The following is a 144179-nucleotide window of genomic DNA, read 5'->3' as shown; positions in this document are numbered from 1 at the left end:
CCACACCGAGTCCTCACTGGCTCCTATAGAAAGAAGAGAGACACACATTAACAAAAAAGAAAATTACACTAAATATTGAAAAAGAGAGAACCGAAGTGAAGTTTATAGAAACAATGTTATGGCGGCTATAACACTCAGGCCCCCTGACGGCACCCTCTGCAGCAAAGGCTGATAATCAGCGCCTAAGTGGCACCAGAATAACAGGACAGGGGATGAAGGGGGATAAAGCTGCAAAATAGATCAAAACCACATCAACAGAAAAATTAACCACAAAGAATAACACAAAACAAAATTAATTAACAACAAAATAAACCCACTGCCAAACCAAGATATTGAAAACAACCCAGCACAAAATAAAACTGTTGGCAGCCTTGCGGACACAATGCTCGTAAGCAATCAGTCCAAGCGACCCGCAAAAGTAACCCAGCTCTAAACCAGCAGCACAGATGTTCGTGTGCAAAACAAACAAAAGAAAATGTAGCCGGGAAGCAAAACAGCAGCAGTGTCACATGTAGCGTCTTCAGCTAGGGCTTAGAGATAGTGCTAATTCCCCATTTACCTTCAACAAAAAGACACAAGTCAAACTAAAAGCACTGAACCCCAAATGTGAACGAGGGAGAGGCGTACTTACGATTTAGGTAGAACAACCACCAAACGCAAAGCTGCATGGTTACTCACAACAGGTGCTGCGGCTCTGTCTACCGGCCAGCGTTCACACACACCTGCTAACGTGTTCTTACTGCTGAACATAACATAATAAATACCCCAAACGCAAGCGATCAAGATTTAGTGCAAGTATCAACGTACCTGAAAGCGAACTCCGCCACAAACTTGCCACAATGCCAGCACCACCAGATCCGCTCTAACTAAACTATAAATAGAGCATATTACTAGAACTATTCACTTCATTACACAGTCAGAGAGAAGAACATACCTTAGAAGAAACAAGAACGGAAATGAAAATTCCAGGAAGGGGAGAACCCATACACCCATACACCCATACACTCATACACCCATTCACCCATGCACCGATACACCCATACACTCATACACCCATTCACCCATACATACACTCATACACCCATACAGGGCCAACAGGAGGGCAAAATCACTTATCCTGCCACATTTCAAACATCTACATGTTTGATTGCATAAAGCACCTTGAGTGTAATTTCCCCCTTAAGATTGCCCTTAGCTTTCCCTAATGCCTGCAACAGACTGTATGATTTCAGCAATCCTATAAGGTCATTACAGATCACACTGTACGACATTGATTTAATAAACTTGGTTACATGTATGTAGACTGTACGATGATGACACCTATTGAATCGTAGGATACAGCGTAAGTGACAATAGCAGAATAAAACATCATCAGCATGTGCTAGTGGTGAACAAATAGAGCAAGATGAATCGCACTTTGGCAGTTGTGGTTTTTATATGTGCTGAAAAAAAAGGAAGCAAAAGAGGAGAAAATGGATGCGGTCACGGCTAATTATATGAAAATAATGTCTATGATAACATGATAGAAATGTTTTAATAGGTCATGAGATTTGTTTGTGATGTTTTGTTGTATTTATTGTGCGTTTGCCGCTACTTATAATTTGCTGTGATGGTCAGTCGAGCAACAAGATCGGAGCACATCTCAATTCTCAAAGGATTCTTTCGGTATCCTCACGTCCTTCCGAGTTCGTTCTTTCAAGGTCGCCTGGCAAGACCGGTCTACACGAGAACGCAAGTCCATTCTGTGCATTCTTGGAATTGAGAAACAGCCAAGGCAAACACAGGATGTGGAACACAGGAACAATGGGAACAAGGAATACACTTCAAAATAAGAGTCCACAACACAAGACAGGGAAACCCAAGACTGTTCTGATTTTATCTTTCCTTTTGCTTTCCGAAAAAGAAAGGTTAAAGGGCTTTAAAACAACACCATTTTGCATTTTGATTGTTGGGAGAACTATCAATTTAAAGCTACACCGTGTAGGATTTTCTCCCATCTAGCGGTGAAATTGTTTATGACTACCAACTGAATATTAATTTCTAGCCCCTCCCATTCCGAGGGCGTTTTAACTCAGGACGGTGGCTGTATTATTTCAAATCTGCCGGCAGTCGCGAGTAATCTCCCCCTCTCATTCGTCACAGTGCCACTGAGTGTAAAAACGTGAAAGACGAAGCTTGAATTTCCAGGTATGTCCCTCTTTGGCTAATGTATTTTCAAGATGGAGGCGCAACATGGCTGCCGCCAGACGAGTGACTCGCTCGTATGTATTCTGAATGGCAGATTCTACGCTTACGAGAATACTTGATTAGTTGGTGGAAGTAATTACACATTAATGAGCACATATCATTTTGAAAGAACAAAGTGTTTTTTTGCAAAGAATCAGCTTAAAAAAATGACACAGTGTAGCTTTAAAAGCAAGTGAAAAATATTGTTGTTCAGTAAGAAAAAAAACCCAATAACAAATACAGTAGAACAATAAATAAATATATCTTATGTAATATTGCTACTCAAGTAAATTTATCTTAGATTATAATTTTTTTTTTTAGATTATAATTAGAAAATATAACATAATAGAAAATTAGAAAAAAATAGAAGTTTAACATTAGCATGTTGCTAAGCTAATGTTCAGTCTCAGGCACAAGTAGGGCAGCTTTCTGCAAACAAAGGTTTATACACTATATTATATACACTAAGCACTTATCGTATGCTGTGTACTATGTACACAATTTTATAAGGTTATTTTGCCATGCCACATCAGAGTCTGATATTTGATTTTTATGTTTTCTTTTTTGAATTTTTAGAGAGAACACACTAATTACAACTATTTATATATCAAAACATAATAGAATAGTGCATAAGTGTGCGAATTGGGACGCTCCTAAAATGCTGCCTGCATAAGCTCAATAGGTTTTAGAACAGCTATCCCCTAGAGCTATGTTTTAATTTGCATCAAACTACATATTTTGTCGACCCTGACCCTGATATTTGGTCCACCTGATTGGCATGTAAAAACAAAATTAACTCAACCATGCCAGTGAAGAACGAAAGCTTCCCGTCTCTGTCCTCATGTGAATTTCCGCACAGCCTCTACTAAGAGAACAGGAACACAACTATTTTAGTGCTATATGTGCTGTTAATTACAGATACAGCATATCTCTCCCATCCTCATGCATGGCCTGTGGGCTGGGTGTGACGTTACCCACAATGCATTGGTACATCTGCTGCAGGGTTGTGTCCATTTAGATTCACACGACACAGCCCACGGTTTAGGGAAGCATAGAGGGAGGAATGCAAACATTTGCTAAGCTCCCTTTAACTAGACCAGAGAATAGAAAGCATTCATTATCGGGTGACAGTACCTACACTCTGCTGTCTAACCAGTGTAAGGTAGTAACTAATAGCAGTGACGCTGCTAAATTTTCATGTTTTTGAACTTTGACATTAGCTCAGCTGTTACACAATAGTATTATCTAGTCTTTATACACAACAAGCTGTAGTCTTTTACACAGAAGTATACTTTAAAAAAAGAGTGTTTATCACAGAAATCCCATTCATCCCATTCCTGGAATGTTGCATAGGATCAAACGATTCATTTTTATAATTTCTCTTTTCATCTTCCACAGAAGAAAATCATACAGATTAGGAACATCATGAGGGTGAATACTGTAGAGAATGAAAGAACGGGTGAACAGTCTTCTCAGTCAGATCTGACCACCTGCTTGCATGTTTTTAGTGCTTTAGGAGCACGTCGAGTGAAATCAGCATCGTCACAGTCCTGAAACTCATAAACTTCATCTCCCACGAGCCGTACTGACGTCTCCACAGGTGACTTCAGAATGCGCCCGTAAAATGTATCTTTCCTGTAAGCCGAAGGGCCGTGACCTCAGCTTGACCCTGTTACTCCCTGTGATTCATGGGAGTTCAGGAGAGATACAAGCGATTCCTCAGATTCCTCCGCGACCAGACACCGACAACAGCACGACACTTGGGAAGCAGAGATCACAGACCTCAGGGACCACCGTAACTCACAGTGTGTGTGTGTGTGTGTGTGTGTGTGTATGTGTGTGATTCAGAAAGAGAGGGAAGGCAGTGGTACAGTCTCACTCCACACCATATACACATCTCACCACTAATTCATTACACTAACGTCCATGACCTCTCTGTGTCTGTTATTAAAGCTTTCAGATGCAGTGCGAATGAGTGTGTGTGTGTTTTACAGTAACTTCTCTGTAAATTACTCCCTGTTTGAGCTTTCCGTGATCTTGTGGTTGTGTTTAAAATGAAACACATGGCTGTACTGGAGCAGAGTGTATCTACATAGAGTGCATTCAAAATAAACTGATTCCTTAAAGTACATTCATTGTTGAATACATTGGTTTGTTGGTAACACTTTACAATAAGGTTCCTTTATTAAACATTAGTTAATGTATTAACTAACATGAACTAACAATAAGCAATACATTTATTACTGTTTTTGTTAATCTTTGTTAATGTTAGTTAATAAAAATAAAGCTGTTCATTGTTTGTTCATATTAGTTCACAGTGCATTAACTAATGTTAACAAGATTTGAATAAAGTATTAGTAAATGTTGAAATTAACATTAACAAAGATGAACAAATGCTGTGTAATTGCAGTTCATTATTAGGTAATGTTAACTAATGTACTTGACTAATGAACCTTATTGTAAAGTGTTACCGGTTTGTTTTATGTTTCAGTTAAATAAGCTACAATAGAAGAAGTCTGGTGATTTGGCTGTGGAACTCCTGTCAGCTCGTCTGCTGTATTTACTCAGAACGCCTTATCAACCAAATAGCAATGTAGAAACGCCCACAACACCCTAGCAACAGAACAACACTCTACAAAACACTCCTAGCAACTACCTCGTTGTCCTCTAGTAATGACCCAGATCATGCTAGCAAACACATATGAACATTAAAACACTTAGAACAGTGGTTCTCAACTCCAGTCCTCGGGACCCGCTGCTCTGCACATTTTGTATGTCTCCCTTATTTAACACACCTGAATCAGATCATCAGCTCGTTAAGAGAGACTCCATGAACTGAACTGAGTGTGTCAGATAAGAGAGACATACAAAATGTGCAGAGCAACGGGTCCCGAGGACTGGAGTTGAGAACCACTGACTTAGAACACCTTACCAACCACATACTGTACTGTAACAATATATTAGTTACCACATAGCAACACCCTAGCAACCACACTGAAATGCACTAGCAACCCTAAAACTTGGCAACCACTCATAACACCCTAGCAACCACATCGCAACACCCTGATAACCTCCAAACAACATCCTAGCGTAGTGGTGGTGAGCTTTGCACAGACGGGAGGTAAAAACACGAATGTGCACTAAGAAGGAACGTGTTCTACTTTAACAGAGTCAGTGTGTATTGATGATCATGATCCTCAGCTGCGTCAGTTTCTTATGCCTGCTGCAGACTGTGTGATTTCTGCAATCCTATAAGATCACTATAAATCCCACTGTACGATGTGGATCTAATAACCTTGGGTACGACATGTATGTAGACTGATGATGACACCTATCGTAGGATACGACGCAAGTTAGTATAGAAGAATAAAACATCATCAGCATGTGCTAGTGGTGAACAAATAGAGCAAGATGAATCACACTTTGGCAATTTATGTGCGCTGAAAAAAGAAGAGGAACCAAAAGAGGATAATATGGACACGGTCATGGTTAGGGAAAAGAGCCCAACTTGGGATGCTAATTTTGCAAATGGAGCTTGAGGAAAGTAGTTTAAAGTTTTAGCGCCATGTTGTCTTGATCAATACGGCGTTTCACGTTGTATTTTTATTGGCTAGTCAGTAGACGTATAGGTCGTAGCATCAAACACACTGTGAGATGATCATGTTAAAGTTCTGACACTGTCAGAAAATGATCGCAGGTTATATTTGGTCTCAAGACCGTCTTCAAATCTCTCTCACTGTGCGGCGTAGAGCCACCGTTTAGGAGCCACAGCCACAGAAATCTTTCATCTGGGACAGCCCAAAATCCTACAATGTGTACCGGACATTACTCATCTGATGGTGACGGGTGTTTTTTGAGTCTTAGTGTCTCTGATCCATGCCGACAGTCACACCCTCAGATTTGGACTCAACTCTTTAACCTAAACACTCCCATTCTTTACTTTGGCATCTGCGCCTGAAATAAAAATACAAACTTCCATATCATTTTTCACAACTCTACTGTGAATTGTGAAAGTATTTCCATTTGTTCTGAGGTGAGCTGGATGTATGTGTGTGTGTGTGTGTGTGTGTGTGTGTGTGTGCAATCTCTTATTGAGACAATTCTCACATTATTATAGAATATCACTACAGCAAAACAGAACTCAGAAATACACCACACAGTGACCAACCCATTATCGTGTCTCTTTCTCAAACACATACTGTACACACATTTAGCTAGCTATGTAAATTAGTATATAGTGAACCATTGATTTGTATTGTTTTTTATATAAAGCTAATTAATTATTAGGATATCAGATTATCTCAAGAACACAACATAGCCCTAAAAGAAAAGCATAAAGCTCCACTACAATACTTTGGCCTCACTATCGCCATCTGTGGTTGAAACATAAAACTGCATGTTTTTGCAGAGAGGCTCTTCTTTTACATCAGGGATGGACAACATCGTTCCTGGAGACAGTGCTGCAGTCCTGCAGAGTTCAGCTCACCAGAACAAGCTAATCAATGTCTTCTGGATCACTACGACTACAGGCAGGTGAAATCTTTTATCAGGGTTGGAGCAAAACTCTGCAGGACAGACGTAACCATCCCTGTTTTACGTCATGCATGCGTCTGCGTGGATGAATCTGAGAGTATATGATGAATCTGTGGTTATGAATCACTGATAACCACACCACAGTGGATCAGTCATGCTGCACCAAGACCCACTGACTGTGAGAAGAACTTCCAGTAAAACGTATAACAGGAAAAACGTCATGAGAAAGCAAGTGGAGCTTTAATATTATTATGTATTTAATTTATGGATTGTTTTCTTTGAAAATTGTCAGATCTTGTTAACTTCTTGGGACAAATGTATCCCCACAGTATAGCTAAGCAAACTCGCTTTCTCTCTCACACACAATGTCTGTGGAGTCTCGGACTATCTAATTCTGACCCTGTACAATCTAATTCAATCTCACATTAAGAGAGACGGACGCAGCCATTGACCATGATGAAACCCCTGCAGGCGAGCCAGCGGCCCACTAATGCCTCACATTACACACACTCATTCATCATTCAAACACACACATTCAGAGACACCTCCACTGCTTTCTGTGGAGAACTTTTAAGAATGTTATTTCCAGCCCTGTTGCATTATTAAATTATACTGTGTCTGGGAGAATTATATTTTTTTCTCGTGCAAAATAATCTTTCTATTCTATCATTCTGAATTTATCTAATGTTGTTGGTTGAAAAAAATACACAAAACTATACCCATATTAAATTTTGAATCAGTAGTTCATGTAATGTTGATTTTTTTGAAAATCAAGAGACAAAACAACTAATTGAATTTGAAATTGAAGTGTTTTACATTTCATTCAGTTCGCACTTAAGTGTATTCTTTTTAAGAATTGTATTTGCATAGTATGTATTCTTTTTAAAAGTAACTCTAATGGGTCCTACATGTACATCTTTTTCACAAGGGTAGATGACACTCACAGTGTCAACGTTAATACACTGGACAAAGGTATTTTTTCTGCAAAAGTGCTCTTTACGCATCTCATTTGCACACAAAAAAAAAACAGATTATATATTGCTCAAACGGCATCAAAAAGCATGGGAACTGCCAACACGGAAATGCAAATCTGCAATAATTCAATAATGAGCCAAGGTATGTCGAGACTAATGAAGTGTGTCTTTATTTTTGAATCTGATCAAAGCGTCTGACGATTCACGCTCATCACTCATTCCCATGAGCCTCTCTCTCTAGACAGAAGTAATGGGAGACAGTGAGACACAAAAGCATCATGGTGTTTGAGAGGGACTTTCACATACAGCTGCATACATTGAGCATCAGGGGGTCTCGTGTGTGTGTGTGTGTTTATTGACCCTCTGTCTCCCCCCTGCTGTTCGGCCCAGTCTGCAGCGCTAATTGAATTCACGGAGAACAAGTGGCCATTAATGAAGCTGATAACGATGCTCACAGCAAGAGAACACACCAATGGGCCTGACGGAGAGACTCCAGCAGCGGACGGCAAGACAAAACACTCGTTCCTGAAGAACCAGAGAGGAACTCTACAGAGATACTCTGTGCTGTCTGGCTCTGAAGGGAAGCAATAAAGCAATAAACAATCTGGGTATGTCGAAACTCACGGAAGCAGCAGCAGCAATAGTGAGAGAAACAAAGAAAAAGAAAATAAAAATGTCTTTTTGACAAACATTCATGGTAAATTTGGACAATTTCAAGGCAAGTTTGCTTCCGTAACATGTCTTCTATTAGACCAGTGGAAAGGAAACATCCAAAATGCAATTTCAAGTGATTATTTTATTACACTTCTATATGTGTAAAGGTTTTTACATAAGAGTTTGTTCATATAGCAATTTCCTGATTTATAGTACATTTAATTCCTAATAATAATTAAAGCAAATTCTGGCTGTTGGCAGTATTTTATAATTTATGGAGTGATAAAAAGAGATTAAATATAAAATTCCCTGTGTAAAAAACATTAACTCTATAATGTCAACAAAATCCAAGCTTCATCCTTTGTTCAGATTTTTGCTTTGGAAATGTATGCAAATTAGCACATGTTTAATTAGATAATACCTCGTTTTAAACATAAAGTAACATTTCAGAAAACTTGTAATACAAATCAATTGTTGTAAAATAGGGGAGAGCGGGGCACAACTTAACACAGGGCTAGTTGTAACACACATGGTTTAAACATTGCCACATCAACAATATATAGAGAAAGAAAAAAATAGGCAAAGTTCTAAAATCTTTGGAAGATATCACTGAACATTTATTTAACCACAGCAAAAGTAAATTTCTTACTGAAGGTCATTTTTCATCTCAGTTTTTAGTGTTTTTTTGAAAGGGGACCTATTATGCAAAATTATTTTTTACATGGTGTTTGAACATAAATGTGTTTTGACAGTGTGCGCACCCTGTAATGGTAAAAATCCACCCACTCCTTTTTTTTATTTTTATATTCTCCATAAATCATAAATGGTGTCTCAAAATGAGCCGCTTGCAGTTGCTATACATTGTGATGTCATTGTGATGTCACAATGTAACAGGCCCAGCCCAAGACTGGTGACAGAATCTGACCTGTTAGCTTAGCTCCTCCTCTGAGTGAGCGATACACAGTCCGCCATGTTTGCCTCCTCAATAGAGCAGCTAGTGGAAACAGAAGAATGTCTCAGGTTCAGCTACATGATAAACTATCTAAATGTTCAGTTGTTGGCTGTATCAGTGAACACAGAATACGTTTTTTCCATTACGTTTCTACATAAAGCCGCTAGACGGACGTGTTTGACCGTCGCTCTCACGTCTTGCATCTTTCACAGTGTCTCGTGTAGGAAACGATGTTCTAAAAATGCAGTGTTCAAGTTAAAATTAGTTTAACTTTTAAAAAAACACATCTCGACACCTTGCGTTTTCCACTGTCCGCGTCTCGCGTTTTTAGTTCTTAGACTCCCGAGCGGGACAAAAATACCATCTAGCGCTTGTTTACATAGAAAATAATGGAAAAGCAGAGCAGTGGAATGTAAAAACGCGTTCTGTGGAAATGGCCTCATACTTTTTCTCCTGTTCCCATTGGTACAACACATGACTATGGCATATCACGCTCACGTGTCATTCGCTGAAGACACCTTTATTCACGTCTGAAAGACAAATGACCCATGCCAACATGGGTGAACCTACAGTACCTGCCCACAGCATATAAATGTGATCGCAAGCATCATTTCCCTTGATCTTCAGCTCTTGACTGCACTGCTAGAACACCATTACACCACATTCACAAGAAAACACCACGATGTTGACTCTTGTTGAAACAAAAGCATAAAAAGAAAAGTAGCTCAGTGAAAACAAAGGTCTAATAAACTTTTTCAAAGAAAATGTCCAACATAAGAAAGGTTCTGTCCTAGTGCATGTGGGTATTTACTGTCAGAAAAGGATACTCATGAGCACTGTCCGGCGTGTTTGGGGATTGTCCAAACTAAACTGGCTCTCTCCAACCTGCCAGTAGCCAGACACGTTCCGCTTCTGTCTTTGGGTGCTGATCCAGAGGCGGCTTTAGCTGTTTTTGGGGAGGCCACGGGGAGTTGGGTCGATAGTGAGGAAGCCAAGAAGAGTCTGTGAGATGACGACAATATTCCTCTGACTGCCCCTGAGTTTTATCAGGACTTTTGGTGTTCTGAGGATGACTATCTCGACTGATGCGGGCAATGAATTCTCTGACGACTGGAAGCGGTCGCGCCCCTGATCCGATACAGAAAAGCTTGCGCTTCGGCGGGTTTTATTTGTCTCTTGTGCAAACAGTGGTAAGAACACACCTGCAACTTTATCCTGCAACTTTTTATCATAAATTCAGGCTGCTGGTGGAATGATCTTGTCTCCAGAGCGCTATTTTCATCCTGGCCAGTAGGGGTTGCTCTCCTTGACCTCTCCATGTCATGCTCCCTCCAGAACTGTGGATGGCGCTTGTATCATGAACACTTGTCTCTCCACTCCTGAAGGAGGCGCCACTGTAGACAGCAACCATGTTCTAAAACCTGCTCGTCAATCCTGATTTCCCACACCTGTGTTTGACCCTTCATAAATCTGTTTGTTCCCTGCCACTGTGTTCAGTCTTGAGCAATTTATCCCGTGTATCCTGCTGCCTGTCTTCGAGTTAAGTGTATCTCTTGTTGAATATTTTGGACCCTTGTGTCTGTTTTTGTTTTCACTGTTTTATGAAAGCTCGGCTCTCCTAGTTTATTTGTATTTTGTATCTTTTGTTTCTCTAGTAAAGATGACTTTTATTTTTTGAAGACTGAAGTCTCCTGGCTCTTTGGATCTTCTGCTATTGGGTTTAAGTATTGGGGAGTATTACAACACTTAGAGCACCAGAGACCTGGGCTCAATCCCTACCAAGGGCAACTTCTTACAGCATCTCTCTGAGAACATTATTAATTAAAGCCTGGAAGACAGCTAGATTGTTAACTAGGCCGAATGGCATTACCTGTTAGTCGTAGTTCTACCAGAAAGACTCGGAAGATAAAGTGATGTAACAAAGCATATATTTATTGGCAGCCCGGCAAGCATTGTAAAGTTCTTTGGCGTAGGCCCCGTCCATAGCTCGTAATCCGAGGGTAGCGGATCTGCATCTCCTGCCTGAAGACAAAGGCAGGGGCGCAGCCGACCCCCCTAGAAGGTATGGACAGGACCATCCTGGTGGTGGTGGGGAGGATGGAGGTTGTTGTCGCGTCGGCATCTGCGAACTTAAACATGAGTAAGTACCATCTTTTATACAAAAAGTATAAAGACGTGATTGGATAGAGATGAAGGTAATAAGTGACGTAGTGATTGAGTCTTCCTGGCAGAACTTAGCTAAAGCTTCCATTGAACTGTTGGGGTATTAAACGCTGTCTTCCATTCATCCCCCTCCCAGATCCTGACCAGATGGTATGCATTTCGAAGGTCCAGTTTAGTTAAGACGGTGGCCCCCTGCAGTATCTCAAAAGCCGTGGTCATAAGTGGAAGGGGGTAACGATTGTTGATAGTGATGTTATCCAGCAGTTGGTTATCGTTACCGATGCTAACGAAGGTAGCTGTGTGGGCCTTTACGGTCGTGAATCTAATTTGCTAATGCCATTTGGATGATCGGTGGGGCTCGCCCGTCCAATGCCTTGAGCTGCAGGCTCTCGTCGGATGCTGCGCGGGTCCTCCCCGACAGATGGCTGGAATCACGTTTCCCCTAAACCCCTGCTGGTGGGGCTCACCCATCCGATGCTGTGAGCTGCAGTATCCCGTCAAATGTGTGTGGGCCCTCCCGGTCGGGCTGTGGAATCACCTTCAACCCTCCTGTCCCGGCAGGGCTTGCCCGTCTGATGCTAAGAGCTGCAGGCTCCCGTCGGATGTTGCATTGAGTCCTCCCGTAAGGGCGGTCGGAATCGCTTGCTCCCTGTTTAACTGCTGGCAGGACTCACCCATCCGATTTTTAACCAACAGAACAGATCCTGTTGGATGTTACATGGGCTCCTCCAGTCCGGCTGTTGGGATCGCTTGCCCCCCCTGTTCGGCTGGTGAGGCTTACTCATCTGATGCTACGAGCTGCAGCCTCCCGTCTGATGCTGTGTGAGCCTTTCCGTTTGGGCGGTTGGAATCTCTCGCTCCCTGTTCGGCTTCTGGCGGGGCTTGCCCGTCCGATGCCATGAGCTGCAGTCTCACATCGGATGCTGAATGAGCCCTCCTGGTCAAGCGACCAGGGTCCTCCCCGAAAACACCATTTTGCCAACTTCGTTGCACACATTTTTTGGGGGTTAGTTAATAAATTCCCAGCTGCTGTCCCAAATTCATTGGCTTTTTTGGGGAATACTCTGGGTTCGGGCCACATTCCGAGCTTGAAGTCCTCCCCCGGACAGCACGCCAAATATGCATACTCTTTTACTAATCATTCGTAAGTGTGAACTGGTGAAAAGCATATTTATCCACCAGGGACTGTCAAGCTGCAAAAAAAAGGAGAAAAAAAATTGACAGAGACAGAATAGAACCACAGCGTTTCATTAAAGTTAGTGATCAAAATGCATTTATACATTTCTTGCTATCACCCCACTTTCATTGTCAACAAAATAGAAAAAAAAAATCCCACTCCTGTCACGCACAGTTGCAAGCACACATGGAAAATAAAGAGCTGGATCTAGACAGTAGTGGATTTATTTATTATAAACTCAAAAATGAACAGCAAAACTAGTATAACGTGATTAAAAACAGAAAAGTGAACTGAACAAAACACAGGGCTTAAATACACAAGAGGACTCATCAATGAAGCGCAACAACCCAAACCATCAATGAAAACCTGTGGTAACAAGGTCAAACACAGGATGCAGAATTCAATTATGTGCAAAACCCACCCAAAAAAGACTAGTTACATCAGAAATCAAATACTCTTTAATTATTTTGAATAATGCATTACTTTATGACCACTAAAAAGGTAAGTTCTATATAGTGTGGCTGTGTGTAGCATGAATGTAATCTGGACACTACATTCACCATGTTGCCACATCACATGACCTAACAGCGTCAGTTCGTCGCTTTACTGCCATTCATAAATCCTGTCCTGTGGCCTCATGGGATAGTAACGTTTCCATCGTATGCACACTTCAGAGTCTCACAGGAAGAAGTAGGTAATCTGGGGACTTTTGCCTACTCTTTTATGAGTAATGTGAATTCGGGCATACTTATTTTGTCACATACTGATTTTCGTCTCCAATATAGAAGAATGCGATTTCGGATGCAGCCAAAGAGTTTTTTTTTTTTACTAAAATAGTCTTACTTTTGATTAAAATCATGTGTAAATTAGTTTTTTTATACAGTACAGACTACTTTCTGTGGGGCAGGACCACACACACACACACACACACTTGGATAGGCCGCATCTTTTATATTTAAAGCCCAGAGTGTATGAGAGGTTTTGACCTCTGCCTGTGGAGGTTTTAATATCTTTCTGATCTTTCTCAATGATGTAATATCTATGCCATGCATATTTTAAGACTTCATAAAAGTCCTTTTGTGTTTATGTAGACAGTTTACCGCAGTCAGACAATTCATCTGCTGCTTTATTAAAACAATAAATGTGAGAGAGCAGAGAGAATAGATAGAAGACTGATGACGTTTGTTTGCTTCTAAAGCTTTCACATCTGTTTATTTATAGTGGACATCATGTTTCATGGACATATCAAAGGAATAATTAGCTCATAAATGGATTTTTAAAGCTTGGGAGACTGCAGACAACATGATTATTAAGGGTGCAGGTGTGGAGTGTGGTGAACTTTCAGGTGATGACTTTCTGATGTTTTAAGGTCTGTTCACACCAAAAGTGATATGATGGAACAAGGGCCCTAGCCTGCACCTGTCACAGACCCTGAGCTAGAGCCCACTCCCGCTATGAAGCCAGAGCAAGCCATCATATCCATGCTCTGGCTCATTAGCTGCTTTTCCACTGTCGGGCCAGAAGCCCCGCAGAGCTACCCTAAGACCCGCCCTTAACATACCTCCATAGAACAACGTCACACAACCCCACCATTTCACCAGCTGACTGAAACCAGCTAGATTGGACATCTAAAATGTGCATGACAGAAGCAATCGTTTGGCCTTTACTTAAAGACTTAAGATTCAAGCATCGATATTTGACCAATGTTTTACAATAAAAAATGTTACAGTGACTGTAATGTATTAATTTGTGTCAGGAGTGCACATCAATGCTGAATCAAACTGGTATTCACCATTTCACATAGAAAGAGAACATATCCCTCTTCAGCTGCACCTGCTTCCATTCATTTGTGATCACAGGAATGGACAGAACAACTCCAAACACTTTTAAGTCCAAAGGCTTACACATTTAGAAAAATATTGAACAAATATTATGTTTGCGTCACATTTCTTTAAAAAGAGTGGGCACTAATTAATTCTCCATGTATTTATGCGATCTGAGGAGGTTTGAGCATTTTAAGTTATATGAGTTATCCGGGGTTTATGTTAATTATTACATATATGCGGACGCATTAGTCCAGTATCCATCAACAAAGGCACAGGGAACAGATTGATGAAACATGAAACCAAATAAATACATTATTATAATCATATCTGATTTGTCTACATTGTTCAAACAGTCTCTGGTATTTTCAATAAACATGTGTATCTATTATGGCAATGGTTAGCATAAGTAGCCTTTAGCATCACATATAAATATATTTCTGCATCATACGGTGATCAGAATCCCCATCGGATCGCAATCGGAAGTTATTTCAAACACTTGCATGGTGTCTGAAAAGTGAGTTTTGAGCTGATTTCTTTTTCAAATGTCTTAAATGTTGAGGTTAGCTGGTAGCCTGGTATGATAACATGGGAAATGAGAAGCAGACTACACCTTTGTTCATAACCACTCCTCAAGCCCCATGTTGGCCCGATTTGGACCAAGGTATTCGGCGGGCCAAAACCCACAGGCCGCCAAGGAAGCCCTGATGAAGTAAAACCAGTAATATTGAGAACTATTATTAATAAAATTGCTTTTTACAATTCTAACATTTTAAAACATTACTTATTTTGCACAGGCCAAATGAGGGAGGAAACAAGGAACAGGTGAAACAAATAACGCAAGGAAGCTAAACTCAAAGTACCAAAACCACACAGAAGACACGTGAAATATGATGATTTGCTGCTCAAGAAACATTTCTTATTATTATCAATATATATATATATATATATATATATATATATATATATATATATATATATATATATATATATATATATATATATATATTATTTTTGTCAGGATTATTTGATGAATAGAACATTCAAAAGAACAACAATTACTTAAAATAAAAAAACTTTTACTGTCTATTTAATGCATCCTCACCGAATAAATGTATTAATCTCTTTCTTTAAAAAATTGTACTGACCCCAAACTTTTGAACAGTAATGTACATAAACAGAGCAATCTAAAATAGCACAGTTCTGTACAGAGTAAGTATAGAGTCAGAGATAACCAACCTATGACCAGACACCCTGAAGCACAGCAGACGGTTTGTCTTGGTTTACGGCGTCCTCATCCGTTCTCACAATCTCACCGTATCTCACTTCCTGTCATTACACAGTTTGACCCTTGACCTTAGGATCTATTTGGGAGCTGGAATGAACAATGCACAGATTGATAACAGGAAGTACATATATCGTCCGCATCTGTAACACCATCCGTATACAGATGTAGAGAGTGACTGAATATTTTGAAGTTCCCCTATTATGCTTTTTTGAATAATAGCCTTTCATGAAGTGTGTAATACAGCTGTTTGTGATTTGGTCTGCAAGGTTTTAAAGATCAAAAATGCAAAACAAATAAAATTATTGTCTCCTAAAAGAAAGATTCAACCCTGAACTGCTGAAATTAGTTGTCTGCAATTTCAGTCTCACTTCCTGTTACATACCTATACAACAATGCAACAAATAATGCATAATCCCAGTCTATGGTTGTGTATCTACTGTATCTATGGTTGGATACAGTAAAACCGACACCATCGTTACTTTTCGTATCACTGTGCTGAGGAAGATCCGGAGATGAAATTCAGATTTGGCAATGGCCGTTTCGTTTCTGACACACAATGTAAGCGGTCGACCAATCACAACAGACTGAGCCATCTGACCAATCAGAGCAGAGTAGACCAATCACAACAGACCGGGTTATCTGACCAATCAGAGCAGAGTAGACCAATCACAACAGACCGGGTTATCTGATCAATCAGATCAGAGTAGACCAATCACAACAGACTGGGCCATCTGACCAATCAGAGCAGAGTAGACCAATCACAACAGACCGGGTTATCTGACCAATCAGAGCAGAGTAGACCAATCACAACAGACCGGGTTATCTGACCAATCAGAGCAGAGTAGACCAATTTTGTTTTTTATACTGGATGTATGTACTGTTGGTGACCTCCAAAACAAAAATAGGAACCTTTAAAATAGCATAATTGGGGCACTTTAAAGACTTGACAAAATCAAAATTAAAATGTCTTTCCATGTCTATTGTCATATAATCAATATACGTAGTGTACTCCAAAATTTGTAATTTATTAATTTGAATAAAAAAAAGTTTTAGTTTTACCCAAAATATTATAAAAAATAAAAAAAAATAAAAAAAATGCATGGGTGTATGTTAAGTTTCGTCCAAAAAATGCTCTCTAGAATAAGAACATCATGAAAGATCTTGTATATTCCACACCGAGGTTCACCAGTCATGATGAACAGAATAAATCTTGTTCTTTCAGATATTGAACATCAGTTTAGATGGTTCAAAGAAAGATGGATTCTGAAATCTATGTGTGAAGGGTCAGGTAAAGGTCTGTCCTTCATAGCTTGAAGTCTCTGCCAAGCACAGCTCCATCACGTCTCTCTGTGCCAAGCATTCATTCTGTTAGCCCTCCCGTCTCGTAGGAAAAATCTGCGTTCTGCTGCTCCCTATATGACCCTGTGACCGCAGCGCACTCGCACACACACTAAAAGCTGTGGGTATTGTCCTCCCTGCTCTGCTGCATCTGTCTTGTGTCTGTTACTCAGAGGTGCGTGTTAAAGGGGTTTCGCTGTGGGTGCCTGCGTCTATTTCCACCATTAAACTGGGTTCAGGTGCTTCTTTACCGTCTGTCAGAAGCAGCAAGAGTAATGAAGCCTCTCGGTGTGTGTCTCTGTCCTTCTAATCAGGGGTCTGGAGAAACTGCAGACATCCATTATCAATTATATTTCTGTGTCCATTGTAAAAGCAGCCATGTCCTTTCTTGCAATGATTTACATTATGTGTAAGGCTTGTTCTCAGGAACCTGTTCCCTTTGAAGTCCCATGACTTACTACTGATTTAATTAACAAGAAACATGCGCAGATACTGAACTTTGTCACATTATTTGATAAATGTGTCCCTGTTTAAATTTTTTTTTTTTTTTTTTATTTACCCTTTATTTTACCAGGTGATGTTCCATTGAGATATTCAAATCTCTTTTACAAGGGAGCCCTGGGGCAACAATTACAGAAACAGACACAACAAACAAATTTACAGTACATAAAAAATAAATAAAAATAAATAGATTTACAGTACATAAAAAATAAATAAAAATAAATAGATTTACAGTACATAAAAAATAAATAAATAAAAATAAAGACATAAAGGGGTCATTGAAAACATGTGCATTGTTCAAATTTGGAGCATTTACAGTAAGTAATTGTTTAAAATGTTCAAGTGGGATAAAAACAGAAAGCTTCAAAACTTTTTGGAGCAAATTCCAACACCAAGGAGCAGAATAACTAAAAGCAGTCTTACCAAATTCAGTTGTTATACGTGGGATATTTAGAGTCAGATTGTTGATGGAGCGGAGATTGTGAATGGAATGATTCCAGGTCAACAGACTGTTAAGATAGCTGGGAAAATTACCGTTAATAACTTTGCAAATAAAAATATGCCAGTGGAACCATCTACGCAGACCTAAAGAGCTAAAACCAGTCGCCTCATAAAGACGACAGTGATGAGTGCGTGACTTGGCATTAGTAATGAACCGTAATGCACCATGGTAAACTGTGTCAAGTGTGTGCAGCGTGGTAGAGGCAGAGGCAGAGGCAGAGACATTTTACTTCATTTAAATTAACTAAAACTTAAATATAAAGGTTTCTGTTTTGTGTCTCACTTGTTTTTAATATATTTTACATTGTGGCATTTTCCTTTTATAATAATAATAATAATGTTTGTTTTATAAAATAATCGATTTTGTTGCAAAATGACTAGTTGACTATGTGGTGAGATGAAAAATTCTAAAATTAAGTTTTATTATATGTGTTTTGTTTTTTAAGTTCAGCACTACCTGTTTTAAATTAAATATAAAAATGTAAATATTTAAAAACTGTTTTGAATATAATTATTCAGGTACACATGGCAGTGGTACCTGTAATGAGCTCTAAAATCATGATTTCATTGTCAACTAAGAAAAAAGCAAATTGGCGGAAAAATCTTTTAAAACGTCTTCATGTGCCATTTAAGTATTTATTTTCACAGGCATTCCAATGAAAAATTCATGGCTAAATATTGATCACATGTTTAGGAAAGGTCAAATTGTCTGCTTATTACAGTGGTGAAATTGACTGGCGTCATGCGATATGTGTAATGTCTGGTCCGTCCTGGTGTCAGATGATTGCAGCACAGCTGTAGTTGCTGGCTAACATTGACAGAGTTATTGACATTGAATGTTATGACTCAGTGAGGGTAGTTATGACTCTAATTCACTGCGACTTGAGTGAAGACACAGATGTCAGTGAGGAGAATCGAAATGCTGACAGCTCTTCAATCTCATATTTATTTTATCATACTGGACTTAATAATTGAATGAGATATGACGCAATAGCCAAATGTCAATTTCCATGCCATTTGAATGTCCCGTAATACGTACAGTAAGACTTGTGTAAGTCTGTCTCAGACAGAGTGATTTGACTTGGAAAATGGCCTTACCTTATATACTGCATATATATATATATGTGTATGTATGTATGTATGTGTGTGTGTGTGTGTGTGTGTGTGTGTGTGTGTGTGTGTGTGTGTGTGTGTGTGTGTGTGTGTGTGTGTGTGTGTGACCCTAGACCACAAAACCAGTCACATGGTTACATTTTTTACAATTGAGAGTTATACATCACCTGAAAGCTGAATAAATAAGCTTTCCAGTGATGTATGGTTTGTTAGGATGGGACAATATTTGGCAGAGATTCAACTATTTGAAAATCTGGAATCTGAGGGTGCAAAAAAATCAAAACATTGAGAAAATCGCCTTTAAAGTTGTCCATTTATGTTTGCGATTGTGTTGCATTCACTCACAAAAAAATAATATTTTATATATTTATGGTAGGAAATTTACAAAATATCTTCATGGAACATGATCTTTACTTAATAACCTAATGATTTTTGGCATAAAAGAAAAATCGATAATTTCGACCCATACAATGTATTGTTGGGTATTGCCACAAATATACCCGTGCTACTTGTGGCTGGTTTTGTGATCCAGGGTAACATATATGATATTAACTTCAATTAAAAGTGGTTAGAGCATGCTAAAACTGAACTGTGCTCTGTAATATTATGAACTGAAATTAATCCATTGCCTCGGGTGAAATCAGTGGAACCATAAATAATACAAATAATAATTCATTACATTTACATAGTGATTTTCTCGGCACTCAAAGTGCTTTACATAGAATGGGGAATCTCCTCAACCACCACCAATGTGCAGCATCACCTGGATGATGTGACGGCGGCCATATTGCGCCAGAACGCCCACCACACACCAGCTTACTGGTGGAGAGGAGACAGAGTGATGAAGCCAATGAGTATTTGAGGATGATTAGGAGGCCATGATGGATAGAGGCCACTGGGCAAATTTGGCCAGGATGCCGGGCTTAAACCCCTACTCTTTCGAAAGACATCCAGGGATTTTTTGTGACCACAGAGAGTCAGGACCTCGGTTTAACGTCTCCTCCGAAGGAAAGAGCAAACCGGTGGGTGAAGACCAGTAAAAGTGGTTTCTGTTCTTCACTGTGAGAACTGAGATGGGTTTCACACATGCTGGGGTTGACAAAGGGCTGAGAGGAGGATTTACAGTCTAATAAACCAGTGACTTACCACTGCCCTCAACTAATGGATGCCCCTGAGGACAGAGAGTGAGAAGGTGATGTTGCTTCCACACTAGTGGTTTTGGCACAGACCCAGCTTCAATTGGCCATGAAGTTATGTTTTCATAGTGCGAAAGCCATCATCTGAACTCAGGTGCAAGTCAGGGTTAGGTTTTTGTGATCCATAGTACTGTACATGATGAAGAGGAATTCATGGACGTAAATTCAGTCTGTTACAGATACTTCAGCAATATTGCATGGAAAACACTCCTTCCAGTAAAACACATAACCACCACTGTCCAATCTGGTTCAATTTTGTGCATTTCTCATCAAGAAAATGTGGTTTTGGGGTGGAACACAATCAACAACACAAATTAAACTACTTTGCAATAAAGTACATTATAATCAAAGCTTTCTATACTCCGAGCGCTTTTGACGAAAAATGGGTAATACTGAATTGAATACAGAGACATAGAGGGCAAGTTAGTCAGACATAAAAATAACAGATATAACTGGTAAGATTAAAACTCAGTTCATCTGTGAGAACTTCACATACAACATGATCACAAATCCAAAATCATGTATGCAGTTAATTAAAGCATTACATCTATTTCTCTCTCATTGTGTGTGTGTGTGTGTGTGTGTGTGTGTGTGTGTGTGTGTGTGTGTGTGTGTGTGTGTGTGCGCGTTTGTGTTTGTGAAGTTAATTAACCCCTTGTGATTGCCTTTGGGAGAAATTTAGCCTTTAATTACACTCATCAAATTATAATCATCTCTCTGTGAGTGTGTGTGTCCCTTAATCTATGAATAATCCTCTGAAACTCTGAACATGGTGCATAAATACACAAGTATGTTGAGTTTTAACATAAGCCCAGCTCTATCTCTCTCTGTCAAGTCTGTTGAGTTACATGATGTCTTATGCTTCTGAATTTTTAGAGATTCTGCACATATACCAGAGCTGTTGATGTAAAATCATATCATGCTTAAGGAACCTTTAGGAAATAAAGCATAAATAATAATAAAATTATTATTCCGCTTCGCGTCGGGCGGTTCTTCGCCTCTACGTCGTGCATTAAAATCCTTTAATGCATGGCTAGCCGTGGATTATCCCTTACTTATACCATGGGCTGTTTAAATACTCGATTCTGATTGGCTGGAAGGTGTGCAGTAAAACCGTTTAATGCACAGGTAGTTCCAGTCAGTTTGATTACAGTTCAAAATTAATCCGCTACTTTGGTAACCATAGTTACACAGTTACACTTGCACGCAGAGTGAGAGACACATATGAAAACGTTTATTTAGGTAGGCTAAATGGATGATTTTTGCATATCGTTTAATTTTCTCAATCATTTTGACATTAAACCATTAAAGAATCATTAAGTTAGCTATATGCTTAAGCAACGAGGGGACTGTAGCTGCTAGACTTTAAAGAAGAGACGCACACAGGTAACTCACGCACGCATCTCTCTCTCTCTCTCTCTGTTCCTTCTCCTTCAGTTCTCTGTCTCTCTCGTTTAATAATGAATTTAAATAAATGTGATAATTCATTCAAATAAAAGCAATCCGATGGCTCTACTTTATTTAAAGCGGACGGAGTGCTGGAACTAACGAGCCGTAACTTAAGAAAATAACCGTCATTTTTACACGTCTGTTAAAAAAATACACTGTAAACATCAGTTACAGCTTTAACTTGTTTTTAACTTGGCAAATAACCAAGGTACTGTATAAGCGGGATAATCCACGGCTAGCCATGCATTAAAGAATTTTAATGCACTTCGTAGAGGCAACCACCCTCCGCTTCGCGTCGGGCGGTTCTTCGCCTCTACGTCGTGCATTAAAATCCTTTAATGCATGGCTAGCCGTGGATTATCCCTTACATAAAAAAAACTTCTGTAATGAGAAATTCACATTGAGTAAAATTATTGGTTACACTTTATTTCGATAGTCCACTTTAGACTTTTACTCACTATAAGTAACTTTGCAACTACATGTCAATGAGAATGAGAGTTAGTTGACATGTGGCTGCAAATTAATAAGAGTTAGTTAACATGTTGCAAAGTTACTCATAGTTTTAAGAATGTCTAAAGTGGACCATCGAAATAAAGTGCAACCAAATTATCTCTTGCATGTGAGAGACAGTTGTAGTTGTTTGATTTTTTGATTCCCAATCATTGTAGCACTCAGATATTCTCAGTCAACATCTAACACTTTGTAAAATATTGTCCAGCATTAAGCAGCTGTGCAGCACTGTGTTTTTAACTGGATTCATAATTCACTTTTCGACAGGGAAGGCAAAAAAAGCTGTCCGAGTTCATTAGCCGTGTTTTGCTGTTAATGTACAGTCACATCTTGTTTTGATTAAAACCAGCAGAATATGACTGTTCAAGGATGAGAATCGCCTTTGATTCAGCCTTAAAATGGGTTGATTTATTGCCCTGGTTGGGTGGTGATATGAGAGCAGATAGTAGGGAGGGCCAAGGCTCATTCACTTCATTTATGACACAGGTTGCAAAAATAACATTCTTCCAGCACTAATCCACAACATGGGCCATAACTCAAAGTGGATTCATGGATCTCAGGGCTCTTGACTGATGCATTTGCTAACTGATCAGAACAAATACTACACAAGAGATAAAAAGAAAAGACTTGGAAGTTTTCCAAGTAAATGTCCCAACCGTTTTCCAAACCACTTGTCCTAAATAGTATCAGGGATGCTGGAGCCTATCCCAGCATTTTGGGTCATAGGTAGGGAATCACTTTGGATGCATCCAATTCACAATTGTTCATGTCTTTGGACCATAGGGAAAACCAGAACACCCAGAGGAAACAAATACCAAAACAGGGAGAAGCCCTAACCCTGACCCATGCAAAGTCCACTGAGAAAAGCCTCCTGGCTCAGCCGGGACTCACATGGTGTCCCACTAACTGACTCAAAAAACGGAATCTGATCAGGGGTGTCACAATTTCCGACTGTTTTTGCCTAAATCTAACCCTCTTTCGTCAAAGGATGAAAAAAGAAATACCAAACTAAACAACTGCCTCTGACACTTCTCTTTGCGAATGTTATGCTGGCCTAAAAGATCTGTCTGGATCAACATCTTTTGTTGGTCATGAAACAACATTTGTTTCAAACAAATATATTCCTTACATGGCCTATACCAAACACTAATTCAAACCATTAAAACCCCTTAAAACCAGATGGAAATGATGGGTTAAAAATATTTTGTTAATCCCAGTTCTAACCTTAAAATCTAATAGATGCTCCAGGACCAACAAAGTTGTTGATTCAGGAACATGTTCATCTTGGCAAATTACGGTCACTGGGCAGTCACATCATGAACTTTGCACTATGAACATTTCACTTGAAGGTAAATGCAGGATCAGTGGAGAACAGAGTGTGTTTCCAATATACAGAGATGCAGGCAGAATATATACGTGTGGGACTCATTTCCTCAAACACAGAAGCGGTACAACATTTCATCATGGTTGAGATGGTAAGGCTCATGGGAGTTTTGCTGGTTATCGCATCATCAGCATCTGCGGCACAGTGCTGAACATTCAGAATTAACCAGGGCGAGAGAGACCCTGGCTTTGTGTTGACTAGCAGACAAATAGAGCTGCTCTAAGCAATCTTTTGGAACAACATGCATAAAGTGTTCCTACTGCCTGACATATATCCCTAAAATAGGTGTCCTGAGAAATCACACCTGGGTCTGTGACAGCATCTGAGCTCTGTAAACAGAAAAAAATAAGAAATCTGAACGCATCCCACACAAGTTAGCCAATCTTGGTACTATACTTCATTGACTGACACTCATTTTGCTGACATTGGATTTCCTCAAATGTTTTCGGAGGGTTTGGGGGAGAGGACGTGTGGTTGAAGCAATGGGGGGTGGTCTGATTCAGTGGCTATGTCTGGCGAAAGTTAGCAAATTGGCTAACATTTTGTACAGCAGGGTTGAAGGAATTACATGGATTTTATATATACTGTATATATCTATGGCTTGTTCATACACTTTGATTGTCAGATCATTTGAACTACTGGTTAAGCAGCCTTGACTATAAAATTGGTAGGAGTTTTCTTTACCTACGCCTTTATATAAAACTAGCAAACATTAGAAACCACGGCCTTAACTTGAGCAGATACTGGATTTTAATGATCATTCCACTGAAATGGATTTAGCTGGATTCAACTTTAACAGTTGTGTGTCTGAAATGGGAACAGACAGGAAAAAGTGCACCAGGAAACACACACACCAGAAAACACACATATCCACACGGGCCGTGAAATAAAAACCTTTCTCTCTAAGGACTCCCACTTTGGGCCATGTGTTGGACGTGAAACATTCCAGAAGAGTTAAATGATTCCTGAAGGAAATCCAATCCCCACGCTTTTTGCAGACCTGCAGCGTGTAGGCTAGTCCTCAATTCACTGCTTTTCTGTGGTTCAAAGGTGTTTACCATGAAAACCTTCTGTGCTTTTTCCCCGCATCCCTTCCTACGTTACAGGTAAATGTCCATAATCGTTTGCGTCTCGGCGTGTGGCAGCAGAAAATCTTTGATGAATGAAGAAACCCCCTGTGAAGGGGAACAGGAAGAGTCTCTGAGGGGCCTTGATAATTCATCAAAGATACATTGATAGACCCTTCAATTCTTCACAGAAGGTCTCACGCACTTAACACACTACTGAGAAGGTCTGAACTTTCACCACACTCTTAGAGCAAAGGATGCTGGGACAGCCTCTGTGCCAGTTTGATTTGGCAGTTTCCTGAGCTGCAGGACATAAGGAGATCTGATTCAGACCGTGAACATTTCAAAATTGTCTTGTGATACGGACTTTGAGTATTCTCTGAAGGTTTCTCATTTTAGTTCCATCTGTTTGTAGATGACAGTGACTAAATAGATGTGTATGTGCACCCACAGTGAGTAGAAAAGGTTATGTTGTCAGATTCATGCTAGCAGCTTTAGACCATGGGCGTCTAGGATGATATGAACATGACTGGCAGATGCCCGCTGAAGGGACACTCATCAACAAACACCAATGTCAGTCAACACGCTCAATTAGTTTTTCCTTTCAGGTCACGGTTTGTGTTCTAAAACCTTCATGTGCCAACTGAGACAACTAGTGGATAGCCTACATTTGCACTTGATTGGTGCTCATGGACATCTAACTCTCTGTTGTGTTGGTTGGGGGTAAGTTAAGCCTCATCTGCTGTGATGTCACAGTCATGTTGCATTGTGGTATATGGGGCTGCCTGAAGTGTATATGACTCAACTTGGTCCCTCAATCAAAATCAAGTGTCTGTCCATATAAACTTCCCCCATCCACTTGAAGTAGAAAATGGCGGCAGAGATTCCACCAGAAGGAAGTGCTTGGGGACATTTGTGAGTGTGTGTTTGAAACTGAAGTGGAACACATCCTAAATCTGTTTTTTCAAGCTTGTTCATGGACAAAGAACACTTCCTCATAATGCCTTCCTTTTGTGTAGGCGTGTTTCACCAGGTAAAAGTAGGCTACTTTCAATAAAAGGTCCTACATATTAGGAATACTTTTAGCAGTATTATACTAGGCCTATGTGTCATAAGTAAGCAATTGAGTAGACTTAAACTCTGTATAGAACTCAGTTAAACTCAGTTCCCAGAGGCCATAGCCCTGCAGAGTTTAGTTCTAACCCTGCTCCAACAGGCGTATCTGTAGTTTTCAAATGAAGGACTTGATTAGCTGGATCAGGTGTGTTTAATTAGGGATGAAGCTGAACTCTGCAGGGCTATGGCCTCCAGGAGTCTAGAGCGAACTCGAGTGTCTGTCTTATAACGAACCCATGAAAAGTACCTGCATTGGACGCATTTTTGACATTACAAGTCACAATTGTTTGCGGCTGTCTACACTGGACCCATCAAAGTAAATATTATAAACTGGAACATTTGTCTTTTTGAACGGGTGCCTGATAATGTTGTATTGAAGTGTCCATTGTAGCGCATTGCATTGCAATACCCCGTTCGCTTTGATGTGTTCATGACATGTTTAATCTTTGAAGGTTTAAATGCAGTTTTTTTCAGCTTGCACTTCTGTAACCGGAGATTGATCACTTTTCCCATGCACGGCATCCGTCATGGTCACACACCGGCTACACACCCTCTGGCTTCACCTGCTACAGAAGCCACAGACACCCCAAACTCTCACTATAGGTTGAGCTGGAAAGAGATTTACGGATCTGAGCGGACCACTTTCAATGTTTTAAAGGTGCCTGGGGGGCTTAATGTTTAAACTTTTGGGGGGGATAAACCCATGAATGGCATACTAACAGTAATCAATGGGAAATTAACTGGGTTGAGAGAATGTATTTTAACAAAAAATCCTTAAATACTTTTTCGCGTCAGCTTCACGTGAAGGCTGTAATGTGATTGGTTATCAAGAAACATGTGATCCAAGTTGGCAGTTACTCTTTCTCCAATGGTAGAGCCACAGACCTTGGTATCTCCAAATAATAAAACCATGGGTGCTTCTCAGCAAATCTGGGATGCCACGTTATCAAACGTCACCGAAGGCCATCTCAATTTGAAGGATCTTTGGAAGGCAGCCTTCGTTTCACGTCCTTCGTTTGGCCTGTTTTGAAGGATGCATTGGATGTATCCTTTGCGGCCTTAAATCACCCACAATCCTTTGCACATATTCAAATCCCTTAATACTTAACTGCCAATAATGTAAGCCACTGGGAGACCACATACGGTTGGCATTCAGTGCACTGTATTAAAAGAAATCCAGTTAATGTAAATATTTGTAATACAAAGTATTTTTCCTAAATTAAGTTTAAATAGGATTTCCGTGCAGTGAACGAAATGTTTCCCAGTGTTTCCCAACCCTGCTCCTGGAGGCACACCAACAGTGCACATTTTGGATATCTCCCTTATCTGACCCATATATGCTTGGTCTTGGACTCTCAACCAACGAGCTGATGAGTTGATTCAGGTGTGATTGATTAGGAAGAGTTGGAAAATGTGTAGTGTTGGTGTGCCTCCAGGAACAGGGTTTGGAAACACTAGCCTACAAGCCTCCAAAAGACTGGACTAGGAAGGACCCAGCCTCAGTAGGATGCAGCCTTCCGTTTGAGAAGCAACGCCGTCTGTTCCAAGGCCTGAAATGGATGGCTCATCCAAAATGTGTACTATTGGTGTGCCTCCTGGAAGAGGAGTGACCCCTGGTTGAGAAATACTCCTCTATAGATGTTGGTCCATGAATGTGGGGATTTGATGCCATTCAGACACAGGAGCATTAGTGACTTCAGACGCTGATTTTGGGTAATGGCATGTTAAAAGGATGTTAAACTATGAACATATAGGCAAAATCAATCCTAATATATTTTACTGTATTGGAGCATCATGTACACATTGTGATTCAATTCAGAGCCTGCTCTAACACACCTATCAACCTAAAAAATTGATTGGCTGGTTTAAGTGCATTTTATTTCAGCTGGATCAGAAGTCTGCAACATTGTTAAATATTTTTAGGATTTTTATATAACTGTATTTTTACAGTTGATGGCTTTATAGTGGCTAGTTAGCCACTAAATTTAATTTAAATTTCCCTTTCATCCATGGAAAAGTATTCTGTGTAGTCTAATTTACCATCATGCACCATGTATTCTGAAACAGACTCCTCTGATGTGAACACATTTCAGATGCAGTCCAGATTTCTTGCTCTTTTCTGATTTGGTTGGAAGTGGTGACAGGATTAAGTGTTTTTACAGAACGTGAATAGAGGGAAGTTTTACAGAACATGTCTGGCAGCCCCTGGCCTTCTCCCTAGAGCCCCACACATCGCTAACACACACACACACATACATACCACTCACTAACATGCTCATGAGTGCAGGTGTTTGTTTCTAATTGGCTAGTTAGCTGAGAGACGTGTCTTACCTGACTGCTTACTGCTGATGCGTGTCTCATGGCGATGAAGAGCCGGTGAAGCCTGTCAGAACTCAGGGTCCGACACACACAATTTGAAGTGGCACTTTGTCAGCAATTAGTCTAGATTTAGTGTGCTCATGTTGGTGCTCTGATGGGATTGTTAGGAAATGTCACTAACCTCTATTTTTTTTGGAGCAAGTCACTGGTTTTCATGGGGTTTCCAGTGGGTGGATTTTACCAATCAGCTAATAATCAAAATATGGAAAGATAAGAAGATAAGATGCTCTCTGTTCTTCTCAACAGATTGTGAACTGATGTTTACCAAACCACCAGACTGAGGTATATCCATTATGCTAAAGCTGAATGATATTTAAGCTTATCTAATGCTTGTGGACATGGTGGTTAATTTTTGTGAAATGGTTTGTCCACCAGCTGGTGTGTTTGACGTTTCTTAATGGTATATTCATTATTATGTGAATCTCTACTCTAATAAGCCTAAATTCGCACACCTTTTTCATTCAAAGTTTGTTTTTATTGTTTTTAACAATACAAATCACATTCACAGTCCCCCACCCCTTAGAATAGCGTCCATACTGTCCATTAAATCAAAATGGAATTGTAAGAACCGAGTATACATTCAAACATGCTAATAAACATTAACCTCCAACCAAATACAACAAATACATACATAAAAAAATAAAATAAAAATAATAATAATACATAATAATAATAAAAAAATTAATAAAGTGTCCATATAGTGGCATTATTTAAACAGACTTATCAACATATTCAATAAAAGAGCGCCACAACTTAAAAAAATCCTCTTAGCGAATACCTAATTTTTTCGAGGCAGAGACAAGACATCATATCTTTGATCCATTGAGTGTGAGTGGGTGGCAAGGGGTCTTTCCACTTTAATAATATTGCTCTACATGCGATCAGGGAAGAGAAAGCAAGGACCTTACACATTGATGCTGACAACCAAACCTCCTCTGGAGCGACTCCAAATAATGCCACCAGAGGTTCTGGCTCTAATCTATGCTGAAGGACCGCAGAAAGGGTGAGAAATATGGATTGCCAGTAATGCTCTAATTTGGGGCATGTCCAGAACATGTGAATTAACGTTCCCTCAGCACATTGACATCTATTGCACATAGGGTTAGTACCAGGAAACATTTGAGCTAGTTTAACTTTGGATATATGAGCTCTGTGTACTACTTTAAACTGTATAAGCGAATGCCGAGCACATATTGATGATGAGTGGACCTGTTTAAGAACACAGTTCCATGTGTCTTTGGAGAGTGGTACATCAAGGTCTTCCTCCCAAGCTCTTTTAATGCTATCCAGGGATGAAGATGCCAAAATTTGCACACATTTTTAATTATATTGAATCATTATTATCAATACTGTTCAAAATGGAATGAGGTGTAGCGCTATTTATTAACATTTTTATCTCTTTTCTTGGAATCTTGGTTGGATGTTTTCAATATGGGGTTGAATTATTACGACTGTTTCCAAAAAAACAAGACCAACAATATCAAATTGCAAAACACACACAAGGTATTTGTGTATATACAGTAGAATGATATTTTTTGCTAAATCTGCATATATAGTGGAGCGGCTAAGTGATATAATCGTTCAGTTTATGATACAAGCGTGAAAATTGGCATGAGCAGTCTCCATGGGTCACTTGACAAGAAAATTGTCCGAGCCACTTGAAATTTCAAGATTTTTCATTTTTCAAGATGGCCGACACCTTAGTGGAGCAGTTAAGTGATATAGTGGTTTATTTGGTGATACAAGCATGAAAATTGGCATGAGCAGTCTCTGATGGTCACTAGACAATAAGCCACCCACAGCTACTTGACATTTCAAGATGGCGGCCATTTTTCAAGATGGCGGCCATTTTTCAAGATGGCCACCACCTTAGTGGAGCAATTAGGTTCATGGCAATTTTCATGCTTGTATCACCAACTAAATGATTTCTTAAGCCTAATTGCTCCACTAAGGTGGTGGCCATCTTGAAAAATGGCCGCCATCTTGAAATTTCAAGTAGCTGTAGGTGGCTTATTGTCAAGTGACCCACAGAGACTGCTCATGCCAATTTTCATGCTTGTATCACCAAATAAACCACTATATCACTTAACTGCTCCACTAAGGTGTCAGCCATCTTGAAAAATTGCCGCCATCTTGAAATTTCAAGTGGCTCGGACAATTTTCGTCAAGTGACCCATGGAGACTGCTCATGCCAATTTTCACGCTTGTATCATAAACTGAACGATTCTGCCAAACATAAGCACTTAGCCGCTCCACTAATATAAAATCAACAATTTTTAATGAATGACTCAAAGGTGTTTTTTTTTTTTTTTTGTTCTCGCATGAATACATCGTTCAGTCATGAAACATTTCTGAGCAGATGATTGGTTCTCTTAAAGCGTCTTTACTTTGGCCAATCGATCTGTTTGTTCTCTGTATTTAACCTATTCATTTCCATCCTGAATCAGCTCAGTGCAGCACGCCATGAGAATTTTCCTAGCCCACCACCTGCCTAAATCTGCTACTGAGTTCTCCCTACTTTCTTTGAGCAGCTCACATTCTGTTCACCGCATTTATGTGCATGTTTCGGCCTTCACTCATCCAGCGTCATGTTTTGAGTTTGTTTTCTGGTCTAGTGTTTTTGCTGTCAGTGTGTTTATTGTTTCTGTCCTCCTCCTGTTTTCAAGTTGATTTAAGTTTCAGTTCAGGTGTGTATCATTAATTCGTCTTCTTTTTTGCTGCAACCAGCTCCCGTGACAGTAGCAGATCTAGTCCGCCAAGACTAAGCTTATGCACATTCCATTATATACACAGATATCAGGTAATATCAGACATTTCAAATAGGTCACTCAGCATTTTTTTTTTTTTTTTATAAATCTCTTAATTATCTATTGAGTCACTTGTAGAATATAACACCTGGGCATGTGAAAAGAGTAAAAATGTTATTTGTTCTTTCACTTTCTGGTCCAGCCCTTGAGTGATTGCATCCTTCACCTTTATGGCAGCGTTTCGGATATTTTACAGGCTACTCAACTGCCCAAGCTAAAGAACCTACAGCTGTTCCCTTTGTGTTTCTGCCACTCATAAAAAGACATGAAATCACCGATTTTATACATTTATAGACAGCACAAGCTCTTTTCCACAGTCCAGTTACACTCATAAACACAGATGGCCCCTCACTACACTTTTATAATGCAACCCAATCACTTGCACCCGGATGCCAAGAGCCACCTCACTCGTGTCCTAAAGACTCTGACAAATGGATGACATTTACAGATAGAGTCTGATCATGGCGTTTGGGTAATTTATAGTACTATATACATTGTTGTAAAATGGATAGCTTTGACTATAAATTTTGATTGGATGAGACTGTTGCAGATAAACGCACACCTGTGACCACATTCTACGTTAATGGTTAATAACTACGTTAATTCGAAGTTATTTTAAAGCATATTAAACAGCCTAAACTAGCAAATTATATTTTGGATTACGTTTTAGAGCGTTACATCAACCAGTTGCCTGTATTATAATTTAGATCATGTTTTATTTTGAACAAAATTGCCTCTAGGTAGGTTACAGAAGGTTTGCTTCATAGAGTCACACACCTTTAATCCGGGTGCTTTACGACTGTTGCTTGTCAGACTGTACGAACATGATCCCCGGTGTAATCCTTGTAATGATCTCAGTTGTCATTAATGTCAGACGGTACGACAGTTAAGTTGCGTTAAAAACAGATGCACGCAAGAAGACTTGTCTGGTGTTTTACGTCATCAATCCTTAAAATGTTCAGTTACTGTGATTTACATGCAGGATAGAAATTTTGGTTAGCAAACAAAAACAATCTCTAGCGTTAATTTAGATCATGGCTGAAAAAAAAAAAATGTAGACGTGTGCAGTGTTGGGGGTAACTCACTACAAGTAACTTGAGTTACGTAATCAGATTACTTTTTCAAGTAACTAGCATTACTTTTCAAATTTACAACAAAATATCTGAGTTACTTTGTCAAATAAGTAACGCAAGTTACTTTGTTTTCCCATTTATTGACTGACAGCTCTCTTGTCCCCATGTTGAGACAAATCGAAGTGCAGAGGCGTTGTGTGTAAACGTGATGGTTATTGTAATTCTAGACTAAATGTGAGCACGCATTTACTCACGCATTATCTCACTTGCACAAAAAAGATTAAATATTCCTCAAAATGAATAAAATCAGTGAAATGCAGAATCAGAATACTATGCAAACCTCTAATAACTAAATATGTTAAATATAACAGTAATTTTTATGCATTTAATCTCACTTTATTGACCAATGTACTTGCTTCGGACTTTCGATGATTCAGTTAAACCATAAGCAAGAATTACTATAAGTTTTTATTATTATTATTATTATTATCATTTGTAAAGTAACTGTTAAACTTTTTTCTCCTGCATCCTATTCTTCCATTATCGAGAATGGCACCACATCTGAAATGTTTGCTTGAGCTGTTCCCTCTACTGTCATCGCGTGATTTTGCATTTCCTTCAGCCTGAGGTTTATTTGGGTCTGTGAGAAAGGGTCTTTAAATTTGCCCAAAAATATAACTTTTTTTTTTATATATATATATACAGTATATATATAAAAAACAAGCCCAGCCCAGGTGAAAAAAAGTAACGCAAAAGTAACGTAACTCATTACTTTTATAAAAAAGTAACTAAGTAACGCAATTAGTACTTTTTAAGGGAGTAATGTAATATTGTAATGCATTACTTTTTTACAAGTAACTTTCCCCAACACTGGACGTCTGTGTGGAGCAAGTGGTGGTTTCCCTTTCAGTCGGTTGCGTTAGACGTTACATCGACATGCCGACGTAACGTCTCACGTTCCCTCCTTCATAAGCCTTCATTTTGGGCCATGTGCTCATGTCATTGTTGTCGATCAAGAGTTACATCATGTCGATCAAGAGTTACATATGTTACCGAGACGTTTGTTGTTGTCTCTTATTGCGTTATCAGGTTCTGCATTTCTATTGGTATTTGATTTGCTGGTTGTCATAGGCTGACTGACTCAAATTTGTTCACAGTGGTAATTAATCAGCTGTCGGCTAACATGTCAAACTAGCAATCAAAGACTTCAGACTTTGGCCCTGGATCAGAGGAATCTTTTAGGATTCACAAAATTTGTCTCAGATGGCCAAATCATGGCCAAAATCAATACAGTGCATCCAGCTTTAACCAAGTTCATTTAAGCATGCTTGCCAGAGCCTCTGCCTCTATTTCACTGCACCTTATGCCGAGTTCACACTGCGCGATTTTCAAAGTAGTCGGGTCACTGTTCTTTTCACACTGCACGGCTATCTGGGGTAACATTCAGTTGCTGGTATGCTCACACTGCATCATGGATCGGCGACAGGGGGTTTCACACTGCATGACTTTACAAAAGAAAACCATCAACTTCTGTCTGGTCCGCAAACTACGTTTCACAACCAAACACACGCAAGAAGTGATAAGGAAATAACGCAAGATCACTCGTGCGTGAGACCGAAATTGTTATTAAAAATGATAGCATGCGAGAAGATTTGCGATCCAAATTGTCTTTGTGCTGATTGCAGCAAAAAGGAGAAAAAAACATATTATGCAGGAGGAAATGGTTGGGGAGACGAGGGAGCACGGATTGTGTGTTCTGCAAAGAGAGTTGGGGATAAATAAATAATTGTGCAATGTGCTGCTGTTGCTGCTGGTCAAGCAAATGTTTGTGCTTTGTTTCCGTTTGATATAATTTTAAATATATCTATTAAAATACAGATTTCCTCCCTGAACTTCCCGCTGTCTTGTTTCTTGCTCTCTCATTGGCTGTAGGTCATCGCCGATGTATTTTTCGGTCAGAACAGAATGGGAATTATGAGAAGGTTCACAAAATGGTCACATTTGAATTAGAATTTCACATTTGAATCACACGACTCCGGCAGGCTTCACATTATAGCCCACAAAACCATCTATTCCCAAAACATTTAGCATACATGTTGTTGTAATTAAAATCGGCCTGATTTTTGGGCACCTTCTTGACAGTGGAAGTGTTTTTTAGGACAGTTATTATTGATAGAGCATTAAAGCTCAGGATCTGGAACAATGAACAGAAGGTGGGCTCTATTTTCTTGGTTCTGCTCTGGATGTTACTCACATCAATTATGTTCATGTGCCATGAATTGAGTGTTAAAGGAATAATTTCCCAAAAATGACACTTTGGAGCATGAATACATGACTATATATCATTGTATGCTTGAATTGTATGGAAAAGAACAGCATGCATATGCTGTTAAATATCCCTACCCCTTTTCTAAAGTGTAAAAATAAATATTGGACAGGTTCTCTATGTATCCCCAAAAGATCTAAACACATTAACCTCAATTCACCTCAGATTAACTTTGAAAACTATAGTTTTTATTGTAACCTTATATTACACGTTACATGTACTTACTATAGTAGTAACAGTGCAACTAACCCCAATCCAAATCCTGACCCTACAGTAAGTACATGTTGTTAATTAAAGACACCTTAAAATAAAGTGTAACTGTTTTTATCTATCTTTCCGTCCGTCCGTATATTTAGTTAGTTAGTTAATTACTGTAGTTATTTTTTATTTACATTTAGAGGCATTAATGGGGAGTAAAGGATCAGGAAATCAGTTTCACTTGAACTTGTGTCTCCTTGATGTTGACATTTTTGTATTTTCTGAAGTCTGATATATACAGCACATCCCCACAGCAACATTTCCATATTCCAGATATGATCTGTCAGTGTGTTTTATCTTCTTGGTTCATACATCCGATATGGAAAAGATCATCTCACCCTGAACTGATCATAAGAATATGAGATGTGATAGGGGCGCATGGCAAGATGCTCAGGTTTCTGTTCTGGTGGGAATCCCCCCTTATAAAATCAAGCTGAATTTGATGATGGTGGTCCTTATCAAAACAGTCTTCAACAAAGGACTGCTGTAATCTCGCTGCCTAAAATACAGTCTGCACTTGCCAAGATGGAGTTACAGAACATGTCCACGAGAAATGATGATTCATGAGTATTTTTGACCAGTTTATTAAACAGAAGTATTCATTTGTTTGTTAAATGGACCACACTGGCTAAACTCTATGCTTGTTATTGCTAGTAACTAATGATTATTTCTAATTTCCTTGTCTTTGTATTATTTCAAAGCACACTGACTCAAATAGTTAACTCACATTTCAGATCAGTTTCCATATCTCTTACAGAGTGGCCATACTGTATTATAGTACTCTGTACTTTGCAGTACATGTTTACATATATCTTATATTTCTTATATTGGTGCTTATATTCCCAGAATGCACTACAGCTTGGATAAATTAATAAATTTCTTGTTTACTAATGATCAAAGTATGTGTTCTTTTAAATGATGTATGCTGATTGAGTTTTGTATGCTAATTGTTGATACCTGTGTGCCGTTCAGTTAGCTTCATAATTCTGTGCTAGTGTACTGTCCCTTTTACAAAAATAATTCAAAGTAAATGAGTAGATTCAGTTACTGTCTTTTTAAAATATGGACTTTGAATAAGAACATGTTCTCTCTATTTGTTGTGATTAAATTCAGGTGCTTAAAATGGTTTGATGACAGTCCTGTCAAGAAAAGAAAAAGAAAATGAAAGGCCTGATGTGGTTCACTGCTAAACACTCAATAAGACAAAGTTCAGTAGTCCAGTTCACCTTAATAACTAACCATCACACACTATTCACGCTCTCACTCACAGATTTCTCAGGAAAACATCTGGCTACGTGCCTTTTGCATAGATTTTTTTTTTGTTCAATTACTGTTTCTTTGCACATCAAACAGAAAAGAAAGAACCAGACTTCTCCACATTCCGGCAGCGTGCCTCACTCCGGACAAACTTCACACACCTTCCTTTCTCCGTTTCCAACCTGTTCTCTCTTTCCACGGCCAGCACTCGGGGAGTCGCACATGAAAGAGCCGCCTATAAAAGAGAGCTAATCTCCCAGTTCTTAAAACACGCTGCGTTTATTTTTACAATCTGCAGCTGCACCTCCCCAGAGCCGCCAGTTACGTGTGCTTGCATGCATGCGTGTGTGTGTGTGTGGAAAGTGTTCTGGAGTTGAAATTGAGAAGAAATGTAAGAACGTATGATGGAGAAAAGAGAAAGAGACCTTTATTGTTCTCCAGAGAGGAATTATATTTTCACATTTTCTCAGGCCTTCACAATATCTGCAGTTTAGATGCTAAAAAGAAAACTCAACGTGCTACTTAAACCACGAAGCAGCATTTGCAGTGCTAACATTTAAAGAGAAAAAAATGTTTGAACACTAAACTCTGCTGGGGAAAAAAACAGCTCAATCCAGTCTTTGCTGGTCTTAAAGGGTTAGTTCACCCAAAAATGAAAATTCTGTCAGTAATTACTCACCCTCATGTTGTTCCAACCCCGTAAGACCTTCGTTCATCTTCGGAACACAAATTAAGATATTTTTGATGAAATCAGAGCTATGTCTCACTCCTCCATAGGCTGCTATGTGACCGAAACTTGCTGGCCCAGAAAAGTTATTAAAGAGATCGTTAATATAGTCCAAGTGACTCCAGTGGCTCGATCTTAAGTTTATAAAGCGATGAGAATACTTTTTGTGCGCAAAAACAAACAAAAATAACGACTTTATTCCACTTTTCATTTCCTTCTCTCTGGGCCTCGTAGTGTTTTTGCGCTGCGCGTCTGTGTTGCACGTCATCACGCATCACACACATGACCGGCGTCGGCCAATAGTGAGCCTACGTGGTGACGTGTAACACAGACGCGCTGCACAAAAAGACTACGCGAAGCAACTAGAGGCCCAGAGAGAAGGAAATGAAAAGTGGAATAAAGTCGTTATTTTTGTTTGTTTTTGCGCACAAAAAGTATTCTCGTCGCTTGATATACTTAAGATTGAGCCACTGGAGTCACTTGGACTATATTAACGATCTCTTTGATGACTTTTCTGGGCCAGCAAGTTTCGGTCACATAGCAGCCTATGGAGGAGTGAGACATAGCTCAGATTTCATCAAAAATATCTTAATTTGTGTTCCGAAGATGAACGAAGGTCTTACGCGGTTGGAACAACATGAGGGTGAGTAATTACTGACAGAATTTTCATTTTTGGGTGAACTAACCCTTTAACTTGTTTAAGCTGGTTTTGCTAAACTCACAGCTTGGCCAGGTTAGGTTTTACCTGGTTTGTTGGTTGGTTGTTCTCCCTGACCAGCTGACAAGTGTTTGTACCTCTCTGAAACTGGCAACGTTCTTGAAAAATACAGTATAAACAGGCTGTCCAGGCTGGTTTATGCTGATCTGGCTGATCCTAGTTTCTAATGCAGGGGTGAGTTTCCCCTACAGCCTCTTAACTCGCTGCTTCACTGCCATAGTACAATGCATCGTTGAAGAAATAAACTAGCTAGTTACGTCTGTTTCCCGAAACCGTATTGTTGCAAATTGGTCGTTCAACCATGTTGGTTAATCATGTCACGCAGGTGGTGGAGTAATAACTTTTTTTTAATGAATCTGTTTGAGATCTAATTAATGCTCGATGTTTTGCTATAAATTACGGACATGGTATCTGAGGACTATTTCTCATGTATCTCAGTTATTTTGCTTCATTTCCAGATTCAATCATAGGCTCGTTCTTACGTAGCCTACTAGAGCACGTTCACACATGCGCACTCTTCAAAAACGGTGCTTTAAATCTCTTGACAAACTAAAACTAAACAAACTGAATGTCAGCTTGCTTATTTGTCTCAAGATAAGGATTTATTGAGTCCACATGTCATGCAAACAAGAAACTCTGCTTCTAACCACAGCTCGAGAGCTGCCGTCCCAACCACACAACTTTGCGATGCTGTTTGCGAATGTTCATTGGAACGATGGTTTGGGGAACACCGACTCGTTGAACTACTGATAGCAATAGAACTTGCGACCATAGTTGGCTAACGATGCTTTCGGGAAACACACCCCTCGAGACCAGAATCCCATGCCAAACATACCTTATGATGGTGACTAGCAATGCTGGATTTTTCTGCAAGGAAAACAGACCAACTGGCCCTAACAAACCTGGCCCGGCTGGGAGACCAACTAACCACTTCTTCTTTTCAATAGGAAGTCGCTGAAGAAAAGTCTTGTGAGCTGGGACTGTGAATCAGAGTGATTTTTTTTTCTCCAAAGACTCATATGTGCAATGAGAGTCAGGGTTGAGCTCTATGGCCCACATTATGAGGTCCCACCCTGAAATGAGGCCTGACCCTTAAACTCTTCTGGGTTGACACCTGCTCAGTCGTCTACTAAACCCTCTGCGGGGTCACCAGGGTTTTCCTGGCCAGGGTTCAGGGACTATAGCAAAAAAAATATGACTCCTCGTAGAACATCTGCGAGAAGATTAAAGTTCATTCGTTGGAGATGAGAAACTCATGGGCTGCTCTAAACACTGGTCTACCTCTTCTCCAAAAATATCTCCAGTATAACATACAAGTAACATTAGTTAACATAAAAAAATATATATTCATTACTAGGCACCTCTGCTTCAAATGTGTGTTCTTTTCAAATTGCGGTTTTATTCAAGTGGAGTGGAGACAAAAAGTCTTAGATGCGTCATAGATACATGGGGCACAAAAGTTGTGCTCGTCAAATCCATTTGTCCTGTTGTCGGAAGTAGTGCAACTGTGGACAATGACATAAACAATATAATCTCATTATAGTTTGGAACTGTTTTTGTTAAAAATTAGCATGGATTCCCATGATCTCATTTGTACATTTCCCTGCCTTCTGCTCAGACTCAGTGACAGTTATGTTCATGGTTATGCTTTCTAAGGCCTTATCCACACTAATACGTTGTAACACAGTTCGTTGTTGTGGGAAGAAGGAGGCGGGAACCGGCGAACATTCACAACTTTAATAATAAAATAAACAAATACAAAATGAAAGTAAAGACAGCAGCCCTTCACGGACGACTGCTGTCACATACAATAAAACAAACAAAACACAAGTCCAGGCCTGTCCTCTCTCGTTCTTCACTGTCTTCGCTCCTCCTTTTATGCTTCCGCTCCTCCGTGAGTGATAGGAGACCGGTTCGTCGCATCTTTTTCTCTCTGTTTTGGCCTTTTGTCCACACTGAGAAAGCATTTTTATTAAAGCTACACTGTGTCATTTTTTAAGTTGATTCTTAGCAAAAAACACTTCGTTCTTTCAAAATTATCTTTCAAAATTATATGTGCTCATTTATGTGTAATTACTTCCACCAACTAATCAAGTATTCTTGTAAGCGTAGAATCTGCCATTCAGAATACATACGAGTGAGTCGCTCAAATGGCGGCAGCCATCTTGTGCCTCCATCTTGAAAATACATTAGCCAAAGAGGGACATACTGGGAAATTCAAGCTTTGCCTTTCGCTAGAAAGTAATATTCAGTTGGTAGTCATATACAATTTCACCGCTAGATGGGAGAAAATCTTACATAGTGTAGTTTTAATGAAAACGAAGCTTTCTGAAAATGCTCTCCAAAGTGGATAAATTTGAAAACGGCATTTTCGCACTGCAGCGTGGACTGTCAAAACGAGGTATTTAAAACCAATAAGTTTAGTCAGTAATTTTAGTCACGACGCATATTGTACCAATAGATATTCATGTTTATACCGGTATTGTGCCTGTTATGAGCTGTTCACTTTCACACTGTTGCTAAAATATGTTACTTTGCACACTCTTCATATCACAGTCCTGCAAAGATGACACAAAATTTACTCGCATCTGCGGCAAAACATGAGCAGTTTTAGTGTTTCAGACCAAACATATAATGGAGAGTGAGTGCGACCTGGACGCATCAGTGATGCCGAGATATTGTGCTAAATAAAATTATCCTGCCAGAAGAATTGCGTCATAACTTTATTATTTATTTTTCCATCTGTATCATCTCATTGAGCTTTTGTGAAGTTTTACGCATTCACTATAAGGTGGATTTAGCGTTTTCCGATGTTTCAGTGTGGATGACAAACTTTTGGAAAACGCCTGCAAACGCTAGTGTGGACGGAGAACGTTTTTAAATGAAAATGGCGTTTTCAAATGTATCCAGATTAATGTAGGCATAGCCTAAGAATCTTACTTTTTTATTTGAAATTGTCATGTCGTAAAATAGTTACGCTTTCCCTTGAAATCGGGTTTGAGGCAACACTTTATTTCACGGTGACGCAGTTACATGTTACTACATGTACTTACTACAGTAATAACAGTAAGTTATGCATAATTACAGCTAACCCTAAACCAAATCCTAACCGTAACTCTATAGTAAGTACATTAATATTACTAATACAATAGTACAATGTAACTAAAGGTGCAGTCTGTAAGAATGACAGCTAGTGGTCGAAATAGGTACTGCAGTCCAAATTCAAAATATCGGAGATCGGCCAGTTTTAGGACACACAACAGGAACGAGCGCAATTGACAATGAAAACTGGTAAATTGGCAACGTGCAGTATTGCACCGACCAAAGTAAAATAACTGGCTGTAGTTGTGAAAAGAGAAAAGAGTATGTGAACTCAGCATGTTTCCTAAATATCTGCAAACATATTATGGTATTTGTATGCTTTAGTAGTGTAAACAAGTTGCATACAGCACCTTTAAAATAAAGTGTAACCCGGGCAAGATTCTCCTCAAATTGTTGCCCTGATAGTAGTTAATCTAATAGAGAAAATTTGATCACAGTAGAAGACATTTTACATTATTGCCCTATAAGCTTACATACTTGACACGCTTGAGAATACAACGATATGATATTTGGATGGAGTGTGCTTCAGGCAAGGGACACCTCTCCTTTTATCTGTCCTGAATTTGTTCTCTAATATTTTCTCATTTCAACTCCCACCATCTCTTTATTCTTCCATCCTAGTCCCACAGTTCTTTATTGCTCTGAGGAATGACAGATGTAGTCTGCTTATCTGTGCATTTGCATGTGTACTGCGCTAAACTTTTCAGGATTCAGTTTGTGAGAGATTCTTTGTGCATGAAGGAAAACAAGTAGCCTACTTGAGTTGAGGATGCATATGCTGGATTTGATGTGAGTGTGATTAATGTGTGTTGCCCAGTATGAAGTGTCTGGGTTCTTTTATCAGGAGTTCAATAAGGCAGGTCGAGTCTTTAGCACATGTCTACGGTTCTCTAGAGCAGATAACACAAAACCATCACATTGTTGTCACGGTCACAGATAAAACACTTCACACATCATACATCACCATTACCCACCATGCCCTGGGAATGGACGCGTGTGATTATTAGAGTCACCTGTGTTAGTACCATATGCACAGTTTGATATGTTTGTAGGTTTGTATTTGCTTCATATGTGTTAATGTGTCTGCCAAACCTAGCCGTATTCTGCAGACAAATTGACTGAAAAATTTCCTCAGGACTTACCTAGAAATTTTTACCAACCAATTCTAAAATTTTCTTTTAGCTTTAGGTTTGGGGTAGGGTTTGGCAATGCTTTTCAAACAATTTGCTAGGTTGTGATTTTTACATGGCAAACAGACAAAAATGCCATACACTTACATTAAAGGAGAGACTTAGCAGATAGTTTGAAAAGCAATGTGTGCATGCAGTGGTAGATGATACTATCCACCAAAACAAGTACTTACTTACTTACTTACTTAAAACAAGCAATAATCTTTAATTAAATTGATCAAACTGAAAATAATCGCTCTCTTCTTTTGCTCTGCTCACCTCTTCACTTTCGTGTTCAATGTACCGTGTTGGGTAAATCGTCCACTAAGATTCTAAGATTACCAATAGGACCACACACGCACACACACGCACACACAAACACACACACACACACACACGTATACTTCAAGTACATTGTATTGAGGAAACTAAAGTAAAGTTCAAGTATATTTTCCAATTATGTAGTGTGTACTCTGATTTTAGTACACTTACTATATATTTGGAAAATATACTTGAACTTTACTTAAGTTTCCTCAATACAATGTACTTGAAGTATGTGTGTGCGTGCATGTGTGTGTGTGTGTGTGTGTGTGTGTGTGTGTGTGTGTATTGAAATAGGACACTTACTTTACAAGTATTCTATTTAAATACTTCTTGGGACTAAATTGTCCCACTTTTTAATTTATAAAAGTATACTTTTAAAGGTACTTTAAGTATAATGGTAGCAGACTTTGGGTACACAACTAGTTTACATCGAAGTTTTTCCTTTTCCCTTGCAAATACAGTGTTAACTACACTGCAAGTGAAGTACAGTTTTCTGTCAATTTACTAGCTATACCCCTAGCTCTCTTTTTAGTTTACGAAAGTACACTTTGTAGTGTACTCTCAGTAAGCTACTTGTTTAATCGTTTTAATACGGAAAGTGTAGTTGTACGCTTTCTTAACATCATGATCTTAATATCGTACTTACAGTTTATTCATACTATGGAAGAGTTGTCAATAAAATCAGCCAAATGTTTATCTGGTTCTTTGTGAGCTAATAGCACACAGGTCCACCCTATTAACTCCAAGCTATTCCTCCCCAAAGCTGACTTGTTACTCTAAACATAAACATGTATAAGTTTATCAAAAATGATGTAAAACATATGCTGGAGTACTACCTAAAAGAAGCCAATGTGTGTGAAAAAAAGTATTTAATAGGCTAAAAGGAGTGAACAACTATAAGCCAAGTATACTTAGAATATTACATTATACTTTTCTTAAGTATATCTTGATTAAAGATTAAGTAAAAGCATCGGCCATATATACTTCACTAAAAATACCATATGGATTGGCCAGCTTTATTTCTGGGTGAACCTCACAGCTATACAGGTCTTTTCAGCAGGTCCTACACAGGAACACATGTTGGCATGTGTTTTCAAAGACTATTGACTCTCCATTGGACAGCGAATCTAGTGCTCCCCACTTTTCAAACACAATTAGGCCTGATCTATACACACCACGAATGGCCCAATCCATCCCATCCACATGGTCCAATGTGCTTCTCATCTAGAACCAGCACAAATCTCATTTCTGTCCTTAAGACCTCCAGAAACCCCCTCGCTCTCACGCATACATATTAGGGACCATGAACTGTGGTTGTTGTTGATGAGTGTTTGTTTGCAGAGCTCGGTGTCCCTTTATCATGCACACAAGGGGTTTGGTTTAATAGTTGCATTTGGAAAATAAGCCACCATTAAATCCAATGACGACCATTTAAGCAGCGCTGGCTATTAGCATGTGTGTTTTCTGCGAGTGGTAGCACTTGTCCACACAAACAAGTGCTTGAACAAACAGCTTGTCAGGTTTCTCTCGTCCTCTGCTTTCTCCCCTCCATTGCTTCTTGAACACCGTTGAGACTTTGGTAGAGATTGCAACCACCTGTTCCTGTAGCCCTTTTAACCTTCCTACCCTACTCCCTGCATCTCCCCATGCAACACTTTTTGTAATTCTGGACGAAATTAATTTATATGTTTCGATAATTGTCCCTAATTGTTTCTTTGAAGGAGGCCGAGGCGTTCGGGACATCTGGCCGACACATGTCCTGCATCCATGCAGCGGGCCGTGCTTTCAAACGCTTATGAGAGGGCAACTTTGTACCCAGCGGGAAATTTGTTCTCTACCGGCCTATGGGGCAAATCAGCGCCGAGCAGGGTTGATCTCTTTGAGTTGAGATGGTGACATTTTGACCCTAGTTAGATGATAAACATTGCATGAAACCGTGGCCCCCTCAGATCTACTGCGTGCTGCCGTTTGAGCCCCATTGAGGAACGAGGGTTCTGGGATAACTCAACCTGCTGACCCCAATGGTTAAGGTAAGGCGCTAATACCCTCATTGGGAATGGTGGAGTATCTCCACAGGGAATAGGTGTCCTCCACTCCATTCTTTTCAAACACAGTTAGGCCTGATCCATGCAAACACAACACGCATGGCCCAATTCATCCTATCCACATGGTCCTGGTCTGTAGTTCTGGGATAACTCAACCTGTTGACACTGATGGAGAAAATAAGGAGATAATAGTGAAGTTTCTCTGTTTGGAATGTATGTCTGGACCTGCAGTGCAAGCTAAAGGAATGTACAGAAGCTCTCTGGATTTCCCCGTGTGATTATACATTCCTCATGAGAACTGCAACTGACATTCAAACAAGCATTTTTATAAGATCTGGCTCACGCACACCAATAAATAGTGAGAACTGCATCGCTATAAGGCAAAACAAGCGTCTACACGCAAAACATTGTCAGTGTTAGTCAGAATTATTTACGTTAACATATAATTATGTGTGTACACCCCAAACCTGCCTACTGTTCACACACATTTACGACTACACACATGATCCAGGGACCGCTACACATCATTCACTGAATCTGAATGCAACAAAAATAAATATGAAGAGCTAGAGAAACACAGACGCACATTGGCCTCCTTTTCTGCTCTCTGACATAAGCTCACATGCTAATAAAACACTCACTCACAGGTTTGCTTTCTCTGCTGCTGTGTGTGAGTGATGTCTCACTCCACTTTGAGTGGCTGTCAGTCACTGGGTTATTCATCCTTCACTGATTCCCGCTCACCATCTGGGAATTCCACTATGATTTTCTTTCCTGCAACACCTGCAGTGTTCCATCCTCTCCTCTTATCTCCCAGTCTCTCTCTTTTCCTATTTCCTCCATCTAAATGATTTCAGACCTCAGTAATTAATGGAGAGATGAAAACAGGTTGATGCATTGATGGATAAAAGGACAGATAGATGGAAGGATGGACGAATGGATGGATATTGGATAGATGAATAGAAAGATTGATAGACAGATGGATGGTCATATAGATGAATGGATAGATGGAAGTTGGATGGATGGGGGATGTTAGACAGATGGGTGGATGAATATTGGATGGATGAATGGATGAATGTTGAATGGATGGACAAATAGTCGAACGGATGGATGAATGTATAGACAGTTGACTTTTGGATGCTTGGATTGATTGATGGATGGATGGCTAGATGGATGGATGGGTGATTGGATAGATGGATGGATTGATGCTCAGATAGATGGATGAATGGAAGAATGGATGGATGTTGGTTTAACATCTGACATAGATTGACTGACAGATGACTGGTGGATGGATAAATGGAGTGATTGATAAAATGGAGGGACAAATCGATGGATAGATGACTGTGACTTCATGAATGTTTGATGGATGGATGGATGGATGGATGGATGGACAAATAGTCAGATGGATGGATGAATGGATGGACAGATGACTTTTGGATGGTTGGATTGAAGGAGGGCTGGATGGATGGATAGATGGGTGATGGGAAAACCTCTCTCTCCTCTAAACCTCAGATAAGTTCATGAATTCAGTTCCTTTTCTCTTCTCAATATGTTTCTAATGAAACTCAATGTGCCTCACTAAACAGAATTAAGATTACACCTCAAACCTGACAGTGTGTGTTGTGTGTGTGTGTGTGTGTGTATGTGAGAGTGAGAGTGTGTACTTATGCAAGTAAAAACACTTTTTATCTAAAGCACAACCCCAAACAACCCTCTCTGTCCATCTCTGACTCCAAACAGGTGGGTGAATGAAAGCCAGAACTTTACAGAAGATCTCTCAAGTTACCAGTTGTTTTTAAAAATGCGATGACGTCAATATAAATTACAGTTAGGAGACACAGGACTCTCAGAGTGAGGCATCATGGGTACGTGGGGCTACCGGAGCAACTGCGGCCCTTTGAAGATGAGAAAGTATTTAACAAATCTGTTAAACGAACAGTAATCCTGAGCAAATGTTCTCCCCAGTGTTCAGTGCTGATGACTTACTGAGGTCTCGGGGTGCACATAAAAAGAAGCAAAAGAAAAAAGCGTGAAGCAATACATTCATTGTCTGCGTATAAATTATGACTTTTCAGCGGACTGGAGAGGAAGCCCCATAACTTCATTTGAAACATGCTTTAGTTACTGTTGAAAATAACATTCACAGTGAGAAAGAAAATAAGGGTTTCGTGGAAATGAAACATCTTCTGTCACTATTATAAATCACAAAAATGTTTCCTTTTTTGCTCAAGAACGGAAATGTGCGGTACCGCATTAATGTTGCCCCTGCCAACGCAAATACAACATAAACGTAACATTAACACAATCTAAAACCTACATGATGACTGTAGCGTAACCCATATCACTGAGGCAAAACAGCAACTGAAGCATGTCAGATTCTGCTTTCCTGAGCACTCGGAAAGAAAAACAACAAATATGATCACTTCAATATCTCACTTGTTTCTCCTAGACAACAATAAGACAATGGAGAGCAAATTGAATCACATGCGAGTTCCAGAAGAGATGCTCAGATTTGGCCAGATACCAAAGTCTACAATAAAAAGATATTAATATGAACACAAACATTTCTTCTCAAATTCTTCCAAGAGTTGCTGTCCATGTTAGTTGTATAGCTCCATACTCTTACTGTGTGTCAACAATTGATTAATTTGTGTTTATTTGTATTTCCCCCAATTGGATTTTAAAAGGAACATCAGAGACAATGTTAATACTTCAAAGAAACATATGTGAGATTTCAATGAAGTCCCCTGAGCAAAGAAAGAGCAACTTCTGAGCCATAATATTTCCTCTGGGTAAACAAGAAAACAGTTTTATTGAGCTGCAGATGGATTTAGCGTGTGTGAGAGCGAGTGAATGTTTGTGTATGTGTGTGTAGTGAGATCCTATCACACTAAACACCGCATGGCTCAATGGAGCAGTTCAGAGAGCAGATGAGCGGGTGATGAAGGAGAAGTTTGAAGAAGTTCCTATGTTTGAAAAAGAGATATATACAGGCGACCCACATACATATAAAACATACACAGATATGCATACACAGATCTCTCTCTCTCTCTCTCTCTCTCTCTCTCCTCTTTGGAATGTCAGGCTATATACTATTATTGAAAGAATGTAGTATGCATTATGAATGGAGTGGACAGTATGCATTTTTTTATGTGTTTGAGGCGGTGTGTTCCTCAGAGTTCGCTCCTGGGTCCTATTAAGTTCTCCCTTTCTTTCAGTATTTTTTTATTTTCTCAGACATACAGCCACTTTTTATCACTCCTTGTTGCTATAACTCTGCAATATCAAATATCCTACTGCATTTGCCAAAATGTTCAGTTTACGACAGAGCACAATGCATGACATACTGTATCCCACATTGAAATGTGATCACTTGATCTTCCATTTGAAATGCGATAAGGTTTTCAAATTTCATTTTGATGTGTTTAAGTTTTAATAAAATTTATATTTAATTATAAAATTTTACTTTTTTTCTATTTATTTTATTGTTAGGAATTTTAGAACTTAATTTTTATTTTTGTGTATTTGCAAGGAAACGTTTTTTTGTTGTTGTTTTTTTAAGTAATATTGATATCATTTTATTTATAAGCTGTATACAATTTTAGTAGATATTAACCATATATTCACCGTTTACACATAATTGGATTATAAATGCCAACTATTTTTGTTTTTAATTCAAATGTTACTGGATTCACTATGAACGATATTTTGGTTAGCTTACAATAAGAAAGAAAATAAATAATAATCAAATGAAGTAACTATTGTGATACTATATACACTGTACAGTTATCTTGAATTAAAAACCCATACTGTGCAGTATGCTAGTATTTAGTTCCTAACAAAGTCTCTGTCTTCCATATGCATGCAGACTTATGTCAGGTTCCAATCTGAGCAGTGACTAATGAGAACAGTGATAAAAAGAAGATAAAACCCAGAAAAGATGAAAGAGAACAATAAAATGTACAACAAAGATTCTTTTATTCAGCCTTAGTGATTCACATAATGCTTCATCCTGCTGATTTCCCAGCATTCCCAGCAGTTACAAACCACAGAATGAACCTGAGATTTACACACTCATTGTCATCTTTGTCCCAGTGGACAGAGTCTCTTTCAGCCCGATGTCCTGATGCGGCCCAGATCCAGCCTGAAATCACACTGATGTGGTTGTGTCAGATGCTGAAAGAGGTTTTTATCAGGTTGGGTTGTAAGTGTGTGAGAGATGCGGTCTTCTATGAGTCATGGTGGAGGCCCTGTGATGAGTTAACCTAACCAGGGGTTGGTTTGAGTTGGAGTGTTTGAGACTGCATACTTCATATTGTAACCATTACTGTATACAGTACAAAGCTTCAGACAGCCCAAACACTGCAAAGCTGAATATATATTAAAAAAAAAAAAATTCTGTATTCTGACAACTTGAACTGAAACGTTTTATCACCACATGCTCAACAGGAGAAGAGAAGCATTGAGAGATGTTTCCGCTCGTTCAGAATCACCTGTCCTTCCATGTGTTTGAGCAGATGTACGTTATAAAGCAAGCTGTTTACTGTAGGTAAAGAGACCGCATCCTTGTATGCGTATGTGTGAGTGTGTTTGGCTCAGCTTGAGCAGTGTAGCCTTGAGACACAGACAGTTCTAGCCACACACACAATAGAAAATGAGAAATGAGTGTGTGTGTGCGCAAACTCCGATGGCCACATGAGTTGTGGTTTCCTGTCTGACAGATATGTGTTGTGGTATATTAGTGCAGCACCAAGTATGCACTGACACCAAGGCCATTGATTTTGTCGAATGAGTGTGTGTATCCAAATGCATGTGTGTGGTCCAGCAGGTTCAGTGTGACTAATTGAGGGGTCTCAGACAAGTACTCTGTTTCCCCCCTTTTCAGAAACACACATGTACACATACACTAGAGGGTATTATCTTTGAATCCATCCGTCAACGTTACGCAGAGTTATAGCAACAAGGAGTGACACTCAAGTCAAGTCAAGTCATCCTCATTTATATAGCGCTTTTAACAATGTAGATTGTTTCAAACTCCTTGTCTGTGTGAGAAAATAAAAACAGACAGAAATGAGAATTTAAAGGGACCCAGGAGCGAACCCTGGGGAACACATTGCCTCAAACACATAAAATGAGAATAAATGTCACCTCTTCAGATTTTACATTCAGTGTTTGTACAAATGTGTCTCAGCCACAGCAATATTATTAAAGACACCAATATTCAAAAATGTATCAATAATAATGAAAATGAACAAATAATCTGTATGTTTGGATTGGGTGGATAACCACATCTACCTCTTACATCGCCATAAAGATTGTATGGTAGCCAGACGTGGCATTTTTCATGGAGACATCTCTCCTTTATCACAACCAGCTCTCACACAACAAAACCCTTTTGTTTTTGACAAAACGTTCCCTGTTTCATGGGATAAATGGCTTAGACAGATCCATTTGGTTTGAGTTTTTTAGATGGGCATCACATCTTTGATGAAAGTTTTTGTCTGGGAAATAAGATGATGCCACTCAGACATCATTCCGTATTAGAAAACTTCTCCAATAAAGGGAAATTCACTGTCCTGTATAATAATAATAATAATAATAATAATAATAATAAAAAATAAATAAAAAAAACTTTTTTTAATTGTCTCCAAGCATTTTAACATCAATAATACATTTATAAAAATGGGAAATTCTACTTTGAATTTTATGTTCTTAATACATTTGGAATTGATGTGTACTATTTCTTTTTTTTTTATTATTACAAAAAAAATAAAATAATAATCACCGTCCCCAATACTATTACTAATACAATTATAGGGAACAATAGAGGTTTCCATAAGAGATTACATTTGGTTATGAAGAAAATCAGAAACATTTCTGCCAGAACAGCTGTTGTCACCTTGTTACACTTTTGATTTTCCCGGTCAAAAATGACCGGCCTACAAAAAATAGCTTATAAATCTCTCATTATACTCTATTATCACCCAATATTGGATTCAATCTTTTTGTCAACTTGTTCTCTTTCAATTAGGACTGGTTTTATATTTCTATTTGCATCTGATTAATCGTAGGCCTCATTTATCTGAGAGTAGGCATCTCATTTTTTGAGTAAAAAAAAAGCATTATTTATGAATAATTTTCACAATAAAATATGAAGAAAAATTGCTCTGTTTATCACACTAGTGTGCTTTAATGTTTAATCAGGGTGTTTGTTTTGAAATGCTTTTATTTTGTAAAAAATGGCACATAGTCACACTTGTGGTGTTCCCGGTCAAAAATGACCGGCCTACAAAAAATAGCTGATAAATCTCTCATTATACTCTATTATCACCCAATATTGGATTAAATCTTTTTGTCAACTTGTTCTCTTTCAATTAGGACTGGATTTATATTTCTATTTGCATCTTATTAATAGTAGGCCTCATTTATCTGAGAGTATATCTTTTGAATAAAAAAAACATTATTTATGAATAATTTTCACAGTATTAAATAAAATATGGGGGAAAAAAAATTGATCACACTAGTCTACTTTAATGTTTCACCAGGAAGTTTGTTTTGAAAAACGTTTATTTTGTACAAAATGGCACAGAGTTACACTTGTGGTGTTCCACTGGGCCATTGAAAGTGAATGGGAGAGACTGAAAATAAGAGAAAAATGTAGTTTTCAGGAGCATGTTCATTATGTTTATGTACACATATGTGCATGTGTGCTAGCAAACATGGAGCCCTTGGACCTGTGCATGTGTGGATACATGCATACACACGCTGCCCAAACAACACACACGTTAAAAAACACAAACTATTTTGAGTATTACACACATTCTTTTTCACCGAGAGAAACTTGATCCTGCCCTGAACTACATCTAATATCCATTCATCCATCTGACATTACACACACACAAACACACCCCCACACACAGACAGAGACACGTATGCGTGTGATGTTCTTCATCAGATCATTGATCGAGATACAAGTGAGGAGGAGGCTATGCAGGATTAATCTCAGAAGAAAAACTACCTTGCCTCATAGGTGGGGATGAAGACCAGGACAAAGTTCCATCTTTCGACCAGAATGTAATCATCAGCTGGGCCCTCTTCATCAGAAGACTGCTGCTCATCAGCTGGGCCCTCTTCATCAGAAGACTGCTGCTCATCAGCTGTTTCAAGGTCTCTAGCATCTGGTGCCTTCTTCTTCCAATACATCTTGTAAATGCTCCTCCACTGTAAGATTCATTCTGCATCGCCTTCTCCTAACTAATGTCTCGATCAATGATCTGATGAAGAACATCATGCATTGCACAGAGAGCTTCTTCACCATTGCGCTGCTACAAAATAAATGCCAAACAAGGCACTGTGAAACATTTATATGTGTCTGTGCTATAACATCTCTATTAGTATATTTTAGTCCCAAAAGAAAATGTCATAATATTTGGTCTGAAAACTGTGATGAAACAAAGAACATGAAAGAAAGATTCTTTTGAAACAGGGTCACTGCGGACTAAATCCAGTTTGCGCATATGTGTCTGTGTGTGTGTGTATGAATGTCAGATGGATGAATGGATATTAGATGTAGTTCAGGGCAGGATCAAGTTTCTTTCTGTGAAAAAGAATGTGTGTAATACTCAAAATAGTTTGTGTGTTTTAACGTGTGTGTGTTTGGGTAGCGTGTGTATGCATGTATCCACACATGCACAGGTCCAAGGGCTCGATGTTTGCAAGCACACATGCACATATGTGAGTAAGTAATTGGCATCACATATCAGTGACACACAATATCAATCCACCACAGCACACATTATACCAAAATCCCAAACCATGCTTTTTATGAAAGTTTTTCTTTGTCAAGATTAAGTCAAAAGTGGCCATAATCAAGGAAAGAAAATAAATCATAATGTCAAATACATTTAAATGTAACTTTTCTGTGTAGATTTAATTCTATTTATTCTCATATAATTTCCTGTCATTTTTACTCTTCATAAATACATGCCCTCCATTCATTCTCCAATTGGAAAATGGACAAAAACAAAATTATTCTGTTCATATGCACTGCTCTTTTCTTTCACTGAAACGCAATTCCCATAATTCCCTGTGTGTTTTTCTGTCAACATTCATCTGCAGAGCGAGGACAGCCCGGTGTGTGAAAGGCTATACGTTTATGCACGTGTGTGTGTGAAGTGCGGACAGGTTTGTGGTGGAGTGCTAATATACTTTGTGATGTTTTGTGATGTGTGTGCTGACAGACCTGAAGGTTTTGCACCATACGCTGTGCTGATGTGTCTATTTCTCCTTTATGCCTTTACCGAAGTCATATAAATTCAATCAACATGTTTCTATCATTCTCCCCCATTTGGCTGTTTTTTTTCGGAATTCCCATTTGACATTTTTAAACACACTCTCTCTCTACGTCTTCCCTTATTGTGGGGGGACGTTATGAAATGTGTTTGTAGGTTTAGGATAAACCGCCCTGCGTTCACTGGAGACGTACCAAGAGAGTGGAATTAAATTGTTGCTCTTTGTAGTTGGAATCCCCTCAGAACGGGAATGTCGGGCTCTCCAGCAACCACTAATAATCCTCAGAGCGGCGGGCTGGCCGCGTGTTCCCCGTGGGCTTCCTGATGAGGGTACGCGGGACAGAGCTCCAATACGCTATGTTTTCTTTTGCAGAAGGATGAAAGTATGGAATTCCGACTCTGGGATCATGTGTTTGGCCTGGCAACCCAAGTCATGAGAGATAAAACATGAAAAATTCAAGTAACTTACTCAAATCTGCCTAGTTCATAAAAGACGGTAATCAAGCTTCCACCTCTTTATGAGAAGAAAATGGATCTGAGTGAGAAAAATTCACAAATTTCCCCGATAGTTGGCTAGACTTGGAGGCACTGTAAAATCACACAGCCATAGGAAAACGTCAGGATAAATGTTTGCTTTGGCTTGACGTAGAGCCATGGAGAAAATGCCTTAAGAATGGTTTGGATGAAGGACACTAGCAGTGTGTGTTCTTGATGTCTCTGCTGATGTAATTGTCTTAGCAGACATGTTTGAAGCAATGTTTTTGTTTGGGAAGATCTGAGGAGTAGAAAGTTGATGAGGAGACCCGAGAACTATAGCTTTCATTCAGCTATTATTATGTCTGACCACACTTAATGCACACACACACACACACACACACACACACACATATCTCTTTAGCTCCGCCCACTTCCCACAATCACTAGAATTTTGTAATCGAGACGATATCTTTACGCAAAATAATGAATTGTGTGCATATGCTTATTTTGCCAACAACTTTATATATATATTCATACATGTTTAATAATATATTTATAATTCAACATGTTTAAATGAGTAGTCCTGGTTCATGGCTTATAACACTTTAACAAAGACTCATTTAAAAAAAAAAAAAAAATCCCTATAGGAAAAATTAATGGGAAAACAAAAAATACTTTTGGGACCAGCACCGCTGAAAAAGGGGGCGGACACTAATGGACTCAATTGTGGCGAGTCGCTAGCCTATACTGTTCATCTTCAGTATCACAAGGCCAGCACTCCCATTGGTAGTCACCAAATGTCATCACTGCTCATTTGCATAAAACGACCCTCTGGTGAAGTTCTCATTGAAGTTCTGAAGTCATCAGTCCTTATTGAAAATAATTACTTTCAGTCACTTTGTCTATAAAAATATTTACTGTGAATGTTTCTCTCTGCTTTTACTTATCAAAAAATGTAATATTGGTTTTACATACATTTACAGTAACTAATAAATTACTTATATTTTATGTATAACTGTTGTAAAAAACACTGTAACTTACAGTAGGGGACTTATGTGGCTTATTGATTTTATAAATCAATATGATATAACAAATAAAAGTAACCAGATTAACTAACATCAGTGTGATTATTATTTCTCTTTTAGATCAGTAAATCAAAAGTGACAGATTAAAAAAAAAAGTTTCTGAAACATTTTTAGAAAATAGAAATACTTTATCCAATTAACCACTGTAAAATGACACTTATCGGATTCAAAATGGTAGAAAGAAAGAACAATGTCATGTAGACCAATATTTAATAAATTAATAAAATTGTTATTAATGAAAGTAAACAAATAAACTAATTAATCTAGATGAACGTCCTCTCTCCTTTTGATCAGCAAACACAAAAGGGACAATGATAGATACAAGAAAGTTTCTAAAAGAGAAATCATATTTTTCTTAAAAATATTTATTCTTTTTCTGAATTGTTAAACTTGTAAATAGACACTTAATTTTTAAAATGGCAGAAAGAGCAATGTGACAAAGAGCAAACGATAAATCAATAATTAAATTGGTTAATAATAATAATATTCACTTCTTCTACCAAGTAATATAGTTCATAGTATATAACATTATAGTTTAGTAACATGGCTCATCCAATCAGATGTTAGATGTGTAACTATCTGTTTTATAATAGTAGAATAAGCACTGTGAACCTCACACACATTCTGTCTGCTAAATGAACCTGTCATTGTTTATCCCGCCACTAGGGGCTTCGGCTCTCAGGTTAAAGCAAAATTCCCTTCTCCCCTCTTTTATTTCAACTAATGTCCCCTCTTGATTTATCGCCTCCTTTTCTCTTCCTCGTTGTGGTTGTGGGCCTGGGTTTCCCTTCTTGGTACCGCTCCCTGTTTTTCCATGCAAACACACATTAAACACGCTCTTTTCCTTAGATTCCCGACCCACAGGACTCAATGTGGACAGCCATACTTCACATTCCGAGGGTTTAGGAAGGCATCCCACACTACCTGTTACTGTGGTGACGGCGGTCCCGTCTGACTGGACGGGTTGTGTGGTGAGAGGTTAATGATACTCCTGAAGTCAGGGTGGAGACCAGTGTCACCATCCACACACACACACACACACACGGGGAACAGGAAACCAGCAGACTCATAAAGAGAATAATTAGAAACGTATATATATACACACACACACTGTACACACTACTGGTTCTCCATCACCACTGATAAAATAAAAAATTCCAGGACGCTCTTGCAGTCTGCGGTCGTGCGTGTGCGAGTGTATTCGGATGCCAGCGTGGGTTGACACGGAGCGGGATGTTCCTGTGGGGGCTGCCGTGGTAACTCCCTTTTCCCGAGGGAATGCAGCCAGGATTGGGGCGTCAGTGTAGGCATTTTGGGAAGGATGAGGAGACGGGGAGAGATAAACAGAGGACGCAAGATAGAGACGAAACCCGCAGTTTGGAACGGATGCTGCAGATACTGATTCAGAAGCCACTTCAAAAACCCACAGAGGACGTTCTCACACACACACGCCCTCCCGGCTACGCAGATGATGCCGAGTAAATCACTCGTGTGTGTACGAAACTCTGTGATTGAGGACGAATTGAAATGTAGAAAGGGTGTGAGAGAAACGGTTCTCGCTCTGAAGTGGTTTGGAAATGGTAAACGGTCCTTTGAAAGAACTTCGTCTGAGTGCAACAGGTTCACTGTCGTTCTCACACCACGACCGTCCCGGTCCTAGAGAGGCAGACTTTCGACTTCTGACTGAAAGTCTGGTCGACTTTGCAGCTTATTTAGGCCGAGAAATGCCCGCTTGAATAGGAAACGATCATCTGAACAACATCTGAAACAGCCAACTACTCAAGTTTTTTTGGGGCAGCAAATTCTGAAATGAAGTAGCAAACAATTGCTCAGCAGTCTCCGGTAATCATTGCACAGACATAGCCGAAGAAACCAAAGCTTCCTGCAATTGTAGATCAATCCTGCTCAATGGTCAGGAGGAATTTTGCACCACTCCTCTAAACAAAACTGTTCCAGCTCTGCAATATTCTTGGGATGTCTGGTGTGAATTGCTCTCTTGAGGTCATGCCAAACCATCTCAATCAGGTTGAGGTCAGGACTCTGGGCTGCTATAGGAGGAGTGCTGTCTTCTGCTGAAGCTATTGCTGAATTTCCCCTGTGCTTTGGGTAATTGTCTTGTTGTATCTACTCAATGTCTGTTGAGCTGAGACAAATCACTTTACGTTCTCCATCAAAATGTTCTGATAAACATGGGAATTCATTTTCTGTCAATGATAGCAAGCTTTCCAGGTTCTGAGGCAGCAAAGCAACCTAAACTATGATGGTTCCTCCAACATACTTCACACTTGGGATGAGGTTTTGATGTTGGTGTGTTGTGCTTTCCAGAACTCTCAGCTTTAATTTCATCTGTCCGCCGGATATTTTCCCAGTAGTATTTTTCCACCTGGTGGAACATCCAGCTCTTTTGTCAATTTAGATGTGCAGTAATGTGTTTCTAGACAGCAATGCCTTCATTCAAGGATTTCCTCTGATGAACACTGTTCTTGTTTAGTGTTTTACATGATGTAGATGTCACTGTTCACGTTGAGTCTTGTCACGGACTCGGGGACATTTGGACTTGGTCTTGATTGGACTCAAACCTCTTCTGGTCTCAGTCTTGGCTTGGGCACAACATACTCATGTTTCGACTCAAATTGAGCTTGTCTCGGCTACAACACTGGTGGATGTTACCAGAGGTGTTACCATGGTCCAGATGTTTTCTAAAAATCCTTAGTTGGCACTTTACGATTTTTTTTATTTTAGAGAAAAAGTGAGAAACAAGTGAGGAGGAAAGAGGATAGAAAGTAGAAATAAACTGAAAAAAAGAAAGGAACAGAGGAGAAAACGAGACACGAGAGATGTAGGATTGTGTGCAAAGAATATTTGTAATATTTCAGCCTATAGCTTGATTAACTCTTACACTCCTGGCCCAGAAAAGTGAGAAGATATGATTTGAAAAGAGGGCATATATATACAGTATATCTATATATAATGATTGAGATAAAGACCATTTCGAGCTCGACACTTTTTATCCAACAAGAAATCACTCCCACATGCTTAAAGAAAATTAGTCTGTCCCTAAAATTAAAGACCAATAATCTGGAAATCAAAGAAGACTTAATACTTAAGTTCTTAAGCCCAGTCTGAATTAAACAGCTCAGAAGTTTAATATTCAACCTGAGTTTAAAGACTTGTCACCAGTTCACACCCAGGATGATAACGATAAAGATATAGCCACACCACAACTATAACGGCACAGAGAAACAATATCGTCGTAATAACTTTCAGAACGATTTTTTTTTCCAGCTGATGAACGACAAAAACATTGACAGCCAATCAGAATCCATCCTGCTTTAAAGAGGTCCAGCATTTAAAGCGGCAGACGACAAAACAGAACGATACTGTCCGCTGGTGCGGACACTAATATAGTTATTTTAGTTATCCTTCTTGGTGTGAACGGGCCTTAACTGATGACTCTAGAACTTAATGTGAAAACGTCTGAGATAGAAAGACAGACTGAAACAGACAGATTTCAACAACTGCTTCAGTAAAATGTCATGTTTCTGGAGCAACATCTTTTGTTGGTCATTCCAATAAACCAATGAGAGCCCTCTGATTTTAGAGAAAAGGTCAGATTATAAAAGAAAGAGGAGAATATGGAAAAGAGCCCAACTTGGCATGCAAATCTTGCAAATGGAGCTTGAGGAAAGTAGTTTTTAAGTTTTAGCGCCATGTCGTCTTGATCAGCCATTTCATGTTGCAATTTTGTTGGCTAGTCAGTAGACGTAGATTGTAGCATCAAACACACTGTGAGATGATCATGCTAAATTTCTGACACTGTCAGAAAATGATCGCAGGCTATATTTGGTCTCAAGACCAATGACCGTCTTTGAAGCCACCGTTTAGGAGCCACAGCCACAGAAATCAACACGATTGCTCAACTTTCATCTGGGACAGCCCAAAATCATACAGTGTGCATCGGGCATAAGGGGTAAAAGTGTTGTTCCTAGAGATCAGAAGTAGAATTTGTGCATTTAGCTATGGATCTCAGATTTAATGAGTAATTACTTTTCTGTCCAAAGCCACACTGAGGCTTTAATTATGCTCCAACCAATGCTTACCAGCTTTAGAAAACAATCATCAACCAAGCATGTCTAATCAAGTATCAAAGCACATCCGATTCCTCAGACACCAACCGTTTCCAAGATCCAAATGTTTATAATTAACTAAAGCCAATGTGATCAAGGGAGAAGCACTGTCGACTGTATCCCATAGAGCACTGCAACATGTATCCTGCAGATGGACAGGACAGGACAGGACAGGGAAACATGAGTATTTACCTAAACCCCCCCAAAAAACAGACCGACCAGATTAGTGATATCAGCGATTCAATCGTTCATTCATCCAAATGAAATCCAAACTTTCCAACTTAAAAGTCGCAAGATGTTAATCTGACAATCAAACACAAACCTTATGTGAACCTGAATGCTGAAAATATGAAATGATAAATATTGAATAATACAGTTAAACGCAAACAACATTTGAAATCAACAAACTTTACTCTCAACAAGGTTGTAGAAAATTGGCACATCATCTTCTTTGGTCACGCAACATCGTTCAACAATCTGAAACGACTGATGTTGACATACAAACGGACAAACATCTATTGAAAAAGGATCAATATGATGGATATACTTTGTTCATGAAGCTCTATACAATTGCACATTTTCATGCTTCCCTCCAATCTAAATCTGACTTGCCATTTAATCACACTGATCAGTCTTGTGATGATGTGTCAGAAGGAAGTGAACTGGTTCTGTACATGTAGATAGGACAGATCATTGGAATGAGTGTGGCCACTCAAATATACCCTTGTGTGTTGTATACCTTTGTACATGGTTTAATACGGCTTGTGTGAATATGTGTATATGTATAGGAGTAGTGTATGATTGTCTATCCCTCTGTCTCTCCGTGGACGTTCTCCATATGGACTTTGAGGTAGTCGTTGCGGGTGAACTTCTTGTGGCACAGGGAGCATTCAGCCATGGGTCTGTTGGGATTATGGGTCAGTTTGTGTCTGATCAACATCTTCTTCAAACTAAAGGACAGGTCACACACCTAGAAACACACAAACACAACCTGTTAAGAAAACATGATGTTGTTAATATCTTTATCCCAGTTTGAAGTCAACATGAAATGGATTCTTCGAGAGTAAATAGAGATTTTCTTTAAACGTTCTTGGTCTTGCCGTCCAGGATTCATCGGTGCACATTCTAAAGAAAATTAATGTTTTTTTAATGTTGAATTTTTCATTAAAAATTGTCTGACATTAAGTCCCTCAGGCTCATGTGGGCTATTGGATGATATTGAATGTGAAAAATGTCTGGCTACATTATGGTATGCTCTTTACTATCTAATAAATTCAAAATGGATAAAATCATTTCTCCCCTACATTTTTGTTTGTTTTTTTCTCATTGAATAACCTGTTTCAAATAGGTTACTATTTAAACTCACCATGGACTGTTTGCACTATGGTCAGTTATTTTTCTAAGCCATCCATTCATTTTACAAACCGCTTGCCTCTATGGTCAATTATTTTTAAGCGACTTACAATTTTCATCTGGCAGACAAATTAGTTTAAAAAAAATAACATAGCACTTTGCAGTTTGATGTGGGTGAAATGATGAAGCAGTTCTGACTGGCTAGTTATTTCTACAACGATGCATTTTATTATGGTGGTTAAGTAATGAGTTACGTTGTTGTATGGGAAACACACCCCAGAACACCTTAGAAACCATCCAGAAACCAACTTGCAACATGCTAAAGAAACACTTTAGCCACTGCATAAGCAATGGCCTGGCAAACCTACATTGTGGCTGTGACTTTTGTAGACTTTTTTCCAGGACAGGACATAATAAATTAGTCTAGTAGCCATAAGTGGATCTACGTTACATAACTCATAAAAAAAGAGCCATAAGAGGAAGGTTTTTATTTTGGAATTGATATTTAGTGAAGCAGCGCTTGTTTACAGACTTCATTCTGTAATGTTTTGTGTGTTAGTATGACTTCATGCCCTGTGACCGCAGAGAGGATGTGAAGGCAATGCTCAATACATCAGACCAGACACACAAACAACCAATAACTGAATGAATAAAAACACAACCAAAGAACTGCAAGCCAGGGTGAAATCTTCTAACTATGCCATATGTTATTGGTTGAGACCCTAACACACACACACACACACACACACACACACACACACACACACACACACACACACACACACACACACACTTGTACATCTATCTTTATGAGGACATTCATTGACACAATGCAATCTCTAGCCGCTTACCCTAACCTTACCCATCACAACTAAGTGCCTAACCCAAACCCTTACCCTAAACCGACCCTTAACCTCATTATAACCTTATCCCTAAAACCAAGTCTTGACCCTCAAACAGGCCTTTAAAGGCTCTCAGAAAGTGAGGACCGGCCAAAATGTCCTCACGTTACTCTCTTTGTCCTCACTCCAATGGTCTAAAACTCAAACTGGTCCTCACAAAGATAGTTGTACAAGTACAAGTACAAACACGTACACACACGTACACACGTACGTACATGTACGTACACACACACACGTACACACACACACACACACACGTACACACACACACACAATTGGAAACAATGCTGCCAACAAAACAGACACTCAAAAACAGCCAGTTAGCAAACTGAAGCCAAACCGAGCAGTAAATCATATTCAGTTAAATCCTGCAGTCAAAGCAGCGGCCTGGTGCCATGATACACACACACACACACACACACACACACACACACACACACACACAAATCCATTTCACATGATTAATCGACTTTATCTCCTCAAGAACACTCAATATTCTTTATCTCCATGAAGAGACAGTGAGAGATATTGCAGCTGTCACTTTCTTCATAAAATGAATGTATTTTTTTTATTTAAACAGCATGAAAATACATTTACCGCCTTGATAGACGAATTATTAGTCTCAGTCTCTCACATGAACTGCAGATATTAATGGCTGTGGGCACAGGATGTCAGGATGTCTGTATGCTGGCCATGTGGTGGTAGAAATGTGTAAACCGCTAGAGATTCTGCTAAAGCTCCATGGCAAGAAAACTATAGAATACTCTGGAAAACTGAATCGCAGTCTTTGTAGATTTCATTTAGAAGTAAATATTTGAAATGAGGAAGTAATTGACTGGATTTGTATCATGTTATTAGTAATATTGTGAAATATTATTACAATTTAAAATAGCTATTTTCTATGTGAATATATTGTAAAATGTAATTTATTCCTGTGTTCAAAGCTGAATTTTCAGCATCATTACTCCAGTCTTCAGTGTCACATGATCCTCCAGAAATCTTTCTAATATGTTATGAATAGAAAGTTCAAAAGAACAGCAGTTATTTGAAATAGAAATCTTTTGTAGCATTATAAATGTCAATTACTGTCACTTTTGATCAATTGAATGCATACTTGCTGAATAAAAGTAATAAAAAAATCCTACTAACCCTAAACTTTTAAATGGTAGTGTATAATTTATAAATCATTTTGGGGTGTATTTTCAGATAAAAATAACTACACGGTAATATATTTTTCCTGTGAAATGGAATGAAATTAATCAAACTGTCATACAAGATTTTGTTCATACCGCCCATCTCTACATGCAAGTGCATGTTTGTGTCCTGTATTGCTAGTCGGAAACTTTGAAATGATGCTGCTGAGAAAAAAGCAAATATCCACATATATATATATATATATATATATATATATATATATATATATACAGTACTGTGCAAAAGTCTTAGGCATGTTAATATCCCCACCCCAAAAATGTCCCCAAAAATGTTTTTAAGTCAGTTATTCATATATTTTGCTGTAGTGTGTCAGTAGGAACTATCAGTTTACATTTCCAAACATTCTTTTTGCCATTAATTGTAATAATCCAGTGAGATTTGTGTATGCACAAGGAGTCTGACAACAGCCGGTATGATCTGATCTCACCATCATCGAGTCCGTCTGTGATTACATGAAGAAACAGAAAAAACTGAGACAGACTAAATCCAGAAGAACTGCGAGAACGTCTCAGAGACGCTTGAAGAAACCTTCCTGCAAAGCTACCTGAAAAACTATGCGCAAGTGTACCTGGATAAAAGCCGTTTTAAACGCAAAGGGTCGTTACACCAAATATTGATTTGGATTTGTTAATAGAAGTTAAATCATAAATAAATTCAATTTATGATTTTATTTTTGAAAGCATTCTCACTTTACAGCAAATTAACACAAGTGCCAGTGCTTTTCACAGTACTGTAGCTTTGCAGGAAGGTTTCTTCAAGCGTCTCGGAGACATTCCCGCAGTTCTTCTGGATTTAGTCTGTCTCAGTTTCTTCTGTTTCTTCATGTAATCACAGACGGACTCGATGATGGTGAGATCAGATCATACCGGCTATCGTCAGATTCCTTGTGCATACACAAATCTCACTGGATTATTACAATTAATGGCAAAAAGAATGTTTGGAAATGTAAACTGATATTTCCTACTGACACACTACAGCAAAAGTAACTGACTTAAAACCATTTTTGGGGACATTTTTGGGGTGGGGATATTAACATGCCTAAGACTTTTGCACAGTACTGTATATATATGTATATAGCTTGCATTTTCATTGTCATGAACAGTGTTAAAAATCCATATTTCTCAATGATAGATCCTAGTGATGACCTATAGATGGAGAAGAGCAGTGGTCCAAGCACTGAGCCCTGAGGCACCCCAGTAGCTAGATGTTGCGACTTAGGCCTCGTTTTCACTGTCAGTGAAATGTGACCCAATTCCGATTTTTTGCTCATATGTGACACAGATCCGATGTGTTCTATGACAGTGTAAACAGGAAAAAAATGCATGCATTCGGATATTTCGAGATCGGTTTCAGGCCTCATTCATATGTGGAAATAAATCAGATATGTGCCAATGCGACTGTCATGTAAACAGGCAGATCAGATTTTATGAGGCATTAGGCAACGTCTCCGCGGTTTAATGACGAGAGAAACCCTGACGTGCTTCTGCAAAGGGACGGATGGCCCGACAAAACGTTGTGTCGTCGTTGGAGAGGAATGTGGACAAACGTTGACACAACATATTGTTGTACACAACAAAATTTCAGATCCACTGCTCCTCGTTAAAGCCAATATTTAAACACAATATTCTCCCACCAGTCCTGAGATCTCTCTCACACACAATAACTGAAGCATATGTGCAATGATGGCACTTTTCGTCCTCCTTCGCCTCAAAATCATGGTGATGTTTGGCGAACTTCGCATATATCGCAGAGCTAGCATCAAGCATATTTCACGTCCGCCCATCTGTGCAAGAGAATTTAACCCTTTAAAGCTACACTGTGTAACTTTTTTAGTTGATTCTTAGCAAAAAACACTTAGTTCTTTCAAAAATATATGTGCTCATTAATGTATATTTACTTCTTTCAAGTAATAAAGTATTCTCTTAAGTTTATAATCTGCCATTGAAAGTACATATGGGTGAGGGGTTCGAATGCCGGTCGCCATGTTGCCCCTCCATCTTGAAACTACATTAGCCAAAGAGGGACATACCAGTAAATTCAAGCTTCGCCTTTTGCGTCTTTCACTCAGTGACACCGTGACGAATGCGAGGGGGAGATTACTCGCGAGTGCCGGCAGATTTGAAAGATAGTGTGTGTGTGTGTGTGTGTGTGTGCGCGTGCGTGCGTACTCACATTTGAAAGAGAGAATTAAAACGTCAATGCGACAGGCAAATCAGCAAGACCATAGTCAATATTGGAGTAACTTTTCCCAGATGGAAAGAGCTCATGAGGAGAAGATTTTAAAACATAAGCAATGGCCTGGCAAACCTACATTGTGGCTGTGACTTTTGTAGACTTTTTTCCAGGACAGGACATAATAAATTAGTCTAGTAGCCATAAGTGGATCTACGTTACATAACTCATAAAAAAAGAGCCATAAGAGGAAGGTTTTTATTTTGGAATTGATATTTAGTGAAGCAGCGCTTGTTTACAGACTTCATTCTGTAATGTTTTGTGTGTTAGTATGACTTCATGCCCTGTGACCGCAGAGAGGATGTGAAGGCAATGCTCAATACATCAGACCAGACACACAAACAACCAATAACTGAATGAATAAAAACACAACCAAAGAACTGCAAGCCAGGGTGAAATCTTCTAACTATGCCATATGTTATTGGTTGAGACCCTAACACACACACACACACACACACACACACACACACACACACACACACACACACACACACACACACACACACTTGTACATCTATCTTTATGAGGACATTCATTGACACAATGCAATCTCTAGCCGCTTACCCTAACCTTACCCATCACAACTAAGTGCCTAACCCAAACCCTTACCCTAAACCGACCCTTAACCTCATTATAACCTTATCCCTAAAACCAAGTCTTGACCCTCAAACAGGCCTTTAAAGGCTCTCAGAAAGTGAGGACCGGCCAAAATGTCCTCACGTTACTCTCTTTGTCCTCACTCCAATGGTCTAAAACTCAAACTGGTCCTCACAAAGATAGTTGTACAAGTACAAGTACAAACACGTACACACACGTACACACGTACGTACATGTACGTACACACACACACGTACACACACACACACACACACGTACACACACACACACAATTGGAAACAATGCTGCCAACAAAACAGACACTCAAAAACAGCCAGTTAGCAAACTGAAGCCAAACCGAGCAGTAAATCATATTCAGTTAAATCCTGCAGTCAAAGCAGCGGCCTGGTGCCATGATACACACACACACACACACACACACACACACACACACACACACACAAATCCATTTCACATGATTAATCGACTTTATCTCCTCAAGAACACTCAATATTCTTTATCTCCATGAAGAGACAGTGAGAGATATTGCAGCTGTCACTTTCTTCATAAAATGAATGTATTTTTTTTATTTAAACAGCATGAAAATACATTTACCGCCTTGATAGACGAATTATTAGTCTCAGTCTCTCACATGAACTGCAGATATTAATGGCTGTGGGCACAGGATGTCAGGATGTCTGTATGCTGGCCATGTGGTGGTAGAAATGTGTAAACCGCTAGAGATTCTGCTAAAGCTCCATGGCAAGAAAACTATAGAATACTCTGGAAAACTGAATCGCAGTCTTTGTAGATTTCATTTAGAAGTAAATATTTGAAATGAGGAAGTAATTGACTGGATTTGTATCATGTTATTAGTAATATTGTGAAATATTATTACAATTTAAAATAGCTATTTTCTATGTGAATATATTGTAAAATGTAATTTATTCCTGTGTTCAAAGCTGAATTTTCAGCATCATTACTCCAGTCTTCAGTGTCACATGATCCTCCAGAAATCTTTCTAATATGTTATGAATAGAAAGTTCAAAAGAACAGCAGTTATTTGAAATAGAAATCTTTTGTAGCATTATAAATGTCAATTACTGTCACTTTTGATCAATTGAATGCATACTTGCTGAATAAAAGTAATAAAAAAATCCTACTAACCCTAAACTTTTAAATGGTAGTGTATAATTTATAAATCATTTTGGGGTGTATTTTCAGATAAAAATAACTACACGGTAATATATTTTTCCTGTGAAATGGAATGAAATTAATCAAACTGTCATACAAGATTTTGTTCATACCGCCCATCTCTACATGCAAGTGCATGTTTGTGTCCTGTATTGCTAGTCGGAAACTTTGAAATGATGCTGCTGAGAAAAAAGCAAATATCCACATATATATATATATATATATATATATATATATATATATATATACAGTACTGTGCAAAAGTCTTAGGCATGTTAATATCCCCACCCCAAAAATGTCCCCAAAAATGTTTTTAAGTCAGTTATTCATATATTTTGCTGTAGTGTGTCAGTAGGAACTATCAGTTTACATTTCCAAACATTCTTTTTGCCATTAATTGTAATAATCCAGTGAGATTTGTGTATGCACAAGGAGTCTGACAACAGCCGGTATGATCTGATCTCACCATCATCGAGTCCGTCTGTGATTACATGAAGAAACAGAAAAAACTGAGACAGACTAAATCCAGAAGAACTGCGAGAACGTCTCAGAGACGCTTGAAGAAACCTTCCTGCAAAGCTACCTGAAAAACTATGCGCAAGTGTACCTGGATAAAAGCCGTTTTAAACGCAAAGGGTCGTTACACCAAATATTGATTTGGATTTGTTAATAGAAGTTAAATCATAAATAAATTCAATTTATGATTTTATTTTTGAAAGCATTCTCACTTTACAGCAAATTAACACAAGTGCCAGTGCTTTTCACAGTACTGTAGCTTTGCAGGAAGGTTTCTTCAAGCGTCTCGGAGACATTCCCGCAGTTCTTCTGGATTTAGTCTGTCTCAGTTTCTTCTGTTTCTTCATGTAATCACAGACGGACTCGATGATGGTGAGATCAGATCATACCGGCTATCGTCAGATTCCTTGTGCATACACAAATCTCACTGGATTATTACAATTAATGGCAAAAAGAATGTTTGGAAATGTAAACTGATATTTCCTACTGACACACTACAGCAAAAGTAACTGACTTAAAACCATTTTTGGGGACATTTTTGGGGTGGGGATATTAACATGCCTAAGACTTTTGCACAGTACTGTATATATATGTATATAGCTTGCATTTTCATTGTCATGAACAGTGTTAAAAATCCATATTTCTCAATGATAGATCCTAGTGATGACCTATAGATGGAGAAGAGCAGTGGTCCAAGCACTGAGCCCTGAGGCACCCCAGTAGCTAGATGTTGCGACTTAGGCCTCGTTTTCACTGTCAGTGAAATGTGACCCAATTCCGATTTTTTGCTCATATGTGACACAGATCCGATGTGTTCTATGACAGTGTAAACAGGAAAAAAATGCATGCATTCGGATATTTCGAGATCGGTTTCAGGCCTCATTCATATGTGGAAATAAATCAGATATGTGCCAATGCGACTGTCATGTAAACAGGCAGATCAGATTTTATGAGGCATTAGGCAACGTCTCCGCGGTTTAATGACGAGAGAAACCCTGACGTGCTTCTGCAAAGGGACGGATGGCCCGACAAAACGTTGTGTCGTCGTTGGAGAGGAATGTGGACAAACGTTGACACAACATATTGTTGTACACAACAAAATTTCAGATCCACTGCTCCTCGTTAAAGCCAATATTTAAACACAATATTCTCCCACCAGTCCTGAGATCTCTCTCACACACAATAACTGAAGCATATGTGCAATGATGGCACTTTTCGTCCTCCTTCGCCTCAAAATCATGGTGATGTTTGGCGAACTTCGCATATATCGCAGAGCTAGCATCAAGCATATTTCACGTCCGCCCATCTGTGCAAGAGAATTTAACCCTTTAAAGCTACACTGTGTAACTTTTTTAGTTGATTCTTAGCAAAAAACACTTAGTTCTTTCAAAAATATATGTGCTCATTAATGTATATTTACTTCTTTCAAGTAATAAAGTATTCTCTTAAGTTTATAATCTGCCATTGAAAGTACATATGGGTGAGGGGTTCGAATGCCGGTCGCCATGTTGCCCCTCCATCTTGAAACTACATTAGCCAAAGAGGGACATACCAGTAAATTCAAGCTTCGCCTTTTGCGTCTTTCACTCAGTGACACCGTGACGAATGCGAGGGGGAGATTACTCGCGAGTGCCGGCAGATTTGAAAGATAGTGTGTGTGTGTGTGTGTGTGTGTGCGCGTGCGTGCGTACTCACATTTGAAAGAGAGAATTAAAACGTCAATGCGACAGGCAAATCAGCAAGACCATAGTCAATATTGGAGTAACTTTTCCCAGATGGAAAGAGCTCATGAGGAGAAGATTTTAAAACGGACGCCGAGGTTGCCTGCTTTCTTCTCGACAGGTAATTCAGCCTGTTGTAATTCATTTGTGTAAATTCGAAGTTTTATAGTTGCTGTCTAACCATAGCATGGTTGTGCATAACGCCAGAACGACCTCTAGTATAACTTCATCCTCGCGTCAATGGTGAAAAAGTATTGTTTACCTTGTAACATAAATCTGTGCTGCGACAGATCACAGGTGATGAATAGTTTTAAAGGCGCAATTTTTTAAGCTATATAAAAAAAAAGGACACTGTAAATTTAGTTATTTTTAATTGCTTTTACTTTGTACACATTGTAACGTTAGCCTAATCTGATTATGCTGGGATAGCCGATTCCAAGGGTGACGTTTACCTCCTGACATCTGTCCTGTAGTTTTATTCATTTTAGACGTATTGTTTATTATTGTCATGGACGAAGTGATAACTGGAAGCCATGTTAATCTTGGAATAATACGGCCACCGTAGGAGTTAAAACGCCCTCGGAATTGAGAGGAACAGAAACTAATATTCACTGGGTAGTCATATACAATTTCACCACTAGATGGGGGTAAAAATCACACAGTGTAGCTTTAAGCATGCGCGATGTTTCAGATAGTATGGCAAGTGTAAACACATGAATCGGATATGGGTCACAGTTGAAAGAACGTGTAAACGGACGGTAAAAAAAAAAAAAACGGATAAAGGTAACAAATCATAATTGGGCATCAAGACCTGCAGTGTAAACGAGGCCTTAGACACCTCACCCCTCCACTACATCCTGATGGACCTACCTGAGAGGTAAGACCTGAACCATTAGAGTGCGGTTCCTGAGATGCCCTTTGTCTTTAGGTATATAGATATATATTGCTTGCATTGTCATGAACAGTGTTAAAAACCTAAAGTTTTTTTTTTTTGCCAACTTCAGTCAGCTTCTGGCCAACACTTGCATTCATTTCAAGGGTCTCGGAGCATGAGTTCTGGCACGTGTGTGTGAACGCGCTAAACAAACCCAGACCCTCTCAGATGTCCACAGCACACGCAGTGTGGTTCACTTGTAAAGATCTTTGTGAACACAACACGCTCAAGTTTCACTTTACTGTCACATTTGTTTAATTCCATTACACAACAGCTATTGCAGGACACCATACAAAAATAATTAAGCACAAATACGCTGGAATGCAGTTTATAGGGAAAGAGAAATGTTCATGCTGTAGTGAGCGTATAGAACAAGCAAACACCCAAAGCATCGACAAGTGCTAGAACCCTAGTGTCCTTATATTTCAATGAGAACAAGCTTGTTTAAATACATTCAAATATGTGATTTATTTATGATAAGTTTGAATGGTCCTTCACTTCAAAGTTGTAACTATTTAAGTCCAACTGAAACAATGTATTGACTAATCAGAAGTCAGGACTTGATCTATCCCTTGTGATAAAGAAGTGTGCTTAAATGTATCGAAAGTGCACTTTTTAGTGTACTCCAAATCCTCATAAAAGTATAGTTAAAAAACTGTACTTACAGATAATATAATATTAATAAACTACTAAAGTGTACTTAAAGAGTTTCTTAACCCACTTTTTAAAAAAGTGCCCTTCGCAATAATGTCAAATTAAAAGTTCAGAACGATGATCAAAACATAAATGGAGTAGATAGATGTATTTTTCACAAGGGATATGGAAACCCAGCAGAATAACGAGATCAAAGCCAATAAAGTTCCTTTAGAGCAGAAGTGCCGTGATAAACGCTAAAGTGTTTCAAAATGTTCAAATCATCGTTTTGACATTTCACAAAATAACACCACAAAGATCCTTTTCTTTAACTTCAACAGGAGCCGTGAAAGACAGACATGACCACCCCACAAACCACTTCAAAAGCAGTCAAACACTCAGAGAAAGTGAGTCAATAAATAAATTCGGAGTATAGATGGTTTCTGGCACATTGCACTTCAAAAATTCTGCGCATGAAAGAAGTGCCGGAATAATTTGCCACCGTTAATGGAAGTCATTCTAACAACCGTCATCAGAGCGCCAGATTTCAGACCAAATCAGTCCAGGCTCAAAAGACTTGTCACGTCAAATGCGGAAAGAAAAAACGAGGAAACAGCCAATTTCATTCTCTTATGGTCTTTAAAACAGTCAAAACTTAGAAAGACATGCTTGCAGCTTGCCACTAAAATCAAATAAATACACGGGGGATGTTTCTCATTTACAATCGGTGAAATGTACGTGTAGAGACCGCTCTGTGTGAGAGAGAGAGTGTGTGTGTTTAGATTCCTCAAGAGTCTCCTGCAGAGTGTGTTCACTGCTGGCAAAGCGTTTCAGACTGAGAGGAAACTGCTTTTATCTATATATCGGTTCCTGATTCACGCACTGCCTAAAAGAGAACAATAATAAAGCATCAAATTGTAAGTCTACAGTTGAAGAATAGCAACAGCACACTTCTCCTCAAGCGATGTGATTTGAGGAATCATTCACGTCTGTAGCACAATCAAGCTTTTTGAGGTCGGGTGTGCTAATTCTACTGCAAGTGCAACTTGGCACTGTGCCAAAAAAAACAACAACAACAATTTAGAACACCTTAGTAACTGCATAGCAACACCCTGGTAACCAGCCAAAACACCCTGGAATCATGGTGGCAAGTTTTGCAATGCGATGCCCTATAATGCTAATATTTTAAAAAAAACACTGATATTAATATTACACATACGATGGCAAACCTTTACAATAAGCTCCCATTAGTTAATGTTATGTGCATTAACTGACATTGACTAGTGCATCTGTTACAGTAGGCCTATGGAATCGAAGACTATCGATTCCAATTATTTTTCGAATGCATTGCGATTCTCTCTTCGATTTTTCGATTCTTGCGATTCTGAGCTTAGTTTTCAACAGCAGATGGCACTGCGTGCTTTAGAAACAGATGTACTCTGCTGGCTTCCAATGCCTCTTTAGCTTTCTTCTTCGTGAGCATTTGAGCGTGTGGTTAAAAACTAGCCTAGAGCACCATCTGCTGTTAAAAAACTAAGCTCAGAATCGATGCATTCCGGAAAAACTGGAATTGATCCACGAATCACAATGCATCGATTTATTGTCCCAGCCCTACTTTTGTGTTTCCCATCCAATAACATCATAAAAATCTGATCGACACTCCAGCCAAGTAGGTGGCAGTATTGCACCTTAACGCTGACTATCACGTCAAAAAAACTGAAAATGAAGACGATGCAGTGAGTAGCTGAAGAGCAGAGCACTGAAGAGGGGCTTCTGAAGTGACAGAGTGGTGCAGGTATGACGTCACTTTGTAGGCCAATCGACACTTAGCATCACGCTGGTTCCTTCGAGAAAAACCCAATAGGATTTTCAAATAGGCTGTTGGCTTACCGCTAAAAACAAGCTCTGTGATCAACAAAAGTTTATGATACTTGCATGTTTTGTCCATCAAGATAATTATCACAGATGAACACAACTTTGATGAATTTTGAAGCCTAATTAAATCGTCAGAAGTAAAAAGTTAAAGGCTATAAACAAACCACACCACAGTCCCACGACTTCAACGTCACCATCACTAAGCTTCCCACAACTCTTTCAGTCCTTATCTAAAAACATTTTCCCAGACCATTTGAGTTAGAATACTGTAGTTTATAAGAGCACACTTATAAGCATAACGATGCTGTAAAAGCGGACTGGGTTTACATGTTCAGCGTGATGACGTTTAATCTCCTCGACAGCCTCTGTAGTCCCATTAGCCATTCAACCAAAACCCCATTCAAAAAACCCATTGACTTCGGGACGATGGAACCGGAAATGTTAAAATGCTAACTCGTTTCCACGTTTTGGCCTACAAAGTGTATCATACCTGCACCACTCTATGAAATGATGAAGTAATGCAAAGACCAAAAACTGATGAACCTCAGTTTTGATGGAATAACATCACAACATTTATTTCAATTTTAGGTCAAGATCTTGTATTGTCAATGCAAGAGTCCAGCACTCTGTAAAGTCTCCTCCAGCACATCCCAAAGACTTTCAATGAGTTTAAGGTCTGGACTCAGAGGTGCATCAATTAATGTGTGATTCTTCATGCTTCTCCCAACCATTCTTACACAGTTTGAGCCTGATGAATCTTGATATCGTCATCCTGGAATATGGCCATGATGTTCCTACATGGTTGCTTAAGAAATTAAAAGCTACACACTCCATCAATTAGGCTTAGAAGAACTGTTGCCAAACATATAACATGATAGAAACATAATAATCACTGCAATAATGATCCAATCATAGACTCTTAAGCGTTTGTTTTAGTGTATTTTATCATTAAAATCCATTTTCACATTCATCTTGACTGAGAGGGCAGGATAGTCCGGGTGAGCGGGCGACGCCTGACCCTGGTGTAGCTTCTACTGCCACACAAAATCATGTCAGAGGAGATAACAGGCGAAAGAGAGAAACTCTGTCCGCACTCAAAAAACTTAGTTCAACAGTGTGGGACTTATTTGGATCCTAGTGAATAAAGCTCAATAAGATCAGTGGCCAGTTGCATAAATGCTTAGATTAGATCATCTAATATTTTCTTCAAGACTGGTCACATATTTTTTTTAACTCGTTACATTAAAAGGTATTGGTCTTTCGATTTAAATCTAAAAGTAAGACTGATTAGCCCTAACTAACTGCTAGTTGGTCAGACTAGTTCTAAAGACTCGATCTTAAGAAGATCATCAGTGCAGATTTTAGGTCCGTTCCTCACACAACCCCACCAAAAGACTTAAGAAGACTTGGAATTTGATTAATCTGAACCACTTTTAAGGTGCTTGTTTGTGGAGCCTCTTTGAATCTTGAAAGCTACAGTCATCATTTATTGTAATTGCATGGAAAAAAGTGGCATGCACTTTATTCAAAATGTCTCCTTTCATTCAGGAAGGACATGAGGGTGAGTAAATGAAGAATGAATCATTTGGCTGGACTGAGAAGCAGAGGACAGTGTGCATGTGTCCCAAGAAGGTCACCGTGATTTTGCCAAGTAAGACGTGTTCCTGGATCATTGTATTTTGGAACATTCCTGTCTGAAAGTTTAGTCCTAACCCAATCCCTACCTCTAAACCTAACCCTACCTTTAACTTATCCCTAAAATCAGAGGGAAATGGTAGGTGAATAACACTGATGTGGAAGCACATGACCCTGGTTATAAGCCTAAACTTGACATAAACTGTAAACGTGTCCCTCAAATCTGATTGGTTGATTGGAATGTTGTTCCAGGATCAACAAAGATGTGGATCCAGGAACATGTTGCACTTGGTGAAATCACGTTCGCCATCCTAAGAAACCGAGACAATGACGCAGAATGGACACAAACGTCTTTTCAGGGACAGTCCCATGATAAGAGGAGCTCACAACTGGTGTGTTTTGGAGTGAGGCCGGTCTGATTGTGTGTGTCTAAAGGAGCTGAAAGGTCAGAGATGGGTCAGTTTGTGCAGGGCGGTTTCGTCCTTGTGTCCGCCTGGCAGAACGTCCTTCCACTGCGGCTTTAACACCACAGTAACACCCTCACACACACACACACACACACAGATGCAGACAGACAGCTTGAGTTTATGTGGGGCGTTCTGGTTCGTGGTCTGATGCGCGTCACGGTGCTGATTATGTGGACTCAGCGTGGGCCGCGGGGTTAAACTCAAGCCCGGCTTTAGCTCTTCCAGCGGTCTTAGACTGAACCTCGCTGAACGTCACACATTACCCACAAGCCACTGCTCTCTCTCGGCTCTTCCACTGGGATGTGGCTGCGGTGTGTCGAGAGCGGTTGTGTGATAGTCAGCCAGAATCAGACATAAAAAGAGCCTGTGTTTGTGTGTCAGAATGCAACATTATGCAATGTGGTTTGCGTGTGTAACTCACGTCGCACTGGAAGGGCTTCTCTCCGGTGTGTGTGCGCATGTGTTCATCCAGACCGCGCTTCTGACTGAAGGCCTTGTTGCACTCGCTGCATTTATACGGCTTCTCCTGGAAGAGAGAGAACGGGAAACAGAGAAATACTGCTTATTGTGTGATTGAGTGGGGAAACTTGTCAATTAAAGAATCATGGCAAAAGTGAAATAATAGTTCAGAACTAAAGGTGATGTGCGTAATTGTTGTATTGCTTAATTTAATATGTAGAGACAGCTTTAATTCATTTGTATGTTGATTTTCCAGAAAACTGCAGTTTTTCTCGACCAGACAGACAGACAGCAACACTGACTCTTAGGATTATATATCAAAATTATATACAAATATCGTGACCACAAATTTAGATTTCCTTCTTATTAATTTGTTTATTCATTTTCTGCTTTTAGTTAAATCGTGGCTATGTTGTACTAATTTGTTTCCTCATTTTAATTTAGTTAAATCGTGTCCATAAACAAATGAATGAATCATGGGAACGAATAAGTACAACGTAACTATGATTTACCTTAAATGGGGAAACTAATTAATAAATCATGGGAACAAATTTTTCATGGCCACATTTTCTGTTTTTTTTTCTTCTGTACATGACATGCAGAGAAACACACACACACACACACACACACACACACACACACACACACACACACACACACACACATAGAAACACACACACACTCTCACTCACTCACACACACACTCTCACTCACTCGCACACAAACACACGCACTCTCACAAACACACACACACACAGACACACACTCACTCACTCACTCGCACGCACTCGCTCACACATACATGCAGACACACAATATACACACGCACGCACACATACACGCAGACACACAATATACACTCTCGCGCACACACTCACAACTTACACACGCACACACATGCATGCACAGACACACACACAGAGACAAACACACTCTCGCACACACACACACACACACACACACACACACACACAGGCACATATACCACACACATGCACGCACACACACACACATATACACACATATATATATATATATATATATATATATATATATATATATATATAATACATACTATATAATATTCTATATCTATATTACAAATCAGTATTTATTCAATGTTTTTAACATTGGTCATTCACGTATTTGAATCTCTTAACTACATACTATTACGAAATATTTCGGACTCCACCTGAAGGACTCAAAACAGGCAGGTGTCTCTTTGAGGAGGACTGGACACTCCTGATGTAGGAGTTTCCTACAGTTAGTGTGTTTTTCAGGAGACTAATGAAGAGCTGATACATTCAGAGAGAGAGAATAATCCCTCAGGCATGAACATACATCTGTATGTTTACAGAAACTAGAGATCGCCGTTACACACACACACACACTGAAGATGGACTGGGATAAACAAATGAAGTGCCTTTCATGTGTTACACACCTGGAACTCATTTCACATGGACACACGCATACATTTACTTATATAACAGACTAAAACACACAGCACTCCTGTCACACCACAAACACATACCGAATAAAACACACCTGGACATAATAACATACACCTTTGATGTCCTTTTTTTCACGATTTACCCATTGTGTGTGTGTGTGTGTGTGTGTGTGTCCTGGTAAACCCTATGCTATGGGGACAGAATTTCCCCACAAGGACATTTTTGTTCCCATGTGGGAAACAGCTTATAAATCATACAGAGTGATATTGTTTGAAAATGTACAAAATGCAGAAGGTTTTCTGTGATGGTTAGGTTGGGGTCGGGTTAGTGTGTGTGTGTGTGTGTGTGTGTGTGTGTGTGTGTGTGATGGGTAGGTTTAGGGGTAGGGTTAGTGTAAGGGGAGATAATATACAGTTTGTACAGTATAAAAACCATTGTGTCTATAAAACATGGAAACCCAACGTGTGTGTGTGTGTGTGTGTGTGTGTGTGTTGAGCAGCATGGTGAACATGCACACATTGATAGTCCACTCACACCTCCGACACCCAGCTATCACGGGAATGGGTGTTCACAGGAAGAGAGGATCCTGGGAAATGGAGCAGGGCGAGGTGTGGTCACACCACACAGGATACGCAAGGTGCCGAGGATCAAGTGTGTGAGTGTGTTTGTCAGAGCGAGACGTAATCAATATGGGCCTGGGCCAGAGTGGACACGTGTGTTTGAGTAAGAGAGGCAAAAAGATTGAGTGTAAGATGAGAGTTTTGGCGATTCTAGAGTATAATCCATCCAGCGTGTTGCTGTGAGGCTCCCTCGCTGAATCAGGTCAGCGGTAAAACCGTCAGCTGGGACCATCAGCAACACGACCCCCACACAAATATGCAAAGGTCAACAGTCACAGACTACGACATACGTACATTAGGACAGATGGGCAATAGTGGACGGCCCATAATGCTTTGCAGCTTTGTCAGTCTACTGGAGCAGGTCTTGCTAGAAAAACAGCGAACAAGAACAAGACCGCAATAAACCCAAACAAATCCAAATGTTTTATGCTGAAAACAAGACCAAAATATCGCTAACCGCACATGCTCACTTTAAAGGATTAGTTCACCTCAAAATGAAAATTTCCTGATCATTTACTCACCCCAATGCTATCCAAGATGTCCATGTCTTTCTTTCATCAGTGGAAAATAAATTAAGTATTTTGAGGAAATCATTTCAGGATTTTTCTCCACACAATGGACTTCAATGGCAACCAGAATGTTGAAGTTCAAATCAATGCCGTTTCAAGGGGCTCTGAAGTGCTTCAAAGGGCTCTGCACGATCCCAGCTGAGGAATGAGGTCTTATCTAGTGCAACGATCGATCATTTTCTAAAAAAAATTAGTTTTAATTTTGAGTACACGAGGTGCATCGCTCTAGAGTGACGTCAAAACCCGGAAGAATAATTCGCCAGTGGTTTCCTTGAGATTCTCCAATTGGGTTTTTTTCATTTTATGAGTGAAATAAGGTCTGTGGTAAACATAACTTGAAGATACGGTTTGCTCTTCAGCATTAATGTGAATTTTGAAGCTATTATGTATATTTATAATATATTTATATTTATAATAAAAAAAGTATGTTTTTAACAAGTAACTAGATAAGACAGTTTGGAGTGTGTGCAGTTTACGTTGTAGAACACAAGTACCAAATCGTATAGAAGTATCGTTAAGTTATGTTTACCACAAGCTTTGTTTTACTCATAAATTGAAAAACCCCATAGGAAAATCTTGAGGGAACCAGCGGCGAATTAGACTTCCAGGTTTTGATGTCACGACTGCAGCCCTCTATTCCAACACAAGTATTTGTGTGATACAGGCCTAAACGGGAAGAAATACCTGTCACTTAAGAGGATTAGCACAGTTCTGTCACTGCTTGTTCTCGTTACCGCATCACGATTGCTTTGTTTTCATACGATGTCTTAATGGCTGTGTTTCTGTGCTGTGTCAGTCCACAGCTCGTATGTTATGCTGCAGAATTACAGGATCACGGTCCATATTTGGCAAAGCGCTCTAATGATGTGCTGCGTCTGCTCTGCTTTCTTAGGTTTTCCTGGATTAACACTGATGTTGCCACTCTGTCTGTGTTATAAATCTGAGAGACACTGCTATTCTCAATGATTGGGGGAAAGATGGGAGAAGTGATACGGTTCTTTCAGGAAATGATGTCATATACATCCATGCCATCCATCATCAGAGATCAGCTTTCCAAAAACTATTTAGCTATATAGCATATTCTATTCAAAGCGTTTCTTAGCTTCCACTATGAAATTTCTCCACCCAATCATTGGTAGGTTCATTTACATAATAATTTGAAAATCGAGTTGGTGTGTGCAAACGTGTCTAGTTACAGGTAAATGTTAACAGCCATACCGACTCAAATCCCTGCTGTGTTGATGATATTACAACCTCTGCGAACATTACATAGTTTCAGAGGCTGTCATAGCCTTGGCACTGACCAGTGAACCCTTTATCACTTTCAATTCACATTGAAGAACTCACATACTGACAATTGTGCCACTTTTTCTTCACGCTGATGTGCCAAAATTGTGCTATAGTATGTGAAGGGGTGAGACATTTCAGAACCAAATGTCTATTGATCACCCCTCATCCATATTTTGGATCATCGGCATTTGGCTTTTACAGTAATAACAGGGATGTAAATATTTCAAAAACTCACATCTGTTAAATAAGTGGTGTAATATGGCCAATCATGTGTCTGTTGCTGCTTTTATGTCATGCACATGGACATGTCTGGAAACGCACACACACAGATCAGGTGTTTATGTAGTAGCCTTTTCAGGCAGATGTTGAAGTAAGTGTATTGCTTGTGTTTTGTTCTGTGGTGAGGAGATGTTTCCCGCTGCTGTGAACGTTAAAAATATCCACTGTAAACACACAACTTCAAAACTTGATTTTAACACAAGGATATAGAGATAAGTTCACTATAGTTCCCTAGTATAATATCTTAGTGTATATAGTTTTGTTTAGTGTATATTCTTAGTATAAAGAATAAACCTCTCTCCACTTCAGTGCCACGTTATGGACTCTTTCTTTGCTATTGTTTGGTTTTCTTTAGTTCCTGTTTCCATGCTCTGTTTAGTTTTGGTTTCCCTGGTTACTGATTCCTTGGTTACTGATGTCCTTATTTGTTTCTATGTTTACTTATGATTTGCACCTGTCTCTCATTATGTTCGCCTTGTATATATATACTCCCTGTTATGTTCAATCCCTTATGGGTTTTTGTTTATGATTTGTGTGGTTAGCGTTAATCCCTGCTTGACCTCCTGTGTTTCTCCTCAGTATTTTGGATGATAATAAAGACTGTCTACTTGAATCTTCGTCTTCAATCTTTGTGTGCACTTACCACAGTAGCGTTTCAGGCCACATTCACAAAATAATTTAAGGACTAAAATATACTTATTAAACAAATCAATAAAGATATGTTGCTAATGAAATAGCAGGGGTTCCCAAACTCTTTTGTCAGCTAAACCCCTTAGTAGTAGTATGTTTTATCTCAAATTATTACTGTTGTAAATTAAAAATGTATAGTAAAATAAAAATAAAAATATTTGATAATTATAGTAATGAAATCTACTGCAATGCTTAACTCTGAAACGCTGCGCATCTGACTATATACATATTTATTTAAATTGCCTTTTATTTGATAATCACACTGTATTGCGAATATCATGCAGCCAAGTGTATTTATTTTAATTTTAATTAAATTGCATGTTTTTTTTAACTAAAAATATCTTTCGCATACATGCACAAGCAGAGTAATGCAAAGGCAATGGACAAATCAGTGAGAGAGAGATGGAGAGGTGAATGTACATTTGTAAATAAATCTGTGCATGTATGTGTGTAGTCTTACCCGAGTGTGTGTACGTATGTGCATTTTAAGGCCGTCGTTCTTGCTGAAGGCCTTGTCACAGTATGGGCACTGATACGGCCGCTCACCTGAAGACAGACAAGGACAAACAAACAGCAGACTTTCAAAAAACAACTCACAAACACATCTGCTTAATGTGAACAAACAAATAAATAATTATTAGGAAGAATATAAGATACATATTTTACTTCACACTGATATATAATACGACAGCAAAATGTTATAAGAGCATAAAAGAATCAATTCTACATCCTTCAGGAAGTAACTACTCTACCATGTGACCAAATTTCAAGATATTACAATTTCACAGCACTTTGGCACAGACATGGTGCTGTTAACAAGACACCATTGACTGCTACTGACGACAAGAAGGGGGTGGGGTGGCACTAGTCGCGTTTCCATTACTCTTCAAATTGCGCAAATTGAAATTGCGAATTGAAAATATGCCCAAAGGAAACACAAAAAAAAAAAAAAAAATGCTCGTATTTGTTTTTTCAGGCAATTCGAAAAAGAATATTTAGCAAAACTGCAATGGAAAAAGTATTGTCGCATTTACAGATCACCTGGCGTTCGTAAAAGTCGATCATTCTTTAAAGAAGGCGCGGTATGTTTGAACAGAAGATCAGACAGAGTTCTTTGATAAACTCATAAAGTATTATGGGTATTATTCTCGCCATTAATGTTGGATAACACGCCTATGTCTCCTTCCATTAAAAATAATGGCTAGTGGTGGCTGAGATTTACATAAACCTACCAGCGTCCATGCCATGATTTTTGGAAGGACTTATCGCGAGAGTAAAAAATGACGTTTAGTCGCAGAACATCGGTTAATGGAAACGCCGTCATTTCGCAATATTTTTTTTATCGACATATAGAAAATAACCAGAAAAAGTAATGGAATGGAATGGAAACGCTGCTAGTCACTCGTTCCGTCATACTACTGCATAATATCTGACCCTTACATCTAAGCCAGTGTTGGTATAAAGACGCTTGAACTGGAGAAGATTTCCATGTCGAAAAAGGCGGGGCTGCAGAGCCACACCTACCTATTACATCATCACCATGGACCAATGGTGGTTCAAAGGTGTTTAACAGCTGGAGCTTTGGCAAGTGGTTTTGAACTTCCAAAACAAACTCCAAATGAATTTCATTGTGGCCTGATTTTTTAAAAAAAAATTATTTTTTGCAAAATGACATCACACCAGTTTGTTCGTAAATTTCGCTTGAAGTATATTGGTGACTTAATTCAGTTACTTGGATGCTAGAATACGTTCTCAAAAGTAAGACTCATAAACAAAGACCATGACGTGGCAGTGGCATGATTCTTTTTGGGGTATTTTTTGGTAACACAGTCAGTTACGTCATTGTTCAAGTCAGTTGGTTTTAACAGAACTCCACAGATCTCCATCTGAGGAAGAGTGCCAACTCTCTAATTGGTGATCAAGGCACATTACGGCATCACGATCACTCTTAAAGTTCTGCATCACTGGAATCAAAGCTTGGAAAACAAACTGGAATCTTCTGCCTTTTTGGATTGAGAATGTTTTGATGCCAGGCATAATTCGGGTTTGGAACGAGAAACTTGGCACAGAACTTCGGAATCTGCATAATATTAAGGGCTCCAATATGTTGTGGTATTCAGTGCAGAACGTGTATTGTGCACAGAACCAGCAAAATAAAACACATTTGATGACTTACTTTGAGGGTATAAATTCTGCACCTTAAGGCTGAATAACTTTTGTAAAAATGTGTTCCACGTTTTTGATTGCAAATACATTTTTTAACCTTTTTTATGCATATTGATATTTCAATCAGATATATATTTATGCAAACAGAGAAGGCTTTAATCTTTATGAATGCGAATATATATATGCGATTTGGTCCAAAGAGGGTCTAGATATATGCTGCCTGATCTCTGACTACATAAAGTCTGGAATAATGTGTCCACAAGGAATTTAAAATATAAAACAGGATTTCCAAATCAATACTTCATGTGTCTTTAGATTGCTGGTCTTCCTCTCCAGAAATGTAAAACCAAACACACAGGGTTTTTGTGTCTCTATCTCCACCATCTTGAACCGCAGAGACCTGAAGTGGGTGGAGCCGGTTAGGCCACGCCCCTCCGCGGATCAAAGAGGTGCTGAGCTGAATGGGAGAGATGCTATCGGAGCGCGCTCGGTATTACCACAAAGGAGGAGTGACAAGCTGTCAATCAGAGAGCGGACCAACACGTGGGTCTGCTTAAGATAAAGCTGATCCAGGTTTCAGATAGCAGAGCAGTTATGATTGCCGCTCTGCAATCCTGCAGTGTGAGGTAACAAACACTGCTTCGCTGGAAGCCCAATTCAGTAGTTTAGCCAAAGAAAATACTACTAATTAACATAATATCAAAATTGCATTGCAATGTGAATTCTATAAGCATTACACATTACTATCATTTATTACAATAACCTCTGGTTTCACAAACAAGGCATAGGACGATCTCCAATCTCTGTGTGTGAGTGATGTCTGTGTGCTTCAATGAAAGCAGGCATTAATAGAGAACAGTGATTAAACTGACTGGAACTACCAGCGCATTAAACCCTTTTAATGCAGATCTTCCAGCCAATCAGAATCAAGCATTCAGACAGAAACATGGTGTAATTAAAGAATACATTTTCCTTGTTACAAATTAGTCAAGAAGGCCTTATTTGACTGACTTTTACCAAATGAATGCCTAAGTACCACTTGAAAAGACGTTTTACATCAACAACAATGTATGGGATGCAGCGTTTCCACACAATTCCACTGATTTTTGCCACATAGTCAGTGCAGAAAAGCAATAAAACGCACAGATAATTTCTTATGAGTGTAATTACAACCTGGACACTACAATGTAAAGTGTGATCAGGCAGTGGCATACTTTAAATAATGTGGTTAAATTCGCAATAAATGAAAATGGGACATCTCTCCATAGATTAAGGCCTGTTTCACACGGGCGTCTGCAGCATGTGTGTGCTGTAAGTGACGTGTAATTCATTTCAGTGCACATATTAACAGGCTACAGTATTCTGCACTCATAAGCAGCTCAGAAACAGGGGCTAAACTGCAAATGAGTTTCAGTGCTGAAAGCTATTTACAGTGTGTCACATGCTGAACTGAATAAAAAAAAAAAAAAATGCAATGTAAAAATGCAATACAAATCTCTTTACTGACACAATCTTTTGTAATACATGCGGTTCTGAAGCAACCCATCTGTCTATTACCATTTGTATTATGTATATTGGATCCTAATGCATCCAAATTAGATTTCATGGTAATCAAGTTAGTACAACTTCTGAATGGCCCACTCCTGATGTTAAAACTGTTACACTGGGAGAAATAATAATAATATTTGAACACTAAATTTTCACAATTATTACAAAGAATTGGCAAGTAACACATTGAATTAAACATGACATTGTTATGTAGAAAGACTAAAATTGTATTTTCTTGTAGAACGTACTGCAAAAATCGTTGTTTTATTTACAATTTTGAAAAACTGCAGTGTATTAGTGTTGTAACCCAAATATTAATTATTTTCCTTTCTACAGCCACAGGTACAGGCTGCAATATTTGACTTGACAGAAAAAGAAAAAGAAACTTTCCATAGAAGTAGAAACTTTACGCTAATGCCCCCTTTAGCGGCACTTATAACCAAGTAGAGAACGTAATGCGTATACTGTGCATTATATTGTGTTGTCTGATGGATTTATTTTAAAATCAGGACTATGTGGCGTACAAAATAGGCTTTGCATGATGTCAGCAAAAAGATTTCCCCACATAAGACACAGAGTTAGAGATAAAAGTTAGCTCATTGGCACAGTTTCAGTCGCTCTGGCCTGTTGTGTAGGAATTATTTAGAGAGTTTCGGAAAAGACGTAAAATATCAGGCTCACATAACCGTGAGATCCAGCTGTCACTAGCAGGAAGCAGAGAGAAGCCCAGGCACGTGAAACAAAGCTCTATTCTCATTACAGGCCTTTCTGGGCTAATGAAATAAGGGTTTTCTGGATGGAGAATGGCTCCCTTTGGAATAGGTAATGCGTCTGGCAATTGGGGCAGCCCCACAGAGAAACGTGAAATGGCAAAACATAACTTAATAAGACACTGCCTTCAGAGAGATGCCAATTGCTGTGTTCCTGTGTGTGTCCTGATTGTGCAACAATCCAGTTTCTAATTCGCTTTCTTGTCAATGCAATCTCTTGAGGGAATATTTGTTGGATCAAGAAAAAAAAAACTTTCGTAGATTAATTAGATAAACGAAGAGATTGGCGAGGGAAAATGTATGCTGCCCTTTGAATAATAAGGTTAATTAGCTCAGCTTCAGGGGGAATGCACATGTAAGATGTTCATTGAACATGAGACCGCTCTCCAAACGAGTCTGCCGAGGCTTTACAAATGATCCGTTATGGTGCTGATTTGATGGTGACAAGCTTCCCTTGTACACTTCCAAAATATGGATGTAATGCACAGTGTAAAAACCAATGCAATCCACTTAGCATAGTTCTTCATTACGGGAATAAAACCCAGCGCCTTCCACATTCTCCAAAGCAACTTCACGACTGCTTTTAGTTTCCATGTTGTCCTAAACAACCTTATACAACTCTATACAGGTGAAACTCAAAAAATTAGAATATCGTGCAAAAGTTCATTTATTTCAGTAATTCAACTTAAAATGTGAAACTAATATATTATATAGACTCATTACATGCAAAGTGAGATATTTCAAGCCTTTATTTGTTATAATTTTGATGATTATGGTTTACAGCTTATGAAAACCCCAAATTCAAAATATGTAAGCCATAAGCCATAATCATCAAAATAACAACGAAGGCTTGAAATATCTCACTTTGCATGTAATTTTCTATATATTAGTTTCACCTTTTAAGTTGAATTACTGAAATAAATGAACTTTTGCACGATATTCAAATTTTTCGAGTTTTTTGCATGTGCATCTTGAAACCAGTCTTCACCAGCCGCATCTTAAAACCACATATCACATCCCCATCTATCTCTTGAGATTCAGTGGTTTCCTCCTGTATTTTGGTGAGTGTTTCTGCCATCAGGAAACGTCCTCACCCTGTAAAAGCTATTTATAACCATTGCGTCTGTTGTATTTGTCTAGCATGGTTTGATGCTAATTTGCAACTTTCATTGACAATGTCAGTGTCGGTTTACAGGTCAGGATGTTGACAAACAAGAAAATGTCCTTCGCAGATGTGCTTGGGTACATCAAGAGGAATCCATCATGTATGTAACAAGTAGGGTATTGGGTTAGAGCTCGTCTTAGCCTGAAGGACCTCTGTAGAAGACATTAGAAGAGGGATCCAACAAGACCGTGTTCAGCCCCGGACCCTGGGTCAAGGGATTTGAGCATCTGTCAGGTCTGTAAAACAGGGATTAGCTCAGGACAAAAAGAGCCTGTGCTTTCATAAGCAGATGGTATTGAGGACGACCGTTCCTGGCTGAGGTTCTGCCGCTTCTTCCAACAGTCTGACGGACCATTGTCTTATGATAGGAGTCTCCAATATGCGGAGACATATCAAATACATCATGGCACATTCCCTTTAGGATATTGATCTACATCGAGAGCAGCATCTAGCTCCACACAACAGTATACATGGGTGTTCGTACAAAAAACATTGTGTTTTAAAGAAGACACACCTCAAAAACACCTTACTTTGCTTTATAGTTGTTTTTGAAAGCAAGAACACGTCATGGCGTGCGTTTCACCTACAACGACACAACTCGCTGCTTAACTACTGTAGTACAATGCATTGTTGAAATCAACTAGCTAGTCACGTCTGTTTCCCAAAACCATATTGTTGCAAATTGGTCGTTCAACCACGTTGGTTGATGATGTCACGAACTTGGTGGAGGAATAACTTCTTTTAATGAATCGTTTGAGATTGAATTAATACTAGACTTTAAATAAATTAAATAAACTGCTGTAAATTACGGACATGGCATCTGAGGACTGTTTCTCATTTTTCTCAGTTATTTTGCTTTATTTCCAGATTCAATCATAGGCTCGTTCTTACGAACTAGAGCACATTCGCACTCTTCAAAAACAACGCTTTAAATCTCTTGACAAACTAAAAGATGGAAACAACATTTGTATGTTTTCTAAATAAAATATGCAGATTGTACTGAATGTCAGCTTGCTTATTTGGCTCAAGATAAGGATTTATTGAGTCCACATGTCATGCAAACAAGAAACTCAGCTTCTAACCACAGCTCGAGAGTGTCGTCCCAAACACACAACTTTGCGATGTTGTTTGCGAATGTTCGTTGGAACTATGTTTTCAGGAAACACCGACTCGTTGAACTGCTGATAACAACAGAACTTGCGACCATAGTTGGCTAACGATGCTTTTGGGAAACGCACCCCTGTGTGAATGGTCCCTAAGAGTGTGTGTTGTCTTGATAGTTGTTGGATTTAGTACTAAAAGTAAAAGTCTTCTAATAGAAATAGGAGCCACACCGATATTACAATTCTAGATGATAACGATAAGCTGCTAATTATTTTCATGTTATGGCTGATGACAGACAAATGGCTAATATTAAAATTCTTAACTATTTTGCCAAAAACTAAAATAAATTGCTTTAAATGCTACAAGTGAAAGACATCCTAACATGTAAAATGTAAAGTATAAAAAAAATCATTTTGAGATTTGATAAAGATTAAATTTAACATTGAGCACTAGATGATGGCAAAGTGAGTCTACTCACCTAAATTGGGTAAATTAGGAAGCACAATTATATATATATATATATATATATATATATATTAACTCTCAACTATTGGTCAATAACTAATACAGTACAGATGTTTTATACATATATTACACATTCTTACTTTGAAGGGAAATATTATTAAGAGATATATTCCACCCAAACATGAAAATCCTGAACTCAATATACTCCAGCTCATGTCGTTCAAAAACTGTATGACTTGTATATTTTTTTGACCATGCATTGGAAGTTAGGGGCTCCAATTTTGTTTGTTTCCCAACATTCTTCAAAATATCTTGTTCTGCTGAAATGAATACAGGTTTGGAGTGACATGGCCTCTTTTGCCTTGGGCCGATAAGTATCCACATAGGAACAGGTTAAAAAAACGACTCATAACACTGTAGTGTAGTGGTGGCATATGCAAACATAACTCGCTTCAAAACATAACTTCTTCCAAAACTGTGAAAATCTACTCGTTATTTTGATTTATCTAGTGGATCACTATCTGAGACCCTAGTGTGCGGAAAGGGGGCTAACTGATTTAGCATGTGTTGTAATGCGACACCGTCTTTGTGTGACCCGAATGTCTCTGCTCTCTTTCCAGATCCCCGGCGGTCCCCTGTGGCCCCAGACACCCCCGTCTGCTAATCGATCCGTTTGGCACCCCCCTCGTGTGAGAGTGTGTGTGTGTGTGTGAGAGTGTCTGGTGAACAGATGGTTGTCCCTGTCACATGCCGAGCATTGTGCTGGTGTTATGGGGAGATCTTTGTAGCTCAGGGCCTTCAGAAAGAAAGACATTAGGCCTGTCCATCACACACTCCATCCTGGCTTCCTTTTTTCATTCCAACATCCAAAACAGACTCACCCATGCAAGTTAACACATTCACACACACACACACAGTTAATGTAAGCTTGAATGCCGCCGGGTACGGACCAGCAGACTGGAATGGTGCAGTAATACAATATTGATCGGTTCTGACCGATAAGTGATTGACTTTGATCAGTCACAGACACACCCAATCACTTCATACTTGACCTGGTGATTACTGACAGACCTTCACAACTAATGCTGCTGCCGCCACACATGCTTAAACGTTACCATGTACGCACTGTGTTCAGTACACGTATGCAGACTTACACACACTGCCACCCAGAATGGTTGACTAGTCAGTGAATATTGACTTTTTTTTAGTGAGAGGTGCTTTAAATTAAATTAAAAGGCACACTATGTAAGCTTTTTGGATTCAAATTTCCAAAAAACACAAGAAAAATGTTTTGATTCAGGAAACACAACACAAGAAAAATGTTATATATTTTGTTGATTTGTGTACTTACATTATCCCAGATGTTTCTAAGAATGTTTAAATCCAAATAAATAAGCCGTTTTAACCAGGACACGGACCGCCTATCAATGTCAGTGAATAGTGACTTCTTTAGTGAGGTGCTTTAAATCTAATTAAGTGTTTTGATTTATTGCCGAATGGTTTCACGTGCTGACAGTGGAATGTTCACAACATGAATGTACGGTGCAAAGATCTGAACCAGTTTGGACAAGCAATTTGTCTTTTTGGCCCAATATGGGAAAAAATGGCAGACATTGGGAATTACGATGCAAAGTCACTGCCTGAAAGTAGGTGGCACTTATGGAACAATTTGTTCAAAACACCAAACAACACAAATTACAGTGGCCCTGTCCCAATTGGCCATTGCATGCACATGTCCATTAAAGGATTAGTTCACTTCAGAATTAAAATTTCCTGATAATTTACTCACCCCTATGTCACTCACAATGTTCATGTCTTTCTTTCTTCAGTCGAAAAGAAATGAAGGTTTTTGAGGAAAACATTCCCAGATTTTTCTCCATATAGTGACTTCAACGGGTATCAACGGGTTGAAGGTCCAAATTGTAGTTTCAATGCAGCTTCAAAGGCTCTACACGATCCCAGACGAGGAATAAGAGTCTTATCAAGCCAAACCATCAGTCATTTTCAAAAAAAAACAAAACATTTATATAGTTTTTAACCACAAATGCTCGTCTTGCACTAGCTGTGATGCGCCACACATTACAGTACGTGATCACGTTGAATGGTCACGCATGACGTAAGGAAGTACTGACCTAGTGTTTACAAAGCGAACATGCAAAGACCAAGTCAAACGCCCTTTACAAAAAAAATATTAAATAAAAGGTAAACCAACGATGTCAGATGATTTTGAAGTTGAAGGAGAAAATGAGATGTTGTTTTTCGCCCATCACTACATCTTCCGGCTACGTAAGGTAACCACCTGACCTTTCCAACGTGATTATGTAATGCGTGAAGTCGCTGACGTGCAAGATGAGCATTTGTGGTTAAAAAATTATTATTATTTTTTTGAAAATGACCGCTGGTTTGGCTAGATAAGACTCTTATTCCTCGTCTGGGATCGTGTAGAGCCTTTGAAGTTGCACTGAAACTGCAATTTGGACCTTCAACCCGTTGAATCCCATTGAAGTCACTATATGGAGAAAAATCCTGGAATGTTTTCCTCAAAAGCCTTAATTTCTTTCCGACTGAAGAAAGAAAGACATGAATATCTTGGATGACATGGGGGTGAGTAAATTATCAGGACATTTTAATTCTGAAGTGAACTACTCCTTAAGTCCACAAGACCCAGTTGTCATTTTAGGTGCTCGAGAGCGCCCCCTTCACGGACGATATGACCCTTAATTCACACTTTTGCTGAGCACGCACTGAAGAGAGCTCCTCATCGGACTTCTACCCAACAGTCAAAGCAACCTTACGTCAAGAAAGTGTGGAATTTCGTGAAGGCTTAGGGTCCCGTTTGGGTCAGTGCCAGTGATAAGACTGGCTGTTCTGGATTCCTCTTCTGCTATTCGCTGTCGCTTAGCAAAATAGTCTATTCGTGAGCACCACAAAGTCGTAGTCTCATGTAACAGCAGGTCAGTGATCAAAAGCATAAATTGTATTGGTTGACCTGCTTTTTTTTTGCAGTACGATGCAAAAAAATCTGTCGCACTGAGGCCATGTTTGGGTTGGTCTGCAACATGTCATTAAACATGTTTATCGCACCATATTTTCGCACATTCGTCTTGGTGTGAACTGGTCTTAACAGGTACAGTTGCAATTGTAAGTATGTAGAAACTCTCTCAAAAAGTTGTTTATCTAAATCATTAAACCAGTTAAACTGTGAATTAATTGGTCGTTGTTACATTTCACCACTTTTCAGCATCTCTTGATCATTGAGTTTTTGAGTTCTGTTCCCTTCCACTGAGATGTGAACGGCTCCTAACAACACTTCTGATATAATCTATGGTCTATGGTGCACATGGTCCTAAATCAGCCTAATTACACATTAATAAGTTTGATTAATCCTTCTGATGAATTTCTTCTATTGAAGTCAACATTTGATTCATTTACTGAACTTCAAGTTCCACGTCAATGTATCAATTCAGTAATTCAATAATGTCATTAGACTGCTTATACTTGCTATACCACCAAGAAGGCAAAAAAAATATATATATATATGTTTTATCTGTATATTTCACAATTACGTCTTTGGTCATGGTTATCCTCATATTTTAGCTTACAATAAGCCTTATTGTACTGCAACGATATTGAAAAGCATGTCTAACCAGTGTAATCCTATGAGAAGAAAATATTTAAATTATTAAATTAATAAATTAAATATATCTCACTTTACGTTTGTGGTGGGTTTCGAGATTGACCATTATTTTTTCCTTGCATGAAAAACTTTGGGAGTCCCTAATTTAAACAACCCTCCAACTAATCAACGTTGAAAAAGCTTAGCTTTGCATAGTCCAACTCCCAAAGCTGTCATCAAACCAATCAACAGTGGCAGCTACAGTAACTGAGGAAAAATATTTCCCAAACACATCTTGAATCTGAATTCATTCAAGTGGAAAAAGCTGTTCTGTTGTTTGGATCCAGTAGTAGGCAGTTCAGTAGAGATGTTTATATCACACACATACTTAGTTTTACTAGACAGGATGGGTTTCACTTTCCAGATGTGGATGGACAGTGTGTGTGTGTGATTGTCTAAGTGAGCACTGTTAGACTACTGTGAGGACACAGACTCCTGCAGTGAGAACATCCCAAAGAATTACCCATCACTACACACACACACACACACGCGTGCCTCGGCTTCCTTTAGATACATGTGCAGAACGTCCTACAGCTGTTCCATAATATTTCATTCTGCTATCCTTCCACATCTGAGCATCATAAACATGTCACTCCAGCCCTGAGATAATACGGCTTCATCTCCTCAAGGTTTAATTGTTGTGTGAAATCACTTATCGGATGGAAATCAAGTAAAACGCCTGTCTTAAATCAAGCGAAAACCTTTTGGCTTTGGATCGATATAAAGTCTGGTCCAAATGTGCAGCTTATTCTGGATAAGAACTGCCCACTGCAGTATAAACTATACATCTCATTTTATATAGATGTCAGGAGAATAAAAAGATGTATAAGAAATGTATAAATGTGAACCCTGGAGTATGACATAAGAGGGAAGCTGCGATTGAATCAGATCTGTAAAAAAAAAAAAAAAAGCAAAACAACAGAGAACAAAAACGGGAGTAGTCCACAGGTTCCATGTTCGTTATTTAAAGAAACAATCTGATATTAACTCAATCACGAACCAATTAATTGGCAGAAGTAATTACTTTACCACCTGCATGATGCCATTAACGCCAGTTCTACTGTTGAACCAGTGTGGTTTGAACGACGGATCTGTGAAAAATGTAACCAGCTACTCACGACTGATAACCTGATTTCTCCAACAATGCATCCCACTATGGCAGTTAAGCAGATAGTTATTGTTGTACATGACACTCATCCCAGGTTGTTTTGTTTTTAACTCTTTCCCCGCCAGCATTTTTTTTTTTTTTAAGTTGCCAGCCACTGCAAGCATTTTGATAATTTTCACAAAATGTTCATGTCCCCCCAGAATATTTTGTTGTATGAATATCTGAACATGCTATATATATATATAGAACAGAGCCCCTGCTTTTTAACAAAAAATGCATTCTTGTTTTAATCAACACTTGGATGTGGGTGAGTTTCATTAAAGCACATTTTGAAGACTACATCCAGATTGGATTCAGACCGATGATAAAAACACAGATGGAGTAGATCAACACCCCTAAAGCTTCACAGTCCTGTTGCTTGTCCTGGGTTGACATTTCACTCAGTAACATTAGGCAGTTTTGAGTTATATGCTGTTTAAAGTTGATGATCGCGATGATGCTTACATATGCTATTGCTTGTTACTGCTTCTTCTTCACCCGTGTTTTGATCAGGGGATTCGGTACTCTTTCAGAAGATGTGTAATAGCGCCCCCTACCGTATTAACAGTGAAACACACAGAAAGACAGAAATGTTTGTCAATGGCGGGGAAACGTTGTCTCATAAATGACAAAAATTTCCGTCAATGGCGGGGAAAGAGTTGAGTGTTATTTAGGGGTTTGTTTATCGTAAACAGTTGATATCACAATAACACAACACGTTGCAAAACAAATCAATAAAGTACATCATGCAGTCTCAGACTGCACAACATTGAAGAGATGATCAGAAACGGTGTGTAAACAGTCAGAATTTCCACCCGTCCAGAAGTAATAAGCACTGACTACTTTATGGACACACAATATGTCTGAAAACGTGAAAGAAGAATTTTGTGTGACTAAAGCCATAGCAACATAGAAAGATTTCATGCAATGAACTTCGCAAACCCTGACAAATCCAGGGATCCGTTCACTCTGAGAAACGCTCGTTCTAAGACCAGTATCCTGTAAACATATCTTTATTTTCCAGTGGGCTGATTAAAAGCTGTGCACGGTGCACCCCAATCCCCGGAAATCATGGAAAGCCAACCCATTAAATTGGAATCAGACGGGATTTTGAGAAAGCTATTGTCATTATTGTGTGTAACATCCATCAAGCGTTCAGTGAGCGGTCCATGGGCGTCTGAGGCTCAGACTAGTGGAACGCCACACTCCTGCTGTTTTACATGGACCTACCACCCTTATTTGTGCAATACAGAAGGGCATGATACAGATTGTTGGTAGAAAAGAAACGTGGATATGGAATATTGCTAGTACACTAGTCAAGTTGGCCTGTATAGTTGCTCTGATGTAGGTTCATGTCCACCAGACACTGATCATTTCTTCTGTGTATTAAGTGAATTACAAGTATATTGTTCATAGTCCGACAGAACTTGCCTAGAGATGGTGACCGTGATAGCGAGAGTACAGTGATACAATTTGCTGTCTAAGGGAATCCATGAAAAGCTTACGAGATTGTACCTATAGAATTTTCAAAGTTAATGTGTTAACGTTACATCTTAAAGCTGCAGTGCAATCGATTTTGCCAAAACTGCACGTTACCGGAAAGGAACATTGTTCTGGTAAGTAAGTGAGTTGGGCTTTGGCTCAGAAAGGAAAAATATGATGCTGTAAGGTGTAGGTATCATTTTATCAGAGCAAATTACAGTAACTATGCCAAAAATACTTCCCTTTTAAAAGAAAAGACAAAACGTAGAAAATAAACGAATACCTGTTCATAACATAAAAGAGACAAATATCTGTGCAACAACATCTTTTGAGCAGGGAACTGTCCTCCACTTTTGCTCAGCCTCTGACTCATTGAAAGCTGTATAAAAATATATAAATATTAAATGATAAACAAAGTAAATAAAAATATGAAATGAAGAAATGAATGAACAGAAACAAGTTTAGGTGGAAGTGCTAAAAGTACTTAAAATAAACTGGAAAATGGGAATAAATAAAAACTAAATAGTAACATAAAAACCAAAAACTCATAAAACTGACAAAAACGGAAACAAATGACTAAATTAAATTAGAAAAATGAATGCTGAAAATATAACATTCAAAATATCAATAAAAAACTAGGCCATAATAGTATAAAATAATATTAAAATAACACTATTTTAAGGTGGCAATTACATTGTTTAGGATTAGTTTGGTTTAGGGTTAGTTGTAATTATGCATCATTTACTGTTATTGGTATAGTAAGTCCATGTAGTAATGTATAACTATGTCACCTTAAAATAAAGTGTTACCCAGTGTTTTGTACTAGATCTTCAACCATTGTAAATCTACCAGATTAGATCATATTACTACTAAATCTGCATGGAGTTTGTCTAGTGAAAAACCATCAAAATATGGCATGCTACATTCAAGACAAACAACATTAACCACACAGCGGCAGCCAGAAAGTAGGTGGAAAACCAAACCAAACAGGATGCAAGACAGACATGTAGGACTTTTCTAGTTAATGTCAGAGAAGCGTGTTCAGCTCATGGCTAATGTATCGTGTCACTTTCACCAACGACCATCAATAGCATGAGCACTGACCTCATGGCTGAACTACTTTCACTGATGAGGGCACTAGACTAATGTGGCTTGATCTGTCCTGAGGGCAAACACATAGGCTTTTCCACACATGCACACCTTGTACATTGTGGCTGTACAATGAGTCTATTCAGGTTCACGTAAATGAGATGTAAAACCAGGGCAACTTTAGCTTCTCCCAGACCTTGACACCTCACATGATGTCATTCAGCCCTTCACATTCCATAAGTGTTTCCTTCAGGTCCTCCTGCATTCCTCCTGCCAATGGCACCACGCTAACCCAGCGGGGTGTGCAAACTAAGACAAGCATACATGCAGACAGAACATCCATTCACGCCGGGGACCTTGGATCTGTTTGGATGGTGTTTTTAGCTCGACCTTTAAAGAGAAACACCCATTCCATCTTAAAACAGCCCCGTCTCCATCGACTTTGAACTTCTGTTCTGTATTTGGCAATCTTTAAGGCTGTGACGCACCAAGCCGATGGCCGGCCCAGCATTAAGCGTCTGTAGGCCTAGTTTTTGTGATAGGTTTGGCACCAGTGGCACTTGTTGGATTACTATCGGCAGCTTATCGTCCGATAGGCCTTTATCGCATCACAATAGAACGCCGGAAGTAGCCGCGAAAAATTGCGTCTTCCGGTTATTGCGTTATTCACCATGGCTGCCTGTTATCACTGGACTACTTCGCTCTTGCATCTCCCAAAAGTTTCTTTGTTTAGTTTTCTTGATTCCATTTTAATGGTTTAATTAAATTGTTATAACCAATTATTTAAAATGTAATGATTTAAGCAAAAGGTTAAACCAAACTTTTATTTTGACGGGTTGCCGTGTAGACCTTTGAGTCTCTCTGTGTTTTTATGATATGATATGACGACAGTTTTTCTCAAATGAAGCTAAAATGCTGCTGAAGTGACTCTCAGAGCGGCTGTGTTGATGAAGTGCATTAATGTCCTCATATAGGCTGAAAACATCGCGAGCGTCATGCCTGCCTCAGTGTGTGTGTGTGTGTGGTAAATGCCATTCATTCACAGAGACACGCAGAACATGCATGATTCCTATTTAAATAGTCTTTATGCGGTTTAATATTGACAGACACTGGTCTATATTGCGATTTTATTTAAGATTACTGACCTACTTTTCATCTAAAGGTAACTAAGTAACCACCGGAAGTGCGAGTACACTGTTTGACGATTTTGAACGTTTCGAAACCAGGAAATGAGATAAAGGCCTATTGAGCAAGTTGAAGTGCCGACGGTGAGAGAGATCACTCTGGGGTGCGTTTCCCAAAAGCATCGTTAGCCAACTATGGTTGCAAGTTCCATCGTTATCAGCAGTTCAACGAGTCGGTGTTTCCTGAAAACATAGTTCTAACGAACATTCGCAAACAGCATCGCAAAGTTGTGTGTTTGGAACGACAGATCTCGACCTGTGGTTAGAAGCAGAGTTTCTTGTTTGCATGACATGTGGACTCAATAAATCCTTATCTTGAGCCAAATAAGCAAGCTGACATTCAGTACAATCTGCATCTTTTATTTAGAAAACATACAAATGTAATTTCTGTCTTTTAGTTTGTCAAGAGATATACATTTTAAATCAATATATTGTCTTCTCTAAATGAGCAGTCAGGATGATTTTCACATAGTTTTGGAGCAAATATTCTAGGCTACGTCATACAATTTTCAAAAGTCTTATGAAGAAATAATCAGTAGGGGTTTCATGGCCTTATTTCAGTGACAATTTTTTTTTTGTTTTTCACAAACCACGCATAAATGTTATTATCTCAAAACTACAAACTTTTATATACTTGCTGCTGATATATTATTGTAGCAGAGTTTGTGCTGAATACAGTGTAATTAGACTTTAGCCATGAAAATGTCACAAGTAACAGAAATAACCAGAAATGTCAGAGCATGTCAGAACACCTCCAGGGCCCAGAAAACACCTCAGACCCCAGAGGGTTAAAGCGTCGACCAATTTGCGACAGTATGGTTTCAGGAAACAGTCGTGACTAGCTAGTTGATTTCTTTAACAATGCATCATACTACTTTTTTACAACAAAAATGAACCATCACTGAACTTACTTAAGCGACTGTGACGCTATTTTCTTCTGGAAACAAACTTTGTTGCATTATTTTCCTGTTACCTCTGTAAAGCTGCTTTGAAACGATCTGTCTTGTAAAAAGCGCTATACAAATAAAGGTGACTTGACTTGACTATGGCCGTTAAGCAGCGAGTTACGTCGTTGTACGGGAAACACACCCATGATTTAGCTTAGCGAAGCAATGCACAAAAGGAAAAATAAGAGTGATTAAAGCAAGCAAATGGCACAGTCAAGAGAGCAAACATAGAAGGATCTTCTCATGTTTTCAGATCCACAGTCCTAACTTTTTTTCTGGTTTCTACTTTTGAATGCCGATTACAGATTACAGCCACATACCCACCGAATTCAGTTCTCTTTGTGCCTGAAAGGTCAAATACTGGCACAGGTGTCACAGTTGACTATCATGTGGAGTATCTCACGTAAATACAGTCGGTTGTGGCTTATAGGGGAACAAGGCAACTCTAGCCATTTCTTCGATGATTTTCACGTGTTTTCTCAACGAGCTCCCTCTACAGCTGTGGGCCGTATATTTCACAACACTGTAGTAAAAAAATCTCACTTGAGAGCCGGCCAACTGTATCGTGTGGAGCTATGTCTACCAAGGTGGGTAATACATCAAACACAGTATCATATGGCGTGTGTGTTTATGTTGAATTGCCGTAAAGCAGTTCGTGTTTCTCGCTCGTTCTCACTTCTCATGAGACTTCCTATTTCCAACTTACCGGGACCTTAGCCCCCATGTTGCAAGGTTGGTTTTCCGCTGGGGGGTGTGGGGAAAGTCACCATTCTCACCAGAACAGGTTATTTAAACATCCAAATGATTTCTAAACGGATTTATTAAGTTGAAATAGTTACCAAGTTCCCCTTTAAGGCTGTGTGTCCATCAAAGCGTTTTTTCACGCGGTTTTCAATGGGAGCGCCGCGTTTTTAAAACGCCATGAGCGTAATAATGAGCCGCTGAGCGTCTTTTCACGCTGAAGCGCTGAGCACTTTGCGTTTTTACAGGTCGCCGTGAGTTGAAGAATGTTCAAATTTGGGTTGAAAGTTACTTTTTACCCAACCGTCCAATCACAGTGGAGGAGGGGCAGGACTAACACCACACTGACCAACCGCCACATTCTGCTTGTACAACGTCAACAGATGACGAGAATAATAACGGGGGAAAAAAAAACATTTAAAACAAGAGCCAGAGAAAATACGTTACATTGTATCAACATTTTAATATAGAATCAACACAGAAACAAAATATGTGTGAAATAAGATACTAGTAACACTTTCGCGTATATTCCGTATCACAACAAGCGAAGTTTCTCAACTGAAAAAAAACGCAACGCTGCCAAAACGCTCTCAAGCGCCCATAGCTAGGCGTTTCCAGCTGGCTAAAAACGCTTTGGTGGACACACGGCTTAAGTGAACATAAACAGCTCGGTAAAAACCGGATGTGTTAGCATTTTAGATCCTAGGTCTTAAAGTGACAGCAGCCTAAAATGCCTGTCTGTGTCATTAATGTAACATAAATGTATCCATGTTAAATAAACCCACTGTACCTGAAAAAAAAAACAAAGCTTATTTAATTTGTAACTCTATCATATTTGTCCTATTGTTTGTAATTTGCTTCTTTGTTCTTTTTTATGTAACGAAAGTAAAATAACAACCAACTTGAAAATTATGGGAACTTTTTCGCCCTCACGTGAAACTCTCGATCATGCGGATTATTATTTTACAGATCAATGGTAAATGTGACCATGCCTTCATTCCAAACCTGTATGATGTTATTTTATTTCTCTAGAATGCAGAATTGAATAGAATTTTACAACTTTGATGGAGGGGAAGATTAGCCAGTGAACAAATTATAGACTATTGTTCACACAAAAACTATTACATGTCTTCAGAAGGCTTGGAATATAGTGTGCAAGTCATGTGGACTTCTTCTATGGTACATTTATGGTGCTTATACATGAAATCATTCATTCAGCTGTTCAGCGGTATACAGTTGTGACGTTATGAAATGGAAATTAGGTGAGGTTATGTTTTTAAAGGTAGTTTTTGTACGCCGCTCCGGCTAACAAGCGCAATCCCATGTGGCGCCTGAGGATGACATCATCAACACGTTGAGCTCAGTATAACTCACGCCAGTCTGACATTTGGAGAATAATGCAACCACCCCCCCCCCCGGTCAAATCCAAATCCCAGCATTACCAAATAAACAGCCTTGATCACACGTATAGTGCATTCAGCTTTCTCTGCAAAGGCTGTGTTGTCACCACAGAAATGAAAAGGAGTTAAAATCACAGCTTTGTGGATGTTAATGTGCGGGTGGAATGAAAGTTGTGTGTTTAGCTGAGCTTAAATGCGGATCTGAGAAACAGATGGCTGGGTTTATGATTAGGTTTAGATGTTTTAATTAGGTATGATTTCATTTATAGGAAGTACTGGTTTGAGTTTAACTTTGGCAAAAGATTTCGAATCAAGCTTCTAATCAAGCAGGTTAACCAAACAAACAATCATGAGATTAACCCTTTGAACCAGCAGAGAGACTGTCAGCGCTGGGTTTTAACCCCGTCGGGCAGAGGTGAGCTGGGGGAAGGACAGAGGAAGACACAACTGCTACAGAAATCACTTGCCCTGCTAAATCCATTGCTGATTGCTCCAGTGGTTTTGATCTTTCAACACATATAAGCTTATGGAGACCTAAACCACACAAGATTCACCTTACCAAACTGAAGTTCTGGTTTGGTGTGTTGTTATTACACTGAAAACAATGATTCGTTGAATTTAATCTTTTTTTTTTTTTTATGGTAAGTGGTTGCACACAATTGATTTTAGCTACATTTAAACAAATGTATTAAGTTGAACTTAATCAATTTTAGTTCAACTTAATGCATTTGTTTAAATGTAGCTAAAATCAATTGTGTGCAACCACTTACCATAAAAAAATTGATTAAATTCAACGAATCATTGTTTTCAGTGTAGCAAAATATTTGGTGATGTGTTGAATAATCATGATATAATCACAATAAGGTTGGCTGCAATATAAAAACTAAGTAATCTTCATGTTTTCATTTGCAAATATGAGAGGGTTCATAGAGTTGTTATAATAACATCTCGGACACATCAGTAGCAAAAGCGGCCCAGAGATGAAAAAGTGAAAGTGCAGTTAGTATCGCTGAACTGTTTTAATGACTCTATTCAAAATTTAATGATCACATTCAATACTTTTTCAGATATTAAAATGTTGTAGTGAATATATTTTTTATAGTAACATATAGTAATATATATGTAGAAACTAGCGATATATTGAAGTATTCAAGTCAATTCGACAAGCATCTTACCCTTGTGAAAATAACTACACTTTTACAGCATACTTTTAAAAAACGACTTCTTATGAAAATTATACAAAATTATACAAGAAAATATAGTGCAAAATTAATGTAATGATTCAGAATGATATTTACAATTAAATTAAAATATATTTTCATTTAAATTTATATTAAATGTAAATAGCTGAACTTTAAAAGTGATTTTTACCCATGTAAGAGGGACTTTAGTACATCTTTATTTGTTATTTCATAATCATATCTATTGTCTTTGAAATATGGTTAAAGTGTACTGCTGAATAAACTGACAAGCATGTATGGTAAACTACAATAAACAAACATTGTAATGTTGAAGGTACAATTTAGCACATTTAAAATTCATTACTTTAAATCTAATATCAAGTAAAATTATAATCAAGCACTTCACATGTGCTTTAGTAATTTAGTAAACACATCAAAATAAGTGTACTTCTTTAAAAGCACAACCAAATATCAAAGCATGATTTAAAATTAATGAAAGATTACTCTAAGCACACTTAAGTGACAATTTTTTCATTAAAATATCTGCAAGTTTAGTTTTTTAAAAGATATATATATATATATATATATATATATATATATATATATATATATATATATATATATATATATATATATATATATATATATACTTTTAAGATTTGAAGTACACTACAAGTGCACATTTAATACAATTAAGTGCACTCATTTTCCACAAGAGAAGTAATGCTCTTGAAGTAATGCATTCAAGTATTTTGGAGATTTTATGCTCATTGACATTGCCATTACACTGGCGTCAAGACCAGGTACAAAGATGCTAAACTGATGTTTTTGAGCATGTCTTTTTAAAAGAAAAAGAGCCTATACAAGTCCAGTTGAAAGAAAGGAAAGTGGGATTTACAGGCAGCAGAGGTCAGGGGTCACAATGCTGGATGCCTACAAAGAGCGTTCTTTTCTTTCAGGCGCATCACTCGCTCTCACCATGTCTACTGCAGTCCAACACACACATACACTGTTTTTACTCCTCTGGGCATGTTTTGGCCTTGTGTGTATGTGTATAAATGTGTGGGGAAAGGGTCAGAAAACAAGTGTGTGTGTGTGTGTGTGTGTGTGTGTGTGTGTGTGTGTGTGTGTGTGTGTGTGTGTGTGGTAGTCTGTTGTTATGGCAGCACACTGGAATGCTGAGCTCTCCACTATAAAGGCTCTTTAATGAACATGCTGTCTGTCACCATGTCCATGCTGAGATGTTCACACAGAGAAAGACAGAGCGAGATGCCAAATGCAATCTATGTGCTGTTGTTGGTGGCATACTATGTACGTTTCTATATCATTTATTTTTAACTCTGAGGGCCAAATTTACTAAACAGTGCAAATTAGCGTGAGAGTGCAACCCCATAAAAGCGCAGATGGGGGTGGAAAGTTCTGCGAGTTATCTACTGACGCAAATTAAAGAACACAGACGCGACCGGATCATTTCCATAATGACCAACACAATCTACCAAGAGCAGTGCAAATTAGCTTCTGGTTTAAGACATGCTTTTTTTGGGCGGTGCAAATGGTGCAAACACCAGTAAATTGACCAGCGCATACCTTAGTAAATCGTGTTGCGATTAATTTAAAGGGCACCTATTATGCATATTTTTACAAGATGTAAAATAAGTCTCTGATGTCCCCAGAGTGTGTATTTGAAGTTTTAGTTCAAAATACCCCACAAATAATTGTAATAGCATGTTAAAATTGCCTCTTTTTTGGGGTAAGCAAAAACACGCCGCTTTTGTGTGTGTGTCCCTTTAAATGTAAATGAGCTGGTGCTCCCGGCCCCCTTTCAAGAAGAGGGCGGAGCTTCAAGAGCTCATGCTCCGGCATACCAGCAACAACAAAACAGGACAATCTCAGAAACTGTCAGTAATTGATGAATTTATGTAATTGATGTGGAGTTAACTATCTTCAAGTCAGCGATCAGCATGTTCTGTCATGATAATCTATAAATCTCTGTACAGGTGCTTGTGTGGGAACTGTTGTAAAATGCCTACAGAGCCAGAGAATATATGCTGCATGGAGATAGAACAGGTATAGTTTAGTTTGATTACGGTTTTAACTTATGTTTTCATCTTGCTTTTATGACATTTGATATGGTTTTATGACTGCATTTGTGTGACATACTGTATTGTAATAAAGGTGAAAAGATGGATATGGCTGCTTGAGAAGACTCCCAAATGTATGATTGCCCATCCTGGACTGGAGCCAGTTTGTTTAAACGTGTATTTTTGAAGCAGTCTTGCTTATAATGATTGGCGCAAACGTATAAGACTTTGGCGATTTTGTTTAGGGCATTTCCTTCGAAAATGAAATGTAAGCACAATGTCCTCAGTGACTCAGATGGCAGACTCTTATGTGCATTGGTACATCCCGAAACACAACACTTCTACTTTTTGTACTTCTACTTCCCTTTTGGGCAAAGACATTGTACAACTACAGAAATGGCGGACTCTGTGCTTCTCACTCAGGTCTCAGGTCACAGTCTCTATGCTAATAGGGCAGATCGGCACCGGCTGTGGGCGGGGCTTCTCCCTAAGATGACGTCATTGTAGGGGGAATCTGAATCAGCTCATTTGAAGAGACTGCTTTTGAATCATGGAAATTATAAAAAAAAAAAATTAAAATGAGTGAGTGGATGTTTACCATTATAGGCTGGTTGTTCTCATACACTGCGGACACACATCGGTGTTCAAACACCTTATAAAAATGAATTTTGCATAATAGGTACCCTTTACATACTCTTAAATTGTGCATCATAAAAGGGAAACTCCTACAAATGCATCTAAAGTATCAAGTATCTAAAGATATTGTTTACTACTGAGTTTTTACATGAATGCCATGACAATACAAAATAGGCAACTTCTGAAAACAGATAAATAAGCTCAGGATTAATGGAAGATCAGCATGGAGTGTACGTTTGGCTGGTGAGGAGGACTGACCCGTGTGGCTGCGGATGTGCACTCTCAGAGTGCCGTTACTGGCAAACTTCTGGCCGCAGTACGGACAGATCTTCTCCTTCTCTCCTGTATGTGTCTAAAAGGGATGAGAAACACAGTAAAACAGATTATTAACATTTGAGAATGATCCTCTAGCCTATCTATATTTGATGAACTGAAGTGATCTGAACTGATCCAGTCTGATGTGTTTCAAACTGACCTGAACTAAGGTGATCTGAATGAATTTGAACTGAACTGAACTGAACTGAACTGATGTGTTTTGAACTTTTATGAACTGAAAAGATCTAAACTGAACAGAGGTCGTCTGACCTGAAGTGACATGAACTGAGGTGATTTGAAGTAAGGTGATTTGGAAATGAAGTGATCTGAACTGATCCGAACTCAAATTATGTGAACTAAACTGACCTGATCTGGTCTGAACTGAAGTCATCCAAACTGGTGTGTACTGAAATTAAATGATCTGAACTGAAGTGATCCAAAGTGAGGTGATCTAAACTGAAGTGATCTGATCTGTTCTGAACTGACTTGATATGAACTGAAGTGAGTTGAAACAAACGCCGAACAGAGGAGAGCCTGTGACACGCGGCAGAGTGCGTAATAAAACCAGAATCAACATTGGTTTTCAGAGATGGCGAGAACTGAGGGATTTGGAAAACGAGCAATTATTTTTGTTTATTTTATGGATTGCATGAAAGTGAATTAAAAACAAATGAACAGGAGCAAACGTTCCAGCACATTGCTATCTTCAGTGCTTCAGTGCAAGAACTGAGGGATTTGAAATGCTGTAAAAGCGACACAGAGATTATGGTGTTTTTATCACTCAATTATATAGTATTTTATTATATAAAGTATTTTATTGTACTGATAAATTGTCATAAGTAGCTCTCTAACAGAGTTCATTGTAAAGCATTGTCTATAGTGAAGGCTCAGTTCATTATGGTGGTTGTAGCGCTGTGCTGGAATTTATTTTCAAGAAAGTACCGTACTATTAATGGTTAAAGCTACAGTAACGTCTTCAGCTAGTCAGCTTGAGATCCTTTCCATCTAAACTGGTCATATCCCTCACGTCTTGTAGTGAATGTTTTATGAGCAGTAGGATAATCATATTCATCTGCACACACAGTCACGCAGAGCCGAAGCACAACCAAAACAACGTTCTTCCGCAAAATGCATGCAGTTGTGTTTGTTTTTATAACTGCAAGAGGGCCAAAAGTTACGTAGTGTACCTTTCAGAAGAGCAGAAGTGTGTGTGTTGGACTTGCCGTCTCTACTTTACGCATCTATTAGTAAACACATTTCTCCGACTGAAGTTTGGTTATGGAATTTGATGGTCGGCCAGAGGTGAACCATGTTGCGCGGTCGTAGTTTGCAAGGCCGAGATGGCGACTTGAGTTTCAGATCTGAGAGCAGATGTTTCACCTCTGATAGTTGCGGTCATCTCTTCAACGCGTGTCAATCGTATGACAAATTTCAACTTTGGTAGCTCGTAGATCCGAACGTAGCAAGTTAATGGCTTCCAGGACTGTAGCATCTGCCGACCGTTGCGAACATCATTGGTGCGATAGGTCCTGCCTCCTTCTGCTTTTTGCGGGTTGTGTCTTCGAGCTCGCTTTCATCTTGTAGTCAACGAGTATAAACGAAACTTCAGCTAATCCAATCCAAGGATGCATAAGGATCTTTATGAAGAAATTATTGTTAAAAAAGTCAATTAAATAATAATTTTACGGGAGCTGCAGGCGAGTGCGACCTACCAACCCATAGCTCACTAGCGCGTTAACCCTTGTGTTATGTTGCGGGTCAATTTGACCCGTTTAGATTTTCTAGTTGTTGGAAATACTGGTTAACCTATGTTTTTTTTCTTGATATTTTGTGACTTTTTCTCATTTATCATCATGAACATGCATGCAAAGTTTCAACATGCTGGTGTTTTTTGACATATACAAACAAAATTACTGTTCCTTTCGTGATGTTCGCGGGTCAATTTGACCCGCATATTTTAACGCTCTAAGGCAACTGTACGGACCCAAAATAATAACATTTCTTGGTTATATTTTGTTATTTTATTTTTTTACTACCTTATGAAGCTAAAAAAAATTAGTTTTCCACACTAATTTCAATACAGAAAAATATTTTGTCAGCCACAGATAGTAAAAATTACGTATCATTTATTTTTTCAAGCTACCTGAAATAACATTAAACCTTTTTTTTTTTTCTTGATATTTTGTGACTTTTTCTCATTTATCATCATGAACATGCATGCAAAGTTTCAACATGCTGGTGTTTTTTGACATATACAAATAAAATTACTGTTCCTTTCGTGATGTTCGTGGGTCAATTTGACCCGCATATTTTAATGCTCTAAGGCAACTGTACGGAACCAAAATAATAACATTTCTTGGTTCTATTTTGTTATTTTATTTTTGATCATGAACATGCATGCAAATTTTCAACATACTGGTGTTTTGTTTTTTTTGCCAAATACAAACAAAATTACTATTACGTTTGTGATGTCCATCATAGGCAGCTATTCAAAAGCAACTGTACAGACACAAAATAAAAACATTGATTTTATGTATGTCAGGGCATCAACTCCAGTTCTAAAGTGTAAGTGTATCTAAAAGTGCTCTAACCCAAACCAAACACACTTGAAAAAGCTAAATCATGGTGTTCAGAATTAATTGCAAATTACAAATGAAAATCTTTGACAGACACAGATAGTAAAATAAGCTCTCATTTATATATTCAAGATATCTGAAATATCTTGAGACTTCGACATAGACAGCAGGAAAAATGAGCTCAGATTAATTAATTAATTGTTCAGTAAAAAAAGTAAAAAAAATGTATATGCAAATATATATAAATATAACGTATATTCAAATTTTAAATAGTTTTAAAAAATGGTAAAAAAACATTTTCATTAAATCATATCTTCAGATATATATTTTTTGGAATATTTGACAAATGCTGATATTAAAAGTTTACAGTTTGAACCTGAATCTTTGTTGTTTTTCATAGTGTGATTTTTGAGGAATTGTATTGAATCCAATGCGGGTCAATTTGACCCGGACCATAAGGGGAGTGCACAGAATTCCAACATAACACGAGGGTTAAACACATTTCTTACCTATGAAACGCATATCACAACATAACAAAGCAACTTGATTTAGCATATGTTAACTTGAACTCTTCCACTTTAAAACGAATCGCAAGTACGTACATTTTGGATTTGTTTCTCATGCAAAGCTACTCTATGGCTTTCAAAGTCCTGAAATAAACGAGAACACGTTTTGAGGTTATTATTATCATTTATTCACCCTCATGTCATCGCAAGCCTGAAGGTTAGTAAATGATAATGCAATTTTCATTTCCGGCTGGATTATCCTTTTAACAGCCATGGCCACTATAAATGAGGTGTGGAGACCATGTGAAGACTGGTGAGCATTTAATATTTGAAAAGAAAGTCATACCAGTTTAGAATGATATTAACTGGTATGACTTATGTAAAATATGACAGAATTTTAATATTTGGGTAGACTATTCCATCAATCACTTATGTAAACCTCAGAGCCTGTATGTTCTCATGCAGATCTTTATTCATAGCGATGACATGAGCGCTATTGTTAAAGTTGAAGGAAAACTATGAATCATATCAATTTTAGGCTGTATTCCCATAAAGCTGATGTAAACAAGGCTTATCTCACAGCGCTGGAGGGAATATCTGCACCAGCTCCTCCACCTCCTGGTATGTTCTCCATCTCTTTATCTTTTCCCTCTTTTCCTCCCTTTTCCTACTCACTTCCTGTCCCGCCTCATATCTCTCTCCCCTCCCATCTCCACTTCCTCACCTCCATCCCTTCCTCTCCTCTCCCTCTTTCTTGAACCCCCCTCTTTCTCACTCACTCATAAAGTGTGGAAAGACAGTTTAAAATACCATTACTCTTTCTGTCTAATCCCTTAAAATGCTCCCTGTGATGTCGTATAAAAACCTGTACACACACGCGCGGACGCTCACACATGTCCACCAGATGCGTCTGTGTACCATTGGTTTGGGGATTGTTTGTGTCACGGAGCGGGACACGGCACTTAACATTTTGTAAGATACTCAAACAGTCCATTTTATGACTGAAATATGACTGAAATATACCTGATTATTACACAGCTTCTTGCAATACTTGATTCTGTTTGGTCAATTGTGGCAGTGACAGTTTTGTATAATGACACTAAACTGTATAATTAATGTATTATACAATACTAGTTTCATCATATCTTTATTGTGCTCTTCTCACATACACAGTAAAAATAATAATAATACATTAAAAGTAAGTAAACAAAATTAAATTAATATTTGTATTCATTCTCAACTTTAAAATTGTCAAACAATTCAAACAATAGATGTCGTTTTGGCGCTCTTTAATACGGTGTGACGTATATAATGATGACAGATATATTACAACTTACTGAAATGAATCCTGTCTCATGTAATCGCTCACTCAGTGTTAAAACCGTGGAAAGACGTCAATAAAACAGCTTGTAGGCTATACAATGTCACTTAACGCTAGTTTTACCTCAAAAAAAGCTATTCAACTCATTAGTTAGCTAAAAAATAAGAGCATTTCGCTAAATATATGCACTGTATTACATATTTAATTTATTTTTTCTTAACATGTTAGTAATGTTTTTCCATTATTTAATATATATTGTGGTATTTCACCAACAAACTGGAGTAAAAACAATTCTGTTATTAAAAAGTTGATTTAAAAACTGCCTTATGTGCAATTTAACTCAGTTTTTGCTAGTTGAGTGTTGATTATTAACTAAGTTTGAATAATTAATTCATAATTAATTAATTTTTAATGTTCGATTTCAGTGCATTCTGAATTTTCGGTTTCAGCCCATCATTTTAATTTCGGTGCATCAACAATATGACTTCATGCCAGGGTCCCGACCACGCTTTTTGGGGATTATTTTGCGATAATGACCAGCTGACTGCATATTATTGCTTATGTAACCGTATTATACAAACACTCCCATCTTAGGTAGTGAGAACGATCACATTCACTCACTCACATATACGTAATCCTATAATAATACAGTAAAGATTCAGTTGTCACACACTCCATCAGGATAAAACAGCTTTTTGCTTAAAATGTCAAGAAAAGAAAACCCAGAATCCCTCTATCATGACTGTGTGTGTGTGTGTGTGTGTGTGTGTGTGTGTGTGTGTGTGTGTGTGTTAACATACAACATTACTTCTAAATCTTTCACTGCAACTAAGGACCGAAAATAAAAATATTAAAGGAATATTTTTTTAGCTATGCTAGGACATGTTCTCCATCCATGTGGTCTTAGTTATGCTAGCACAGAAATCATTACAGACAGCCTCAAAGAAAGTGATAATTGTTTGAAAGATTATGAAACCGGACAGTTCGTGCACAATAAGGGACATTCATTCAAAACTGTCAATTTTGATTTCACGATCACAATAACTACTCTTTAGGAGTTTCATATCAGTGATAGTGTATCTGGCATGCAGCTGGGCTTCTGTTCTCTGCACGCTGTCACAAAGTAAATGAATATGGTAAAGGTTCTTTACTCTTGTGCCAACAGTAGGTCACATTTCAGACACAATGTCAAATTCAGCCCATGCTATCTCAACTGCTTTAAAACTATAGTGGAGTTTGGTGTCACTGTGCTACTGTTCATGTTAAGTGGTTTACCTGAAGTATAAATCTGAGATGAAATTGAATATGAAGTTGATGGTATGTGAATACAATCATCCTCTGTGTAGATGGAGCAATAAATCATGATAGAGCTGTGGTACACTATGATAGGAGGGAATGTGCAGGATATAAGATGATTATGGAATTGAGTTTCACCGTGTGTGAGGAAACACACATTGGAAACGTTGCCGTGCTGAAATACATGAGCTAAATTAAAAAAATAATAAAAGTTTTCCTAATTTGAACTAAAAGTGCTCTTATTAGAAAACAGAGATCATAACTGCATATTAAAACTGCAATTCCATTTTGGTTCAATAAAACTCATACTGGGTAAGTTTCACAAAATATATCATATATATGTCATAAGATTGAAGTGGAGGCATCTTGATCACTCTTTTGTGATATTGGCCGACTGTACATTATCATGCTTTTAACACAGCTACTTACGAAATAAATAAATAAATAAATGGATATGCATTATTGATTTGAGTTATTGTAGTATGTGTGAGAAGTCAGCGCAGATTCATAAAATAAAAATAAAAATAGCAGTTATGTAGGAAATAGGTGTTATTTGACCGCAGGATGTCAAAATATAATAATTATATATATATATATATATATATATATATATATATAATATATATATATATATATATCTCATGATCTTATCTTGAACACATGCACTAACCACTGCACCGGTTTTGAAGTCAAAAGTGTTTACCCTCATCATCACATATGTGAGCATGCAAACTCATGACCAGTCCAAGACTGGATCTAAAGTGATTTAAAGTCCCCTGTAGTCAATAATTGTATCCCTTAAACTCATCTTTGATCACCAAAATTACATATTTAAACGTTTTTTTCCTTGAAAAAATGTTCTTCATGCCTTAAAATATCTTGAATGTAACTCGACACCCTTGCCTCATTTAGTATACTCTGTTCTATGAATATGCAAATGAGCCCCCCCTCCACTCACTCACTCAGCTCAGAGATCCACTCGTTGACGATCATACGTTGATCTGATTGGTTACAAGGTAGTTTGTGACATCAGAAACTCCAGCGATTTCAAAGCGTGTTTTTGAGACTGTCTTTGGTTCACTGCAGTTTTAAGGAGAAATACTCAGCAATGGTGTCGACTTATGAATTTGCACATGGTTTGTCCTTAAATCATATTTTTTTTAAAAACACAAAACTTGATTTTCACCACAGGGGGACTTTTAAAATATAATAAAGCACTTCACGTGCTTTAGTCAACACATCAAAATAAGTGTACTTCTTTAAAGCACAACAACATATCAAAGCATGATTTCAAATTATTGAAAGATTACTCTCTTTAGCAATGGTGTTGACTTATAAATTTGCACATGGTTTATCTTAAAGCATATTAATAACACCACATAGACATATAAACAACATTAAAAGCTTGATTTTCACCACAGGGGGACTTTAAGAGTTGTAAAGTGTGTTACACAGAGCTGAGAGTATTTAGACGTGCTCACATTAGCCCAATTTCATGGGAAAAAACAAAGATTCATTGTCTATCGTCCGCAGGGTTGAAAATATCGATTTCTCGATTTTAATCGAATTTCGTTTTGATGAACCGATATTGATTCTTAAATCCCAGGAATTGTTCTTTTGGTCTATGCTGTTGATGTGTGAATAACCATAATCTTGTTAGTCAGCTAGAAAAAAATAACTATAGAGAGGAGAGTTTTGCTAAATATATGCATTCAATTTTGACTTAATCTGTTAAGACTGATAAGATCTTTGTGCTTTAGTACATTATGTCTGTGATTATGAATTCACCTTCTTGTGGCTCTTGAGCACAGACGGCGTGACGAAGGCCTTCTCACACAGGTCACACTTGTACTTCTTGTGGCCATCGTGTACGACCTGAATGTGCACGTTGAGTGTGTCCTTACGCTTGAAGGTGGCGTCACACTGGTCGCACTTAAACGTTCTCTCACCTGGACAGAGAAGAGCAGAAGATTTCAGTCAAGACTCCCTGTGAGACACTAAACTTCAGAAAAATGTTGACAGCCATTGTTCCACATTTAAAAGCGCGCCATTCAATCGTAGCTTTACAGGAACTCGCTTTGTATCCGAATCCACTTTGCTGCCCTCCGAGTCAAAATTGTCCCATTATCCTTTTATGAGCCGCTTTTTCCTTTCGAAAAAAGGACGCCAGCCAGTTATCCAGTTGTTTTGAAGATGGAAGGGTATAAAGAGAAAGGATAAAAGATCAGGTAGGAAAAGCTAGGAACTGTTCACCTCAGAGGAGGTCACAATCCTTTTCAGAAGATGGCACTCTGTTCATCTTCCAAAGCTTTCTTCAAATCCCACAAAATCGTAAGCGACGCCAAGAAACGTAAATATGTGCTGTGAAAGCAGGCTCTTCTGCTCAAACAATGGCTTTCTGTAACAAACACGTAGAGTCGGTGCCAAAACTCTAGTTCTGGTCTTTAAATGGCTGAATGGAGTCCAACACGTCACCACATCTAATCACCAGCAGAACAGAGTGAATGCTGGGTTATAAAAACCTGGACTATGAACAATGTCTTTAAATGAATGGGCACGGGACGGCTGTCATCACATAACATGCTAATCTTCCTGCGTTTCCGTACCAGTGAATCTCTTCATTCATAAGGTGGTTTTGTTGGCATTTGGACGCATGTCAGAGCACATAAAGTTATGTGCTGCGTTCTTGAAAGAAACCGGGTATGATGACGTACTGTAACTCCATCTTTGATCACGCATGATGGGAATTACGTGTAAGCTGGTCTTGTCAGGCCAGCAACTGGATGAAGTCACAATCCACAATCGCTGTACTGTAAGAGATTGCTGATGTGTTCAAAATTTCAAAACAAAACAAAGATATCATTTCAGATTTTTGATGACATGGGGAATTCTGGGAAAAGTGATGGAGGTATTTGCGCTCCTTGGACTGAAAGACTAATATATGTCCTTTGCCCAAAGCAGATTCGACCACCAACAGCATTCTGCATCAAAACATGTTGGGTAGTTGGTGCAAAATCACTTTGTAATTTGTGTTTTGTCACTTTTGCTTCAGTGAAAAATCATTTAGGAGTTTGAATCAGCATAAAATTCCATTCATTTTACTTCTATAATGTGAAACAATATTCAAAAAGAACTAAATTCTAAGACTTTTTGCATCCATTGTTTAGGATGTGAGGCAGAGTCAGATCTAAGAGAGAGTTTGCATTGTGGTTTTGTATTTACACCGCGGTTACTTCACCCCGCTGATAGTCATTAATATGACAGGTGAGCAGAACAGTCATGTGACTGAAACACATGAATATAATGTTCATGTACATTACGGTTCAAAAGTTCTGTAAGGGTTCTGAAAGACTTTTTATGTTTTTGAAATAAGTCTCCTCTGCTCACAAAAGCTGTATTTGTTTGATCAAAAATGTAGTAAAAACAGTAATATTGTGCAATATTATTACAATATATATATATATATATATAAAACATTTTCTATGTGGATATATTCTAAAATGTAATTTATTCCTGTGATCAAAGCTGAATTTTCAGCATCATTGTTCCAGTCTTCAGTGTCACATGATCCTTCAGAAATCAGTCTAATATGTTATTTTGATGATCAAGAAACATTTCTGATCATTATCAATGTTGAAACTTTTTGTGGAAACCATGATACATTTTTTTCAGAATACTTTGATAAATAGAAAATTCAAAAGAACAGCATTTACTTAAACTAAAAATCTGTATTTACAGTCACTTTCAATCAATTTAATGCATCCTTGCTAAATAAACATCTTAATTTCTTTGAATAGAAAATCTTACGGACCCCAAACCTTTGAACGGTAGTGTATATGTGATATAAGATAAACAATTTAATTATAGCAATTGCAATACACACATGGAAAATAATATTTTTAACATACATAAATTACTCAATATTTACTAAACATATTTGAAAACAGAAATGGTGAATTATTATATTTTGGAAGTGTTAATTGCTCAGGAGGTCAAGCACAATGCCAATAATAGCAAACTATTGGTTGATTTGTCCATAGCTTCTGCCACGTAAATATTGAACTTTGAAAAAAGTGAAAAAAGACACTACGCCAGAAGACCCAGATAAAGATCTAAACTACACACACACACACACATTAAAACAAATACACTCAAACACACACAAACACAAAGGAGGGTGTTTGTGAAATATTTGTGGAGGACTTACTCCACTGAGCCACTCGGGCCTTTTAAAACGATAATGTGTGTTTAATAGATGGTCACAAAAACAGCTTTATTTCATAACCAAATATTGACACAGATGGATCAGATTATGTCACACACAGTGGGCCATAAGTGATCACACACACACACACACACACTGTAAATACAGCAGAGCAACACTTTGTTTCTCTCTCTGCAAGTCCTCTCACCAGATACATGAAAGAGTTTTAGCCGTGTGTGTGTGTGTGTGTGTGTGTGTGTGTGTGTGTGTGTGTGTGTGTGTGTGTGTGTGTGTGTGTGTGTGTGTGTGTGTGTCTCTGGGGAGGACAGCAGGAAATTCCTCTAGCTCAATAATCTCAGTGTGATCAGTCTAGACTGGGCAGAGCAGAGCTGAGACCCATCCTGGCTCCACGAGCCCCTGCACCCGCAGACACACAGCCCAGGGTTCAGGGGGTGCTGGGGTACACAGACACAGAGCACTCGTGTTGCACGCGTGGAACACACACTTACTGTTGTGAATGAGGAGGTGGCGCTGTAAAGAGAACGGGGTGCGGAATAGGGCCTTACACTCTTCACACTGGAAAGGCCTCTCCTCCGAATGTGTCTACAGACAGAAAAGCAGGTCAGAGAACTGATTCAGGAGATTGTTTGTATTAACCAGTCAAAAACAACATAAAACGCAATTCATAATGAGTTTAATTTACATAATGTGAAGTGTCTGGACATGGTGGAGGATTAAGCTAATTAAAAATATCCCTTAGATTTGAAGGTGGAATCTAAGGGATTGAGAGTGGACTGATTGACTCGGGCTTGAACCACCCAGAACACCATATAAAACACAAACACACTGGGAAAAACTAGTGTGTGTCCGTGGAAAACAAAAAAAGAATGGGTCCTATTGTGCCCTTTTACGAAATCTTGATTTAGTTTTTGGGGTGTACTAAAATATGTTTTCATGCTTGATTGTTCAAAAAACACATTATTTTTCACATATTGTGCATTATTACAGCACCTCTCTCGCCAGTCTGGCTCGAACACGGCGATTTCGACGAAGCCCCGCCTTCGGAAATACGAAATGTGCTGTGATTGGTCAGATGGCCCAGTGTGTTGTGATTGGCAGGTCTTAGCATGTGTTCGAGAAATGTCAAGTCAAGTCAAGTCATCTTCATTTATATAGCGCTTTTAACAATGTAGATTGTCTCAAAGCAGCTTTACAGAGATAAATGTATAATTTAACGTAAGATTGTTTTGGCTTTATAGCGGTTCTTTAATAAAGTTATTTTCCAGCTAAAGTTGGTTTTGATTGATTCGCTTCCGTCGCAACGAGCATTTGTTTTTAAATTAGGGGCCGCCAAGACGACACCATTCTCTCTACACAGACTTTAAACGCGAACCTGTGAGAAACGCTGATGGCGTTCAGATGCGCATTAAGAATTGGTTCAATAGTTATGTGCGTTTGAATATATGTGCGTAGGTTTGGAATTCCCTGCAAACCAAGCCTAAACAAATTACTGGTGTTTCCTTATAGTTTTAATTCAGAATTTTATTTTATTTTATCAATTCGGGGTAGATACGCAAATTGAGTTTCCCGACGACGCTTTATCTGTAGAGTGGGAAAGGGATCCTCCATAGGGAGAGACTAGTTGGCATTTCAGCACTGCGTTTTCATCGGGTCCAGGCGAAGGGCCTTCGTCAGATCTGGATACGGCCTGGATCCGGCAGGCTGCGGGAAAACCTCGGGATAAACACAGACACTAAAATTAGCGTAGATGCCATTCTTCTCATGATGTAACAAGTACATCAGGATTTATGGGAAGTGTTCCCGGTTCCAGCTGACCTAATCTATGCAGCCTAACATTGAATTATAGAAGTCTATAATGTATTATGTGAACGCTAGGTCAAAGAGATGTGTCTTTAATCTAGATTTGAACTGACAGAGTGTGTCTGCTTCCCGGACAATGTTAGGAAGACTGTTCCAAAGTTTTGGTGCTAAATAGGAGAAGGATCTACCGCCAGCAGTCGATTTTGATATTCTAGGTATTATCAACTGGCCGGAATTTTGAGATCGCAATAGACGTGAAGGAGTATAATGCGTTAAGAGCTCGCTCAAGGACTGCAGAGCTAAACCATTTAGTGCTTTGTAAGTAATCAGCAATATTTTAAAATTGATGCGATGTTTAATAGGGAGCCAATGCAGTTTTGACAGAACCGGGCTAATATGGTCATACTTCCTGGTTCTGGTAAGAACTCGAGCTGCTGCGTTTTGAACTAGCTGTAGTTTGTTTATTAAGTGTGCAGGGCAACCACCCAGTAGAGCATTACAATAATCTAGCCTTGAGGTCATGAACGCATGAACTAATTGTTCCGCATTTGTCAATGAGAGCATATGACGTAATTTAGATATATTTTTAAGATGGAAAAATGCGGTTTTACAGATACTAGACACGTGACTTTCAAATGAAAGATTGGTATCAAAGAGCACACCCAGGTTCCTAACCGACGACGAAGACTTAACAGAGCAGCCATCAAGTGTTAGACAGTATTCTAGATTATTACGTGAGGAAGTTTTTTGTCCAATAATTAGAATCTCTGTTTTTTCAGAATTTAGAAGTAGGAAATTACAAGTCATCCAATTTTTTATATCCGCTATGCATTCCGTTAATTTTGTGAATTGGTAAGTTTCGTTAGGTTTTGAAGAAATATACAGCTGAGTATCATCGGCATAACAGTGAAAGCTAATGCCATGTTTCCTAATGATATCTCCTAATGGTAGCATGTACAGAGTGAACAGCAGCGGTCCTAGTACTGAGCCTTGTGGTACGCCATACTGAACTTGTGATCGATAACACATCTCTTCATTTACTGCTACAAACTGATAACGGTCAGATAGGTATGATTTAAACCATGCTAGTGCAATTCCACTAATGCCAACATAGTTTTCTAGTCTATTTAAAAGAATGTTGTGGTCGATGGTGTCAAATTCAGCACTAAGATCGAGTAACACTAATAGCGAGATACAACCACGATCGGATGATAAGAGCAAATCATTTGTGACTCTAACAAGTGCAGTCTCAGTACTATGGTACGGTCTAAATCCGGACTGAAAATCCTCGCAGATATCATTTCTTTCTAGAAAGGAACACAGTTGTGAAGATACTGCCTTTTCTAATATCTTTGACAGAAAAGGTAGATTCGAGATCGGCCTGTAATTGACTAATTCTGAAGGATCAAATTGCGGTTTTTTAACAAGCGGTTTAATCATAGCCAGCTTAAAGTTTTTTGGTACGTATCCTAGAGACAAAGACGAATTAATGATATTAAGAAGAGGATCTATGACCTCTGTAGATGTACATAGATGTCCCGACTGTTACATTTCCTAAATCAGCACAAAAGTCTTTGCAAATCAGCCCCAAAATTATTACATTTTATATAAGTTTTCATTTATTACTAATTAGAGTCATTTATTAAGAAAGTAAATGATGCCTTATTATCAATCTAGATCTGAATGTTGATTTCTCTATTTCACACACTCTCTGTTGGGAGCTGTGTGGGGTTTTGGGTTTCATGTTATCTGCGCGGTGTAAAGGTCAGGGGTCGCGTGGGGTCATTACAGGTCAGGGTTAGGCTGAAGGGTTTGATTAGGCTCCACAGTGGCTGATTGGGCTCCAGATCTCCGTTAAGATAAGATGCCAGAAGTTTATTTGACCAAAAATCTGTCAGATCAATCTATCGGTCTCTCCAACCATCTGTCTTTCCAGTTTAATTCTGCCTCTCTGCCCCACTTTAAACTGGAACATCAGAAACACAGGGTGCAGGCCTCTCAAGACATCAAGAATACACACATAGGCTGATCAGCACCTTTTTATGGTTTTTGTAGACGTTGCGGTGAGCGAACTCCTTCCAGCACACCTTACACTTGTAGGGTTTATCTTCACTGTGGATGATCTTATGAGCCGTGGCCTGATCCAGACGCTTGAAACTTCGACTGCAGATATCACAGGTGTACGGACGCTTTTCTACAAACACAAAGAGAATGCGATGCCAACAGCATCTTCGTAAACAATGTTTTACTCATATATTAGTTGTACAGTATGTATGTGAGTGCATGGTCTTCACCAGAGTGTGAGATCATGTGTCGCTTCAACTGATTCACGGAGATGAACTTTTTATCACAGGCCGTACAGTCAAAGACCTCATGAACCTGGAAATACACCAACATTATAACATGTAAATACTGTAAATACAAAAAGAAAAATCATTCAAAACAATACTTGCAGGTCTTTAAAGGAGATTTCATGCATATTTTAAAGAATTTTGGTAGATAATTTTGGTTACCATTTACTTCCACTTACGGACAAAAAAAAAAAATCTCTAAATATCTTCTGTTTTACAGAAGAAAGTCATACAGGTTTGAAACCTCATGAGGGCCCTTTAAGGGCTAAAAAAAAAATAACTTTCAATTGCTGAACTTTCAGTGTCACAAATTGTGTTTAGTAACCACAAAGTAAAACACACTGGCAGACCAGACCAGAATCGAACGCTCAGTGTATGACCGTAATGACCAGAACACATCTGAAGTCTTTTAATGGACCATTGAGGGTGATTGCTGAACTCCTGGGTGGGATTTAGTTGCCTGTTCTTAGTGTGTGACCTTGAAAATATCCTCAACCCAACTCACAGAGGACAACACACACACACACACACAGACACACAGATGGAAATGTAATTAAACTTCTGAGCGGTTTTGAATAGCTCCTCTGCTAAATACAATTTCACTCAATGGGAAGAGTTCTTCGGCTGAAAAATGTTCACATTTCAGTCTGTCTGAACAGAGTCACATTTCTCACAGGGAATCAGGAGGTACAAATTACAGTGAACTCCAGCCAGTCAGTTTCTGTTGAAAATTACAAACAGTCAATAATAAAACTGTCAAATTTTCTCCGCTACTTCATCCAATATGATGAAAACAAGGCGCCACATGTGTCACAGCACTTGATGTAAATCCAGAGTTGAGGTACTTTGAAACACTATCTTTGCGAACTACAAGCTACTAATAATTTAAAGTACATAAACTACAGTCAGTTGCTCTTTTGAAAAAGTAATTGCATTACATACTATTATATAGTATTCGTACAGTATTTATTTCTCCCAACAACTTCAAGTGTGACCATTATGATTTAAATTAATTGAATTATAGTATAGATCATAAATATATAACTGATTCAAAAACATAAAATGACGTAAACTGACTAATGAAAACTACTGAGCGACAAATCAAATTAACAATGATTTTTTTTTAACTAGTTCATTCAAACAAACTGTATGAATAACCTGATTCAATGAAATGAACCTGAGTAAGAAAGCATTCTGGGAGTCCGTGCAATTGTTTTATTGTTTCACTCTCGTAAAGCTACAACAGAATGCAACATAAAAAACAAATGTACTGTCTTCATATGCTGTATGTGTTGCTGGACAAGATTTAATGTTTACTGTCAAAAAATTAGCCACAACTATAAATCTGAGGGATTTTTCCAGTGGTATTTTATTGCCCTTCAACAAGGCTTTTGCAGCAATGCCTCCTTATAATTCCGTTTTGTTAAATTTTAAGGTCAAGTCAAGTACATGTAATGCTCAAAAATCATCTTTGTGAGAACCTATAAAGACTTATAGAGGGCATATACGGGGTGGGGTAAGCTGTGTCACAAAATGCAGACCTCCACTAGATGAATTTACATATCTGTAAAGTTATAGTTCACCCAAAAATGACATTTCTGTCATCGTTTACTTGCCCTGATATCACTCCAGGCCTATAAGTCATTTGATCATCTTAAATGTCCTGTTCACACCTGGTATTCAGATGAGTTTTGGTCGATCGATTCACAAGTGGACGAGGGAGACACATATCCATTTACACCTGGTGTTTTAATCCGTCTCTTTTGTCCACTTTCCACCACTTCTGTCCTGATTTCTTCGAGCGGAGGGTCTATGGGCGAGTAAATGGAAGGGCTTTTTCAGATCTTTCGATCTAATGGACGAAATAAGCTCACGTAATTTACACATGAACGCGACCGGAAACGACGGAAAAACATACCGAGAGCAGCAGCTTTAGTTTCTGTGATGCAGTGATTGGATTAAAAGAGTTAATTCTCATGAATAATGCGTAGAAAAGCTCAGACACTGATGACGTAGACACGTACTCTCCAGCCACAGCAGCCAATCACCACTCCGGATTAACACATACACCTCACTTTTCATGGTGTTTGCTTAACTTAGCTTTTTCAACCGGAAGAACGAAATGGCTTAAAAAAAAATGGAAAAAACTAATAAATAAACACTTTTCCCTTAATAATTCCCTTCTAAATTATTATAAATATTAATTCCCTTAGTAATCCATATGAACTGAGCAGTTTAGTCCAAGTCTTCTGAAGAGACACAGTAGCTGAATATGATGAACTGATTTAATTTAGACTTTATGTCAAATGTTTGGTTTAATGGATTTCAATGGAGGGACAGAAATCTCTCAGGTGTTATTAAAAATATCTGCATTCGTGTTTTGAAGATGAATGAAAGTCTTATGGATTTGGAACGACATGAGAGTGAATAAATGATGACAAAATGTTCAAGTTTTAGGCAAATTAACCCTTTAAGTAAAAACTGGCCCATTTCCTCAGTGAATATATCTGCTTTTGTATGGTCATTTAATGTGAAATGTCACAATTACTGCACTGAAACTCTCTTCTCTCATCTCTTCTCCTATACGCTCTGCTCTCAATTCATATCTCTAACAGCTTAGTTTTCTGTGAAACGCTTGGCACTCGTAATCTTCTCGTGCCAGTTTACGAACATATAGAGAAATTGTCTGCATGTGGAAGAGACTCTAAAGAAAGCCGTTGAGCTTCCACCCTCACAGAGCAAATCATATTTGCAGGCTTTCCAAATGACATTGCTGGTACGAATGAACTGCAGTCAGATGGACATGGTCTGGTGCAAAAAGGAAGGTTGGACATCCATTATTCAGACAAAGATGGAGAGAGATGGAGAGCCAGGAAAAAGGTCTGTGACCAAATTGCATGTTTGTATAACGGGCAGCCTAGGAAATCAAGTAAGGCCACAGAGATTTAAACTTCATTCTGCTGAAATTAAACTTAAATTCATCATGCAGTGGGAGAGCATTTCTTAGACCTACATAATGCCAAAATTCTTCCATCAATGAGTTCAGAAAGGTACATGCGTTAGTTGTGCATAAATAACCTAACATTTTTAAAAGATTAGCTTCTCCCTAAACTTTCTTTTAGCTGGACAGACTTTCTTTCCATACATTATAAACAGCAACTTAAACAACATCCACAGTCTTTTTGCTAATGTAGAGAGATTAACAAACCCTACGAGTCACATTCCCAGTGAACTGCTCTCCAAAAGCAAATGCAATGAGTTTGTTTCCATTAGCCACCATGTCTGATTTTGAGGCAATTGATGGTAAAATCTTGGAAGAAACTGTACAGAATCTTAAAACATCAGCCTGCTCCCTTGAAACACTTCCCACATCTTTTTTCAAAAGTGTGTTTAAGAAGCAGATCTCCTAGAAGTGGTCAATGCCTCACTTCTTTCTGGGACTTTTCCATAGTCCCTGAAAACCACAGTTGTTAAACTTCTCCTGAAAAAGAGAAATCTGGATAAAACTATATTGAGCAACTATAGACCAAAGTCAAATCTTCCTTTATTAGGCAAGATGGTCAAAAAAAGTGTTTTTTTCAATGAGCCAATTCCTAAGCTCAAATGGATACTTGAACAACTTTTAATCTGGTTTCCGACTGCATCATATACCCTTTGTACACAGTAGTTGAGGGAGACATATTCCCATTTACACCTGGTGTTTTAATCCGTCTCTTTTGTCCACTTTCAACCACTTCTGTCCTGATTTCTTCGAGGTGAGGGTCTATGGGTGGGTACGAAATAAGCCCCGGCAAACATATGAACGCGACCGGAGACGACAGAAAAACATACAGAGAGCATCAGCTTTCGTGTGTGCTCTGACAGCCGCAAGACCAGCCGAACACTGTGAGTGTGTGTTAGAAATCAGGAATAGTGAGAGAACCAAACTTCTTGTCTTCAAACCAAACTTAGGTCTTCAGCCAAAAAGTTTAAATCCCGTCTGGCTAGAGCGCTTCCCATGTTTACACACTACGGGCCCTATCTTGCACCCAGCGCAATTGACTTTGTACACCGACGCATGTATCATTCCTATTTTGCACCCGCGCAAAGCGGACTTTTCCCTCCACAGACGCACGTCGGTTAACTAAGAAATACACTTGCGCCGAAAAAAAACAGTTTAAAGTCAGTGGCGCGTTGCGCATGTTATTCATATGCTATTTTAAGGGCGCATGCTTGGCCTTAATCAATGTAGCGTGTGCACAACGCGCATACACTTTGATTCTCTCATCTACACACAGACGCAGCAGTTTTCATTTTTGCAAATCATACATTATTACGATAGATAGATAGATAGCTAGATAGATAGATAGATAGATAGATAGATAGTTTATTATAAAAGCATACATCTAGCTTACACATTTACCCAAATTATCATACGCCTGTTTAACCGAAGTTAATTTGGGTGTGTTTCTCCATCCCCAACGGCCGTGACGAGAACGTCGGTCTCCTCGGCTGTGAACTGCTCCTCGCATGCGCCTGGCAAATCTGCCGTTATAATAGGAATCCGCTATAGAACAAGCGCGCCTGCTCTTAAAGGGAATGTGAGATGACGCTCTGATTGGTTTATTTCACATTACGCCCAAACCACACCTATGAATAATGAAGCTACTTCAGACCAACCCCTTTTAGATCTGCGCCGGGCGCAAGAGTCATTTATCCCGCCGGGAAAATAGCAACAGCGCTCAAGACCCGCCCACAAAGTTACTTGCGCTTTGCGCTTGACACTTGCGTTTCAGATCGTTAAAATAGGGCCCTAGGTCAGTAGGCGGTCTTTTGAGCGCATTCGACCACACGAGCGTTTAAACTACAAAAGCAATCCGGTCAAATCCATTTTCGACTACCTCTGGAAGTGGTGGAAAGTGGACAAGCTCAAAAATGTTTAGACCCCGTCGACCAAAACACATCTAAATACCATGTTTAAACAGGGCCATAGTACAGAGATAGCACTCGTAAAGATATTAAATGACACCTAAATAAAGATACAGGCAAATTAGACACCGTCGATCACAGCATACTTCTAGAAAAACTGGGTAGGTCTTTCTGGGATGGTCCTCAAATGGCTCAAGTCATACTTAGAAAGGAGGGGTTACAATGTGAACATAGGTGACCATAAGTCTAAGTGGAGTCCCACAAGGCTCAATTCTTGCACCACTCCTGTGTAACTTGTATATGGTCTCACTGACCCAGATAATGAGAAAGATCTAAATTGCTTACCACAGTTATGCAGGTGACACTCAGATCTACCAAGCCCTACCGACCTAACGACTACAGCCCTATGAATACTCTGTGTTAATGCATTGATGAAATGAACAGTTGGATGTGCCAAAACTTTCTTCAGTTAAGCAAAAACAAAACTGAAGTCATTGCGTTTGGACACAAAGATGAAATTCTCGAGGTGAACACATACCTTGACTTTTGGGGTCAAAAAAACTAAAAATCAAGTCAGGAATCTTGGTGTGATTTTGGAGTCAGATCTTAGTTTCAGTAGTGATGACAAAGCAATAATTAGCATATTATCATCTCAAAAAAAATTGTAAGAATTAGATGTTTTATTTCTAGTCAAGAATCAGAGAAACTGATTTTCATTTGATGGACATTTGTAATGATCTCCTTACCGGCCTTCCCAAAAGGAGCGTAAGACAGCTGCTGCCAGGAGTCTGAGCAGAACCAGAAAATCTGAACATTTCACACCAGTCCTCAGGTTTTTACTCTGACTCTGACCAGTTACAATTACTTGTTTATAAATCACTGGCCTAGGACCTCACTACATTGAAGATATGCTCACTGAATATTAACAGATCACTCAGAACATCAGGATCAAGACAGTTAGAAATACCTAGGGTTCACTAAAATCAAGGTGAGTCCGCTTTCAGCTCTTAAGCCACCCGTAGCTGAACCAGCTCCCAGAAGAGATCAGATGTGCTCCACATGTGCACACATCAGATTGTTACAGTAGTCACATTCAAATCCAGACTATATCTATATTATATATGTATCCTTCTCTCTTTTTTTTTTTAGAACTGTTTTAATGCATTTTGCATCAATTTAATAATTTACATTCTTTGCTTTTATTGTTATTTTTATTTCTTATGCCTTGCCTTGCGATATAGAATAAATGTATAAATGTTTGACTAACTGGATAGATGTAAATCTCAATTCAACATACTGGAACTGTAGTGTACCACTAATGAATATTCTAAATACTGTAACATAACTTTAATTCATTTGAATGTATTTTTGTTTAAGAGCAAGCAAATCTCTAATAAAACAAAAGAACATAGAAGCGCCAAACAGGTTGGATTTAACACTACCTGTGGGACGAATTTTACAGAAACATTAGCATTTCCTCCCTAGAGTAACCGACCGCTGCTGTACAATCAGAAACACACACCAGAGCGGCAAACGCAGATGATGCTCTTGCAGGTTGAAGCCAAATCCGGACAGCTGTGACTGGAAAGGCTCGCTCTCAGAACGGCTGCACTGATAACTGCTGATGAGTGAACGCTGACAGGAGGAAGTGCCTGTTTTACGTCAAGTTTAGGCAAAGAGAGTGACGATAGCATTCTCCAGGCCAAAACAGAAAGGGATGTTGGTTTGGTGGAAAAGTGGAAGCTTGGGATGCATTCCAATTGTAAGAACATTAAAACTGCATTGTGGTTCTTCACCTACATCCTTCAGTCAGAAACTCAAATTACCTTCATTTGTCCCTCTCAACTCACTCTGCCAAGGTTTAAGTTGTGGTTTCGTTGAAAAGCATCTAAAAAGTGGTATATATTTTGAAAAGGAAGCCCACATACCCAAACCATGAATATTCCCAAGAGAAAATGAACCAGGAACAGTGAAGAGAAGCTCAGAATTCTGACTTGTGTGGCGATTTTGGAGATGGTGATGATGATGATGAAGTCATCTATTTGTTTGAAGCTATTTGTCTGATATTTCTCAGGTCTTTTTGCAGAGGGAACCCTGACGCCAACAGGAAGGCCGGGCAGTCTGGTCTCCCAGCTCTTAAATTTCACAAGGGCCACAGGGATGAGCTTGTGAAACAAAAGACGACCTTTCTGTACACATTCAAACCAGTGGAAAACCTTACAACATCCACATGAAGCCCACCTCCTACTGAGAGACAGAGAGATGGACGGCATACAAGAACGAACCAGAGTCTAAGACGGCCAAATTTCATTTTTTTTTTTTTCTAGCTTTTCAAAAACAATGAAACTGATGAGGAGAAAATTATGTATATGGATCATACAGCAGCCAAAGAAATAGAAAAAGAGGAAGTCGAAAACACAAGCGAGACATGAGAGATGGACAAATAGAGGCCTTGTCCTAAATGGCACACTTGACATGGATTTATCTAGTGACCTTCATTTGTGACTGTAAGATGTCCCATTTGTCATTTTAGTATGATGTTTTAGTCATATTTAAGTGTGAATTTAATATTGATAAGAATAATTGTATTTTTGTGATTATGCAGTTTCAGCGACAGATGTTGTTTGTGTATATGTATAGTAACATTTGGTGTCACATGTATATTTGGCAGACATGTTCACAAGTCCCTAAAGGCTAAATCCTAGTCAAGTCTCAAGTCTTTGGGGTCCAAGTCCAAGTCTCAAGTCTTTAGGGTCCAAGTCAAGTCTCAAGTCTTTGGGTCCACGTCCTAGTCAAGTCTCAAGTCTTTGGATCCAAGTCCTAGTCAAGTCTCAATCTTTGGGTCCAAGTCCTAGTCAAGTCTCAAGTCTTTGGGGTCAAAGTCCTAGTCAAGTCTCAATCTTTGGGTCCAAGTCCTAGTCAAGTCTCAAGTCTTTGGGGTCAAAGTCCTAGTCAAGTCTCAATCTTTGGGTCCAAGTCCTAGTCAAGTCTCAAGTCTTTGGGGTCAAAGTCCAAGTCAAGCCTCAAGTCTTTGGATCCAAGTCCTAGTCAAGTCTCAAGTCTTTGGGTCCAAGTCCTAGTCAAGTCTCAAGTCTCAAGTCTTTGGATCCAAGTCCTAGTCAAGTCTCAATCTTTGAGTCCAAGTCCTAGTCAAGTCTCAAGTCTCAAGTCTTTGGGGTCAAAGTCCAAGTCAAGCCTCAAGTCTTTGGATCCAAGTCCTAGTCAAGTCTCAATCTTTGGGTCCAAGTCAAGTCTCAAGTCTTTGGGTCCAGGTCAAGTCTCAAGTCTTTGGGTCCAGGTCCAAGTCAAGTCTCAAGTATTTGGCTCCAAGTCAAGTCTCACGTCTTTGGGTCCAAGTCAAGTCTCAAGTATTTGGGTCCAGGTCAAGTCTCAAGTCTTTGGGTCCAGGTCCAAGTCAAGTCTCACGTCTTTGGGTCCAAGTCAAGTCTCAAGTCTTTGGGTCCAAATCCTAGTCAAGTCTCAAGTATTTGGGTCAAAGTCAAGATTCATTTCTTTGGGTCCATTTCCAAGTCATGTCTCAAGTCTTTGTTCTATTTTTTTTTTTTTTTTCCTATCAGCTAGTTATTGTAATTAATAGCTTTTTAAAACATTTAAACTGATTTCTGGTTCAAAAGCACAACAAATTATTACTTAAATCATTAATTTAATATTTTATTCACAACAGAAAACTATTACTTTCAATCTACACCTTTTTGGAACGCAGGGACAGTCACCACGAGAAAAAAAAAGGCAGGGAATTGCCTGGTGCTAATTGTTTTCAGCACTATATTTTTGAGCACGTTTGTTCCATTACGATATTTGCATAATTCCTTTAGTGAATCAGATGCTAGAAGCATGAACTCAAAGTATGGAGACCTGCAAGAGCTGAGGGTGTCATTTGAGACAGGGCCAGAGAAAGGACAGATGGATAGATGGCATGACAGAGGAGAAAGATTAAAGACAAAATAGATGAGCGAAAGGTAAGAAATATGAAGAGATGGATTGGATGAACGATAAGAGGAGATTTATGGAGGTGTGATCTGACCTTGCGGTGCTCCTGCAGGTTGAGTGAGGATGAGCACTTCTTACTACAGATGGTGCATACCAACTTCCTGCGAGCACTCCCTACACACACACACACACAGATCATACATCACATCAGCGGTAGATCCTAATGGCATGAGGAGATGCTAATGGAGACACTGCATCAGTTCAAACAGTCTTTCAAATAAACATCAGGAAGCCCTTAAATAAATCAGCTCCTGGTTCAGCATGAAGCACACAACCAAGAAAAAAGGAAAAACAACTATATTTAACAGGGGTGAAAGGTCAGCTAAAATACATTTCCAGTAGGGAAGTAAGTGGATACGAGATCCGTCAATAACAGTTCTTAAACCACTGGTATTTTAAAAGGCTTTAAAATGCCATATTCTACCCTTTGTAGCACTGTATTCTGTTATAAATCCACTTTAATGTCAGTAAAGGTTTCTTGCAGTAAAAGCAGTCGTAATTTAGGGATTATTACACGACATTGATGGAAGAAAATGGAAAAGTTCTTCCTTTGTGTTTTTGAAAACGATCTCCATTCACACGGATCTGTGAAAGCGACTAAAAACGCTGTATTCTGCTGTCAGGCCAGTAGTTGGTGATGTCACTTTGTTAAGAAACACTATGCACCTGCACACTTATGCATTCTTCTACATATGAAAAAGTTTGTTTATCTGGAGACGATACAAGTATTAACTTAAAAAATGTGCACTTTGAAACCCATTTTCAAATGTTTGCATTTTCAGGCCCCCAAAACGCAGTTGTCGTGTAAATGAACGGCCAAAGTGCATAAGACGTTTTCTGTTGTTGTGTAAATGCCTCCTTAGTTATTATTAGTATATATTTAGTTATTTTCCACCCTCTCACTGATCCATTTACTCTTTTTTTTTTCTTTTTTTTTTTTGGTACTGTATCTTTAAAATTTCAATATGTAAATGACCTATCTTGTGATTGGTTAATTTCAGCATACTGGCAAGCTGTTAAAATTTAATAAGTGTTGCTATGTACCTGTGGCCTATCACATGTTAATGAGGTAATGACTGTGATTTCATAACTAACCATATTGAGATCTGAGCGAGCTGTTTTTGTGTACACATTATCGAAATTAGGTTAAGTTTTGTGAGCAAAGAAGGTCTGTTATACATAAAACACTGCTTATTCAAAGGTCAGTTTCAAACTAAGCAGCATTATATTGTTCAGCACGGCGAATTTGCATCTTAAAACTTGAATATGGCACAAAATCTGCATGGGTAAATTCCAGACTGCATGGATTCCTATTGAAATAACTGCATTTTGCCCATGGAATTTTGCCCATAAATTATAATTACTGATTATGTGCTTTATTTAACATTAAAATAATAAAATGTGAGTTTGAATATAACTTTGCATGCCCCTTATAGCCGTACCGAAAGCGATAATGGATAATTCACCTCAGATCTTAAAAATATATTAAAGAAAACAAATATTTAAACTGTGAACAAACAAGTGTATTCTCTGACAAAGATTGTTTCAGTCACTCAGTATTTATTTTTTAAAATGTAAATATTTATGAATTTGATTGTGTGCTTATCTATTTGGTTGCAAGTGCAGTGCGCTTGTGGAGAGACTTCGCCCACGCGCTCTTCTGGTTAGGACACGGTGTTACTCGTGGTTTTGAGGATATTTTAACATCCAGAGTGATTCATCATCTTCTTGAGTTGGCTTTGATGTGAGCGTCAGAAATTATTTAAATGAATAACAAATAAAATTTCAAACCATTCACGTAAATTATATCTGTAAATAAACATTTTGACTGGAAACAGGTCAAATAAAGTGTCTGAAGTATCTGTGCAGTGCGAAAAGAATAGTAAACTAAATATGAGTTGTTGGCATGCAAAGTGAGGTTGTTTGCAGTGAGGGCACTATTCCATCCCTCAGTGCATTTAAGGAACTGATTCAGAGCCAATGTTTAAAGCCCAGAATGCATTGAACAATGGTGAAGACTAGTGAGAGTTTGCATTGTCAATGTTTCCGTCTACATAGTACACCAAACCTTTATTTCAAATCAGCCAAAAAATCCTGCTTTCCATGTCAACTTTAAATGCTCTTATTATAGCAAAACACGCACAATCATTTATGTGCCTACAAGCACTTCCACAAGCACTCAGTAAATCGTTCAGCTTTACACAGTTTGGATTCATTTGCAAATGACTGATTGACTTGCATGTGGCCAAACTGTCCAATTATAATTACTGACAATAATATTGAAAACATTCTGAATCATGCTTTCATCGGCCGATTAGAGGTCTTTGACTAATTTCCTCAGTTGTCTGCGCTTCTGGCTGAGAGTCTGGTGAAAAGATGAGTGCAGAGAGGGAGGGAGCGCTTAACGTTTATCTGACAGACAGAGGGGATGAAGAGCGGATCAGAAACCAGGAGATTAATGAAGATGTTAAACAGCCGCTGATTAGACTCTCATTACAGACGGGTAATTTCACACTCGCCTCACTCTCGTCTCGTGTGTGTGTGTGTGTGTGTGTGACCAACCTGTGTGGACGTTGCCTTTGTGTTTCTTCAGGGCGTCTTTACTTTTAAATCTTTTCCCACAGCTCTCCGACTTACAGATGAACCGACCGTCTCCTTTACACGCCTCTTTATGCTGCTCAAAACTGTCACACACAAACAGAATTTTTGGTCAAAATCAACATAAAACACTGTCTCCAACCAACTGTAATGCTCCTGTAATTCCAGGTGAAACAGAATATTCAATGCAAAAATATACGGATGGTGAAAAGTGAGCATTGTGCATTAGAACGGATACGTTTGATAGCTTCATCAGCCGGTTTGGTACGGTAAGGCGACTCCAGATTGGTGTACCTGGACTCTGAACAGAAAGTGCTGTGACACAGGACACACTGATGAACTTTTGAAGGGTCTTCTGATGAAGCTGAGCTCTCTGTACAGTGAAGAACACTACCAATAAACAGGATATCAGCATTACCACACATGAGACGCTGTGTATACCGTGAGTGTGAGTGAGTGTGTGTGTGGTACTGACTGGCGCTGCAGGGCCTGTTTGACAGGAAACTCTTTTCCGCAGGAGCGACATTTAAACTCTTTGTCCTCTGTACTTCCTCTCTGATGAAAGCTCTGAAGATGCTCCGCTAACATGTCTTCACTGGGGAAGTTGTTCTCACACAGCAGACATGGGTAATCTTCATTCTTAATCACCAGCTCTGCGCACACACACACACACACAGATCTACGAACTACTGCTCGACTAATGTGAGTTTTACAAAGGCAGATAATGCCAGCATTCTTGGATTAAGCACAATATTAAGCCTTTTTCAGTTTGTACCCATTTTTGTCACATTGTCATATAATAAATCTATCCTTTTTTCTTACAAATAATGTTTCAATGTCTGATTTTAGAAAGTCTAGAGTAGAAAAATTCAAGCAAACAAAGTATTTCTTTATTATATCTGAATGATGACTGATTATGTTTGATTAACCCAATAAAGTCTACTTTATCTTTATCATACTTGGCTGAAAAACCAAAAGTAAACATAAGAATAACTTATATTAAATTACTATTATACTAAATCCTTTATTAAAAGCTATATTAAAGTCCATTTCAGACACACAGAACACACACCGGTTTCTGTGCTGAGGTGTTGGCTCTCTTTACTGCTCTCCTCTTCCTCTTTGATGTCCTGGTCTTCCTCCAGGTCCTCCTCTTCCTCCTCCATGTCACTGTCCAGGTAACCAATCAGAAGCTCCGTATCTGTCGCAATATCATCAACAGCCAGATAGAAGATGTTTTCTCCATCCTGTTAAAAGAAACCGTGTCAGCTACTTCATTCAGCAAGAATATGATATTTCTATAAAGTTCTATAAGTTCTTTTGAAATTTCAATTCATCAAAGAAACCTGATAAAAATGTATCACAGTTTCCACAAAGATATGAATCAGCACAACTGTTTTCAACATTGATAATAATCAGAAATGTTTCTTGAGCAGCAAATCAGCATTTTATGTCCCCATGAAACAATTTTTTATATAATAATTTAATAAACTTTCATGCCAAATGGTTTTTCATGCATAGATGTACCCCAATTAACACAAATTAAGTACCTAAGAATTGAAGCACTTGACAGACAAACTCCCACATCCCCAATCATGTTTTCAAGTAACTTATTCTCTTTGACATAAAATACTATTTATTTTGATTGTGATTGAACTTTTTTTTTTTGTTTAAATCATTAAATTAGTTTATGTCCCTCAAACTTTAGTCCACCCAATTGCCCTTTAAAATCTTAAGCATATTCCCTAAATCACATGACTTGCAAGACGTGACATAATTTCCTTAGAGGGAAAGCAACTCAAAGGACAAAGTATTAGTCATACACTTTTCCCCTCATAAATCTCTTCTCCTCATTTTTAGGTGACTTATCTAATAGTGTAAAACATAACATGTCCACCATGTTGAGTCCGGACATTTCCGGATTTTAAATATCTACTTAATTTCTTCCCGTTAATCTTCTGCTAGCATGTTGTTCCTTTCTAGCTAGTTTATTATTGGCCTTTATTATCTTAAAACGTCCACCCTGTTACACGTTGCATTGTAAAAATGTCATGTAACAGGGTGGACAAATGCCACAGAATGTGAAATTTGAAATATTTGGTCAGGATTTTTAGGTTATACTAGTCTGAGCTTGACTAGTGTGTTTTTATTTTATTTTTTTTATTTTTTTTTATGATAGACAGACATTTTCTCTCTCTCTGACTAGACAAAAAAAATAATTGAGTTTTAAAAATGTTTTCAACAAACCTGCTCAGTCCAAAATCCACCAAACCGTAGGAATGACCTAACAAACATAAAAATCAGCTCTTGGTATTAGACAAATTTCTATATCAGAATCTTTAACAAAACTTGTGAATTTTTACTGGATATGATTATTATATTATTTTGATTTTTTTTACTGAAACACTGAAAAGAACGACTTTCCATTTGTCGGCGTCAATCCTTGAAGTTAGATTTAACTGACCCCATTAAATGTCTCCAGTCATAAGTTATAAACGCCAAATGATTCGGCTTTCTGGTCCCTGTGTGCTCAGAAATTATGACTTTTCCATAACTTTTAACATTGTTGTATTAATTTCCAGGCTTCTGAAATCACCTTATTTTCCCAGGTTTTCCATGACCATAGGAAACCCGTGCGAGTGAACGCCTACACTTTATTAACTTGAGTTAAAGCAGTCAGCAAAGTTTTGTCTGGTTCAATTTCAATATATAAAAGCACTACTAGCATAAATTGTGTAAATCTATCAAATGTGTCTTATTACAAAGGGAATAAAGTGAATTAGACGTCGAAAAGCAAAGATCCAGGTGTCGTCTGACACTGAACAGACAACATAACAGAGAACCGCTGGGAGGAGCAATCACACATTCACACGAGGGGAAGCGTAAGATCAACAGTGCATCCTGATTAAGGTCAAAGGGCAAACACTTCAACCTCTGTTTAATGGCTTTATCAGACCTTCATTTCCTAAAAGGTCATGCAGAAATAAGCACAGTTGCTGTACATTATGTTCCAACCGGAGCTGGAGATTTATCCACAGGGAGATGCTGAGAGAAGTGTCATGTGTGATGAAACGCAGACTCAGTTCTCTTGATTTGGTTGTAATGGCCATCAGATTGTCAACATCTCAAACTCACCAGAGACCACAACTGGCAAAAAAAATTAATTCACAAGCTCTGTGATGCTTTCGCAAATGATTCTTCATCCATCTATGCAAAAAAAAAAAAAAAATGATGATGAAAAATGTTAATGTAAAATTGTATTAAAATGATAAATAATTTGGTTAAAGCTGCAGTCTGTAACTTTTTAGGGTTAAAAATTATCCAAAATAAATGTTTGAGCAAGTACATAACCAGCCAGTGTTCAAAACTCTCTGCTTGCCTTAGCTCGACTCAAAACGGTAAGCTGGTAATAATGTTTTTAACTCCAGTGGTACTGGTGGATTTCCACAGGAAATTCGAGCATGTCTTTGAGTCATTACGTCACATCTGTCCACATAAAGAAGAGTCTCGGCTAGTAGGCTATGAGTGTGAGGATGTTGGAGGCGGAGATTTAAAGCCTTTTCTCACAGCACTTGATATAATTAAACTTATCAGTTTGATGGCGGATCCAGAAAGGTTCAAACGACAATCACCAGTGACAACTGGAGATTCACCCAGTGTAAAATGCAAAAGGCTTCGGAGTGGCTACAGAAAAAAAAGAGACTGCACCCGACCCATGCGAAAACAAGGATACATATCGGAAGGGCATTAAATGTAGTCAGATTTTCCTTGATATTTTTACATATAAGAAGACATTGCACTATAAAATTATCCTGTAAGTTTCAGGACTCAAAACTTCCTTTGTAGGACGAAAAACAGCTTTTAACTTCCAAGCGGCCAAAACAACTCGCTTCAGATGACGTCATAATCATTTATGAAGAAATGTCTAAAATGGCAGCAATCAGGATTGTTATTCATGATTATAATTTTTGAGAGACATAACTAATTATCAGTGTAACCATTATCATGCAACCCTAGGAGCACGTCTAACATGCAGAATCACACCGCACATTTCCATACTATCTGTGTAGCGATCAGTTTTATAGTGTTTGCTATAGGTTTAAGCGTTCTTCACGTGTTGAGATGAGATCATTGTTCCATCACAGCATTATTCCCATAATTGCAACTGAATTATGAGGTGCTAAAGGCGCATTAACACCGACTGTGATTAGGTCACAGGAGTCACCAAACTATTGATAGACACCCACACGCCCGTATCCAACTCATGTCGCCTCAAATGTGTATATATACATGTGTACGCCCACATTGTGCGCGTGTGTGTGTATGTGTTATTCATCTAAGGCTCATTGCACTTCTCTTATCTCCGCACTCTTTGGTGTTTTCAGATCTCTGGCACTGTGAACGCACATCACCACCACTAGACATAACAAACAACTCACTCCATCTCATTCCCTCCGCTGTCTGCATCTGTTTCAAAGCATTATGCAAAGCTGCTGTCACATTCTGTGGCTCTGGTCCAAAACCTAATGAGTGCCCTACGTAGACAGCATTTTCAGGAATCATAGGTAGGGGTGTGACGGGTAGCATATAACCGTGAGACCGACGGTTATAGTTGAACACCGTCATTACAACTCTATAACCGCCAAAACCGTGTTATTAAAATATTTTTTACAAACATTTTTTATCATAGAGAATGTTTAAATACTAATTAAAAACAATTGTTAACAGTCTGTGTTATTAATGGTCTACGTCGTTTCCAACTGTATTTGATTCTTTGCCAAGCGACCGCCAATCATTTGAGATAGAAATAAAAGCTATGATATAGTGATGTGCCATCATTATGAGATTTATTAAACAAATGAAAAACATTTGCAATAATAAACATTAGCAATGAACATTTGCAATCGGGAGACATGGTTTTTACCACTTAATGAAGTTTTGTTTTGTAAATCGTCAGACATGATTTTTACCACTTCATTAAGGTTTGCTTTGTAGAAAGCATTTCTTTAAAGCGAATTTCGTTTTGTACAAATTGTATCTTAATTTTAATAAATGTTTCATCAACCAATTGCATGTATTTAATAAATAAAAAGTATAGGAGACAATATAACCGTGACATTGAGGCTCCAATGCGCCGCGTTCACTTGCATTGCATTGTGAAGTTGAACTAGAGCGCATCTCATCGTAAATGAATGAAACTCAGCGTAGGCCTATGCCTCATACATTAGCATTAAATATCTTTGCTGCATCCTTTCTAGAACAGACAAGGGTTTTCTTGCGGCTCGCATCAGCAGAGCATTGCATCGTCCATAGACCGCAAAACAATCAGCGGATGGCGGGCGGGTGCGGCTTTGAAATCTTCTATGTGAGTTAGAAGTTATGTGATGCGGTTGCGGATGAACTGATACCCCATCCGCGTATCTCTATTGATAACAACATTGAACACTACACAAATATTAATTTTATTCAAACTAAGTTGTCCTATAACAGACGAACGTCACGAAAATCCCTCTAAAATGACAAATTAATAACAAAAATATAGAGAAAAAAATATTCAATCAATTTTTTTGATCAATGCTGCAAAATCATCCATTCCTGCGTCCAACAGGAATGATTTATCTTTCTCCTTAACGCCAGAGAGGTTCAACCGAATCCTTGGTGGCCCGAAGAGACAGGTCTGGGGCCCGACGCAGTTCTTTAACTGGTCACGCCCAACCCCCTCACCTTCATCCAGGTCCCTCAGCAGGTCAGCCTGGTGTGCCTGAAGAACTCAAGACCCACTGCCATTTAAGCTTTCCCCACCAAAGATAACGTTGTTCTTCATGGTTTGGTCAGCAAGGTCGGGGCCATGAGGGTCAGTGCAGCTATGGGGGAGAGATAGCTAGCCAGCGTCTCTTCAACCCTGGGCATTGTCCCATCCCCGAGCTCCCTCATCCCCACGGCCGAAGAATAGTTAGAAACTGTGGGGCTGGAGATATGAGCCGAGAATGGTTTATTCCAGGACCTCGACACCTCAGTAGCCGAGTTTCCAACGGGCCGTGCCGGGCTAAAAGCCTCGGGCCTGTAGCACCGGGCCCAAAATCTGCTGCGTTTCCACTGTCGGGCCAGAAGATCCACAGCGCTTCACTAAAACACGCCTCTCGGGAACAACGTCAAATAAAAACCCGCTTTGCTGTACTATAATCAGCTGTTCGGCCGAGCTTTCGAAGTTGTTACTGAAAGGTCGGTTGGTTTGTGTCACATGACCTGCGGTATTCTGAAAAGTTGAGATGTTTTCATCTCGCCGCGGCATAGGAGCGCCTGGAAAAACGGGCGCCTACATTTGAAATAACGAATTTGCACGCGCAAAAAAAAAACGTGATATGTGAACGGCCCCAAAGTCAGGAATCGATAAGCGGAATCGAAATGCGTGCGTCTCATCGAATTTCGTCTCAACGAAATGTATTACCGGTTCTAAAATGGAACCGGTTCTCGATACTCAAACCTACAGAGCGGGCTTCCGGATCCCGAGTGAAAGCACTGGAGCCCGCAGGTGGGAGCTGAGAAAGGGACGGGCCCGTCCTGTTCAAGCTTCTTTGCGAGCTCCATCTGCGACCCCCATGATGAATGAGCCTGAACGCTCTCATCAAAGAGCGGAAGCCGATCACAGTGAGCACAGTCAGCGCCCCCTCGAGAGATAACAGTCCTCGCTTAGTCCTCGCTTAGCCTTACGGGACAAACGAACACCAAATAAGACAGAAGCTAACGCTGCTTATAGCTTCCATGGTACTCCATAACGTCATCATTGGATGCAACATAGAGTTCCCTAGAAAGGTGGATTCCTACTAGGGATGTAAACGGTTAATCGATTATCGATTAATTGTCGACAAGAATTTACTTGATTAAATTAAATTAATTTTAATTAATCGGCTAATTGAACATTGCGAACATGACACGAGATTCTCGCGGGCGGCGAGAGACCCGACACAAACCTGAGGCAGCAAAAAAACAAACAAACATGAGGCGGTCAAAACGGAGTGGAGTGTGGGAGCATTTCAAATTTGAGGCGAAGGAGGACGAAAAGTGCCACCATTGCGCATACGCTTCAGTTATTGTGTGTGAGAGAGATCTCAGCATACTGGCTTTAAATATTGGCTTTAACGAGGAGCAGTGGGTCCAAAATTTTGTTGTGTACTACAACAAATGTTGTGTCAACGTATGTCCACATTCCTCTCCTACGACGACACAACGTTTCGTCGGGTCATCCGTCCCTTTGCAGATGTGCGTGGGTTTCTCTCGACATTAAACCGCGGAGACGTTGCCTAACGCCTCAGAAAATCCGACCTGCCTGTTTACATGACAGTCACATTGGCACATATCTGATTTATTTCCACATATGAATGAGGCCTGAAACCAATCTCGATATATCCGAATGCATGCGTTTTTGTCCTGTTTACACTGTCATAGAACACATCGGATCTGTGTCACATCACACATGTGAGCAAAAAATCGGAATTTGGTCACATTTCACTGACAGTGTAAACGAGGGACGCCCTCTAATTTTACTGTCACCTTCCTCAGGGATGATTTAAGTTGTGTACAGTTCTATATTTGAAGTTTCCAGGTCTAGTAATCTTACTGTTACCTTTCTCAGACCAAGGGGGATTATAAGTGCTGCTGCTGCTAATGTTTCAAGTTTTTCATTCAAGTAGTTTACCAGATAGATTATTATATGTAGGCTTAATATTGTAGGCTAAGCCTACCCATGTAGATTTTTATTTAAAATGTATTTTATGTTGCTTAATGTTTCACATGCAACAGGTGAGCCAGTGCACAATTATTTTTTATGTATTTTAATTTTCTGTAGATAACTTATTTTGTTAAACTACATAAATGCCATTATCTGTACCGTATCCCAACTGTTACAATAAAACATAAACTGAGCAATATAACATGCATTTTTATTCAGTAGCCTATAAGCAATATTTTGCTTTTTATGTTAAAGACACTATTGATACCGTGAGAAATTTACATTCTCAGGAAAATAGCCGCTTATCAGTTAATCGTTAATCGATCGATAAGGTCAATCAATTAATGTTTAATGAATTAATCGATAATTTGCATCCCTAATTCCTACTGAAGTGATTACATTTTGCTCGCAAAATTCGCCAATGGTATATGTGACTGCAGTCACTGCACCTTTAGATGTGGAGTCCAGCTATATTAAAATGATTTATGAGTCAAGCCTTAGTTACACTGGCATACTTTGATGCACAAACTGTTTGTCTGTGTAGAGTTTTCCAAGCTCAAATAAAGCACACAGCAACAGTGTGTCTTTGAGAGAGAGTCTGTGGTTATCAGCCTGTGGCATCTTGTCATACCTGAATGGCGGCCAGGTTCTTCTGCTCCTGTGAAGGGGCTTGATGAACGAAGCGAAGCCAGTTAGCATGACGAGGGCTACTGGCGTCCAGGATATACAGCACGTCACCTTTATTCCCTCGAACCTGCAGACGCACACAGATTCAAAGGTTACACACAGGTTAACTCACAATATTAGATCATTTTTTAGCCCAAGCCAAAGGGATTTCAATCTCTCCAACAGACAAAAAAAGCCTGAAACGCCTTGATTGTAGTTCTGTGACGTAGCTACTTCACCATGTAATACATTTGCATAACGCCCGCCCACTGGCTGCTTTGGTCCGCCCACAAAAAAAGTTGGGTAAGTGATTTTGAGGAGACGCTGCAAAGGCTTCCAATACTGACGGAATATATATAATACAGTATATCTGGAACATTGCTCACTTCCCACAGACATGCTCTTTGCCCAAATCTGACGAATACCTATATTTCACTGTTTATGGATACAAATTATTATTGTGAGCCATTTCTCGGTCTTAGTCTTAGTTAAACGCCGGCTAATAGTGACTTATTCTGACTGATCTTGAAAGGTAAATTCCCTGAAATTGCCTGCATCATAACACACGAGCAGCATGAAAGAGCGGCACAGTGAAAGATTGCACACTAACATGATATATCATAATAATTATATGCACAAGTGTGTAATTTAAGAGTTAGGCTCACTATACTTTAGGCAGAAAAGTGTCATCAGGGCAAGCAGATCAGTAAATCACAGCTCTAATGTGGCTGAACACGACCTGATCTTCACTATAATTAAAACTTTAATGCAGCTGAAAATAAACTCAAATCTTTCAAGAGCAGATATTTGATGGGATATTAGATACGGCGTGCACTGGGAGACGCGTCTCGCTCCCGTAGCTCTGTCTGGCCTGGGAGAGTCAGTGTGAGTTGAGTTCATGCTGGCATGTCTCGTCCAATGAATCGTTGCCTGGAGACGAGCAATGATGCGTCTGTCTGAACAACAGGGGCAACAACTTCTCCAAGATGGTTAAAATTCAGTCAGACCTCAACGATCTCTGTTTGCAAAGACAAACGCCACTTAGTGATTTGAATAAATCTCTAGCCAAAGTATTAAACTTTGGTGTGTAACGCATCTCGCACTGTTTGCGTCAATACCTCAAATCATGTGACATGTTGATGAGAGGTGGTTTTTGTTTGGTGAACAATAAAATGGGTGAAAAAGTCCCATTCACTTAAAACAAATGAGAGAATTTAGAGTGTCTTTTGACCCACTTAAGTAGGACTTAAAGTCCCCCTGTGGTCAATAATTGTATCCCTTAAAACTCATATTTGATCACCAAAATTACATATTTAAGCGTTTTTTCCTTGAAAAAAAAAAAAAAACTTCATGCCTTAAAATATCTTGAATGTAACTCTACACCCTTGCCTCATTTAGTATGCATGGTTCTAAGAATATGCAAATGAGCCCCGCCTCCACTCACTCACTCAGCTAAAATAAACTAAAATATACTTTAATGTCATAAATATTAAAAACATGCATGTCATGTTTTAAAGGAGACATATCATGCTTTTAAATCATTCCTTTTTACATATAAATCATACATTTGTAGTCTATATAAAGCGGAACTGCAATGCTTGGGTCTGAATTCCTCATTATTATAGCTCCACAGGCCCCTTTTCTACCCCTTTTCTGGTGTGCGTCTGAGAGCAACTCGTTTTGGTGCGGTCTCTTTAAATACAATTGAGACACTTCATACCCCGCCCCCTCTCCAGGTTGCAGAGGTGACACTCGGTTCAACTCCACCCCGTTCGGCCATTTTTGTAGTTTGATAGCAGAGATACGATTATCTAGCGGCACAGAAACTTTTTATTCACACGTTATTTACAAAATGTCAACAACGGAAGACTTGTCCAGCCAGCCTTACATGTTCGAGCCAGAGTCGGAGCCGGAGCGAGATGAAAATGAAGACGACGAACCTGCAGAACAACATCTTCATATGGATGTATCGCAATGGTGTGTTACTGTATTTACACATGAAACTTTGGTCTTCCGACCTTTTACCACCGTGTCGATTTATTTTGATTAATATGTGCGAGGGAGAGAGAGCAAGACAGCGTCTAGTTTGGAGACGGTGAAGTCTTGTTTACACTTTCGCCTGGCTCCGAAGAGAGAGAGAGTGCGTGCGCGCGACCGGGTCTCTCTCTCTGCTCGTTCTTTCAGTTAAACATGCGCCCTGTCACAAGCACAGCAGTTCATCTACATTAGACGGTGTAATGAAGCGTGTGGGTTACTACTAGGGATGCACCGATCCACATTTTTTCACTTCCGATCCGATCCCGATACCTGAATTTGGATATCGGCCGATACCAATACTATTCCGATACCAGAGCTGTGTTTGCTTTAATATTATTATTATCATTATTGTTTATTTTATATGACAGGAAATCCTGTTAATAGGAAAAATCCCATTCTGAAAACAAATGCAACTGTAAGGGTTTCAAATTGATTGTCATGTCAATATTTATTACATTTCCAAAATGTCAAATACTTGAGTCTTGAAATATAAGAAAAGTGCAAGTGTAAACATCTTACACACACACACTATCTAAGGGTGATCCTCGCTCTGATGCGGTAACTCTCTCTCGATCAGTGTTGCCAGATGTACGATAATTATCGTATTTGTACGATAATTTTGACCTCTGTACGATGTACGATCAATAATGGAAAAAATCCTATAATGTACGATAATTTCAGAACTGTGTGACACTTCAAATGATGGTCGTTGTAATAGGGCTTCTCATAGATCTAGCTGTGGATTCTACGTCTACCGGGGGAAGAACGTGTAGAGAGAGGGAGCGAGAGACCTTGTGTGTGTGTGCTAGTGTGCCTCACGAAGCGCATGTAAGGACCTAACCAATCAATTGTAAGTGCGGGCGGGCGGGCTTTTATCTATACTCCCGAATCAGAACCGAAACCCCGTCCCCCCCCGTCCCCCCCCGTCCCCCCCCGGCCCCCCCCGGCCTAGCATAGTCGCGGTGAGTTTTGTAAGCGCAAACACTCACAGTCTCTTCAGAAAAACATAAATGTTGTCCAGTCATAAAATAGCCAAGAAACAAACTAGATCTAGCATTGTAAAGACGTTTTATCAGATATGGGTTGCCTTTGAAGTGCTCCCAAGTGACACAAAAACAAAAAGCGATGGGATCATTGTTGAGTCTAGTCACCCACCTCCCACATCAGTCGTGGATCCATGCTTTCATCCAAGTCACTCAGCATCCGCTTTTCACCTGCAAACGGGCCGAATTTCTCACCCTGTGTGGAAAAAAAGAGGAAGTTTGTGTGAGAGTGTGTTGTAGGATTGGGCTTTGATGCCACAGTTTCTGGAGTGTCTGTGTGGGATCTGAACATGATCAAGGTTGATTCTCAACTCACAGAGACTTATTCAGAGACTTCACACATTTAGGGTGTATACACACTTGTAGTTCGGTTCGCTTGGTTCGTTTAGTCCTGTTCACATTGGCATTTTTATCATTGAAACTTAAGGCATATGGATATGTTCACAACCTGATTGGTCTGCTTCTATAATGTAGCCTATATTTTGTGATGGAACATCCAAAACAGCGCTGTATTCTGGGCTAAAACCGCTCGTTGTAAGTGTGTAGCATCATATGATGGTATTTTGACCAGCTGAGAACTCGTGAAGAGCTTATAAAACGGTTAAATGAGACAAAACAGCGTCAGGAATCCCTCCGTCACACAAATGAAGATCTGCTGTGAGGAGACGCGGTTCTGATCCTGAACTGAACTGGGATGGGAAACACCACGAACAGGTATGCTGGAGCATTTTAGGATCGCATCTTGTGACATCATGTCCTGTTTTTGGTTCGTTTGCATGTCTTTGGTCAGTGTCGTGGACCAAACCACACCAGAGTTTGTTTGGAAGTGGACTGAGACTGCTTTTCAGAGTCTCGGTCCTCTTGTTTGGTGGCACCAGGGTTCAGATGGCAGCGTTCACACGTATTCAAATGAACCGCACTAACAGAGCAATCGCACCAGAGTTTGTATTAACTGAACCAAACTGTGAACCCTTAGAGAGAAGACAAGTCTCACAGGCCCTGATTACACCTGGTGTTAAGATGAGTTTTGGTCGATCGGATCACAAGTGGACGAGGGAGACATATTCCTGTTTACACCTGGTGTTTTAATCCGTCTCTTTTGTCCACTTTCAACCACTTCTGTCCTGATTTCTTCGAGCGCAGGGTCTATGGGCGGGTAAATGGATGGGCTTTTTCAGATCTTTCAATCTAATGGACTAAATAAGCTTGTGCAATTTACACATGAACACGACCGGAGACATGGAAAAACACACCAGAGAGCATCATCTTTAGTTTCTGCTCTAACAGACACAAGACCAGCCGAACACTGTGAGTGTGTGTTAGAAATCAAGAATGATGAGAGAACATTGTGCTTGGTATGTTTTTCATCTTCAAACCAAACTTGGGTCTCCAGCCGACAGTTTAAAGCCTGTCTGTCTAGAGCTCTTCCCATAATGTTCAGTCATTAGATCAGTAAGCGAAGAGAAGACGGTCTTTTGTGTCTGTTTGAACACATTCGACCACATGAGCGTTCACACTACGAAAGCAATCTGGTTGAATGCGTGTTTGACTACCTCTGGAAGTGGTGGAAAGTGGACAAGTTTAAAACATATCAGACCCTTTTTACACTTGTACAATCCGATCCAATCGACCAAAACGGGGGTTTCACACCAATAGATTGTTTGTTTTGTTCCGAAACAGGGAATTGATTTGTTGCAATGTTGCATTTTTTTCTTGGTTCGGCTCGCTTTCACAAGGCAACCTTTCAAAGCGTACCAAAATGTGATCACGCAAGTCACGTGCCAGTAACTGTCCTCTTATAACTGTCAAGACGCACGCGAACACTAGATGAATGTTATAATGCAGCTAGAGCAGGAATCAAGTCTTCAACGGGACAGCATTCTCGCACTGGGAAGTGCAATTACACAACATTTAAGATGAAGACGCTTTGGTTTTCAGCTGTGGTAACTAATGTGCTCACTCACAGAATCAGACACTACTGCTTTTTATCTAGTACATTTATAATACCATCTGGTTCATTGGTAGCCTGGCTCCGCCCTCCTGAATACGTCCGTTCAATTTTATTTCCCTTCAGTACTACGTCTGGGATTGTGGTGTATTCTTTGGTTTTCTCCGATCATTTTTTTACCGGTCCAATCAGCGAACAGAGGGAGTGGCTGAGAACGATGACGTTGAGGTCGTGCGCTAGTTTGAGTATAGGGTTACGTCACGACCAAACGTTAGCGATTGGTTATGGCAGATCCAGAGTGACTCTGGACAGATCCAATAGTTTTAAACTTCAACAGAGTACCCGCCTACAAGGAAGTTAACGCTTGTCAATGGAGAGAGGCCAGACTCTCTGTACAAATGAAATGTGAGAGTCTGGTAGAACCAGGCTAGTTCATTGGTCTGTTGGGTCGGATTGCTTTCACACCTCAAGCGAACTCAGAGTGGTGCGGATCCGAGCGTGATTGCCGTGTTCACACATGCCTAAACGAACCGAACCAAAGGGAGAAAACACTCAGGTGTGAAAGCACCCTTTAACATCAGGTGTAAACAGGGTCTAAGAGTCCTCAGGCACGTCTCAGAACATGCTATATTACACAAAAATGGGCTGAAATCTTTTGTTGTGCTTTAAAGAAGTACACTTATTTTGATATGTTGACTAACACATGTCAAGTAATTGATTATAGGCTAATTATACCTGTAGGGTGTTGTTTGATATTACATTAAAGTTGTAAGTACACATTTGTGATGAAGTTGCAATTTAAAAATGTTTAATTAAATCGCATACAAGTTTAAATATAATGACATTAAAGTATATTTTAGTTTGCCATAAATACATGTCAGTGCACTGAAGTACATTCAGCAGTACACTTTAACCATATTTCAAAGACAATATAAGTAATTATAAAATTATATATATATATATATATATATATATATATATATATATATATATATATATATATATATATATATATTAGGGCTGTCAAACGATTAAAATAAAATCCAAAATAAAAGTTTGTGTTTATATAATACATGTGTGTGTACGGAGTATAATTATTTCCTATATATAAATACACACACATGCATGTATATATTTAAGAAAATGTGTTATTTATATATAAAATATTTATATATAATATAAATTATATATAATATAAATATATATACACAGTATATACATGCAAATATTTCTTAAATATATACATGCATGTGTGTATTTATATATAGAAAATAATTATACTCCGTACACACACATGTATTATGTAAAAAAAACTTTTATTTTGGATGTGATTAATCGCGATTAATCATTTGGCAGCCCTAATATATATACACTAAAGTCCTACTTAAGTGGGTCAAAAAAGTTCAGTTAATATAGGCTAAATGTAAACTATAATAAATGTTCATTTAATTGTAAATATAGCATGCAATTAAGTGTGTGAATTATTATATTATTTGATAGATAGATGAAAAGTCATATAAGTTAATATCAAATCTTTTTCAAACAGTGTAAAAAAAACTCTTTCTGGCATTTGTTTCATTTACTTTTAATGACAGCGGGGGCTAATATCACATAACCCGCAGTTGCACTGTAATAACAACAATAACTGTAGCAACTTTATGGCGGAAACGGAGGCTGGCATGGTGAGTTTTTGGCGGAAACTATGGTTACCATGGTGATTGTTTGTAAGGGACGTGGCAGCCCACGTAAGCACACACACACACAGAGGAATGCAACTACAACCAGGCGTTTATACTTTATACACTATGAGCAACGTGAAAATAGTAATACAAGAAGTCTTTCTCCAGAAGTTACTACAGAACCCATACTTTATCTTTCATGCTGAGAGTTTGTTTTATGCACGAACCTTCTTGACTGCCCTGGCAGTGTAAAGCCCCATCCCGTCCTGGACTTTAGAGGACTTCAGCACGAATCTGTCCGGCACGTACATGCCCAACATTCTCATCACTTCAGAAAGACGCCTTTCTTCCAAACAAAACACATGAAACGCGCTCGGAAACACGGGTTATGGGCTGGTTTGGTATTCTCTGCAGGCTGTGTTTGTAAATCTCAATCCAGGCTGGTCTTCCATGTTACTGTCTGGACATGAGAGCGACACTGCGTTCCGATTGGCTGTTGGCCTTACAGGGAATGCGTTTCTGCGCTCTGATTGGTGGAAAGTTTAAGAACGTCCACGTTAGTGTCAGTCACAGAGTGAGTTTCTGCGATCTGATTGGTGGAAAGTTTGTTACCGCGAGCTACATATTTTACTTTCCCGGGAAAAATCACAACATCATCCTAAATAAACTAAATAAAACTAAAATCACGAATACTACAAATAATGTTAACACTTTACAATAAGGTTCATTAGTTAACATTAGTTAATGTATTGATTAACATGAACAATGATCAATACATTTGTTACTGTATCATTGTTAACGTTAAAAAATACAGCTGTTCATTGTTTGTTCAAGTTAGTTCACAGTGCATTAACTTACAGTACGTTAACAAATACAACCTTTGATTTTAATAATGTATTAGTAAATGTTGAAATTAATATTAACTAAGATTAATAAATGCTGTAGAAGTATTGATTATTCTTAGTTCATGTTAACTAAGGTAGTTAACTAATGTCAACTAATGAACCTTATTGTAAAGTGTTACCCAAATAATAATAATATAAAACAACAATAATTGTGTTGCTACTAATACTAATAATAATAATAAAATACATGATATGCATTGTGCAATAATACATTTTTGAAGTAATTTTGGGGTTTGGGTTTGTCGGGGACATCCAATCCTTATGACAATGAGAGCCTCTGAATTTAAGCGATGGTCCAGATTTAAACATATAACAGCATTAAATTAAATTAACATTAACCTTTTACTGACATGTTATATTTACATCTAACATCCAAACAGAGCTAATGCACCTCAGTATGAACATTAGCCTCTGGTCTGACTGTGTGGCCATGTTTCATGTACACATTGTGTTTTCTTTAATTGATTTTCAAAGCCATTTGATTTAATGCTATATAAACAAGGTGGTCGCACAATCAGCCACAGTAATGGAGGATGGATGTGCATAGGAGTCTGTGTTTGTGTGTCACGTGTTTAGATGCTGTTTACTGGCCCTTCATCAGTAACCCATCTGTTTAAAACAGGTTTCTGCAGAAAGAAACTAAGGAAAATGGACATACAAACAGCAATGGATGATCAGGCATGTAGATGAGAGAGGACACACTCATATCACACGGGGCTTT

At 38.8% G+C, this 144179-nt stretch overlaps 1 protein-coding gene and 1 long non-coding RNA gene across 2 annotated transcripts in view; both read right to left on the bottom strand.

The window, feature by feature from the left end:
- LOC307145633 overlaps positions 1-3093 on the bottom strand; it is a 7782-nt gene extending 4689 nt beyond the window's left edge. The window contains exon 1 of the long non-coding RNA XR_013818975.1: positions 3029-3093. This is a non-coding gene — a long non-coding RNA (uncharacterized lncRNA). The remainder of the gene's footprint in view (positions 1-3028) is intronic.
- Positions 3094-58185: 55092 nt separating this feature from the next.
- prdm5 (PR domain containing 5) lies at positions 58186-143033 on the bottom strand. The gene is made up of 16 exons (XM_079848512.1): positions 142781-143033; positions 139039-139122; positions 135812-135934; positions 128524-128698; positions 127927-128104; positions 127746-127841; positions 127416-127537; positions 124888-124967; positions 115878-115962; positions 115620-115777; positions 112272-112365; positions 109347-109507; positions 101803-101896; positions 79223-79308; positions 73826-73930; positions 58186-59100 (listed from the first exon to the last, which is right to left on the bottom strand). Exons 1-16 carry the CDS (start codon positions 142877-142879, stop codon positions 58936-58938), a joined length of 1905 nt encoding a protein of 634 aa, XP_079704638.1. The 5' UTR covers positions 142880-143033; the 3' UTR covers positions 58186-58935.
- Positions 143034-144179: the final 1146 nt, after the last annotated feature.

The sequence above is a fragment of the Squalius cephalus genome, assembly GCF_949319135.1.
Source record: "Squalius cephalus genome assembly, chromosome: 18".
In the NCBI taxonomy this organism is placed as follows: Eukaryota; Metazoa; Chordata; class Actinopteri; order Cypriniformes; family Leuciscidae; genus Squalius; species Squalius cephalus.
This window is presented reverse-complemented; position numbering and strand designations above follow the sequence as displayed.

Coding starts and splice junctions, on each gene's coding strand:
- prdm5 (XM_079848512.1), bottom strand. CDS start 142,879: ATGAGAATGTTGGGCATGTACGTGCCGGACAGATTCGTGCTGAAGTCC. Junction 124,968..127,415: donor CAAAGGCAACGTCCACACAG/GTTGGTCACACA, acceptor GTGTGTGTGTAG/GGAGTGCTCGCAGGAAGTTG. Junction 73,931..79,222: donor ACATACGTACACACACTCGG/GTAAGACTACAC, acceptor TCTCTCTTCCAG/GAGAAGCCGTATAAATGCAG.